Source organism: Lutra lutra, chromosome 7 (assembly GCF_902655055.1).
Source record: "Lutra lutra chromosome 7, mLutLut1.2, whole genome shotgun sequence".
NCBI lineage: Eukaryota > Metazoa > Chordata > Mammalia > Carnivora > Mustelidae > Lutra > Lutra lutra.
Window position 1 is genome coordinate 55006758 of NC_062284.1, and position 117195 is coordinate 55123952.

General features: G+C 39.6%; 1 protein-coding gene and 1 long non-coding RNA gene across 2 annotated transcripts; one reads left to right on the plus strand and one right to left on the minus strand.

Annotated features, from left to right (window-relative positions):
- Nucleotides 1–244: 244 nt before the first annotated feature.
- ZNF770 (zinc finger protein 770) lies at nt 245–9216 on the minus strand. The gene is given in 3 exon segments (XM_047738112.1): nt 245–2453; nt 2456–4456; nt 9121–9216. Coding segments are annotated over 2 exon segments (2070 nt in total). The 5' UTR covers nt 4404–4456; nt 9121–9216; the 3' UTR covers nt 245–2331.
- Nucleotides 9217–9309: 93 nt separating this feature from the next.
- Nucleotides 9310–69664, plus strand: LOC125105638 (uncharacterized). The gene is made up of 3 exons (XR_007128969.1): nt 9310–9486; nt 64713–64775; nt 69449–69664. It is a non-coding gene; the product is annotated as an uncharacterized LOC125105638 (long non-coding RNA).
- The last annotated feature ends 47531 nt before the right edge of the window (nt 69665–117195 follow it).

Consider the following 117195-nt stretch of genomic DNA (forward strand, 5'->3'; position numbering starts at 1 on the left):
TCTTTCAACACACACACATTTTGTCTTAAAATTGTTGGCCCTACTGCAGTACAAAACAAGAAACAATTTAATTCCACTAACTCAGCCAATGGAACTACTTCAGTAAGTAATCATGCTACAGCCTGGAATCACCCAAACAAAAAATTTTTAATAAATCTCTTTAAAGGTATTTATAAAGTTTATTTTTTCAGAAAACCAAAGTAATTGATTCAACAATACTAACAGTTCTAGCATGCAGCAAATCATCATTTAACATCTAATGTTTAATTTTTGTATCATGGAGGTATACAGTTTATTTTCATTCCTAAAAAGTTTCCACAAGAAGCTTGCAGTGATAAAGGTAAATAAGGATTGTTACAGGTACTTCAAATAGCACTACAGTACATCTTTGACAAAATTTTTTACAATATTCCAACTTTCAATATGAAATAGCTTAAAAAGTCATGGGCAAAAAAAAAAAGTATAGTAGTATCACTTAAACAAATAAAGTCTAATAATCATACAAGCACAACACTGTTAGGACTCTCCCTGTTTGATCTGGGAAATGGCTAAATGAGACATTTGCTTCAAATAAAATAAATAGCTTTGGAAAATCCCCCAATACATCATTTCAAACAAAAAATCCTTGAACCTACCTACATTCTTGGAAAATATGAACTAATTATTCCTTGTTTTTATGTAATAGTTATGTTCTTGAAAAGTTTTTTGTAAAGCAAATTCTGTAAACCATCATCTTGCTTGCATTGGAGGAACATATCTGGAGGAAACCTAAGAGAAATTCTTCTTTAAAACATGATTCTCCTGCATATTAATACACATTGGGCATTTTATCTGTACTGTTACATTTTCTCTCTGTATATTAAACCCAAGTTTCTCAAAATGCACTGGAAAAAGATACCAACCTCTTCCCCCTTCTTCCTATACAAAGACAATTCTTAGAGTATGACAAAGAGCTTACAATGCAAAGAATGTTTATTATCCATTCTCAACAGAGGGCTTGTCACTATATTTAAGTACACTAGGACAAACACCCACCTGTTCTTCTCTTCAAAGATAATGGTTACTTTATTATTAAGAAATGTCATTCTTAAAGATTTTATTAAAAAATGGCAAATACAAAGGACAATTTGTGATTATGTCTTTTATAGCTTAAGATTCAGTATTTCCCAATCATGACAGTGCTGTTTCGAAGAATGATACCCTCAATTCCATAAGCACTTTATTACTATTGGGCATAATTACCTTACTAATCAAAACAATTTGCTAAGGATCAAAATAACATTCTTTAGCATTAGCGTCTTGCGAGAAACAACAGAATTAATAACTAGAATTAGACCTAGTCATTGCCATTTGATCAAACTTAACAGATTTAGTTAAGTCACAGGACCACTGAAGTAAAACAGAAGTCTTGTGGAGATGCAGATCTATAGGTGAGTCTTAAGTCTATACAACTACTGTTGTCAATTATTTAGTAAATAGATGAATTTCATTTATTCCTCTGAAAAGATAATACTGCATACATATCCTCAAAAAGATTATGGCACTTGGAAAATATTCCTGATTAGTAAACATGATAAATGTATACAGGTGCATTCTAGTCTCTCTCCTACTTTCAGATCTTTTGGGAAAGACAACAAGCTGCGCAAAAGGCCAACTCCTAATCCCCTCTGGAAAAGGAGGTGAAGCTACCAGGGTCCTAAGAATAAATGGTTTGCAAAAGACCAATGAAAATAATGCCATGATTTTTTCATCCATCTTCACTTTTACTGCCTTCAGTTTTTAAACTTACAAGAAAAAATTTTGCAATGGAATTTGAGCCATAGGTGGACAAAATTATGCTTTCATATGAAACAAAGTAAGTAAAATGTAGTGGGGCTATTTGCTGCAGCCAAAACCCAACTTTTACCTCTGTCTTTTGAGTATATCTAAAAGGAGATGGCATACAGTAAGAAATAATTCCTTTAAAAAAAAGAAATAATTCCTTTAAAAATTATGAACTGAGTTATTGTACCGCATCATGGATTTACATTTTCAATACAAAGTATATATTAAAATAAATAAATGTCTTCTATATGGCATCAAACCATGCTCTTCCCCCTAAAAATTAATTTGGCTGTTCCTAAAACATTGTATTAATTTTCTATGTATCTTGGCTCTTACTTTCAGGATAAGCAACTGCCTATGACATCACTCAACCTAACGAAGCCCTCTTAATGAAAACACATTTTAAATGATATAGGCTTTAAGAATGAGATCACCAGAGAGACCACAAATGTGTTCCTGGTTCTGTCAGTTACATAACTGAATCTGAGAACTTTATCTTGTGGTTGGTCATTCCTTAAAGTGAGTAAGTTGATGTCTTTTCCAGTGAGGAGCCTGTCTGAATGTTTTGCCACAAACCGAGCATTCAAATGGCTTCTGCCCTGCATGAATCAGATAGTGTCTTTCCAGTTAGATGGAGATCTAAAACTTTTGGAACAAACGCTGCATTGGTAAAGAAGGCCATCATTCCTCTCTGCACGCCCTGAATAACTACAACAATGACCATGTTGGCTCTGCTCTGATTGCAGTAGTGCACTAGAGAGATAAGGCTGCCTGTTCCTATAGGGGGTACTAAGAATGAAATCCTCTGATTCAGCCTTAACTTTTATTTCTGATATCTGATCTGACTCCGAGACCTCGTATTTTTGGAAACCAAGAGTCTGACATTGTTGGGAAGCATTATAGTTAACATTATCGCCTGGATGAATGAGAAGTTGGTTCAAATTTTCAAATTCTTGGCAAAGAGATCTTCTATAAGGAATCTTATCAATATGAGTTAATTTGTGTCTTTTTAAGTGAGCTGACTGCCTAAAAGATTTCCCACAAACATTACAGCCAAAAGGTCTCTGTCCAGTATGAATTAAATAGTGTCTTTGTAGTTTGGATATAGAAGGAAACACTTTCTCACATTTGTCACAAGGACACATCTTATGTCCAGTATGGATGTTTTCACTTGGAACTGAAAAACCACACTGAAGCACTTCACAGTTATCAAAGAATTCCTCTCCTGATGGACCATAGATAGATACATCTTTATTATTCACGGAGTTATCTAACATGTTTTCTGTTGTAAAGATACCTTTCAAGTTTTTACCCATATTTTGGCTCTGAAAGTGCTTTTGCCAAGAAAATGGCAAAGTCAATGTTTTCTTCTTTTTATTGCCAACTGGCTTATATGTTCCATGTTTGCCAAGAGAACCCATAAATGTTTTCTGGGTTTGTTCAGGGCTCTGCTCACCAGAAATAAGATCATAATTTTTCAAGAAACTGTTTTTATATAGTTTTTTCTCAGATCGAAAATTATCTAATTTCTTACCCCCGGCACGTTTAAGTTTAGCCAAGATTTTTTTCACAATGGTTTTATAGTTGTAGTTTCTTTTGAGCCTGCTTGGAACTTTGCTACCTCTGGCAGGAAAACACTTATGTCCATTGAGAATCTGTTCGGATTCAAAACACTCTTCACACTCTGGACACTGAAAAGGGACAATGTAAATAGAGTGGACATCAAGCTGATTATTCTCCCCAGATTCACCTATATCACCATTTTCAAAACCATCCTGCTTTGCATTTAATTTATTAGGCAGGGGGCATGATTCTGGACTCTTTACCTTTAATGAAAGAGTCTGAAAAGTCTTATTCCTGGTATGGATTTGTTTATGCTTCATAAGTTTGCTCTGAATCTTAAATCCTTTTTGACAAAAACAACATTGAAAAGGTCTTTCTTCTGAATGTGTGAGTTGATGAATTTTTAAATGAGTTGACTGTCGGAAAGATTTACTGCACAAGACACACTTAAAAGGCCTCTGGCCAGTATGAATAAGTGCATGCCTATCAAGTTTTGACTGTGATGGAAACATCTTGCCACAGATTGTACACGCATGAATATTCTTTCTTTTCTTTGTAGGGCTGTATGTAGGATCAGACTTAGAGCATGGGTGTAATGCCCATCTTTCCTCTGTGGTAAAAGTATGATACATCCCATATACTGGCTTTTCTTGCTTGGCCTCCAACAGTCTTCTGACCTGTTTAACATCATTCTGGTACGTTTCATTGTGAAGTTGTTGGTGCTTCACAAATGTCTTCAGATTTTTAAAGTGGCGTTGACAAATGCTACATTTAAAAGGCAGATTATGAGTTAGTTGATGTCTCTCCAGATGAACCAGTTGCCTAAAGGTTTTATGACACACATCACATTCAAATGGCTTTTGACCAGTATGAATGAGATAATGCCTAGCTAATTTTGATGGTGTTTCAAAGTGCTTGAAGCAAATATTGCAAATATATGGCCTGTTTCTAGGTAGTTTGTTGGCTACTACACACTGTTGAATCTTTAGCATTTTTAAATTGTTTTCAGCCATCATATTCTTCAGTGATATACTCTGATGAACTCCATGTTCTTAAACTCCACAGACGTCTAAAAAATCAAAAATAAAAATGTATTAATTTAAAAATTATTTATTCATATAAAAAAATAATTTAAGTTGTCCTTTGGTTAAAGATATTAAGGGTACATGAGAACCTGGCCTTTTTCTATTTTTTTTGTTTTTTGTTTTTTAATCTTTAAATAGTCTACGTTTATTACAAATCCACAAATACCTTAAATATATTTTCTTCTGCAATAAAAATTAAAATAACCCCAAATTAAAAGTTTTTGAAGATGTTAATATTATGAATAAAATAGATTAACTTCCCCCCAATGTCCGGTAATAAACTGAACCCCGACTTACCTACCCCAACATAAAAATGACCTAAAGTGGATCAAACTGCATAACAAGTTCATATTAATGATTCTTCATATGCTCTTTTACTAAAGCAATCAAAGCAAAATGAATGTAAAAACTTGTTTTATACTTGAAGATTAAGGTAACCTCCAAGACATCACAACTTTTGAGATTTCAAATCCAGCGCTACAGTATGCGAAAATACTAGGGTCTCCTAAAAAAGGCAAACTTAGAAAATTCCACACATAAAATGGCCTGAATATCATTAATAATTACATTCTCCATAATCTTTTATCCAAAAACTTCGAAGCTATCTCTTTCAGTGTTTTGAACGAGCAATCAAAATAGTCCTGTTGTATTCAAGTTTTAAAACTAAATTTCTCCTTTCTTTAATATGGAAGCATAGACTGAATAGACAATAAGAGTTATTTAAAAAGTTAATAACCATTTTAGATGAATACTTTAGATTTATAAAACTAAATTCACACACAGAAATGATTTGTCTTGGGATGCCTGGGTGGCTCAGTTGGTTAAGCATCTGCCTTCAGGGGTGCCTGGGTGGCTCAGTGGGTTAAAGCCTCTGCCTTCGATTCAGGTCATGATCCCAGGGTCCTGGGATTGAGCCACGCATCGGGCTCTCTGCTCAGCAGGGAACCTGCTTCCCTTCTTCTCTCTGCCTGCCTCTCTGCCTACTTGTGATCTCTGTCTGTCAAATAAATAAATAAATAAATCTTTAAAAAAAATAAAAAATAAAATAAAAATAAGATTATTTGTGTTTAATTATAGCATACCATGGGTATGATCTGAGAGAATGTTTCAGTTACCAAGGTTGGATTACTTAGCCACATCATTAACAGTATTTACTTTTAATTACCTCTTTGGACCAACAAAGACAACATGGACAACTGGGAGAAAATGCCCCAGATAACTTGGGTTCTAGTCCTGATTTGTTACTGTATGATCTCAGTGGCAGAAAAAAGGAAATAAATTCATCACTAAAACAGGGAAAATGCCTCCTGGCTGCATGCCACATCAAGTTGTGAGAATCAATGGAAATAATCCATCTAAATGTGTTGGAAAACTATGAAGCGATATACAAAAGGGAGATATTACTTAGCTCAACACTAATCAAATTTTAAAACTTTATCCTTGTCTACATATTATGTATTTTTAGAGTTTCTAACTAAGAAATAAACATACTAAAAAAAAAAAGAAATAAACTATCTAAATTTATAGTTCTTTATATTTCTTCTTTGCATTTGTTGTGAAATTCCTAAAAGACAGGTACAGAGTCGATGAGGCAAATTGGCTACTTATATTCTTATCAATGGCTAAGTAACTGAAAGTTAAGTGTGGTTCACTTTTCAGACAATATAATAAAAGGATCATTTTGGTTTTGGAGTTAATATAAGGACAAATATGCTTTCGCTAATATAACTCTGTAGGACACATGCAAAAGACTACTAGGTATTTTCACAAAAACTGTATACCTTATCTTCTTTTATCAGAAAAACCAATCTTCTCATTCTTCTACTATTGCATTTACTTTAAATAAAGGAGTCAGAGATTTAAAAAAAAAAAGCTGCTCTACCTCTCTAATGTTGTATCTTCTAGTTGAAATCAGAAAGTTGTTAAATCTACCAGAAACGCTATCTACCAGAAACGCAGTTTTCTTTTGTCAGTTAACTTAGCAAACATCCAACATATATGCTATTTGCATATATGCGTACTGTTTTCTCCTAGAAGATACCCTAAACACAAAATCGCAAACATATCACTGTGGTTCTTTGCAACAATGTGAATTAGAAACAAAAACATTCCTTTATTGAACAAGTTTCTTCTACTAGGTGCTTTATTACAGTGTTTTTGTGTTTGAAAAACACAACTGCATGTTGCTACCATTAATGCACCGTGAAATCAATTCAGTGGGTCACGATCGGCAGTCTTGTTTAATAAAGAGTAGAAAATATCAGACTGCATAACATAAAGATGAATACTGTTTTGTGAAACTTCTGTTTAAAGAGGTAAGAATGTTGTGAAAGCTGCTCCTTGTACATCTCTTCACACAACCCTAGTCAGAGGAAACCACAACAAATCAGTCACTTTATTCAAAGTAACCAAGTAATCCATTAGGTAAGACTGGGGCCCACAGGATGAGGCAGGATTACTAAGGAAAGCAGCAGTATCTAATTTTTTTCACTTGGGCCATATAACCCTGAAATATTTACCAAAAAATGTAATTAGAGGCCAAATGGATATGCCATACAAGTCTATGCAAAAGAGAAGACTCTGACTGCAAGCCACTATATTAATTTACAAAATATACCATATAACCCAGACATCCATGTTAGCAACAATCAACTGTTGGTGCTATTCATATTCATTTTCACTACACTGGGTTAGAGAAAATACTGGTGAACCCTCTCTAAGTCCCTAAACATGCGAACGCACCAACAGTTACGAGAATTAAAGTTAAATTATGAATCCAATAAATTGCCAAGAACTTGGCAATTTAGTTCATTCCTGTCAAGCTATCAGGTGTCAGGTTGGTCAATTAGGACAAAGAGCCAAGATGAAAATAATAATCAAGCCTTTATTCACTTACTGCCACAGTGCAAGGATGAGGCAAAACAAGTACTGGTTCCCAGGGTCCATTAGACAGAACTACACTAGGTGAGGATCAGATGGATGCAGCAGACACCGCATCTCCCTGCAGAGGGGCCAGAACAAAAGGCTTCCGCCTCATTATGGGCCTGTGGGCCAGAGGAAGAGGAAGGAAGGGCTAAGAGTGGAAAAGTTAAAACAGAGCAAAGTACCTCAAGCAAGCCCCTCCCCCCAACCACCCAAGGGGTCTTGGCAGAGATGGAGGGGCCTGAGAAGCACCCTGCCAAGACCTTCTGAAAGCAGGTAACTGAGCCAACAACCCAAGCTAGTGTAAACACGGGGTGAGTCCTTGATTGCAACTCCCTCCAGAAAACGGCCATGCACTGGCCATGCACAAGTCTGGTGTGGAGAGGGCAGTTTCCCCCTAATAAGGCTGGCCAGCCAAAGACATGCAATTGTCTACCTTCAGGCCTGAAAGATCACACAAAGGATTTTGTCCAGGAGCCAATCTCCTCTATTCCTACCCTATAACTTTTTTTCTTCAATAGTTTCTATGGAATACGCTTGAAAGAAGTCCCAGACTAGAACCACACAACACAACCATCTCTGATTGTAACAGGAATTGACGACCTACAGTTCTGTGCCAAAGTGTCTATGGCTGATCGACTACCACTAACAGTTAAGACTGGATCCTATTGTCATTTGCCTTTATACCAGGTGGGAAAGCACTTTACTCTGCTTGAACCATTGGTGGCAACAAGTGATCTCAGATGCTATTTATAAGTGATAGCTCAGGGATGTCCAGTGCTCCAAGGGCAGGCCCATATGTACTTCTACAGGGTGCACATTAATTTGATAGAGCTGCCAATCCCACTTCAATTGATTCTCAGGCTCTCAATTGATTTTATTGTTGGTGGTGGTAATATTAAAACCAAACCAAACCAAACCAAAGCCAACTCCGTGTACTTCTTCCTATTAAACTGAAAACAAAAAATAAAACAGTAAATCTCAGTGGTTCAACCTGAAGATTATTCTGACAACTGCAAGACACGCTCTGTTGGAAGACTGTAAAAACCGATTTTTAAAAAATTTCAATGACGCCTCAAGGCTGAAAGCTTTTTGGTGTTTTTTGCTTGTTGTGTTTTCTTTTCTTTTTTAACTAACATAATAAAAGCACAGTGAGGACATCACAAAAGCCAATGAACAAGAGACGAAAGCCCTGAGAGAAACTTGGGCCACTTCCAGCTGGGGAATAATCTCTGGCGACATTTATCACAGCCTTTCCTTCTTGGTGGCTGCTTCTGCCCCACTTCCCCTGGCCCACGCTCTTAAACCCTCACCTCTCGTCCCAGACGGGCTGCAAAGGACAGAGAACCCTGAAGTCCGGCCGTCGCCCTAATCCCCCACAACCCATAAGCACCTAAGGAGTCGCGTCGAGCCCAGAGACTGCAAAATCCCACACCAGGAAAGGAAGGGCAAGCGTGTAAACGGCTTTGGCCGCAGTCAGAGGGAAATGCCTCATGCGACTCGACCACCAGCAGGGGAAATGCATCCTTTCTGCGCCTTCCTCTAAAGGATTGCGGCTCCCCAAGAGACGCAATCGGGAGGCGGGGGACTGGAAAAGGAATGGGAGCTGAGGTCGTGGCGTCCCCGCTATGGGTCCCCGGACACCTTGGAGGGATCGAGGCAGCGCCGACCCTTCCCGGGGATCGCTCCACCTCACACACGGACTCCTCTAGTCCTCCTCACGCACCTGGAGCTGGCACCGACCGGGCAGGCGCGCATCCCAGGGCCCAGACGCCGCGAAGGCAGCAGGCGCACGTCCGTAGGGCTGGCGCGGTGACGGGCTCAGCGCGCAGGCGCAGCGCTCCGGAGCGCCCAGGGACGCGGTCCGGCTGGAAACAGGCTCCCCCCACCCCAGGGCCGCAGTCGCTTAGGCGCGGTCTGAGAGTCGGGCGTGAAACGGGGTTCCAGAGGTTGATCCCCGCCCCTGCGGCCGCTAGCCCCGCGCTGCAGTTTCGATGGGAAGAGAATAGAGGCGTGAAGAAGGCGGGTTCTTCTGATTGGCGACAATTAGATGAGATGCATGCAAAGTGCTCAACATAGTGCCTAGAGCATAGTAAGCCCCCAAATAGCTTATCATTTACTACTCTTTTTATATTACATACAACTTTATGAAGGGGTGGGATCTCATTTTATTTTTTTATTTTATTTTATTTGACAGACAGAGATCACAAGTAGGCAGAGAGGCAGGCAGAGAGAGAGAGGAGGAAGCAGGCTCCCCGCGGAGCAGAGAGCCCGATGTGGGACTCGATCCCAGGACCCTGGGATCATGACCTGAGCCGAAAGCAGAGGCTTTAACCCACTGAGCCACCCAGGCGCCCCGGGATCTCATTTTAAAATGAGGAAAATGAGATCGAGGAGTTAAGAAACTTACTCAGTGTTACATGGCTGGTAGACGATGCAGATGGGATTCGAACACAGGTGTTTAGCCCAAACCTGCACTTTTAATTCACTACTTCTTCCCAAATTAATCTCAGTATTTGATGTGGACAAAATGAAGGGTTCAAAGTTGCAGTCCTTTTACAGACTTGGATGGCACATTATTAGGTATAGGATGTTTAGATATCTACCGAAGATTTTAAGTACCAAAGGCAGTGGGAAATTATTGCGAATTTTTGCAGGTTCTGATTTTAAGTGTCTCAGCTTGAGCGATGAGGACATGAGGACAGGAAACAAGCACATTTTCTTTCATCTGTAAGTAACTTTTTGCATTACTTGTTAAGGACCACTGACAACAAAAATTGTTATTTCTAATGTTGGTATACATTCCTCTATTTAAAAAGGAAAAAGTTGAGCCAGTGTAAAGTCAGTCTCTATTTCCCATATGGCAACATGAGGAAATGGCTAATAGGACATAAGCTTTGGCTTTTTATGTAGGAAGCTTGGAGGAGTCACATCTGAGGAAGGTTGAAGCCCTTACTTCCAAGGGAAGCAGAGACAGAGAAAGGAGGGGAAAATTTTTGGTGTCCTAAATGCTAACCTCAGGGTGGGGACGCTGTGTGTTCAGATAACCTTGGATACTTTGCTGCATTTTGCAGCTTCTTCTGGGAGCTCAGCTCAACCAAATCATGCAAATAATTGCTTCCATCATCAGCCACATAAATCGTCAGGAAAGATATGCAGACCATCAGAGAACATTACCTGAAGTTGGAACCAATGGAGGGTGCATTACTTGCAAAATAAGTAGGCCTTTGCACCAAGAGTCTGAATTTGGAGTGTGGAACACAGATGAGACATGGATAAGCTATTCTCCAAGGCCCATACCCCATTCACCCTAAATGTCATCTCAGGAGTTTTCTGGAGAAAAAAGGGAGAAATTACCATAAATAAGTCATCAGGAAGATTTCACTAAATAGGTGAGATTTGAGCGGGGACTTAGCAGTGGGTTCAATACGGATAAACAGAAAATGTGGGGGGCAGGCTAGAACATTGTAGGGAGAGATGGTAGTAGTTAAAGGAATGGTGTGGCATATGTTTATGATAAATCTTAACCTCTGCAACTTACTAGTGTGTGTCCTTAAAAGTTATTTAACCTTTCTGAATCTCAGTTTCTGCATCTTTAAAATGGGGATATAATTAATCATTCACTCAGACCTGTCAGGTACAAAATACAAAGAATTCACTTGTAAGTGAAATTCATATGAAGATGAAACGGTGAGGGCCCTAACTTCGCTGTAGTTTTCAACTCAGAACAACATTGCAAAGAAGTACAATATGGTAAGAGAAGATATGTACGGGACAGCAGTGGGGTGGAAAAATGTCTAAATCTGCTGGCGACTTCAGGTGGAGATTGTCTTTGAGCTGAGGCTTTCATTATCCATCGACCCATCCATCCGACCTACATGTATTTTAAGCCCTTGCTATGTGCCAAGTCTTGTTCTAAGTTACTGAAGATAGAGTAGTGAAGAAATTAAAAAGTTAACAATTCCTGTCCTTCATAGATTTTTTCATGTGTAGTTACTTTTTATATATTTATATGCCTACAGAGTATACAGACAATAACTAAATAAAGAAATATAGCACATCTAATATGTTAAGTATTGATGAGAACTGAAGGGAGAAATAATGGAGAAGGAGGCTATGGAGATTTGGGTGTGAAGGCTTGTTGGGATTTTCAACAGATGGCCAGGGCTGGCTTTATTGATTAGTCCCTATGATTTTTGTGTGGAGCCTGATAGAAATGAGAGAGCCAGTCCTACTTGTTTATACATCAGTGTTTAGAGCACCTACTGCTCACCAGGCAGTTTGCAAGAAGCGAGAAAAGCTTAATGCCTTGCAAGAGGTTTTCTTTTTTTCTTCTTATTTTAATCCTGTAGGCAATGGGGGATTATTGAAGAATTTTGATTACAGGTGTGGCACGCTTCCAACTGTTTCATAGAAAACTCACTCAGAAGTAAGATGGATGACAACACAGCGGCGGCAAAATTAGAATAGCCAAGTTGTCAGCGAGGGGCTTCCTACTCCTTGAATATCTGGTTAACTTGGATGAAAACCCAGTTCTGTGGCCTGTGACTGTCTTCATGATACCTGTTCTCACAGTTTGCTCCTAGTGTGTGTGTGTGTCCTCCTTGGTAGTTCTTAACCTTTAGAGCTATCTATCTCCTTATTAGCAACAACACGTTGAATGGAGAACTTAGCTTCCTTGTCAGTTTCTAGCAACTCAGCTAGTACCAAGTGCATCCAAGATGATTGCACTTGAAAGGAGTCCACACTTTTAGCATCTTTCATGTCTTTGGACTATTTTTAGGAAAGAAACTATGAAATTGAGTTTTAATGCTTGCTAAAGCTCTTCCTGCCCCCAAGTGATTGATCTAGCAGGGAGTTCACATCTCCAGGTTTCATCTCCCCTCTTATTTTCCTCTCACTTCTCCCCCATATCTTGGGGATCAATCAATAAAACCATCCCCTTGCCTTCTGCAGATAAGCCACCAAAACCAATATCCCTCAAATGTCAGTTTCTTTCCTTTTTTTTTTTTAAAGATTTTATTTATTTATTTGACAGAGATCACAAGTAGGCAGAGAGGCAGGCAGAGAGAGAGAGAGAGAGAGGGAAGCAGGCTCACTGCTGAGCAGAGAGCCCGATGTGGGGCTCGATCCCAGGACCCTGAGATCATGACCTAAGCCAAAGGCAGAGGCTCAACCCACTGAGCCACCCAGGTGCTCTCAAATGTCAGTTTCTACCCCCCAAGCTATTATCAAAGGGGTTTTCCAACAAAGACAGTATACTCCCTTTCTAAGAGGATTTTTGGTGAATAAAACTCCCTCTTTCCCGTCAGACATTTTCTCAAGAAAAATATTTGCAGACTCTTGTGTGTTTTAGTACAGGACTTCTGAGGGGGTGGCAGGGGCTGGAGGTAAGGGGTGGTGAGTTGGGATCAGAAGGTAAAACGTGGTACTGCTATATTTTACTTAAGGCATTTGGACCACATCCAACTTCCAGGCTAGTCCAGCCTCTTGAAGCATTGCTAGAAATTTTCTCTAAAGGATTGCTAATGCCTATAGGATTTCTGGGACTCGTTAGGCAGTAGCATCCTACTCTACCCAGTCCAATCCATCCTACCCTACCCAATTTGTGTTGGTTCAAATTCAAAAGCCCTGGAGTTCCATAGTTACCCTGAAAGCAGGTGGCATTCTCAACATAGGGCTTTGACCACATTTGTTCACACTTAGAGTTGGGGCTGACCTTTGGACCCACACTGATTACAGAAACCCCGCATACTACTTTAATACTGGGGCGTAGGCCAACCAAGGAGAGAGGGGAGAGCTATGGTATCTACCAAGCGTTTTTGTTTATGGGGTCAGGAGAGATTGACTCTGTGACCTCTCTCCTGTTTCTGGATCTTAGTTTCTTGCGTTCTTTTGATCCCTCCAAAAAATTACCTATCCTCACAAGAGCCAGAATAGATGGAAGCATTTTTTTTCTTATCCCCCAAACCCATGTAGTGCTATGGTATTAAAACTGTCTCTGGTAGCTGCTCGATGGTGGGGGCAAATGTGTGAGGTATTACTGATCTTTTGTTTAGGACCCGGCTTCCCAACTAGATAAAAACGCAATAGTCATGGTTTGTGTTTAGGCCTAGGGCTTTTTCCAGTGTGTTCTCTGACCCACAGTCAGTAACTCACTTACCCCATAGCCTGGCGGCTTTGGTAGTAGGGTGAACGACCTGTGTGAACTAACTCTCTGAACTTGGGTGGCTGAGTTCCGCACACTCCGCTCAGTTACACGAGTACCTTAACCTCTAACCCCAATACTCAGTCTTCTCTCTTTCTCCCTTTGAATAACTTCTTTAAAAGCAAGGAGTAGGAGGATAATCAAGATTTTCACAAGAGGTTCTGAGCTTCCCCCGTAATGTTTTGCTTTAAATTCCTCCTACAACAACTTAACCCCAACAAGCCTGATTTTTCCACACTACTTTCCAATGGCGACATGGTGATGCTTTATGGCAAAAGCCTCTTAAGTGTTGGGGCGCCTGCATGGCTCAGTGGGTTAAAGCCTCTGCCTTCGGCTCAGGTCATGATCCCAGGGTCCTAGGATCGAGCCCCGAGTCGGGCTCTCTGCTCAGCAGGGGGCCTGCTTCCTCCTCTTTCTCTGCCTGCCTCTCTGCCTACTTGTGATCTGTCTGTCAAATAAATAAATAAAATCTTTAAAAAAAAAAAAGCCTCTTAAGTGTTAGCACAAATGCAAAGGTCACTTCTTCCAGTTGTTATGCTGCCTAAATTCTGATTTATAAATCCAGACACTTACTACATTGCCAAGGCATGATTGCCATTAACAATGCCCTTGTTAAGCATTCAGCTACCCTAGGGATTCAGTGTACCCTAGGGATGCACTGGCAACTTTGCAATCACATCGATTCCTAAATCTGGATCCTGCAAACTTTTAATGAATCATTGCCTACATTCCAACTGTTATTCCTCTAATATTTCAGGGAATGTGAAAATCCTTTTTCTGCATTACTGAAAAATGTTCATTTTTTGTGGCATGTAGCATTCCCTAGGGGTCCTAACAGGGAGTCCCCAGTTCAGATCTTTGAGGGACCCTGACTCAGTAGAAGAAGCAATCATCAAAAGAATCTTTCATCAGTTCTGTAGAGTTGTAGGTTAAGGACTTCTTTTGTCTTGCTGCTTTTAATATCTTTTCTTTATCACTGTATTTTGCAAATTTAATTGCAATGTCTTGCCATTTTCCCTGTCTGTTGATTTTGATGGGAGTTCTCTGTGCCTCTTACATCTGGATATCTGTTTCCTTTCCCAGTTTAGAGAAGTTTTCAGCTATTATTTCTTCAAATAAATTTTCCGCCCCCTGTTTGCTCTCTTTTTCTTTTGGGACTCCTGTAATATGAACGTTACTGTGTTTGATGGAATCACTCAGTTCCCTAAGTCCATTCTCCCATTGCATAATTCTTTCTTTCTGTTGTTCAGCTTCATTATTTTCCATTATTTTGTCTTCTAGGTCACAAATTCATTCCTCCTGTTCTTCTAGCCTGCTGTTCATTGCATCAAGCCTGTTTCCAATCTCGTTTATTGCACTCTTCATCTCTGATTTTTTTTTTTAATTGTTTTATCTCTGTTGTAAGGGTCTGCCGCCTGATGGCTTCTATTCTTTTCTCAGGGTCAGTGAGTATCTTTATGATTGCTTTCTAATTTCTTCATCTTCTCAAGAACTTCAAAAAGAAATATTTTTGTCTCTATTTATGAATTAGGAAACATAAAGACCTAGAGTTTAGTTGACTTGTCAAAGTCATGCAGCTAGTGAGTACAAGAGTAGGTTTCTTTTTTTTTTTTTAAGATTTTATTTATTTATATATCAGAGAGAGAGAGAGAGAGATACCACAAGCAGGGGGAGCTGCAGGCAGAGGGAGAAGCAGGCTCCTCGATGAGCAAGGAACCCGATGCTGGACTCAATCCTAGGACCCTGGGATCATTACCTGAGCTGAAAGCAGATGCTTAACTGTATGAGCTACCCAGGTATCCCGAGTAGTTGGTTTCAAATACAGTTTTTTTTTAAAAGATTTTATTTATTTATTTGACAGAGAGAGATCACAAGTAGACAGAGAGGCAGGCAGAGAGAGAGAGGAGGAAGCAGGCTCCCTGCTGAGCAGAGAGCCCGATGTGGAACTCGATCCCAGGACCCTGAGATCATGACCTGAGCCGAAGGCAGCGGCTTAACCCACTGAGCCACCCAGGCGCCCTGTTTTTTTTTTTTTTTTTTAAAGATTTTATTTATTTACTTGACAGAGAGAGATCACAAGTAGACGGAGAGGCAGGCAGAGAGAGAGAGAGAGGGAAGCAGGCTTCCTGCTGAGCAGAGAGCCCGACGTGGGACTCGATCCCAGGACCCTGAGATCATGACCTGAGCCGAAGGCAGCGGCTTAACCCACTGAGCCCCCCAGGCGCCCTCAAATACAGTTTTATCTTGACTCCAAAACCTATATTCTTTCTACTGCACCATAATATAAAATATGTAGTACAATGCTTACAGCATGTTTGGTGCTCAATATATTGCACTTTTTGTTCTTATTTTTTTCACTCAGAGTCAAATGTTTTATATCTTAATATATTTATCTAAATATATTTCATATACAAATGTGTGATATGTATTTTGTACATTTTAAATATTTTTTATGGGGTGCCTGGGTGGCTCAGTTGTTAAGTGTCTGCCTTCAGCTCAGGTCATGATCCCAGGGTTCTGGGATCAAGCCCCACGTCGGGCTCCTTGCTCAGCAGGAAGCATGCTTCTCCCTCTCCCACTCCTCCTGCTTGTGTTCCCTCTCACACTATCTTTCCCTCTGTCAGATAGATTAATAAAATCTTAATAAATAAATAAATACATTTTGTATTTGAAATATGTGATATTTTATGTAAATGCTCATCATATATGATATGCATATTTTATATTTATACATTTGTTATATATGTATTATGTGTGAGTGTGTCCTTTCTTGCAGTTCTGCTTCTCTGATTGAACACCACTGAAGCAGGGGCAAAAGTGAAAGCTGGTACATTTGTTAAGAGGCCAACACCATTTAGTCCAGGACCAAAGATCCAAAATGTCATCATGGAGATGGAGACAGGTTTACCAATTTAAGAAATGTTTTGGAGGTCGTATTACGGTTCTCCAGAGAAACCAGTAGGATAGAGAGAGAGAGAAAGAAAAGTGATTTCTTATAAGAAATTGGCTCATGTAAGTATGGAGGCTGTGCAGTCCCAAGATTGGCGGTTGGCAAGCTCCAGACTCAGGGGGGATGGTGGAAGCTGGCAGTCTCGAGACCCAAGAATAGTTGAAGTTTCAGTTCGAGTTTAAGGGCAGTAAAAGATTTATGTCTAGGTAGAAGGTGGTCCCTCATATTTTTTGTTGTTTTTATTCTAGTCAGGCCCTCAACTTGTTGGATAAAGCCCACCCACATTAGAGAGAGCAATCTGCTTTACTCCATCTGCTGATACCTGTGTTAATCTCATCCAGAAACATTCTCAGAGACAAACCCAGAAAACTGCTTAACCAAATGTCTGTGCACTCTGTTGCCCAGTTGAGTTGATACATAAAAGTAACTTTCACATAGATATAAAGGAAAAACTCCGGTTTTTTCCCTTCCTATATAGAGAAAAACCCAGTTCTCCTCTACTTTGAGTTTCTTCCCTGTGAATTTCCTACTAACACAAACCACTTCTGACATTTCTGTCACCAGATATGTGGGGGGTTTTCTTCACAACAGCAAGCCAGCCTCTGATGTCCGCTGGGTGTCCTACCATTCAACTCAATTCTGACACTGTCTACCTTGAGGTAGCCTCAGATCTCATGGGTTAAGGGCTCACTCCCATAAGTCTGCCTCTCCCCGCTACTACTTCAGACCCCAGTTGCAAGCTTTGTATTGTCCATGGCTCTGACCCACTGGCTCTAGAGCAAAGGTTTCAATGACCCCTTCTACAAGCACAATTAATTTGCTAGAGGGACTCTCAGAACTCAGGGAAATGCTTACATACCTTTACTGGTTCATTCAGGGATATGATACATGAGACAGGGGTACAACCAGATGAAGAGATACCTAGAGCAAGGTCTGGGAGGTTCTGTCTCCATGGATCTGGAGTGCATCACTCTCTTGGTATAGATGTGTACACCCACTTGGAAGCTCTTTGAACCCCATACTTTTGGGATTTTATGGAGGTTTTATTATGTTGGCATGATTGATCAATCATTAATTCCATTTTCAGCCCTTGCCCCTCTCAAGTGAATGGGGTTGTGGCTAAAAATCCCAAGCTTCTAATCATGACTCCCTCTTTCCAGTGACCAGTCCTTATCCAGGAGCCATCCAGGAACCCACCCAAAATCACCTCATTAGAACAGAAGATGCTTGTACTGCTCTTATCACTTAGGAATTGATAGGGGTTTTAGGAGCTGTGTGCCAGGAACTGGGGACAGAGACCAATATATATTTTCTATTATTTCATGAGATATATATTGGATGCATGTCTGCCTTCATGTGCGCTTGTACCAGACCCCACACTTGGAAGGACTCCACAGTTGGTTTAATGCTCTGCTGTTGGAGTCTTAAAATTCTTGGTAATTTTTCAACAAGGGGCCCTGTGTGTTAATTTTTTATTGGGCTCCACATAATAAGTAGCAGGTCCTGATTAGATATGAGGAGTGAGAGGAAAAGAAGCTCAAGGATTACGCTTAGGTTGTTGGCATAAACAACTGCGTGGACAGTAGTGCACTTGGAGGTGGAATATGGGGGAGAAATTAAGAATTTTGATTGGAACGTGTTAACTCAGAGTTGCCTTTTAGACATTGTGTTAAGGTATTTGTTGCTTGCTTCCCCAACATTCATTTCCCTCTTCCTGGTGCCTGGCTAGACCCTGTTTCCCAGCTTTGTGGTTAGGGTTTGATTGGCTCTAGTTCTAGCCATCCACATGCTGTCCTGTCATTGCAGGTTCTGCCACATAACAAATAATCAACTAAGCCAAGCCACTAGTGCTCTTTGTAATTCAATTCAACTGGGGAAAAAAGGAGAAAGAGAAACTGTTTGAGAAGGAGAGGCAAAGATTGCAGAAATGGAGCCTAAAGTTGTTTTTTTTTTTAAAGATTTTGTTTATTTATTTGACAGAGAGAGAGATCACAAGTAGGCAGAGATAAAGGAGGAAGAAGGCTCCCTGCTGAGCAGAGAGCCCGATGCAGGGCTCAATCCCAGGGCCCCAAGATCATGACCTGAGCCTAACCCACTGAGCCACCCAGGCGCCCCCACCCCCCGCCTTTTTTATTAAATCCCAGCCATGGATATGTGTGGGAGAATCTGCTTATTTTCCTGGTATCCATCCTTGCCATCTTCCTATGTAAGAGATCTTCCACTGTTTAGCTGGGTACATGGTCTCCTGGTATAAAGACTATATTTCCCAACATTCCCTGGAGCTAAGTACAGGCATTTGATTATATTCTATTTAATGGGCTACAGGGGGACGTGGTGTGTGCAATTTGCTGGTCATAGCCTTAAAGAGAGGAGGCATGCCATTTCTCCTCCCTTCTACATTCAGTATTCTAGAATTTGAATGCATTGACAGGAACACCAGTAGTAAGCAACAGGCAAGAACCCTGGTCCTTTGACACCATGGAGCAATGCCAGTTTTAGACTGTCTACCTCTTAGCTTTTCTAAGAGGGCTAAATACTATCTTATTTAAGATAAGACTGTTATCCACCACTATTTTGGAGTTCTGTCACATGCAGTGTTAATCCTAAATGATACAATACTCATATAATTAACTCCTTTTCTTCTCATGGTACCTAAATAATTATCTGTTTGTTACAAATAAGATTCTAATAAGGACAGTTTTTTCTTACTCAGGCCATGTGAAATTTGGTCTACATACACACTAAAAACACCCCTACCCAACCCATATTTTGCTTTGCCTTTTAGGTCCTCAAAAGAAATATAGACACTTTACTAGAATCTGTATTATTAAAAGCACCACTACTTTCCCTAGGGATGCAACGATAGATCCACATTTTTCTGGCACCAGCTCACATTTCATAAACCCTTGTTTAAAATTAACCCAAACCATTAAACAACACAGAAAAAAATTCTTTTTAAATGACACTATAAAAACTGCCTTCTGAGAAACTGAAACAGGTGAGTTTACATGTAATCTCAGATAAGGCGATCAAATATCCAAAACTGGCTAAGACAGTCCCAACTCCCAGATTGCTGGCTGCTCTGGTTTCTGTCTCAGCACACGTTCTATGGTTCGGGCCAGATGACATCCAACTTTAGGACAGGAATTCCTGCCCCCCACTTGGGCGAACAAGTTGCTAAAAATGGGGAGAAACAACATGAAAGTGGAAAGGGCAAAAAAGGAACTAAACTCTGGTTGCAATTTTAGTTACATTTTGGTTCTTTGACAATGTTTGTAATCATTTGTCAACACATATTGTTTAGTTTGGGATCTTTCAAACTGTGATGGGGATGATCCGTTTCTAGGGTTCGATCAGTATTTTTACAAAGTGGTTTTGATTATAATAGGCAAGAAAATGCCAGTATGCATTTCACATACTAAAGATGGGTATTTTTCAAAAATTTCTATTTGTTTTTTTTTGTGAGTCTTTCGTGCAAGACGGTGATCAAAAGAAGTTTAAAACTCACTAAATTTTAGTCATTTAGGAATACACTCATCTGCTGTCTCTTGTATCATACAACAATGTTATGAAATTTTAAACCTTTCATTCAACAGGTATTTGACATATGTAACATTAACAGTACTTTTCCATTCATCGCTTCCCTGGATAGGGTTTTCCTTAAGCCCAATTCTCACACAAGTTTTCCAGGGCTGTCCAGGGACTTTGTAAGTGTCTAGGCCTGTGGGATGGGGGTTGTCTACAGGGGATTGGTCCGTGGACAGTTCAACTTTGAAGTTCACTGGACAGATGGTGTTTAAAGACTAAATTTAAGTTAGCTGTTGGGCAAGGAAAGAAGGCCATTCCAGCTAGGAGCAGTATGTATTAAACAGAAGAGAGAAGCAGTAGACCATACGGTTTCACAATATCGTAGATGTAATTCAGGATTCCAAAAAGTTCTGAAAGCTGAAAGCGTGAGGCAAGAAAACCAATTCCATCTGAACTCATTGGTGTGCTGCATTTATCACATGAGTTCACATTATTTCTATCATACTACACTGATATCCAGTCAGTCTAAAATATGGTTATGGTCCACATAATGTATATATGAGTTCTAAAGGAGTATATGATTATAAAAGATTGGCACATTAACTATTTACTTATCAGTTTTATAGAAGGTATTATTTTTCCTTTTTATGTTTTTTTTAAAGATTTTATTTATGTATTTGTGAGAGAGAATGAGAGAGAGAAGGGAGCATGAGTGGAGGAGGGTCAGAGGGAGAAGCAGACTCCCCTCTGAGCAGGAAGATCAACTTGCGGTTCCGTCCTGGGAGTCAGGGTCATGACCTGAGCCTAAGGCAGACCCTTAACTGACTGAGCCACCTGGTGCCCCTCCTCTTTAAGTTTTAATGAAAATAAAACTTCAGGGTGTCTGGGTGGCTCTTTCAATTAAGCGTCCAGCTCTTGATTTTGGTCGGGTCACAATGATGGGGTTGTGAGATAGAGCCCCACATTGGGTTCTACACTGAGTGTAGGGCCTGCTTGAGATTCTCTCTCTCTCTCCCTCTGCCCCTCCTCCCACTTGTGCTTTTACTTTCTCTCTCTCAAAAAAAAAAAAAAAAATATTGAAACCTCAAAATCCATAGCATTAGCAAAATAGAAATCTAATAAGGCCAGCACAGTAATGTATACATAATTATGGAAGAAGTAGTACATAAAGGGGTTATATGATGTATCTCAGGAATCAGTTTGTCAAATTTATACCCTGCACATTTATAATTGGTGATTTCTTAATCTTTCTCCAGTTGTTTAATGGTTTCCATATGCTTGCTTGTGCTTTAACTCATGTGCATTTGGTGAATCTTGCCTACCACAAGCAAGTGGAAGTCTATAAAGTAAAAAATTGTCTCTTTTACACCACCATCTTCCTCCCCGTTCAGCACATTGTCCAGAGGTAACCACTCTTAAGAGGTGTGTATCTATTCCTTCAGACTTTTTAAAATTTGTGTGTGAGTGTGCCTTATGTCATAGATATACAAAAACAAATGTTGGGTGATGGGCATTAAGGAGGGCACAGGATGCGATGAGTCCTGGGTGTGATATGCAACTGATAAATTATTGAACACTACATCCAAAATTAATGATGTACTATATGTTGGGTAATTGAATGTAAAGAAGAAAACCCTAAATGTTTCTTGTGTCATTCTCTCACAGAAGTGGCATAATGCTATGAAGGTGTTCTGCAGCTTGCCCACTTCACTTAGTATGTTCTATATATCTTTTCACGGAAATATGTATAGATCAACCTGATTCTTTTTAATGATTGCTTCATGTTCTATTGCATGGATGTCTTTAATTTACCCATTGTCCTACTGACAGTTAAATAGGGTTTTTCTATGTTTTTATGATGGCAACTATTCCTTCAGATTTATATCCTTGTACTACCTCTTAGTCATACTTAAAAGACCTCACTCTCTAAGGTCCTTAGCCAAAACGTATATTTTTTAGGAACTGGTACCTTCTTTTCTCTTAAACCAAAGAGAAGTCATTCATGTTAACCTAAATACAGCAACAAAAAGCATTTGTTGATTTTTTTATGAGAATTATAAAGGTAACTGAGAGGGCTCTGATGTGGTAGAAACCATTAATGTCTTGCTCTTGACTCCTTTAGCTCACCAGTCTCATCTTCTTAAGCAAGGTCATTCTGGAAGTTGCTCTTAAAATTCTTCTTTAGCATTCATGTTATCGAATCTTTCATTGTAGGAACATCTAAGAAGCACAGACCTGAGAAAGAATCTCCAGGTTAAAGAGGTGGAATTTGCTAGAATTTAAAAGCAGTGTTTCCACACTGGAGGTGACATACTAAAGGGCTCTGGCACAAGGCTGCTTTCCAATTCTTTCCCTCCACCTGTGCGTCAAATAGTGACCTACTCTGAGAGGAGGGGAGTGTGTTGGTTAGGAGCCTGGGCTCTGCAGTCAGACACCCCGGGTTCTGCCTCTTGTTAGCTCTGGGACTTGAACAAATGACTTGCCTCCTTGTGACTCAGTTTCTTCATCTATTAAAATGGGAACAGGGACAGGGATGGTGATGATGATATCGCCTACTCTATAGGATTGCTATGAAAAAAAAATCAAAGATTAGTATTTGTAAAGGATTTACAGGGGCTGGTACATAATAAACTCTATATAGGTGTTTGTTAAATAAGAATGGCACAGGGGTGCCTGGGTGGCTTAGCGGGTTAAGCCTCTGCCTTCGGCTCAGGTCATGATCTCTGGGTCCTGGGATTGAGCCCTGCATCGAGCCCCGCATCGAGCCCCACATTGAGCCCCACATTGGGCTCTCTGCTCCGCAGGGAGCCTGCTAACCCCCTCTCTCTACCTGCCTCTCTGTCTGCTTGTGATCTCTCTCTCTGTGTCAAATAAAGAAGATCTTTAAAAAAAAAAAAATAAGAATGGCACAATGGTATGGGCACTGTGGCTGTTTTTCTGAGTTTCCTGAAGAAGCAGCTGTTCATGAGACCTTCCCAAAGTTCAAATGCAGCTGAATTTGCCCAAAATGTGGTGTGAAAACTCTTCCTTTTCCTGTTTGTCAGTGGGTTCACTGTAGAGGTGTCTCTATTCAGTGCTCCCAGAAGTCCTATATATATGTCCAGTGGCCTGCTCTGGATGTCCAAGCTTCTAATGAGAAATAATACCTTATTTAGGTTAAATAGAAGATGGACTGATATCGAGTGTCTGCTTTCTAGATAGTTGTTAGCACATTCTTTGTGTTCAACAAAATATTCTCATAAGCAGAGGAGCTTTGCAAAAACACATCACGGAAGAAATTGAGTTAGAGTTCAGAAACATAAATACAATAAAAATTGTCTGGATTCATAGGAAATCTGTGACTTTCTGAATGCAAGAAAATGATATAAAATTCATTGACAATATATATTTATACCTCACATTTTCAAATTTTAATATTATAGCTATTAGAAATACATCCAATTTTTATTTATACAAGGGCTGATTAGCCAGATCTGGTATTTTACAAGTTTTTTGTTCCTGTTTCCTTCCCACCCTAAACCTGCAATTTTCTGCATTTTGATCAATTACAGAGCATGTGAAGTCAGGTGTATAATTGGTTTCTCGTAATATGGTTAGATTTCCAACACAGACCGTATAGCTCCTCACTTTCTCTTTAGCAAGAAATTATAGGACTAAAAGGCCTCCCCTTCTGAAGAGCCTCCACATTCTCTGGGGTAGTTTGTAGCTTTGGGTTGAACACTCCGACAGAGTAATTTCATATTGTTGTCTGCTGTAATATGACTTAGTTTCCCAACAAAGTTGAATGTCTTACTTCGTCATATTATCACTAACAGAATTTGGGGGCTTGACACCAGCTTTAAACCCCAGTTTCAGGATAGCATTATACTTGTAGGACTTTGGGTGGGATTTCTAATTCTGAAAGAGGGAGGGAAAATTTGCATGCTGTGGATAGCCGCTGAAGTACCTGTGGGGAGTTGGCATTCGAGCTTTTAGACTTTGATTAAAACACTTGGAAGGAAGCTGTAGCAGATACAGCTATAATCAACCTATAATTGGGTATTCTGTGTGTTTGGTTTTTTATACCTCACCTTGTACTGCAAAGTCAAGCAGTTATACGACTCCTCTTCCAGGACAGCATCAGGAAAAGATGGAGCTCTCATTTCTTTTCTTTCTCCTTGGCCTGCACAGGCCTGTGCTTAACTCTGTAATAATTTCTTTTCAAACTCTAGTTGCTCAGGCAACTACACTCTTTACTCTCTAGCTTGACCCCATTTCCTGATGAATGGGCTTTTCATTTTTTCACTAAGTCCTGAAGGCTTTCACATTCTGCAATTTTCTCTGCTAAATGGCTCTAGGCATAACTGCTTAGAAAATCATAGGCAATCATAAAACCTTAGATTTTTTAAGGAAATTTAGAGATCATTTCATCCAACCCCCTCATTTTACAGTTAAAGAAATCGAGGTCCCAAGAGGGTAAATAACTTGTTCAATGTCATCCAGCTAATTTGTAAACTGTTTAGAATTTTTCCGAAGCTAATTTTTTGAATTGGGTAAAACTACAACTAAAACCATTTTAAAGGGCACAAACTTTTCCATTTTGATCCTTTTGCTGTCACGTGAATATAATTTAAAGAACCAAATTTATGAAATCATGACTCCTAATCCTAAAAAAAAACACCATGATGTGAGAAATAGTTAAATGAGATTTGGAATTACCATGATTTTTAATAGAACATTTATCGTAACAATGGTCTCAGAGGTGGTGGTTAACTGAGGGTTGACTAGGTCCAAGAAGATTGCTTTGGTTTACCTAAGATTTTATTTTGGTGGAGGAGGGAGTTGAGGGGAAATGGAACAACACACGTAGAGAGAAGTGGGTGTTAGGTTAGGCTCAATAATCTATTGTCATTACTGTTAATAAATATCACAGTTTGTGTCTACAAGATCACAACTCGAGTTTGTAAGAAATTATAAGTTATCTTTGTGTCCAGAACTTGCATCTAGCTAGAGCCAAAGATGAAAAGTCTGGCTTCCCCATGCTCTTTCCATTGGCCATTCATTCCAGTTAGTGAGTTCTCCAATGTGGCCACAAATAACTCATAGAGTCTTTGAAGAGCCACTCTTCTTTGCTGCTGTATGCCACTCTGTGCAAAGCAGTTTATCTCACAAGCAGACCCATCCCTAACATTTGTGAGCCTGAGATGAATATGCAAATGGTTGTCTCCAACCTTCCCCCTATCTCAATGGGCCATATACCCTTCTGTCCATACTGACTTCAAAGAAACTTGTGTATAAGTGTGTAGACTTCACCCTACACTCTTAGTCTGCCCTTAAGAGAACAGAGAGGAGCGGAAGCTCAAGCAGTCACCTCAAGGAGGCTCAGGGCTTCATAAGCAGGGAATTCTAGGTTTCCTAGGTAAAGAGAGCTTGGTTTAGAAGGAGAGCAGGTTCCAGGAGGGCAAATCCTGACAGACCTGTCACCTTATGGGGAGGAGGAGGAAGAGGAAAAGGAGGGCCAGAATAGGACCTAAAGCATTAGACCCAGGAAAGAAGTCCCAGTTGATTGGATCAAGAGCAGTACTGCTGACAAGAAAACTCTGGTGTGGAACCCTCCTACAGGCATTGTCTCTTGTGTAGGACCTATACAGAAATGGAAGCAAAGGTGTTTGACAGCCAGAAAGAAGCATTTCAAACAAGTTATTTTTTAAACAGGGTAGTTTCGAGAGATGTTCTAAAAGAGCATCTGAAAGAAAAACACTATTCAAAGCTATGAGGTCAAACTGGAAGGAATCTTCAGGATCGGCTAATGAAGATGGAATAGAGACCACAGATACAAGTAACCTGCCCAACATCAGACTCAGCCATTCTGAGCAGTGATAGAGCTCAGCCGAACACTTGTAGGGTGGGCTTCCAGGTTCTCAGGACTGGGTTTTTTCCATGGCCTGGTGCAGAACTGCCTTGAAGTATGACTCTAAGCAGCATAAGAGAATAGACACAGGGTAGTTGTATCTTATACCGTAAGTATGTTTTTAATGATGTGACAGCAGAAGAGCAAATAACAGTGGTTTTTACAGAAAATCAGACACCAGTCAGACTTTGAGAGAGAGAGAAAGAAAGAGTGTAAGTGAGTGAACAAGGGAGCTGGGAAATCAGGTGAAGAAAGAGGGGAAGCACTATCATGTAGGGGTCGATGCTGAGCACCAGAGAAACTTTATCTCTTCTTATGAATCAAAAGAGAGTGATGTTATCACTATTAGGTGATTCATTTGGGGAAGCTGGTACAATGAGAAAAGGTAGAAACAAAGAACGGAGCTGTAGGGACTCTGAATTACCCCCTCACCCTATTCACCCCCACTTTGGGGCTATTTATAACTTGATTCATACCCTCCTAGCCTGTCAGCAATATTTATTTTTAAATATGAAGGCCAGGAAATAAAAATGTATTGAAGTGGCAAGTATGGTCTAAGCACTGATTAATAGTTTTAAAACAAATTAAAAGTTTGGTCTATGAAAAAGAGAATTAGGCTGGAGTACAGAATTTGAGTTCCAATCCTAGTCCTGCAACAAGCCATTTAACCTCTGTAGTGCTGTTTTCCCAAAGGTAAACTGAAAATAGCAAAGCTAGCTCTTACTATTTATGATGGCAAAAAATAGAGGGAGGAAGCCCAAGTGTCCAATAACAAGGAAATAGATTATGGAATATACTTATAAAGTATAATATTACCAACAGTAAAAATTATAGTTTTGAAAATTTTTAGCAATGTACTAAAAAGTTACAATATAAGGTTAAGGGAAAAAGCATGATTCAGAAACTATATATATCGAGTTATGCCAACTTCCTAAAATACATGATCATTACAAACTTGAGGGGGCACCTGGTTGGCTCAGTAGGTTAAGTACCTAACTCTTGATTTTGGCTCAGGTCATGATCTCAGGATTATGAGACTGAGCCCCACACTCAGCAGGAAGTCTGCTTGAGATTCTCTCCCTTTGCCCCTCCTCCTGCTCACTCTCTGGCTCTACTCTTTAAAAAAATAAAATATTTGGAACAAATACATCAACATGTTAATTTCATTATTTCTAGGCGATAGGGATGGTTTTAATTTTCTTCTTTATATAGTATTTTTACTACTTCCCAAATTGTGTCTAATGAACATACAGTATACTAATTTTTAGAGTTATTTTAATTCCAGTTAGTTAACACACTGTGTAATATTTTCAGGTGTACGATATAGTGATTCAACTCTTCCATGCATAACCCAGTACTCAGCGCGACCAGTGCCCTCCTTAATCCCCTTCACCTATTTCACCCATCTCCCCTCTCCTCTGGTGACCATCAGTTTGTTTTCTATAGTTAAGAGTCTGTTTCGGGGCGCCTGGGTGGCTCAGTGGGTTGGGCCGCTGCCTTCGGCTCAGGTCATGGTCTCAGGGTCCTGGGATCGAGTCCCGCGTCGGGCTCTCTGCTCGGCAGGGAGCCTGCTTCCCTCTCTCTCTCTCTCTGCCTGCCCCTCTGTCTACTTGTGATCTCTCTCTGTCAAATAAATAAATAAAATCTTTAAAAAAAAAAAAGAGTCTGTTTCTTGGTTTGCATAGTATATTAATTTTACCACCAGGAAAAGACATTTTTAAGAGAAGCAATGTACCCTAGCCTAATTCATAATGATGTTGTAAGGAAAATGGAAATAAAATAATAATTTAAAACTGAATCCTGACAAACATGTGCTAACCAAGCTAAGTATTTATGTTAGAGGAAAAAATTAGTGTATGTCTCCATGTGCAACTTTTTTCTTAATAATAAACAGATGGGGCTATCAATAATTAGAAGTTATTCCCAGGCATTAGAAGAGCACAGTGTATGTGCCATGACCACTTCAGAACTATTTGTGTGTGCTGACCCTGATGTCTAAGAAAAGGTCAAGTCGACCTGGGTAAGTATACAGCAACTTTATCCAGTCAGCAGGAGGGATGGCCAGCTTTTTGGGCAAGTCTTTGTGCCAGAGGTGGGGCCTTCAGGTAGGGGTGGGAAGTGTATAGACAGACTCCTTTTCTGTAGCTTCAATTTCAACTCCTCTGCTCAGTAGGCAGTGACCACTCTCTCTTGTCATTCCCCTCGAAAGTTCCCAGTAAGTTAGAGGAGCATTAAAATAGGTATTTGGGAAAGAAAAAGAGGTAGTGAGTAGGGCTGCAGATGGGGCTTGTAGCAGGATGAGTTTGGCATCCCGGTGAGTTAAGGTAGGATAATATAGGAACTAATTCCATTTATGGACTACTGTGACAAGTACTTGCCGGCCATGCTTTCATTGCATCCTCTAATAATATGAGGTAAGTCACTTTATTTCTTTCTCCTCCTCTTCCTCCCCTACCTCCTTCTCCTCTCCTGCCCTTCTAATTCTTTTTCTTTTTTTTTTTAAACCGGAGAAACTGAAGCTCAAAGAGGCAAAAATAAATAAATAAATAAACAAATAAATAAATAAATTCTTATCCCAGATCACACAGCTAATAAATGCTGGAGCCAGAGTTTGAATTTAGGTTTTACGATTTGTTTTATATCAGGTTCACTCAAGAAGAATGTTGAAAATACAAATTCCTAAATTCTATCCCTGGAAATTCCAATTTAGTAGGTTAGGAATGGGACCAAAGCACCTGTATTTTTTTTTTTAATAGATTTTATTTATTTATTTGTTAGAGAGAGGGAGGGTATGAGGAAGAGAACATAAGCAGGGGGAACTTCAGGCAGAAGGAGAAGCAGGCTCCCTGCTGAGCAGAGAGCCTGATGCAGGACTTGATCCCATGACCCTGAGATCATGACCTGAGCCGAAGGCAGATACTTAACTGACTGAGCCACCCAGGCACCCCAAAGCCTTGTTGATTTGCTGTTAGGACAAGGGCCTCTGCTTCATTCCCCAGTGCTGCTCCTAAGTCAGCAAGGAGGCAGGATGTGTTCTTGTGCACAGGCCTCAACACCCAGCCCTGTGACTGAGAGATGCCAGAGGAGCTACCTATGACGTCCAATTCTTTTTTTTTTTTAAGATTTTATTTATTTGACAGAGATCGCGAGTAGGCAGAGAGGCAGGCAGAGAGAGAAGGAGGAAGCAGGCTCCCCGCTGAGCAGAGAGCCGAACGCGGGACCCGATCCCAGGACCCTGAGATCATGACCTGAGCCGAAGGCAGAGGCTTTAACCCACTGAACCACCCAAGTGCCCCTATGACATCCAATTCTGCACAAAACTACCCACTCTTGGTCCTTGTCGATTCTTCATACTCATCTGTCTCTCTCACATGGTCAGAAAACTGGCCAGTTAAGAAGGGTGCTAAAGCAAAACATTTGAATGTACCAAGATAGTGGAAATTGTTTTTAGTAGAACTCTTCAGCAAGAACTGAACCGGGTTTATGGTTGAAAAGAAGCTTCTTGGGGTAGTGAATGGAAGAATGCATGAGCTCCCCCAGGAGTTTAGTTCAGTAACAAAGACCGTCATTAAACTGGTTCTAAGAAGGGCAGGTCCTGCTAGGTGCACATCTTTTATTAGGCTGAGACATTGCAGTTTTGGGGCCAAAGGGTGTCCCTGCTTAGGACCATAGAGGAGTAGCTGAGGGGACACCAGTGTCCCCCCTGCTAATTTTTTTCCCAGGCTAATCAACTTCTCTTCTAAGGAAATATTTAGCAAATATATTAAATATACTGACTTGAAAAGGCACAAATCATTGACCTGCCTCATGCATCCCCATGTTTTGGTTTGCCCTCCCTATGACAGCATGCCCATATCAGCTTTTCTCTCCTCCAAATCTTTGCATATCTAATCCCATGCTAGGGAAACTGTTCTGCTCTCTCTGACCCTCTTTCCCTTCACCTTTATTATTACTAGTCTCGCAGGTCTCAGCTTGAGCATTCCTTCCTTGGGAGGCTTCCCCAACATAGAGGTTAAAGACTTAATTATGATCTGACAACTCTGTGATAGCACTCATCACGTTTTATTGTTACCGCATACCCTATTGTCTATTTCCCCCTACACTGTGAGCTCAAGGAAGGCAGGGACCTTTTCTGTCTTGTCCCTCACGGTTTCCTCACAGTGAATCCAATGTTCGTCCAATCTGTATTGAGGACTGAATGAGCTGAGAATGTGAGACTGTGTGCAGAGTGAGCCCCTCACCTAGAAGGATCAAAGGCTGGGACTGGAACTGTGATCAGTTTGCAGGAAATCTGGTGAATAGAATCCCTAACTTTACCAGAGCTCAACTTTATCCAGATTATGACAAGAATCCCGAGATGAGAATCAGGAGCACAAGGTGTGTGACTTTTGACCGGTTGCTTAACATCTTTATCTGAGTAGCAGAGGGAAGTGTAGGAAAGTACTCTAAACACAACGTAAATATGAGTGCACAGTTCTAGAGACGTAGAAGAAATGGAGTCATCTCTAAAGGGCTGTGGTTGGGACTAAGAGGCCACATTCTGGTTCCTATTTTTCCCACCTCAAGCCATACGTCTGGTCAAGTCAGCACAGTCAGTACAGTGGAGCCCTCATCAACCCCCACTCACCACTGCCATTATCTGGTTGATTAATACCGCTTGTGTGTTATTGCAAGGGAAAGGGGAGGAGCAGAGAGAACAAAGTAGCTGCGCTTGCTGGTGTAAGAGTGTGGTGGATCTGTCAAAAACACTTTCCAGATTCCTCATTCTCTAGGGGATAATTTTTCTGCTGGTATTTTGAGATCTCAAAATTAAATACCTGTACCAGAACTGCCATCTCCAAGGTGACAGTGCTAGAAAACTCTCTTGGCTTCTTAACATGAGAGGCTTTAAATAATAGTTTCCTTAATGAAGCACCATATGGATAACATTTTAGGACAGGTAATCAAATGGTGGAAGAAAAAAAATTGACTAAAAAAACAAGTGTTTTTTTCACAATATATACATATACAAAGTCATCACATTGTACACCTTAAACTTACTCAAAGTTATATGTCAATTACACCTCAATAAAACTGGAAAAAAAGGAATTAGGAGTAGGGTTGATATAACAAATAAAAATATTTGGGACATACATTAAGAAATTATTTGTTATTTCTATCTGAAATCCAAATTTAACTTGGTGTTCTATATTTTACCAGGCAAATTTTATTGGAAAGCATCTCCTTTTCCCTTAGCCATTCTAATTATTCCATAGTGAAAAATAAAATGTTTTTATTTATTTATTCTTTAAAAAGATTTTATTTGTTTATTTTACAGAGAGAGAGAGAGAGAGCGCACAAATGGGGGAGCAGCAGAGAGAGAGGGAGAAGCAGGCTCCCCACTGAGCTGGGAGCTCGATGTGGGGCTCGATCCCAGGACCCTGAGATCATGGCTTGAGCTGAAGGCAGATACTTACCCAACTGAGCCACCCCAGCACCCCAATAAAATGTTTTTTAAAATATTCATTCTGTAGTATCATTGCTTATATGAGCTGAATGTTATCATTTAGTGTTTTAAAATTACATTTCACTTCAAAATAACCCTGAGGCACCTGAGTGGCTCAGTCAGTTAAGTGTTGGACCCTTGATTTTGGCTCAGGTCATGATCTCAGGGTGGAGCCATGCCCATTGTAGAGCCCAGCGTGGAGCTTGAACTCATGACCCTGAGCTCAAGATGCACGCTGAGATCAAGAGTTAGACATCTAACCAACTGAGCCACCCAGGCACTCCTATATTATTTTATTTTTTAATATTTATTATATTTTATATAATATATATATTATATTTTTATATTTATATTTATTATATTTTATTTAATTTCAAATGTATACAAAAGGAGGAGTATTTTTATGAACTTCCTGTATCATCAACCAGCTTCAACAGTTACTACCTCATGGCCAGCATTGTTTTATCTATAACTTTACCCATTCTGCCTCCCTCCCACCACTTCAGTTATTTTAGAACAAATCCCAGACTTCAAAACATTTCCATGATAATTACTTCAGTATATATCTGTAAAAAGAGAAAGATATTTTAAAAATATACCTATAAAAATAATCATACCTAAAACAATGTATTTTTTTAATATTACCAAATATGAAATTAGGCTTCAAATTTCTCTGATTGTTCCATAATTTTTCAATATGTGTGTATTTTTTTAAATCAGAGACCAGAAACCAAAGTCCTTTTCTTATAATTTATAGATAGGTTTTTCCCTATTTATTGAGGAAGCTTGGTTATCCACCTGAGTCTCTTACATTTCAGATTATGACCCTCTGTCTCTGTACTTCTTATAGTAAAAGGCGAAAGATTTATACGATTTGAAGAGAAACCAGAGCATTCTGTACTTCTTATAAACTGGTAGTTGGTTGTGGAGATGTGTTTGAATTCAGTTTAAATTTTTTTTTGACCCTCTGTCTCTGTACTTCTTATAAACTGGTAGTTGGTTGTGGAGATGTGGTTGAATTCAGATTAAATTTTTTTTTTTTTTTGGCAAATTTTTTTACCATTTACCTGGTAAATGGTGGTGTGTATTACAAGGTATATAATATCCAATTATCTCTCTTTTTGTGATATCAGAAACCACTGATGATCATTGCCCAGATCCATTATTTAACTAGAAATCAGCAAAATGGTGTTTGTTTGGCTACATCATTCTTTTTGTATGTATTATTGAGAAAACTTTCCCCCATCGATTATTTTGTCACCGAAAGGTATATTTTATAGGGGTAAGTATCATAGGTCAGTGCCCTGGGAAACAGACTTTGAGGTGGAGATTGATTGCCTATCAGAGGCTTACAAGGGAGAGTTCTGGGGACCAACACCTGTAAGAGAGCGATGGAGGCAGGGACTGGATGAGGGAGAGATTGAATGGTGAAGGAATTGCAAAGAAGGACTCAGCCCATTCCACAGGAAACTTTGAAGCTGGGAAAACTCTATGTAAGGAGGCTGTGCCTTTGTATTCCCATTCTACCTTTGCAATGACAAATCCTTGTTTGTGGGCTGCCTTGGGATTGAGAATGTTTTCTTGTGTAAGACAACAGCCTTTATTAAAAGGCAGTTCCTGGGGAAGGCTCAGCCGGGAACCTTTAGCCATAGAGGCTTCCGGCAGTTGGATGAACCTCTCAGTCTTGGAGCGGGGGATCAGAGCAGTGCACTGAAGTATTTGATACAAACAGGCACGTTAAATGCTTGATTCTTTCTCTGTATTTACCAGATTTAAGAATTATGAGCTGATTCCTTAACATCTTCCAAAGGTAACCAATGAGATTTTTTTTAAGTATCATAAACTCATGGATGTTACCATATTTGATGAGTTTGCAATCCTCAGCAGTAGTTATTTCTATTGATTTCTGTCTTTTGCCAAGAGAAACTTCCTCAAGTTGGCCTATGCACCTTTGACATGAACCCCTCCGCCCAGGAGTTTTTGATAGCTTCCTTACTTTCTTGATGACAGAATGTTCAGGCTCAAGTGTTACAGTTCCTATCCCGGACCTGTAAATTATCAGGGAGAAGTCGTATTTAGCAGCCACAACCAGTTTAGCAGTGGTGCTCCCTGCTCCTGGGTTGGCTGTTGCTTAGCCTTTACAGCAGAGAGAGCTAGGAAATACACAATTTCTTAAAAAGAGAAATGCATCCTCAACTCTTCACTGGTATTTCTAGCTTGAATTTAAGATTACTGGGGTTTACTAAACTTCTTTGATTTTTGTTGGTGTATCTTTTCTCCTCTGGAAATCCTGTGTTAGCTAGGAAGCAATGGGGAATTACTTGAATAAGATGGTGTTCTAACACCTAACAGCAGAAGGAAGGAAGGGAAAGGACAAAAGCAGGGAAGGAATGTGTTTCATTTTGCAGAACGAACGGTTTCAGCCAAGGAGATGCCAACTAGGTGTCTTGCCTGCTATCTCCTTACATGAGCCAGTTTGAGCCAGCTGGGAGCTGGGGACCTTCTCAGTGCCCCCCCCCCCCCCCCCCCGCCCCGAGTTGTCCTGAAATTACCTTTAGCTCTTTATAATACTAAGATCTCCTCCTACAGGCAGTTTTCTGCAGTTTTTTGAATATACAATGTATACATTACCATGCTGATTTGCTAGGCAGGCATAATTGAACCAAAGTGCCTAATGGGAGCCTCTTGCTCTGCACCCTTTCTGCTTTTTGAACGCTAGAGTGATCTCTTAAAAGTTTTGGTGTTTTCTTTTTGAACAAAACCAGACACCAGCTTCATATATTCTGCTTGCATAGAAGTGGAGAAAGAGGAAGAGAAATGCAACCTGCGCTATTGTTGCAAATAAAGTTTTAAAGTTAATGGCCTTGATTAGTGACTCAGTGCTTAACCTGGGTTCCCAGATCAGGCCTGCTTCAGGGTTCCTAGGGAAGGACTTTTCTTACCTTTTGATGATGTGGGCTGTAGGTTTCCCTATTCTTTTTTTCTATTAGTCTTTTTTTTTTTTTTAAGGTTATTTATTTATTTATTTATTTGACAGAGATCACAAGTAGGCAGGGAGGCAGGCAGAGAGAGATGGAGGGGAAGCAGGCTCCCTGCTGAGCTGAGAGCCCGATGTGGGACTTGATCCCAGGACTCTGAGATCATGACCTGAGCCGAAGGCAGTGGCTTAACCCACTGAGCCACCCACGTGCCCCTTTTCTATTAGTCTTTATCTTACTTTTAGTAGTTCTTGCAACTTTCTGGTCTGATACTGGCTCCTTTTCTTGTTTTTTAGCTAATGTATATTAATAAATATGAATTTTAATGACACTGGGAACTTGTAGTTAGATATGCCCCACAGTGTAAGGACCATTTTAGAAACTGTCCCTGCTGCCCTTCCCCCAGGGGATTTACTTGGAGACAAGTCCCGGAAACCAGCTTCAGGTAACAAAGCCCAGATACAAAGGTAGGTCAGGCCAGGTGGAGACATCTGATCAGTGGGGGGGATGCACGCTGTCTCCCTGGTTACTAAGGAGTATGGGCCCCGCCCTTTGGGCGCCAATCCTAATCAAGGTGTAATAGGCTGGTTCGAATGTCTACTAGGGTAAATTGTAACTCAATTGGTCACCTAGCATCATTGTGGAGTTTCCTGTGTGTGTTACAATCTCTTTGGCCACCTATTCGTGGCCAGGCCCAACCACATGGCCTTTGCCCTTAAAAGCTAGTCTGTGAAACAGAGAAGGGTCGCCCTCTCTTGCAAGAGGTGCGTCCCTGAACGTTAGGTTAGATTGTTGATGCTTGGTGCGAAATAAAGCTTTGCTTGACCTTCGCTTTGTATCAGTCTCGCTCCTTTAATCACGGACCCATTATGGGGGCATAACACACAGTATGTGCTCAATTTGCAATTTTGAAACTGATGAAGTTCTAGAACCTAGGTGAGGTTCGGTGGACTGAGGTCCGGAGCCGATGACCAAGAAAGAATTCTTGAGAGATCTTTGGTGCAAAATGGTGGTTTATTAAAGCACGGGGACAGGACCCATGGGCAGAAAGAGCTGCTGCCCCGGGTTGTCAGAGATTTTATACCTTCTGGTTGGGGGAAGGTGAGGGGAAGGGAGGTTTCAATGGAGCTTTCATATGCTAAAGAGGGCCTACAAGGTGCCAGGATACCCCAGGCCTTGTGGCTTGATCAATGTTGTCTTTTGGCAAGCCATTCACATTTCTGTTATCAAGCGTCTTTGTTAGTGAGATTTAGGTTCAGAAGAGATTTAACTATATTTGCATTTCCTTCTACCTCAGCTTCCTTCAGCTTTGTTTATGGTGGGGAGGGAGACATTAGGGCTTGAGGAACTGAGTTATTTGCCTCTGGAAATTGTGCTATTGATAAGGTAACTTCTTTGTTTGTAGATCTCTAGGACATTTGTAAAACCAAGGGAGACTCCTGTCTTGCAGGATGGTGATTTCTGCAAGTTAACTATTTGTTTATTGTTTATGGCAGTCAGGGGTGCCTGAGGAATGCTACACAAATTACCGAGGGGGAGTGAATGGAGAGGGGGGTGCAAGGTGCCAGCTTTTGCTTTGTCTTCAGCCAGCCTCCTGCTCCCTCATCAAAACCATCTTCTTAATATAACCAAAAATCAAAGTCTGGTTTCCCTTACATAATACATCAGGTTGTTTACAATTGTTTAGTGCCAGAATTCCTTAATTAAGAAATATTTGGGGACTCCTGGGTGGCTCAGTCGGTTAAGCATCTGCCTTCATCTCAGGTCATGATCCCAGAGTCCTGGGATCAAGTCCCACATCCAGCTCCTTGCGCAATGGGGAGCCTGCTTCTCTTTCTGCCTGCTGCTCTCCCTGCTTATGTGTTCTCTGACAAATAAATAAATAAAATCTTAAAAAAAAAAAAAGGGATAAGAAATATATGTAGAAACCTGACAGTTTGGGGCCCCTGGGCTGGCTCAGTTGGTGGAAAGTGCTACTCTTGACCTCAGGGTTATGAGTTTGAGCCCCATGTTGGGTGTAGAGATCACTTAAAAATAAAAAATAAAATAAAATCTAAAAAAAAAGAAAAGGAAATCTATTCGTTTTTTATGATATTCCATTCATGCATCTACTTGTATTTAATTCTGTATTTACTTAGGAACTAGAGTGTTTTGTAAACTGTGCTCTTAGGATATGCTGCCTGCCCTCTGGCTCAAGTTCTGGTTCTTGACGAGGTTGCTTATCTCACCATTGGAAGTAACAATAGAGAAGTGTCTGACCTCAGGGCCATTTTTCCCCCCCTTAATGCTTATTTGACTGAAGGGTATTTCGGAAGGTTGAAGAAGGCAAAGCTGGACTGCAAACTTCAAGTGATGATTCCTGCATTTTCAGAATCAGAGTGCATAAAATATTCTTAATTTAATCTCATATTAGAAGATGGTAACCTTATAGGATATAAGACAGTAATCCTTATGGGATAAGTGGGTGTCATTCAGATGAAGCCGTTGTACCGGTACTGGGAAATACAGGTCTGGGATGAAGGCGAGAATTCAAGGAAATGCTGCATGGGTCACAAGGCTGACCAGCTGTTTTCATTCTCTCCAATGATAGGACAAATGCACATATTTTTCAGCTGAAGCCAGAATACCTTGAAAAGAATTTCCTGGAAGAGTGAGGATCTAAATGTAGAAGATAGTTTAATAGCTTTCTCTAGAATTTGGGAAGGTGCGCATCTATACGGGCCATAGATTCTTATCTGGGGGATAGGTTCAATAGCTAATAGCTTTTCCAAGTACTTTCTAGCCTCCGGAGTTAGTAATTTAGTGTACTTAAGTAGGGATCTCCTTGACACTTTTGCATTGAATATCAGAATAAATAGGTAATAGCATATCTATATAACTTGCTAACATGTCATTTAGGCCGCTTGAGGGCTGTAGTAAATTGCTCTGCCACCTTTTTAAGTGAATATACAAATGCTAAGCATCAGTGATAAGATCATCCTGTGTTTTATTATTATTCCTCCCCTCTGGTGCTGAGAAATGAATTGCTTATGAGAGAGAAGGGAGGATTGGCTTAATAACTTGTAATCAGATATGCCACACAGCAAATGCGAACTTCCTTTTCCCCCTATTTTAGCCATCTTTTATCCCAAGAACAACTGAATCTCAAATATGGGAAAGGACAGTAGCAGTCCTTGAATGTAAAGGAATACATTGAGAATAAAATCGTAGAATAAACTTACGACTGTTGACTATCTTACCATTCTTTCTAAAGAGTTTCAAGGGACAACTAATGATGATATCAACACACATCTGACTGTTCTAAACACTTTACTACTAATAACTTATGCTTAAAACAACTCCATGAGGTAGACACTGGCATTATTTCCATTTTATGGATGAAGGAGCTGAAACACAGGGGTTAAGTGATTAGCTCACAGTCACACAGAGAGTACTAGATAGTATGCTAAACTGCCTCTAATGAAATACTGATTTCCTGACTGTATTTGGGTTTGTTCAGTATTATTTTCTAGGGAAGACTTAATCAGTTTTTGAGAAAACATGGCATTCAGTCCAATTTCAAATTAGGAAGAATCTTTGGCTCAATCCTTTAGTCTCTAAAAGTCCCTCAGAGCCTTTACTTGGATAATTAGTTGTGAACAATATCAATTATATCTAAGTGGACAAATTTAATTACTACAGAAGACCAATTGATTTTTTTAATTATCATTGATTGCTCAGTGGTTATCTCAGTGTAAAGATTGATACTTTCTGATTTTTTCATCTAATTGGTTTATTAAGTAGTCCAAAGGTTGACACTAAAGTAGGAGAGGTAGATTTTCCTCCTGCTCCCTTTTCATTTCCATGAAGGGTAAACATCACGGAAGCCCAAGACATTCAACAAAAACAGCAACAATAACAAAAACAGCAATTAATATTAAATTTCTTGTAGGTTTGGGGGATCTTCTCATTTTTTGTTTTAGTGGATTTATTGGAGGCAGGGATACCCTAGTTTTTGTAATGGTGAAGATAGAACTTGTCATGTTAGCTGGGGTACCACGATGCTGATATTTTTAATCCTTAAGTCAAATTCAGAGTGAAGCCAGTTAAGATCATAAGGATTATTGGAAATTGATGTGGACTTAGAAAGAAGAGAACTGGATTCTACACTTTAATCTATCCTTACCCCTCCTACCTCACCTTAGTAATACCTGGCTGTGTGATTTAACTTTCCTGTCTCAATTTTCTTATCTTTAAAATTAGGATAATCACATTTGTCTTCTTTATCATGCAAGCCAAGTCTGTGACAGTACATTAAAAATTATCAAATGTATGTTGGGGCACCTTGGTGGTTCAGTTGGTTGAGCTGACTCTTGGTTTTGGCTCAGGTCATGATCTCAGGGTCCTTGGATTGAGGCCCACAGCTGGCTCTATGCTCAGCAGGGAGTCTGCTTAATATTCTCTTTCCCTCTCCCTCTGCACCCCCCACTCTCTCTCTCCCAAATAAAGAAATAAATATTTTTTAAAATATCAAATATATGTAAATTTAAGGATCATTAATATTTAGAGATAATCATAATATTTGTATTGTTCTGCTATAGAAATATTGTCTGACACCAATTGTATCAGTTATCTATTGCTGCATAAGAAAAATTACCTCAAACCTATTGGCTTAAAACAACCATTTAATATTGCCATAAACCTACAGATCAGCTGTGTATTGTGCTGGCTTGTGCCAGGCTCAGCTCTTCTTGGGCTTGCTTATGCATCTGTGATAAGCTGGGGGATTAGGATGACTCCAGCGGGGATGCTATGGCTCTCTTTCACGTGATCTCTTATTCTTTAGTAGGCTAGCTCAGAACTGTTTTCAGGACAAAGGAACAGGAGCTAAAGAGCGAGTGAGAATGCATAATGCCTCTGAGGCCTCTGCTACATGGCACCCCATCATGTCAACCATTCTAGAGGCCAAAGCAAGTTGCAGGACAGTTCAGTTCAAGAGGTGGGACAAATAAATACCACATCATGATGGGAGGAGCTGTATAGATACGTTGTAAGAAGGGAGAAAATTGGAGCCATTTTTATGATTGCTTTATCATACTAATTGAGTCACTTATATTTAATTTCAACTCTTAATTATTTTTATTTATCTTATTAGGACAGCATTTTTTTTAACCTTTTAAATTTTCATGTCACCATATTACATATTTTTTATATAAACACATATATCCATATCCATGGCTTGTTGCCCGTAGATACATTTAACATAAGACATCTGAATATATTTGCGATTATTGTGACCAACAGGTAAGAACCTGGATAATTTATTAGATATATTCTCATTTATTAATCTTATTTGTCATGTTAGCATTTGCATAAGGAAATAAAACAAACAGAAGATCTGATTAAAATAATTGTTGTGATTCTGAAGCCCATAACGTTTTGCACTACTGACTTCTCTATTACACTGAAATGGTTAGTATGCTTCATTACTGGGCCTGCAAATCAATTAAATGAAGAAAGAATTGAGATAATATAAGTTGAGAATTCAGATCGCTAGCCCTGCTCTCAAGAAATTTCGTTTTGGCTTTGCTTCATTTTGTTTGAGCCAGAATGAGCCTGACTGGATGTTTACTTTGGTTACATTCCCTAAATATGTGTTTAACTCATGATTTCACTTGGATTTGGGCATTTGGTTTTAGGATGCCAAACATCTGGATGTTTTCCTCTCAGCAGTGCCAAATATGCATCTGTGGGGAGGAATGTTCTGACTTTGGCATTTAGTTGGCATCTTTATATATGCTTTCCAATTAGATGCACTATATCGCCAGAGCAACTCCAGAAGTTTGGGTCAAAAGGATGTATTTCTGATTAAGTTTAACTCCATAAACTGTAAATATAAGCTATCTGAATTACACATAGGCACTTGGCAATATCCTGTAGATTCTAACATTCTTTTTCTTAATGTTGGCATCATGTTCAGGAACATTTAAAATATATTTCCATAACATTTCCTAAATGACTGTATTGTAATTTAATGTTATATTTGGCAAACACAACCTAAAATACAGTAGCTAATAGCGTAAGTTCATTTTATTTGCATACCATTGTTAACCACTTTCATGTAGTACTTACCAAATGTGTCAGATTATTACGATCTATTTAATGACTTAATGGATTAGGTACATTGTTCTTAAATTCAATTATACCCTTTGCGCCTCTAGAATTAAGGTCATGTCAGCATTTCTATTATATAAGTGACTGGGTTTAGCAGTTTTTAACTGAGCTATAAAAATTGGCTTCCAAATCAAATCATAGTAATAAAGGTCACTGCCTGGGGGAATTTCCCCCCCAAACTTAGTATATATATAATTTTATGGTGCATCTCCTGCTTTCTAAAATGATCTTTTAGGAAAAATTCCATTATGGTCTCATGTGGCAGAAGGAAAAGTCCTTAATTTCCTGTTTGCTTTATAAGACTAGGGTTTTTTTCCTTGCTGAGTAACAATCATCTTAGACACTTTGGCTTTTAATATGCTCCCCACTACTTCTTGGTTGTATGACCTTGTCCTATCACTTAGCGACTTTGTGCCTCAATTTGCGTATCTGTAAAATCGATTACTGATGTTACCTACCTCATAGAGTTGTAATGAGAATTAAATGAGATAATATACACATGTGTTTAGGACAGTACATATTAATTGCTCAACAAGGGTTGGCTTTTATTACTATCAGATAGGAGATTTAATATGAGTTCATTCAGCATTAGAGAAACATCTGAAGAGAACAGGCCATTGGGTTGAGAGTTAACATTTAGTAAGAAGTCTGGAAGAGGCTATTGCTATCAGCTGATTATTACCCTGTTGTTCATAAAGTTGTTTTTTTTTTTTCTTTTAGATATGGGCGAGATCTCACTAAGGAATGAGTGAGATCTCCTTGGGGAAGAATGCAGGTGGGGAGGATGAGAGGAAACAGGACCGAGCTCTGAGGAAGAGATGAAGCTAGAAAGATCTATTGGGGCGGGGGAGAAAGTGAATAGGAAATAAAGGAGTATTAAGTACAATACTCTAGAGCATGTATTGTGGTTCTGAATCAAATGATTATCAAAATCAGTTAGAGGGCTTGTAAAACCCAGAAGTGCCTGGAGTTTCTCACTCAGCAGGTGTAGAGTAGTGCCTGGAAATTTGCATTTCTAACAAATTCCCAGGTGATGCTGCCCCTACTAGCTCGAGGACCACTCCTTGAGAACCACTGTCAGAGTGAATGCTTTACATATGCTTGGCTGTGAATAGGCATCAGAGAAGTGGAGCAAAGTAGGAATAAAAGAGGATTTCTAAAGCTTGAAGATGAAAATAAAAATAGCTATTTTCTATAATTCATCCCCAGATTGCTTAGGAAGAGAACAAGATTGTATTAGGTGGGTTATTGGCCCTGCTGTGTTAAAACATTGCTATACGTGTTGCTAATGAAATACTCTAGGGAATTCCCTGCAGGTGCATGTCAATTATGAGAAGGTAGACATATTTTCCTGAATACAGGAAAAAAATCCACTCCTTTACTGTCTTAAAAAATAATTCATTGATATTTTTGAATTTGCATTGACCAAGTGCTCAATTTATTCCTGAATAGCCTGCAGAGAAGTTCTCTTCTAAAAATGGGAGAGAAGCTGATGCATTGATGGAAATATCTGTTTTCCTCTGTCTGTATTCAGGGCAGAATCTCTGGTTTCTTAGTTGTCATGACCTCCTGTTTTGTCAGGGGACAAGTCACCGTGTGAGAAACCACACACAGAGGCATTAGCGTGGGGTGATTACACATGACTCTGTGCAGACACCTCAGTACCGATGTGCCATATGCAAAAGATTCCAAAAAATTAAATAAATCTCATGGGATTCAAAAGCCCTTGGGAAGAATCTAATTAATATTTTTTAGAAATTTTCATTTCAATATGTCATGTCTAAACACCAAAAATTATAATTCCCAATTCAATTAATTGACTAAATTTTCACCTCTATTAAAATTTTTTGGACTGTTCTATTTGATCTGATTCAGGATGAAGTTGTTTTTCTCTTTGACATAACACAGATGACATTCATACAATTACAATCTGTTGTTTTCACTCTGCCATTATACACACTGAATCCTAGAGCTGGAAAGTCCTGCGGAACTAATTCTCATGAGTGCATATTGAATGTTCAAACCACTCTGTGTAAATGAATTTCCTTTTCTTCAAAAGCCTCTGATAGGCAAAAGTCGAAATCAGGGAAAATGCTATTGTTGAGAGTGCTGGCCAGGCAGACACATCAAAGTCAAAGGAATCCACTGGTATAGAGGAGATCCAACATTAAATTCGAAAATATAAAGATTGTAGAGAATAACCATTCCCCATTTGTTTCAGATATGTAAAAATATCCATGCACAATTCAAGATAACCTGCACTATTTATTAACAAAGAATAAGCACAGTAGATACCTTTCAAGATGCTAGACAATAGACCATTTTTGCCCCGATTTATCATAAAAAAAAAAAAAAAGAAAGAAATTAGAGAGGCACCTGGGTGGCTCAGTGGGTTAAAGCCTCTGCCTTCGGCTCAGGTCATGATCCGGGGGTCCTGGGATCGAGCCCCGCATCGGGCTTTCTGCTCCATGGGGAGCCTGCTTCCTCCTCTCTCTCTGCCTGCCTCTCTGCCTACTTGTGATCTCTCTCTGTCAAACAAATAAATAAAATCTTTAAGAAAAAAAAAGAAATTAGAAATATATTATGTTTCTTTTCAAAATTCAATTAATGGTTAAAAAAGCATACACAGCATAAGTTAATCAGGAATCTCAAAGCTAGTATGATTTCTGAAAAAATGTGGCATACATCAGTTGACCAGAAACCATCAATATCAACCATACAATGGAGATTTACATTGTCCAATGATCCATATTATATCAATACCAGTTAGAAAGTAAGACAGGTGATGATGCAGTATCTTAGAAAATCATTATTACTGTTCTAGAAATTCTATTTATCCAAATTAACTGGAGTAGTGGCCACCATAAATATTAGGAAGCAATTTTTTTCTTAAAATTCTACTGTGAGTATAGTTCAACTGGAAAGGAAAATGCAGGGATGCCTGGTGGCTCAGTTGGTTAAGCGGCTGCCTTTGGCTCAGGTCATGATCCCAGGGTCCTGGGATTGAGTCCCACATCGGGCTCCTTGCTCGGCAGGGAGCCTGCTTCTCCCTCTGCCTCTGCCTGCCTCTCTGCCTGTGCTCGCTCACTCTCTCTCCCTCTGTCTCTGACAAATAAATAAATAAAATCTTAAAAAAAAAAAAAAAGGAAAATGCAGTGTTAAAATAGATTATGTACAGAGTAGAAAGTGTTTATATAATTGGTGGGCCCTGCAGCTGGGTATCCTGACACTACTAGTAGAGTGGTAAATTAGTCAAGGAGTTCATAGTTAAACTTAATGTTTATTGATGAACAATGAATTGTCATCAGTCGACTCAATGGCAGGTGTATCAGAAGATGATAGTTTGGTGAATTTAAAGAGAATACAGACTTTACAAAAGGATGATGAAATGGCTATGAAATCTAAAGATGTTTTTAATGTTATAGCCAGAGCTGATGAAATTGTGTGGCTTCATACTATTAATTGAAGAAAAATATCTAATCATAAAACAAGGGACAAAGTAATATAAACTTTCCCATCCTTTTCCTTATGAGAAACAGTTCATCCTTTTAGTCCCAGCTCAGATGATTCTTCTTTTTTGAAGCTTTCTCTTAGTCACAGGAGCAAAAATACTACTTCTGTGACCCCAGAGTATGTACATGTACTTCTAGTATTACACTTCTTCTATTTTGTTTAAATACATTTTGTCTTCTTAGTTTTTCTAGTTATTAATATAATGGGAGTTCCACAGGATCTTGTCTTATTTAGTTTTGCAGTACTGGGCACATAACAGGTGCATAATAATGTGTATTAAATGCATGTGGTTAGTCAATATATGAGAACAAGAAATGTTCATGGTGTCTATCGATACTTTAAAATTCCAAAGATAAGTAGGCTCACAGGCAAAACAAATTTCACAGATCAGATTTCTGTTTACCAAAAATACCTCCTTGTCAGATTAAATTATTCAGGGATCATCAAAGACAAAACTCTAAGTGATCTTGAAGAGTTGGAGAACTCATCTATCAAAATTCAAGATGATGATGAATAAAAGAGCCAATAACAACTTTTTAATCTTTGATCAGATCCCGCACCCAAAAATAGGCAAAGAAAACTTAGGGAACAAGGGAAAATCTGCATTAAAAAAATCTACATTTATGTTAATATTTAATTTGGAAATATGTAACTTTTCTCTTTGTATTTTAATAGGACAAGAGACACTGAAGAGAGACTACTGACTCTAAATTATTCTAAGTGGGCTCAGTTCTTCTCCCTGTGTCCTTACCTGATCCTTACACTGATCACTGGTCATGTCACATGTTTTCCCCTTGAGGATGAAAAATACGTTATGGAGGGCAAATTTCAAAAATACCTCGATATCTGAAAGTGCCAGAAACACAAAATAAGAATTCAAACATTGAGGGTATTATTTGTGAGTGATATTAGTACAATTACTGTTTTATTGAATTATTTATCTTAAGCATTACAAAAAGTTTTTCTAAGCTTAATCTTATAAGTGCTATTTAAATATTTGCCCTTTTCAGTTTATAGATGAAACATCTGACTTGTCAAATGAAAAGACTTGATGGTTTTGCCAGCACAATGGCCTTGCTGCCATCTTGGTGGCATATTTTACAGGAGAGAGGAGACAGGTTAGGCAAGGAGTTGGGGCCCTGGGATGATTTCTTACTTCTGGTATCGCCTTGGGCAGTTATTGGAACTTCATCTCAAAGTTCCATATACAAAATGATGATAATCAACTATTTTACAAGGCTCTCGTGTCAATGACATTATGTGTGCAGAAGCACTTGCAATATGGAGAACCTATCTCCTTGTTTCACATGTGCTCCTCTGCAACACAAGTAGTGGTGATCTTTTTTGTTTGCTTAGTCATTTTTCTCCCACTTTTTTTTGGTGATAAAATACAAATAATGTAAAATTTACTGTCTTAACCATTTTTAAGTGAAGTTCAATTATTAAGTACATTATTAGTACATTATTAGTACAATGTATTAAGTACATTGTGCAACCATCACCACCATCCATCACCAGAACTCTTTTATTTTGCAACATTGAAACTCTATACCCAGTTAAACAATACTCCCCATTCCTCACTTCCTACTTCCTTGTTTGTTTGAGGTTTAAAAGTCTAATGCTCCTCCCACCTAACACAGAATTCATTGTCAACCAAAATATAATGATAATCTCAATTTTAGCTATTACCTTCATTGTTTTGGTCTTGGTAAGATAGTCAGAAGTGGTGAAGAAATACTGTAATGTAGACTTTGAATAATAGGAGAAATTTACTACATGTAAAAAGTTTTAGTATTTTGCAAATTTCTGGGCATAATGACTCTTCCGGAAATGTATCCTAAGGAAAGAGCAGGGGAGGTATACAGAGTTATCTGATAATGGGTAAAAAAATGTAACTAGATCTTCTAAATTCTCATCAGTTGCAGATCAGTTTAAAAATCGATGGCATATACATACAAGGAATACCATATAACACCTAAATATCTCATTATCGAATAATGGTTAAAATACGGGGGTATGGTCATACTATAGCATAAAGTTAAAAAAATTTAGAAAACAGTATTATGACAGTACATCAATTACATATATATATGTATATATATAAAACATGTATGAAAGTCCTAGTAGGTATACAGAAAATGTTAGTAGTAATCTCTGGGTGACAGAATTATTAGTGATTTTAATTTCTTCTTTGCAACTTTTTATGTTTTGTAATGTTTTCAATGACTGTATATTACTTTTATAACCAGGAACAAAATGTAATTAAATAAAAACTCGGGCCTAGGCCACCTCTAAAGCAAACTTAGCAATGAACTCTGAAGTATTTCAGCTATGAACATTTTAAGTAATTGGAAATTGGGAGGACCATAAAAAGTGGTCACTGGGGGCTAGTATTTGAATGAAAAACCCAAAGAGCTTGTTTCGAATCATGTCGACTTTCACATTACTAATATAATTAAAGCAAGTAAATTAGTTGGGCAACATGCCACTCACCCTTCAGACACACGTCACAGCTGTCTGCATGTTCACTATCTTCACCTTGCTCAATTTTCACAGTTTTTAATATGAATATCAATTCCCTTTTTTCATAAACCTAACCTATAAATGCCACAGCCCCTCTGAGGGATTTCCCCAGGCTTCATTTTAGGCTCCACAAGAAAGGATGTAAAAGAGACCTTTCTTTTGTAAAGTGATTCTATAATTCTGTCCAATATCCATCATTTTCAAGGCCAAGTAATCATATTTAATAGATCCTAAATTACATTCTGTCAGGCAAGGATTCCCTTGATGATATTAACCAGAGCAGAGGACTGACAGGCAGGGGCCTGAAAGTAAGATATTGTTCTACAAAAGGCTTACCAGCTTTCCTTTGCAAGGCTTGACCTCACTAAGTTTGGGGTGGTGCAGGATCTGTGCCTTCACTGAAATCCTCAGTCTTCCCTGAGTTACCCACAAACCACTCCTGATTTCCTGTCTTAAAGTCCCTTTTAAAATTAAATTACGTGGCTCATTTTGACCCTTTCCTTTGAGGAAATTGCCATTGTGAATTTATTTCTACAATACTTCACCAGCAAGACAGCTAGATGTAAGTAAGTAGCGTGTACCTACTCTCTCTCCTTTTTATCTGCTTATAGGAAACCTGAAAGAGAAAGGCTGAGGGATGGGAGAAAGTTGGAGAGATGCCTTCATGCCTTGTGCTGTTTATTTATTTTTTTTTAAAGATTTTATTTATTTATTTGACAGAGATTACAAGTAGGCAGAGAGGCAGGCAGAGAGAGAGGAGGAAGCAGTCTCCCTGCTGAGCAGAGAGCTGGATGTGGGGCTAGTTCCCAGGACTCTGAGATCATGACCTGAGCCAAAGGCAGAGGCTTTAACCCACTGAGCCACCCAGACGCCCCACCTTGTGCTGTTTAAATGAATGTTATAAAGTATAAGGTTGGAGATCGTTTCTTGACATGAAAGATCATGATGTTGGAAAAGAGTTCAGGGACAGATTTTCTTTTGAAAAAGGAGGAAATCTTGGATCAAGCTTTCATCAGGCGGAGAGTCCTCAGCCCTTTTTTGAACATCTCTATTTTTATTTTGTGGGTTTTACATCTCAAAGGTTTTGAAGAATACGAAGGCAAAAAAAAGAGTAAGCATTTCCCCAAACTAAACAAAATTTAAGTTTTTAGAAAAGTTTGTTTATTTATAACCAAAATTTGCTTATTTGTAATCTGTACACCAAACATGGGGCTCAAACTCATGACCCTAAGATCAAGATTTGTATGCTCTACTGACTGAGCCAGCCAGGTGCCCCAGAAAATTTAAGTTTTTAATGCTTCAGTTATTAAAACAGTTCAAGTACAAATCTTCATTCAAAATACAGGTCTTGTTGTGTGCCTGAGCCCTAGGGGCTTTATAAACCTTAGCTCATTACATTTTACAAAGACTCTGTAACCTGCAGATGCATTTATTCCAGTTTTAGGGGTGATGCCTACAAGTCAGCCATTTCTAAAATCAGTGTAGACCACTCTTAATTTTTGATGCTCTGTTTTCCCACATAGAATTGCTTGTTCTTGTTCTGGAAAAAAATAATCCCAGCCCAGTTGCTCCATACTTCAAGATGTATGGATCTTGAAATTCTTGCCTAAAGAAAACTGTGGGAACAGAAAAGGGTAGAGTAGGAAGGAGAAATGGATGGTGGTTAGTGTTTAACATTTTCAATGATGAGCATAACTCAGTAGAAGGAAAGCAAAAATATTAAACCATTATCAAGGTATTTGTCCTACGATTTGGGGCAAAAATAATTTACAAAGTACCAGTTCTGCCTGGTTTCTGGTCAGTTTTCTCACTATTCTCCTTTTTTTTCTAAGTTCTCAGGTTTCTGTGTCTTTCCTTTGCTCGTCTTCACTAATTCTTTTATTTTTACTCACAGCACTCCCTTATTTCTATCTTACTTTACTATCACCCTTTTCCTTATTTTTAACCCCCTATGCCTAAAAAAGAGAAAAGACAAGACAAAATCAACCCGGCTTTTGTGGTCTCCTTCCAAAAAATGGAAGGAACTGACTGGTTTTGTGATCATTTCTTCCATCTTTTGTTATCATTAACTCCTCTTGCTACTGTCTTCTTCTTTACTTCCTCCTTTCCAATAAGCCACTTCCTTCTTTTTTTTTTTTTAAGATTTTATTTATTTATTTGACAGACAGATCACAAGTAGGCAGAGAGGCAGGCAGAGAGAAAGGAAGGGAAGCAGGCTCCCCGCTGAGCAGAGAGCCCGATGTGAGGCTCGATCCCAGGACCCTGGGATCATGACCCAAGCCGAAGGCAGCGGCTTTAACCCACTGAGCCACCCAGGCGCCCCAACTTCCTTCTTTTCAATAAATTACTATGGCTAAGATTTAAAGGCACTTTACCACATTCTGATACACCACAGCAGTTTAATTTTTATATCAGTCTAACCCAAATTAATTTCTCATTGACAGAGCTCAGCTGCTACCAACTTACCCACTGTGTTCAACAAATGGAAACTCTCAGTAAAACCTGTATTATCATTTATTTCCACTGTGGAAATATTAAACAAGCTGGAATGCAGTGATGTTTTTAGTTTTTTAAAATCACAACACAATTATTAAGATGATAAAAATCTCACAATTTTCCAGGGAATGAGGATGGATTTTAAAGGAAGTAATCATTTAGAATCTGACCATCAGTTCTCCAGTAGACTTTGGTCCGTGTCAATGCATCTTGCCTGGACATGTTAATATAGTCTCTACCTTCTTCTCAGTGCTCTTATTATTATTTTTTTTTTTTAAAGATTTTATTTATTTATTTGACAGAGAGAAATCACAAGTAAGCAGAGAGGCAGGCAGAGAGAGAGGAGGAAGCAGGCTCCCTGCTGAGCAGAAAGCCCGATGTGGGGCTCGAACCCAGGACCTGGGATCATGACCTGAGCCAAAGGCAGCGGCTTAACCCACTGAGCCACCCAGGCGCCCCATCAGTGCTCTTATTATTAAAAAGAACATAGTGATACACTTTTATCTTTTAATGGGGTTATTTTAATGGGTTTCTCTATTTTTAACTCCATTGAATAAACAATTACAGCTGTCTGTGTCACATTTTTATATCTTTCAGAGAACTTTCATAGCATTATCTATCTAATCCTCATTAAAACAACAAATACTTGCTGGGCACTGTGATAGGTATTGTGGTACAGATGAAAACTCCTTCTTTGATAGCCTAGGGGAGAGATTGTGGGAGAGATTATGTAACAATTCCAGACAGACTCATGATTATGGAATTTAATAATTGTATATATAAGATACTACAGAGACACTGGGTACCTAATTATTAATCATACTGTTCTCTGATAGCATTTGTCACATTGTGTTTTAACTTGATACATAGTATTTGTCAGTTTCTTCCACTAAATGTTGATAGAGAAGATGTCTTATGCACCTCTGCATTCCCATCATCAAACACAGGGCCTTGAGCATGATAACCAGTTACTCTTCAAGGAATGATGCATTAAATGGATGGATATATATATATATAAATAGATAGCTATATGGACATTCATTTTATATATTATAAATATATGTATAACTATATAGATACTATACATTGATTTATATGAGATATACAAACATATATGTATAAATTATTATATATCATGTATAAATTATTATATATAATATATATGTATAAATTATTATTATCGCATATAGTGCATACATATATAATATTATCATGTATTATGTATAATATCTATCTAACATATATATGTTTAAGAATTCTAGGAAAGAGGATCTTTTATGTAATATGGGAAAAGAATTGTAGGTTTTAAAAAAGGATTTCATTTAGTTTTTTGACAGAGAGAGACACAGTGAGAGAAGGAACACAAGCTGGGGGAGTAAGAGAGGGAGAAGCATGCTTCCTGCTGAGCAGAGAGCCCCATATGGGGCTCGAGCCCAGGATGCTGGGATCATGACCTGAGTTGAAGGCAGACACGTAATGACTGAGCCACCCAGGTGCCCCCAAGAGTTGTCTTTGAACCAAAAAAGGACTACTGTGTTAATATAAAGCCAATATATAATAGGTTCCTATGTTAGTTTTGAAATCCTGATGATGTAACTGTGATAGTCAAGGTCAGACTTCTAAGATCAAATTCCCAAATTTCCCTTTAGTTTAAGGACTAAGAGCTTTCAAACCTTTCTCTTACTCTTGCTTTCTTTCCAACATGACTAAAATTAGCTCATTTAGGAGTGTATATCACCTTCCATCTTTGATTAATAAATACTTCTGACTAATTATGTGCCACATTCTTGGGGGGAAAGGAAGAGCTATTTGAAATAGGAATTAAAGATGAGTTCAAAACCTTGCTTTCTTGTCCGTAAGTTGCACAGAAAATACCTGGTCAAGCTCTTGACAGGGATTCATTCCCTTCTTTTGCTCTTTGATATGTCATATTTGGAGAAATGTTGGGCTTTATGCAGTTTTACTTAAATGCTGAGAGGTGCCTGGGTGCCTCAGTTGGTTGAGTATCTGCCTTTGGATCAGTTCATGTCCCAAGATCATGATCCCAGAGTTGGGATCAAGCCCCACATCAGGCTCCCAGACTTCTCCTTCTCCTCTCTGCTTCTGCTCTCTGTTGCTATCTCTGTCTCTCTCTCAAATAAATAAATAAAATCTTTTTTTAAAAATGCCATAAGTAAGATGAGGATATTATTCCTTTTTGTGAAAATGCTGCCTAAAGAACTTTTTTGTTGTATGGCTTTTTATCTTGGTATGGTAGGAGAATACATTTCAACACTAACTTTATTTATGACACATCAATTTAGTTGTAACACTTGCTTTGTTTCTGTTCCTCTTATTCTGGCCCTTGGGCTCTTAACCTGCACTGATGGTCTTTTCTTATTCAGGAAGGGGGATTTAATGTGGGCCTTAATCATGGGTCATTGAGGAGCCCTATGCCATCTCTGAGTGGGTCTTCTTTGTTGGCTCTACTAGGATGAGTTTTAGTCAGTTTTCTCTTGTTTTCCAGGGACTGGTGCCTTATGGGAACATGACATCAGCTGCTGACCCTTTTTGTTGACCACATGCATACAATGATCCCACCAGTTGCTTCTAGTGAAGATCTCTACTTAACTGCCTGCTCTGGACCTGCCTGCCCTAGACACGTGCTCCCTAGGTCTTAGGAGTCCACTGAGTCTTCTTTGTCCTTTTCCCTTCAGGCTGATTTGTTATAGCCCCACTTCCTAGATTCACATCTCCTTTCACAAAACAATCATCTTCTGACCATGATGATCTCCTGTGTGGAGCTGCGACTCTCCCCAGACCCTGAACATTTCAATTTTTTCCAAATGGTTCCACCTTCTCAGTTTTTCTGGTTGCCCCACTCAGTTTTTGTTTAGGACAGTAACAGAAACTCAGATGCACTCCTCTGTTGGAAAAAGAGAGAGTTAACTAGCTTTTTAGGGTCACCAAAATGATGACTTATGCAAAAACCATTTAACTGTACTCTGATAAGCATGAAGAAAGCTCCTCTGGATCATTTCATCCAGAAATTATTAAGACCAGGAACTTAGGCCCGGGGACAAAAATCTCAGAAGGATTACTTGTAGCCCTTGTTTATTATCAAACTCTCCCTTCAATGTATGTATTCCTTGGCTGATAGATGAAAGTGGGAAAGAGAAGAAAGGTAGTCCTACCTTACTTCTGCATTGTTTCTCATTTGCTCGCCATTGGCCTTTGTACTTTGCTGCATTTCCCTATGTAGATCCTTGATATGCTGAAGGTATCAGTACAGCCCCAAACAAGACACAGAATGCTCACTTAATAGGGCCTTATTCAGGGTGTTTAAGGAAGAGGCTATCTGTAAGAGTGTAGACAGGTGTGAGGGAAACCAACAAATTCAGGGCTAGCAACAGTGGGAGTCTTCACCAGCCATTGGCTTAAAAGGATAGTGGGAAGAGCTACGAGAACCTTGAGAAGTATAGTGGGGGCTATGTCCTTTTCCAGAGAAGAGGGAGTTACTGCTAAGCCTTGATGCGCAAGGAAGGACCTCTGACCTCACTCTGCCTCCTTCTCCTCCCATCCTCATGTCTCCTGTTCTGTCACTTGCTGGTGCTTCCCATTAGCCAAACCCAACCAGAAGGCAGAGGGGTTGGGAGCTGAGATGACTCAAAGTGCAGTCAGCCTCTCTCGGGACAGATCTGGTTGGGGAGGTTGGAAAGAGCATCTGGAGGGCTGAGGCTGAAGAGATGTGGCACATCTAGTCATTGATCCTCAGCTGGGGTTGCCTCTTTACACAGTAACAGTGTTTTGATGTGGTGAGTGTGGTGAGTGGAACATGTTTTTAAAATCTCTTAGAAGCTTACATAGCCATGTTTTTCTACGAAAACTTTTTTTTTTTCCCCTAAGATCCAGTAATATGTAAGTAGCTTTCCTACAGCCTCAAGGTCTCTTTGGGTCTCTGGCTTGCAGGTTTGTCTCCTAGTCCTTTAGCCTCCAGCATCTTGAGCCTGTGGAATTTGTTCCCGTGGTAGCTTGCATTGATGACAAAACCGCAGTTTTCTTTGATGCCCCTTTTAGTTGTATTCCTTTCAGTAATGGATCACCCACAAGCCAGATTCCTCTCTTCTCTTTGTCTAGAGATTAACCTTCTCTTTGAGACATGTCTGCTAAGTATTGGAAGCCATATAGAGGGTTTTCTCCCTTTTCTCTCACTGTAACACACACACACACACACACACACACACGCAAGCGTACACGCACACCAACTTGTGGAGAATTTGAAAAGGCAGAGTCTTGATCTTCAGAGAGAGAAACAGATTCTCTAGAGGGGAACTGAGAGATTGAGGAGTTGGGTACGGGAGACCCACCTAGATATAGCCTCTTCTGAGCTGCCCCAGCTTTTGATTCAGCATTTTTTCTGAAGATGATTCCGTGAACTCATATACACCAGATCCAAAAGGGCCAGAGGAATGTGCTGTTGTGCTCCGGATATAGGCTCTGAAACAAATGCAAGGGTGGGAGCAATACTGGAAGTAAAGGATGTCACTATTATTTAGTGCATAAAGTTCCTTCTGTGAAAGGAATTCTGTGTCAGTGGGAGTGTTTAGACTTTTCTAAAGGAGAGGCTTGGAGATGGTGCCCTCTGTCTTCCACTGCGCCCCAGTCTCTTGCCACAGTTGGAAAGGAGCTATAGCAGAGCTGCTTGGCTCTCCTGTAGACATCTGCATCTGGGAGGGGCAAACTGAGCTGGGTGGGATCACCCCGTGCATGGGGGGACGCACCTACAAACCTCAGGAACAGGATGAAGGAGAAGATTAGCACTAATGTTGATGCCTCAGAGGGGCTCTGGTGAGAAATGCTTTGTAATCCACTCCAGTCCTGAGAGCTTGGAGAAGCTGTCTTCCCAGACTGAACAACAATGTAAGGCTCTCAAACCATGAAACCCCGGGTTCTATGGCATATGCTAAGCAGCATGTTTCCCATGGCTCTGGCGGCTAACGTTTTATGCTCTCTTGGTCTGTGGGGTTTGGTGTTCATTTCTCTTAGACTTAGGGTGACCAGCTCATCTGGGTTTGCATGAGACTTTCTCCGTTTTAGCACTGGAAGACTAGTGTTCCTGGAATCCCTTCATTGTTCACCTGAATTGGAATCTTGTGTCTGTGGGATGGTATGTGTGTGTGGGGGTCTGAACTGTGGGCATCACATACCTGAAAGTCAGGACCCACAGAGGTCAGATCTCCTCTAGGAGTGTGGCTGCAAAATCACATCCTTCTTCACCAGGTTCGCAGCGACTGTACACTGGATATACTTAGTCCTGTGCCACAGGGCAATTTGGGTGTTGCTGAGGTCCACGTGTAACAGTACATGTTAAAACTTTTTGGAGATTATAAAGCACTATTCAGACATAATTATTTTGGTCACATCATGATTTCCTCATTGATAATCCCTGACCCTGAGCACATGTGGATCTTCCAACTTTGGGAGAGAGGAGGTGCTAATAAATATTATTAATTTAGTATATTAAATAATAATTTAATACATTTATTAACAATTTAATATATTAAAAATAATCAATATTACATACCTCCTGTGCCCATTGAACATTGTGCTAAGTACTTTATATCATCATTGCTTTTAATCCTTCTAAAAATTCCATGAAATAGTTATTATTATTCTTCATTGCCCTTAAAGTTAATTTCCTTAATGCAAGAGTCTGTTCTCTTTTGGCGTAGACTCAGTGCTGATGAAAGCAGGTAAGCCTGCATACGTTACTTGGGCTGGCTCTCGGAGTTGGCCTGCTATTTTGCATCTGAACAGATATCCCCTGGGAAGAATTCTAGCTGGTCAACCCTTGGACTGGTGAAGTCCAATATGCCCCTGGTAGCCTTGCTCAGACCTTGATGTCTGCAGGTCTAATTTAGAGCCATCTTGAGCCATTTGGCCCAATCTAGCACCCCGAAAGGCCTAAGAGAATGGGTTTAACTCCACTGTGTTACGTACTTTGAGAGCTCATATATCTGTCCTTAGTAACTAAAAGAGTTTGCAGATAAAGTCAACAAAGTTGTTGTATAGACGTGATAAAAAATAATTTTCTGAAATACATTTATACACAACACATAAAATATACAATCTATCCTCTTACTATATTTCATTCAATTTTTATTTATTTATGATCAAGTTTAAAATTTTATCCAAGTATTCATTTTTACTTTCCGTTGGATTAAATGTATTTTTTAAAATGCAGGGCTGAAGTTCATTCTTACCAATTCAGCCTTTACCTGTTAGATTTATTAAAGTCCGTAGATTATCCATGATGTATTTGAGATAAGAATTAAATCATGATGTTAAACCAGTTTCCACCTATCAAGAGAGGTTGTTTTCTCAGGGCATTTGGATGCCACGTTCAAGGCACCAACTTGCTCATACAAGGAATCTGAAGGAAGATCTTTCACTTCATGACAGAAGCTAAGTTTGAATTATGTTATCCAAAGGAGAAATTTCTCTCCATTAGTCAAAGTGCCCAAAGCTTTCAAAGAAACCAATTTTCCATATACTTAAGGACTCTTGTGTTTGCATTTAATACCTTTTGATGAAAATTTCTTACCCACACAAAGTAGTAAAAAAAAAATTACAGTATTTCTTCCTAAATGTTGTTAAAACACCTTTTTAGACAAATGGATTATAAGTCTGGGCCAAAACTTTCTTTCGAGCTAGCCACAAGGGATGAAACCTTTAAGTGCACCGATTCAAGATTTTCTTTAGGGATTTTATAAGAAAAGTGAATGGTTAATCATTGTTAAACTGGATACAAGGAAAAATCATGTCTGGTTAAAGATTATTAGACTGGCCAGTCAGCTGGGTGGGTAACCCTGGCTTCCCAGAAGTCCTTCATCTTATTTAGGTCTATCAGAAAATTGCTCAAGCATTTTAACAGCAAAGCGAATCACATCCCAGAGGAGGTTGTGAATTATATCATGCAAAAAGTTCCGCCCTACACCAGGTTTGGGACAGTTTTTATTCTCAATATGAATATAACTCATGTGCTAAAACCTTATCATCAGTTTTTTGTTCTAAAGTAATGTTTTTTTCCTTAAAATTTGATTTCAGGGGGTAAGCCCTTTTGGAATAAACTATTTCTTTTTTTTTTTTTTTTAAAGATTTTATTTATTTATTTAACAGAGAGAGATCACAAGCAGGCAGAGAGAGAGGAGGAAGCAGGCTCCCTGCTGAGCAGAGAGCCGGATGCGGGGCTTGATCCCAGGACCCTGAGATCATGACCTGAGCCGAAGGCAGCGGCTTAACCCACTGAGCCACCCAGGCACCCCTGGAATAAACTATTTCTTACCTGAAAAGAGTGTTGTAAGCTTTGAAAAACATGAAAGTTTTTCATGCAACAAAATGCAACATTTTGAAGAAACAGTAAGATTTCATAATGGAAATAGCATTAATGTAAGCTACCAGTGTGATTTGAAAACAAGCCAGCAGTGTCTATATCTACCTACCAATTTATAAGAAGTACATGATAGACTATACCATGAAGGGGTGTTAATATCCATACAATGGGAAATTCTATAAGAGTCCAAATGTTTTCTTCAATAAGCACATTACCGGTAGTAGGGGGTGGGGTGGGAGGAAGAAAGGAATCTATAAAAAAAAATACTTAAAAGACTTACCAGCTATTACAACATGTAGAACTCATTTGCATCCTGATTCAAACACACTACAAAAGAAAATGATGACATTCATGAAGCAGTTGAAAATGTGAACTCTTACTAGAAAAGTAATGATAGTAAGAGATTATTGTTCATTTTCAAATTGCGACAATGGTAATGAATTGATAAAAAATCAACTTTATGGTTTAGAAATATACAGTGAAAAGTTTATAGATGAAAGGTATGCCTGGGATTTGCTTCAGGATAGTTCAAGAGGAAGAGAAGTGGGCGGGGGATGAACTATGGTCAGCCCGAGTTGGCAATTACCGAAGCGAGGTGGCAAGTACATAAAAGTTCATCACACTCTGCCTACTTTTTGCATATGTTAGTAACTTCTCCTTCTTCTTCCTTTGCACCCTCTTCTTCCACTTTCCCCTTTTCTTTTTCTTTTTTTTTTTCATGTTTCTCCCAAGAAAGAATTCTTTGGTTTGGCCTGCAGTAAGCTTAAAATAAAACTCCAACATATCTCATAATCAATTTGTCTGGGAACTTGCTTTCTTTAGTTTTTTCATCACATGAAAAAGAACTAAATTGTTCATTGGCACATAATAAAAATAGGAATTTTGGAGTTTCAAGTTCAGCTGCTCATGGTATGTAGTTGGAACCCTGGAAGGAGTGGGTGGAGGAAAAGAATATGGAGAGAGAGAAGCCCAACAGCAAGGCCAGACATGGGGACTCTGGAGGGACACGACTGGGGATAAATGCTTATGCCTAATATCCAACTTGATATTCTTTCCTGAGCTGTGTTATTACTACTGTTCTCCCCTATCCCAGCAAATGACAACCCCATCTTTCTACTGGCACAGAACAAAACCTTGTTTTTTTCTTGTTTTTTTTTTTTTTTTTTTTTTTTTTTTAATTTATTTGACAGACAGAGATCACAAGCAGGCAGAGAGGCAGGCAGAGAGAGAGGAGGAAGCAGGCTCCCTGCTGAGCAGAGAGCCCGATGCGGGGCTCGATCCCAGGACCCTGAGATCATGACCTGAGCCAAAGGCAGCGGCTTAACCCACTGAGCCACCCAGGCGCCCCTTTTTTCTTGTTTTTAATAGAGATTTTTTTTTCTTTTTTTTTTTTTTTAAGATTATTTATTTATTTATTTGACAGACAGAGATCACAAGTAGGCAGAGAGGCAGGCAGAGAGAGAGGAAGGGAAGCAGGCTCCCTGCTGAGCAGAGAGCCCGATGCGGGACTCGATCCCAGGACCCTGAGATCATGACCCGAGCCGAAGGCAGTGGCTTAACCCACTGAGCCACCCAGGCACCCAATAGAGATTTTATTTATGTATTTATTTGAAAGAGAGAGGGAGAGAGTGAGTGATGGAGGGAGAGGTTGAGGGAGAGGGAGAGAGAATCCCAAGCAGACTCCATGCTCAGCATACAGTACAACATGGGGTCAATCCCATGACCCTAAGACCATGACCTGAGCCAAAATCAGGAGTCAGACACCCAACCAACTGAGCCAGCCAGGTGCTCCAAAACTTTGGTTTTATCCTTGCTTCCTCTCATTCTTTTACGTCTACATTTGATTCATCTGCAAACCCTGTTGGCAGACCTTCAATATATGTCCATAACCTATGTATACTCCTTATTACCACACTGCTGGACAGTGGTCCCAGTCACCAGCTCTAACCTATGTAGTTGTAATAGCTTCCAAAGTCATCATCCAGCTTCTACCTTTACCTCTCTCAGTCTCCTCCCATCCCAGGAGCCAGACAGATAATCTTTCTAAAGCAAGTCAGGTTCTAGCACTCCTCTCATCCAAAGCCAGCAATAGCTTCCTAACTCACTCTGGGTAAAAGTCAACTGTCACACTGACCTACTGGCCTGCACAACCCACTTCCAACCCCTCTGATCACATTTTGGCACTTCCCTCATTTATTCCCATTGTCATCACATTGGCCTCAGCCTCTTCCTCCACCAGGGTCTGTGCATTTGCTGCTCCTTCTGCCTGGGACATCCTTCCCCCAGATACAAGCATGGCTCCTCCAGCACCTCCTCTACTCAATGCCAAGTCTCCTCACTGAAGCCTGCTTGGGTCATATATTTTAAAAATCAACTCTCCTCCTAGGACTCGGCTTCCCTTTTCTTGTCTTTATTTTTCTCTGAGCACTGACACTCTACGGGGTCTTACTTATTGTACCTATTGTCTGAGTGTTTCCCCTGGAAGATAGGCTCCACAGAGCAGAGATTTTTGTCTCCTTTACTTGCTGTTGAATCCCTGGAGTCCAAGCAGGGTGTAGTCTATAGTAGGTGCTCAGTAACTGTTTGTTAAATGAATGAATTCCCAAAACGAATCACATCTGGCATGTACAACCTTCTTGCATGAGTAGTGCTTTGGGGAGGGAGGCCAAGTGGCCGAGTGCAGAGGAGACAGGGCCGTGGTTTCGAATGCTGAGATACCAAGCTGGGAACACCAAGAGCTTACTGGGAACAGACATTTCACATGAGAGGGAACAATGGAACTTGAGGCCCTGGGAAGGACCTTTCTGAGCTTTCCCACAATAGCCTGAACTGTTTTATTTGGATATTTTAAATAGAGGCAGCCATAAAAATTTGGAAAGCCTTGGAAACATTTGGTTACTGTAATAAAATTTAAAGTTACATTTTGAAGAAAGAGACACTTTCTAATACTGGACGTTTATGTATCTGGTATTTTTGCATTTTGTTTAAATATTTGAAATTAGACATCTGGCACCTTAAACAGGACAATCAAAGACAATCAAAGCTTTCCATTGGAGACCTGCCAGGCACAAAACACAACCGCTAGCGCTGAAGCTGTGGGGGGCTCGGGGGGCAGGGAAGGAGAGGCACAGCTGGTGCCCTGGCCACTTCTTTGGGGCTCTGACAGTGGACAGGGTATACCAGAGCAGGACACAGGTGAGGAAAGTGGAGGAGGTTGTGGTTTGAGGCACAGCCTGCCCTAGAATCAGGCTCATTTTAGGTTGGCCCAGTTGGCCTGCAGTGACCACACTATCACAGGACTCATAGAAGGACATGGTTATTTTAATTGGCACTAAGACAAAGATAAAAATGTAAGTGGAAAAGAAGAGCCTCTCTAATACATAAGTAGAAACAGCACGTGCCCCTGCCCTTCCTCTAGCCCCTCGTTAATCTCTCATCCAGGCAAAATCTGGTGTCTCCCCGACCAGCCTCCTTTCAACCCATACATCACCATTCTCAAGGTTGTTCCTCACTCCCACATAGGGGGGCATGGAGGGAGGGCCTGAATTCAGTCGCTCAGCAGTTTCACCCAGATTCCATGATACCCTGAACATACCCAGTGGTGCTCGTGTATTCAGGAGGAACACTGATGATGCTAAGGCCTGGCTGGAAACTTGCCAGAGGGTTCAGTGAGATCCCTGGCATGTCTGTACAGAAGTCTGGGAGGCGGGATGGGCAGAGAAGAAAAATTGCCTTTTCGTTCAGGGCAGCACTGGTCTGGAGCCCAAATGAGATTTGTAGGAAGGGCTCCTCAGGATCTCTAGCAAGACTCTAGCAAGAGGGGAGATGAGGCTGCTCGGTAGCCCGGAGGCACCACTGGGCTTTAGCCAAGCTTGAAGAGAAGTCAGAGGACAAGCTGCAAGCAGCAGGAGCAGCAGACCTTAGTCAGGCAACAGCAACTGGGTGGGTACATGATAAGGTCCTGCAGACCACGGACCTTGGGGTTGTCATGCTTGAGACTCCTGACTCCATCTACCACGAGACTGCAAAGTTTTATGATAAAAACCCAGCCCCACGTATATTCATGTGTTCAGATGCCATCTGGAAGAGGAGCCAGGAAGGGGTTGGAAGACAGAGGAATCACCAAGTACCTTATCTGGAACGGTGGAACATCAAACAAAGGGACTCTAAATGGTTGTGTCAGGCCAAGGTTTAAACCAGTATGGCTTTTAGTTACTTTTCTCCTTGCTACTCAGCAGTTGAAAGTTGACAAAAGATGTTTGTCTAGTTGTCTAAAATTACCAATTTTGTTTTCACTTGTCTGATAAGAAGAGTGAGTAAATTACAACCTCATAATATGTACATGATTGTTGATAACCCTGTGTGTAGTTAGCTTTCTATATTCGAAAGCTTCTGGCTCTTTGGGGACAGTGAAAAGAGGGTAGGCTATAGCCCCACATAGATCTAGGTTTGAGCCTGGCCCTTGCATTCTGCTTCCTATCTCCAGGAGGTTAAGTGAGTTACTTAACACCTCTAAGTCATGGTTATCTGTAGAATGGATTTAATGCTGCAGACCAGAGTCTTGTTCTGGAATTCAATGGCATCTGAATGGAGAATTGCCAGTGCAGAGTTTGTCACGTGGTAAATGCTCAACAAATGTCGATTTTCTTTTCTTCCCGCACTGAATAATTTGCAATTGACAAACAAATGACAAATCGTTTCTTAGTGAATTTGCTCCAATAACTACCGATAAATTGACCCTAGTGTTTGATGGGATCATCCAAATTAAAATACTGACAACGTTAAGACATAGTTTTGGTGGGACGCCTGGGTGGCTCAGATGGTTGGACGACTGCTTCCGGCTCAGGTCATGATTCCGGAGTCCTGGGATCGAGTCCCGCATCGGGTTCCCAGCTCCATGGGGAGTCTGCTTCTCCCTCTGACCTTCTCCTCGCTCATGCTCTCTCTCACTGCCTCTCTCTCAAATAAGTAAATAAAAATAAAATCTTAAACAAACAAACAAACAAACAAAAACTTTTAAAAGACATAGTTTTGGTTTTAGAACAGTTCCAACTATGACCTGTAGATGTCTCTGTGAATCTTCCTCTATACCCAGTTATGACTAAAGGTACAGAAGACAGCTCAGCCATTTATGTTAATGATTATTCATAAAGCACAGGGGTTGGTGTGTGAGAAGGGAGAGCACTGGTCACTCTGTCTAGCCACTTAATTTCCTCTGTCTCCCACCACAGAGTGAAATGAGGCTTTCCTCAAATCCTATACAGTGGGAGTATAACTACAGAGCAAGGGACTCTGGGTGCAACGGCCAAGTTCTTGGGGTCCTTCTGATGATCACCCCCCTTCCCCACCACTTACCTCATCCAGGGAACTCAGGGCAAACAGCTGCTTACAGATATCATGTGGGGCATTTTCCCCAGGACGCTGATACTTTCCATGGGACATGATCTGATTTGCTTGTTGATTTAGGTAATACCGCCTGAATAAAGGAGGGCTTTGGCCATGTCTCCTGTTTGGGACAAAACGTTTAGATTTTATTTCAATAGACCCAAACAACTCAAAGCACAAGAGCTAACCATTAAAAGGGGAGGGGAAAAGGATTTAATAAATCATTTAAAAAATTTTTTTAATAAACCATTTTATTAAAATCATTTAATAAATCATTTGCACAACATTTATGTGTGTGTATATACACACACACACATAAATATAAATATATATTTTATATATATATATACATATATATATAATTTTATATATATATAATTTTTTAAAGTAAGCTCCACAACCAGTGTGGAGCCTAATGTGGGACTTAATCTAATGACCCTGAGATCAAGACCTGAGCTGAGATCAAGAGTCAGACACTTAACAGATTGAGTCACCCAGGTGGCTCTGCACAATATTTTTAAATGATATTTCTACTCCCTGCAAATAGGATTCCTTAGAACCCTATAAAATGGATATAAATACCTGTTCTGGATTGATGGTTCTGGCCTCTCCTAGACTATGTTTTATGTGGTATAAGAAGCTTCTGGTGACTGGGGCGCCTGGGTGGCTCAGTGGGTTAAGCCGCTGCCTTCGGCTCAGGTCATGATCCCAGGTCCTGGGTTCGAGCCCCACATCGGGCTTTCTGCTCAGCAGGGAGCCTGCTTCCTCCTCTCTCTCTGCCTGCCTCTCTGCTTACTTGTGATTTCTCTCTGTCAAATAAATAAATAAAATCTTAAAAAAAAAGAAGCTTCTGGTGACTAATGGAAATGGGGAAGTTGTGGATGAGTCAAGAGAGGAGAGGTTGACTCTCCCATCTGCTTTCTATTTCATTTTGAAAAAGATGAAATGAAGATTTGTTTTATTTTAGGATCTGGGCTCTGTGCTTTTTTTCCTGACAAATGATTGAGACAATTTGAGAAGAACCGAGTTTGGCATTTGACTTCCTGGATTTCCTCCATCTCTTTTCATCTTCTCTTTAGTCCCCTGGAGCTTAGGACTGTCTGGTCTTCTTGAGCAACCCTGGGGAGACTGTGAGCCAGGCTTCTGTCCTCATGAAGTCCTAGGCATCTGCTCTGTTCTGCCCTGCCCTTAGTCTATGCACGCAGTAGTGGCCATGGAGGAATTCATAGAGAAGGAGATTGACTGTGGTTCCATTTGTCCTCTATGGAAGATGGTCTCCTTCCCCTTGGAGACATGAATGGAAGCCATTAGTCCCAGGGGGTTTGTTGGGGCTAAGGTACCTGAAGTCAGTCAGTGCATGAGAGGGAAAGAGACATAATGCTTGAAAATGTAATGAAGTAATAGGATGTTAGATCAGGTTGGAATGCTGGAGCCGGCAGAACCTGGAATCAGTCACAACTGTGTGCAGACTTCTCTGGGGCTGGGTCTCGGTAGGTGTCCTGGTCCTGGTAACCGTGTGTTCTGGTCTGCTCTGGGTACTCCTGGGTTATGCCTGTCGCCCAGGGCAGTTATCCATAACTCCCCCTTCTACTCTCAAAACCGTTCTGATTTAGATGATCAATTGCATTTTCAGCCTGCCTGCTCACCTCCCGAGATAGCTCATCAGCATTCCACGAGGGTGCTGTGTTGTCAGTACATAAAACATAAACATAAAGTTTCTAAAGTATCAAGAAACTAGTCTAGAACAGGGCAAGGGTTTTCCTTGAGAGGTAGGTTTCCTAGTTCCTACTATGTGTTCAGTTTTAACCATATCTGAATTTCTTTTGATCCCTCTCTTTCTTTTTTCCTTTAGGCTAAAACGGGTAGTTTTTAAAATCAGTATTATACCGCAAATTTCTTTTTTATAATTATTTCTCTATTAATGGAGAGTCAGGATGTTTCCAGGCTATGTCCACTACAAACAACATATGTGCATATATTCTTCTGGTTTACTGTATTTACTTACTCATCTGTAAAAGAGATATTGTAGGGATTGGTGGGGGGATTAAATGAAATAATTTTTTTCTTTTTGAATTATTGTTTTTGTTTTCTTTTTTAAAAAAAATTAATTTAATTTTTTCATGTTCCAAGATTCATTGTTTATGCATCAACTCAGGCCTCCATGCAATACGTGCTCTCCTTAATACCCACCACCAGGCTCACCCATCCCCCCACCTCCCTCCCCTCGAAATGAGATAATTGTTATAAAAGCACTTAAAAATAGTACCTGGTACAGAGTAAATGTTTAATAAAATTGGCTGTCATTCTTATTTAAATATTGATTTCATAAATCATTTTTCCTTCTCTTAGAGAGGTTCATCCCTAGGCCTTCTGACTGGTGGAAATAGTGACACTATGTGCTTTCAAGGTCATAGGCGGGACCACGGGATGTCTACATAAAATGCCCTCTAAAGCTTCACTCAGAACCTAAATGAGGGTTCCCAGTGAGGCCCCCAAAGTTCATGTGGTCTACGCTCCCCCTCATTTCCCAATTTCAAAGTGGCTCTGATGATTTATTAATTTCAGCTGGGGCCAGAATACATTTGAATGTTGTCATTGAGATGTTAGACTTTTCTCTCATCTCTAAAGTATAAACTTCAAAACACCTACGGACGTGGGTAGGAGGGGCGGGAGGATGAGTGTGCTCCTTGCAAAGGCTACGGAGCAGAGTGAGACTGAAGGAGTGGGCCTGCCGCTCCTGTGACAGGTTTGTTTGGAGGGACTCCTGGAGAGACTGGGGTGGGAAGTGGCAGGGTAAAGAGGTGCCTCAACTTTTATGTTTGGAATATGTTTTTCAGATGTTCTTCCCAGTCAGCAGTTACCAGTGTGACAAAGGAACAGCTGTCTGACCTCAAAGAAAGGTGACCTCCTGTCCCCTGATACCTCTCTCTGCAGTCCAGGGCTTCTGAAAGGAGCCATCTCTGGATGAAAACTGACTTTTTCTGTGCTGCTTTTTTTTTTTTTTTTTAAACTTTGAACAGTGTAGCAGATTTTTTAAAAAGGAAGCTTTTGCTCCAAATGAACAAAGTTTCCCAGAAGAAAAAAAGATCTAAAAAGCTTCTCCGCCACCTGTCCTGGTAAGGCACAGAGAGGACATGACTTCACATGAGAAAGCTTATCAAATAAAAAGTGCTTGTCAGAATTTTCTCTCTAGTTTCCACCCTATAGAGCCCCATATGCTCTCTCCCCACTGACCAAAACAAAAAAGCAACAAGACAAACTAACGCAAAGCAGGGTGGATAGGACTGAGGGTTTATGGAGTCATTAAAAACTAAGGGAAGGTGGGGCACCTGGGTGGCTCAGTCAGTTAAGTATCTGCCTTTGGCTCAGGTCATGCATGATCCCAGGGTTCTGGGATCAAGTCCTGTATTGGGCTCTTTGTTCTTCAGGGAGCCTGCATCTCCCTCTGCTTGCTGCTCTCTCTCTCTCTCTCTCACTGACAAATGAATAAATTAAATCTTAAAAAGAAAAACAAAAAACACCTCAGGGAAGATACTGATTCTACCTAACAAAGAACCTAAGTATCACGGTCAAAGCCACACATCTAGAAGCGGTGGGAATATTTAAACAAAGAAGAACCAATGTATTTGTTGTGCAGTGAGGAGACCTATTTGCTCTGTCATTTGACCTGACAGACAGTTCTGAAAGTTTCTGAAAAGTGGGAGCGAGGGTTGGTGCCCCATCAAACCAGAGCCACAGGTCCCCTTACATCATGGTGTAGGAATCAGCAAAAGAATTAGCTCTGTTAGGCAGGGATGAAGGCCAGGCAGAGAGAAGGAGAGATCAGAGGCTGCTGGGGGACAGGCGTAGGAGCAGCATTTATAACAACAGTTGCATCAGTCCCCCTCCTACGCCCACTAATGAAAATTGCCAGCAGTTTTTTTAGAGCTCCCCATGTGATTGTGCTCTGCAAGAGTGGAGCTCCCTGAACTAGCTTTAGTAGGATTCTGTTCCTTGCCACCTTACAATCCCTTACTCTTCCTGGCCCCTTGTCCTTTCTACTATAGCTTACTGCTTTCCTAAGCATAGAAATATAGCAGGTAATCCAGGAGCAAGAAAACGAAGAAAAGGGGAATGCAAAGAAGGAATCTGGTATGATGGCTTCTCTCCTCCCAGACCAATTGAACTGACATTTTTTTGCTGATATTTTTGTTCAACACTATCAGAATTTGCTGAAGGAATGGTGATTATCTTCTCTTGGATATTTGTGAAGAGGCTGTATTGCCACCTGCGAGCAGGACTCTGTCTTTTTGGAACATTCTTCAGAAAATCTTGACTAATCCTTAATGCTCTAGAAATTTGAATTTGTCATTTTATTTTATTTTATTTTATTTTATTTTATTTTATTTTATTTTATTTCATACAGAGAGAGCATGAGTCAGAGGGGCAGGGAGGGAGGGAGGTGAAATCTCAAGCAGACTCCATGCTGAGTGTGGAGCCCAGCATGGGGCCCAATCTCAAGACCTTGAGATCACAACCTTAGCTGAAACCAAGAGTCAGACACTCAACTGACTGTGCCACTCTGGTGCCCCATGAATTTGTCTTTAAAAAAAATTTAGGGGTGCCTGGTGGCTCAGTCAGTTAAGTGGCTGCCTTTGGCTTGGGTCATGCATGATCCCAGGGTCCTGGGATCAAGCTCCACATCAGGTTCTCTGCTCAACAGAGAGTCTGCTTCTCCCTCTCCCTCTGCCTGCCGCTCTGCCTACTTGTGCTCTCTCTCTCTCTCTCTGTCAAAATAAATAAAATCTTTAAAAAATATTAAAAAAGAAGTGCAGCGAAGTATCAAGTCTGACCTTAAGGTTGGTGTAGAGGCATAAAGTGTGTGCTCATCATCTTGGTGACACTCAGGCAAAACATATTTAACGGCTTCAAAGAAGCAAAGAAGAGAAGGTTAGAAGGTCATAAGTGAGCAGAAGCTATTAGTGGTTTTGTTCCTTTTGTTGCTTCTATAAATAAAAAAACTCTTTTCAGGCAAAAAGCCTTCTTTTCTTAGTAGGATATAAGTACAGCAGCCACATTCCAAAAAAGTGTTCTAAAATAATAATAATACTAATGATAACGATAATAGTAGTAGTAGTAGTACTGGTAGTAGTAATAGTAGTAAACACAATGAAGCACAAACCATTAGAAAACCATCCTTATGCCACTGACCCATACTTTGCTTTGAATTGAACATTTTATGATTCAGGGGATGATTAGGTGGTTTGTAAATTCTCCAGATCTTTGTTGTGATGGGCTGTGGAACAGAAAGTGATCTATCCAAGTCAAGACCAGTACAGGTCTTACATGTGAATATGAAGGATCCTTTAGCTTTTAAAGATGAGAGGATGGGCATAGGAGAGTCTAGGTTCATTCTACCATCCATTGGGGATGGTAGCAAAATACTTGTTAGTAGAGGAAGTTGAAAAATTTGAATCTTCAAATATGAAGTGTGATTTCAATTTTTGGTGTTTTATCAGGTACCTGGTGAACATACTAATGAGGATAAGGGAATGTCACTCATTCAAAATATTATTCATAGGACCTTTGCTCTGTGCCAGGCACTATGCTCAGCACTGAAGATAAGGTAAGCCCTGCCTTCATGGTCTATTTTATTCTCCCCATGCTTCATTTTTTTTTTTTTTAAGATTTAATTCATTTATTTAAGAGAGAGAGTGAAAGAGAGCATGAGAGAGGAGAAGGTCAGCGGGAGAAGCAGACTCCCCATGGAGCTGGGAGCCTGATGTGGGACTCCATCCCAGGACTCCGGGATCATGACCTGAGCTGAAGGCAGTCGCCTAACCAGCTGAGCCACCTAGGCCCCCTCCATGCTTCATTCTTTAGGACAATGTTCAGCTGTATTTTTCAGAACAAGCCTTCTACACCTGAGGTTGTTTTATCACTTACATGGCTTGATACGGAGCTGCTAAGAGCTCTGAGGACACCCCACATATATCAACTTCACCAAGTATCCAAAGATATGCTGATGTTCCTGTTCAGAATATTGACTCTAAGGTTCATGATAGAATTTTCCATCTGGAAGAAAAGGTTAAGTCATAATTAGGTCTCTTCTGTTGTTAAAACAAACCAATATTAGTGTCAACATATAAGGTTATCAGTGTCCATGCTCATAGTGCTATAGAATATAAAATTTAAATTAGTCACATTACTTTTCTCACTCATGGCCTGTGAAATTTAAATGTAAATATCAAGTAAAAAAAAAATCCACAAAAAACAACCAACCAGATTCCTGTCACACTACAAGCTAAGAAATAGTAAGAAATCAAACCAAAGCATATCTGGAAAAATCAACCTGCTGGCTTTTAGAATCCACAACTAACACTGAGCCAAAGAAGCTAGTGTGATATTTCAGCATGCTATAAAGATCGTCACACTTAATATCTGGGAGGGGCGCATGGGTAGGGGTGGAAGGAGGAGGAGACAGAGTTTAGGGAGAATGGAGAACAGCAATTACAGTCCTTCATCAAGTCAGGGGAAACCAAGCAGAATCCAGAGCCACTTTTCCAACCTTAACCTATCAACTTAGAAGAGATTTGCCTTGCCAGTGTTTCAAGAACATTGCCTAAGATGGTGGCTTGTTTATTTATTTTTTAGATTTATGGATCAACTTTCCTCAGATGGACTCTCCGCTAAAATTTAAACATGGTTTAGATCTCTTCTTCCTGTCATCATCGCCTACCTTAAATGAGAGCCGCGTTGTCCTGCTGTGTGTTAACAATGGTGTTTGTAACCCCATTTTATACATACATTTATTGTTGCATATTAATTCATCTTTTTTTTTTCCTTGAGAGAAGAGATAGACAACAATTTTCAGGTGGACACGATGTGTTCTTTCTTATTCTGTATTGTGTTTTTCCATGTGTTCCCTGCTCAGCCTCTTGGGGGAGATTATTTTCCTTTCTCGTCACTGTGTTTCCTTCTCAGCCTTTTTGGCTGCTCATCTGGGCTGTTTTCCACCTTACAAATCTTTAAACAATTCACAAACTCGAACTTCTCTGGTCACAATTTTGAAATCACAAATTAAATGGTTTTGTCGGCTCAATAAACTTTATTCACTTAATAAAATATTAAAAAAAGGATTAACAGGCACCTGGAAGAGAGCTTTATATCTTGGGAAGAAAGGGTAGGCTTTTCCCAAAGATCTCATGGGATTAAGTGAAGAAAAGACACCACAGAACTGACGAAATTAGTTTCCTCCCATATCTCAAATATTAATAATAAGATGGTCAAAGCCATCCTCATGATTTGTATGTGTCTATGCATGTTTGTGGGTTCAGGGAGAGCCAGCGGTTCTGCTGTTTGGAAATAGCAGCCAGGAAGACTCTTCCTCTGTAGGAATGTCCCACTCCTCTTTACAGAAGGCCAACTTCTAGACTTTTAGACTTCTAGAATATTGGAGACTTCTGGACGTCTAGACTTCTGGAGTATTCTGTGGTTGGGTTACCCATCTATAAACTAAATAGAGTGTGCGCTCATGCTTGGGAGAGAATTGGTGACTACACTGCCTAATGCTTACTTTCATTTTCTTTACTAGATTTACATGAGATTCTGAGAGCAACGGGAAACTCCAGCAAGGGGCCACCTGCCTTGTGAAAATGTCTCTCCTGACGTCTCTTAGATGGGAAGCCTGGGCCATCCAGGCCTTCTGTGTCCCTCCTCATGGCAGGCACATTCAAGCTGAACCTGAAAGTGGGCAAAATCAGTAGAAGAACAGAGCTGACAGGAGCTGATTCCTCAATAAAAGGATTACTGAGTGAGATAAGTTTTGTCTTTACATCCCTAGCGCCTAGCATCGCGCCTGGCATGGAATAGATACTTAAGAACTCTTTGCTAAATGGTTGAATGAATCTGAATGACACTTTAAAGGGCACTGTCAATGAAGACAAGTTGGCTTGACTGCCTTGCTGCGCAAAGATGGCCTTTTGAGAGAATCCTAGGCCTCATTAATCTATCCAGTTAACAAATACTAGTGAGCACCTCCTATATGTCATTGAGCACTTTATTTGAAATAACCTGGTTCATTTAGGATCTCCACCCCTGCCCACCTGGGCCTAGAATGTAAGCTCCAGGACAGCAGTGATATTGCGGGTCCTGTCCACGGCTGCATCTTTCGCTCCTGAAAAGGTGCTTAGGGACAGAGAAGAGCCCTCAAAACATGGCAGAATTTTGTGCTCGCTGGTATTGCCTGACTTGCAAATGGCTGGGAATCATTCTACGTACTGAAACTGAGTGGTGGCTTGGGGAGGTGGCTTGGTGAGCTTGGCATCTTCCGTCACAGGCCAAGTCCTCGTCTGCTGATCAGCCTCCCTTCTGACCCAGCCCACATCCCGTGCCAACCCTGCAGCCTGCACCAGCTCCTCGGAGTAGAGCAGATATGCAAATTCCGGAGTTCTCCATATCTTCTCAAAGTTCAGTTTTTAAGATGGAGAGTCTAGCATTCCTCTGTTTTAGTCATTTCTGTTCTTATCGTATTTCATAAAAAAATCCATAAAATGCCGGAGTTCAAAGGTGCAACTTCCCTCTAGTAGAAAAATGCTTGACTAATGTCTTTGACAAAACCGTTTTCTCTGTGCCGCTGGGTTAGGATGGGTCTCATAAACCTCCCAGACTTCTGGCTAGAAAAGAATAACTTCTAGAGTGCAGCCTGCCTACAAGATTTCCCCAGGCCCCTGGAACGTCCTTTCTTTTATAGCTGCTTCCTGAGTCCCAGTTATGAACCTACTTTCCATGACAGAGGGGGAGAAGCTAAGAGGGAGAAAGATATTTGCATAGAATGCCATAGTTTACACAGCTATTCATATGTTATCTTGTTAAAATCTGTACCATTAAACTGTGAAATGTGTGTTATCTCAGTTTTAGAGATGAGGAAATAGAGGCTCACAGAGGTTTCACAATGCATAGACCATTATGTCAGAGGTTATTCCTACCCAGGTCTCTTAGATATGACCCTGCATGTCTTTCCACTCCTATGCTATGTCCTAAGTGAGTGTCCAGAGTTTCCTAGGTATTTTGTTTGTTTGTTTCCTGGTTACTCCCCTATGGATATTGTGGTTTCCCAAACTTGTTAAGCTGGTTCATATCTTTTGGCCTGTATGTAATGCCGTGCCTTCTGCCTACTGTTATGCCCGAGTTTTCATGTCCACCACCAAGGAGCCAACACCGATGAAATCACATGAGGGTTTATTTGACATGCTTAAGCTTGGGCCCAAGTATACCCGACACAGCGGAGTAGGGACTTGGACCCCGAACCAGATTATAGTTAGAGTTTTTAAAGGCAGAGTAGGGGTGGACTCATCAGTGGGTGAGGACAAAGGGGATTATGGATGATGTAAGTCTCTAAGGAATTTTGGAAGCAAGGTCTCCAGGACCTTGAGGGGCTAGCTATTGTTGGGAGAAAGGTTATTTATTACCAGTAGTAAAAATCTTCTCGTGAGACCCTTTAGATGTATATCAGTGGGCCATATGCTTGGGAATGATTCTCGACACTATCTTGGAGGTTTAGAGAAAAAGTTTCCTGAAGGAATTGTTAGAGTAGACTTACAGGATCCTGGTTGGACCTGTCGGGGTAGGGCATCAGTCAGGCTAGGATTGTCCTTAGCAAAACCTCAAGGTGAGGGCAGTTAAGTCCCAGAGGAGAGCCACTCTTTCTGTTTCAAGGGCTTGTAGGTAAGGAATTTTAATGATTTTCTTCTGCCTCTGTTTCCCACATCATTCCCCCCTGAACAATTTTGACCTTTAAATCTTTAAGGTTGTTGAGGGTGGAAGGTCTCATCTTCTGTAACTTCTTTCTGCTGAGTAGGGGCGTAGAGTTGTCCCTACCTGCTCGGGTCAACACTGGTCAGTTGGGGAATGTGTAGGGGAGTTATGAAAGACGGAGGTGGCTGAGTCCGGGGGAGACTGCTCAGGTATCTTCCCAAGTGGAAAGGATCATCTGTGGAAGTTATGAGAGCGGAGGAGTTGAGGTCAGGTGAGGAGACATGGGAGAAAATAGCAAAACATGATTAGTGTAACAAAAAGAAAATGAAGCTCAAATAAGTTTTTGGTATTTGACAAAAAACCCTTTTCCAGTCCAGGGGTTTAAATCAATCATTAAAGGAGAGAGGGACTGTTTAAAGTGCTAACCTGAGTAGGTCAGAACCCAAGAAATATTTTGTGATAATCTGGAACATCAAGATGGCTGCACTTATGTCAGGGCTAGACTCGAGGTGGGTACAGCCTTGTTTTTCTTGGCCTCCACACCTATAAGAACTTGTCCTCTTCTTTATTAATTTGTTTAGATAACTCCTATTTATCCCCCAAATCTAAGCTCAATACATGAGATCACAGGGCTAAGAGTCAGCCTCGGAATTGCACTGTCTGGGCATAAATTTGGGTGTTGCCATTTATTCTCTGGTAGACCCAGTGTGGTAGCTTAATCTCTCAGTCTTTAGTTTTCCCAACTGTATGATGGGGTGAATTTTATTTTATCTTACTTTACTTTTATTTATTTTAAAAGTATTTACTTTTACTTCATTTTATTTTCTTTTATTTTAGATTTTATGTATTTATTTGACAGAGAGAGAGCCTGAACATAAACAGTAGGGAGGGCAGAGGTAGAGGGAGTAGCAGACTCTCTGATGAGCAGGGAGCCCAATGTAGGGTTCAACTCCAGGACCCTGGGATCATGATCTGAGCTGAAGGCAGATGCTTAACCCACTGAGCCACCAGGTGCCCCTGATGGGGTGAATTTTAAAGCTTATCTTCAAAGGCTGGCAAATAAGGAATGTAAATTCCACATTGTGTAAAGGGTATTCAGTTTACTGCTGTTCCCGCCCAATGTAGAATCACATTACTGATGTCCCCCGCTTCTCTAAAATTACCTCTTGATCATTCTGGGGTTTCCAATAAATCACCCCTCCCAGGGTTGGGGGGGAGAAGGGAAGAGAAAAAAGAAGAGAATGGAGCAAAAAGAGAAAAACATCAGCTATGGAGAAGACCTTGCCAGTTGGAAAGAAAGAAGAAATATTAAAATAAATGTATCAGTGTAGTTCTGGGGAGGGTTGAGAAGAAGAGAGAAAGAGCTAAAGATGACCCTGCCTGTCCTGGCAGACAAGTCCTGGCTCAGGAGGATGTGCTCTGTGTCCAGGAACCAGCACAGGGCTCTGGAACCCACCTCATCAGCTCTGAGGGAGAAGGAAAATATGAGAAGAGTTGGAAGGAGGATATCGGGAATCATCTTTGTATAAATCCAAGTGGCAGTTGGGATGTATTTATGTTTTAAGGAATTACGTGGAGTTTTTTGGTGGGTGGGGGAAGGACAACTAGTTTTTTATACACTTTTTTACTTAGCAACAAGAGCCACAAAAGGCATGTGTTCAGCCAGGATGTCAGTTGCTCAGCTCATTAAAATATTAAGTGAAACACTGATGACAATTACACAGCACAAGCCTTTCTGTCTGCCAAAGTGAGCTTTTCAATGCATAACAAAGTAGGTCAAAAATTTGTTTTGTTATTTTATTGTTGCTTTTTATCTTAGACTTTTGATGGAATTTCCTTTTAGTAGGTAAAATGGTTGTCAGATTTGGTGGGGATAATTTGAGGACAGGGACACTTCAGCGACTTAGAAGTCTACTTCTGGATGACAAAGAAAGGCTTCCCAAACGTCTATCTGGGATATCATCCATTCATTCAACAGAGATTTTACTGGGCCTCTGTGCGCTAGGCCTCATGCTGTATGTATGTTGGAAATACAGTACTGGACAAGATAGATACCAACCCCACCGTCATAATGATACCCTTGTCTCCTACTCAAGTCTGTTTATCTGGGCAATACCTCATGTTGAGGAACTCTCTCTCAATCACATAAAATGTACACCTCTTAAGACTTCCTCTGCCAGGCTCTGCTATGAGAAATGAGTGCCGGTAGTCACTGAGGTGTTGATGGGAATATATAATTATATCTATAATAATATATAATAATACATATAAATAATATTTGTACCTGGAAGTAAAAGTCTACTGAAAATATGCAAAGCTTTATTGATTGATTTCTATGAGTGGGGCTTCAGGCATAATACACGCTTTCATTTATGTGGCACTCCCATGGACATACCCCTATTGTGATGGTTCTGATGTAGAGTTTACCTTTATTGAGTGCTTACTAAGTACCAAGAAGTGTGTTAAGCATTTTCAATGGACAAATTCATTTCATCTTTAAATTCCCTAAGTTGTGAAGAACTGCAGAGGATCTGAGATTTTGCTCTATGGGCAAGTTTCTGAGGGCTGGCAGAGGACACCAGCCTTCTGGGTCAGAGACAAAGGACTTTGTTACTCATGACTCAGCCTACAGCATGAACGTTGACCTATTTGTGTAGTTCTTATGGACCTGAAGTTCCATGGGGATGCTAGCATATGCAGTGGACTGTGTAGTAGGAGAGGAGCCCTAAGCTTAGTCAACCTAAATCTTTTATAATAGGCAGTAAGTATGCCTGCCCTTTGTTCTGAGGGAGACACTATTTCTGTGTTCCAAGGCTGCTTGCTCTACAAAATCCTCGAGAAGTTATCCTAGCACAATGGGCAGTCAGTGTCTTCTAAAGATGGGAGCAATATGGAGACTCATGGAGAACTATGCCCCCAACATACACGTGAATATCCTCAGATTATACTGACTAATCTGAGACATGAGGTGGTTAAGTGACTTGCCTAAGGTCACTAATTAGTCCACATGTGACTGGCATTTGAGCTAAGCAGTCTGATTCCAGAGCACATGCTCTGCCTCGGTAGTGTTTTAGTACATTGCCTGAAAGCCAAATCTGTGGGCGTGTTTAGGAGGTATGCGAGTAGACTCCAAGAGTGAAATTTATCTAGATGGCCCCCCTTACCTCTTTGTTAATTTTCATATTTTTAAACCATTATGTCACTGAACTGAATCTGATGCATACACAGATAAGAGTTTTGTGTCACAAAAAGGTTGACCACCTCTACTGCACAATTTTATATATGGTTATTTTTTACTTAATTATAGTTTTATGTCTCTCATTTCAAAACTTCCCTTAATTATTCAATCTGTACTTACAGAACTTTTGGGAAAACTAAACAGGGAATGCAAAAATGATACACTCATTTCCCTGAGAATAATGTTTAAAGTTATTATATACTTCTGTAATAAGTATATATATGAATAACATCAACTGAGAAGTGCTAATTTTGATAATTTTACTGGAAATACAATATAAGGCAGGTTAGGTATATATCTTCAGAATTTTACTTATTTACCTGTTAGTATGCTAAGCAGAGTTTCTAGAGACCATGTTAACCTCAACATATTCATGCAGCAAATCTACATAACAAACTCACTTGGTTGTCATACCAAGATACTTTATGTCTTACTTTCCCACTCCAAGTCTCCTAAGCCAAGTGGAGATGTTAGGAAAGATAGAATAAAAGCTGACAAAGAGCAGAGCTGAGATTTGCCACGAGTGAGATGTGCAAGCATAAGCCAGACTCCTCTAGCTTCAGTTTCCTAGTCCATTAAATGGGGGTGGGGTACCTGACATATGGTTCCCCCCCACCCCCCCACCGTCCAGGCACTAACCAGAATGTGATTCTGAGCTAGTAAACTCTATTGGTAAGCCAGTATCTAGGACTGAGTTATTCTTTTATTTATTTATTTATTTTTAGAGTTATTCTTTTATATTTTTGGTTAGGAACAAGGACTCTAGAGCCAGACAGATCTGGGTTTGAATCCTAGCTCTGCTGATTATATGACTTTGGGTAAATTGCTTAACCTCTTTGATTCTCTATAAATTAAGAATGATAATACTTTCCTTTCCATCAGTATTTCTACATAAAATCAAACAAAAACCTCCTCTGACTTTACATTTCTATTCTGTTCTCACCATGGGTCCTACTTTTCTTTCATAGTGAAGCTTCCTAAGAATTGTCTCACTGTTGTCTTTACTTTCCCATCTTCCCTTGACCTTACAACAGGGTGACTTCTATTCTTATGACTTCCATGGATATTGTTTTCACTAAGGTCACCAATGAATGCCTTCTGGCTAAAACCAAAGAACAGTGCCCCCGTTATCTCTCAGCAAATTCCAGCATCAACCACTCTCTCCTTCTAAAAACACTTTTCCTCTGGCTTCCAAAAATTTGCCTTCTACTTCCTTGTTGCTTCCTTCCCTGTTCCCTGTGGAGCCCTTCTTCTTCTGTTTGCCCTTCACATGTGTTGTCCCACAAGGTTTTCTTCTGGATCCTCTCTTTCTTTCACTACAAAATCTTTTGGATATCTTATGTATTTGCATATTTTCAAGTACCACCAACCACATATGCTGTCATCAGTATCCTGTATCTTAATCTTTAGACCATATTTTTTCTGAGATTCAAATCCACACACCCAACTGCATCCCAATTATTTCCACTTGCTTGTCTCACAAACATATCCCACAACATGTCCAAATAAAACTCATTATACTTCTGCCCCTATTAGTTCCCCTATTGGTGATGGAATCTCCATCTACTCTGTGGCTCAAGCCAGAAGCCTGGACATATTTTTCCTTTCCTTTACCCTCATCTCCCATATACAACCAACTACGTCTTGTTGATTCTACTTCTTGACTAGAATCTTCTATCCCTTAAATCCATCTCAATGGCCATTTGCTGAATTAGACCACCATCTGTTTCTCATCTCAGTTACTACAACATTTTCTTCGTCAATCTCATCGTCAACCTTGCTGGCATTCTTCAGCTGCAGCTGATCCGATCATGTTATTTTCCTGGTTATAATCTTTCAGTGGGTTTATTGTCCTCCAGCTGAAGTTCAGACTTCTTACAATTACTTACATGGTCCTTTGTGATGCAGACTGTGCCCACCTCTCCAGCCTCACCTTTCCCTCCTCTCCCTGCTGTGTCTCCCATACACCTGATGCTCCTTTGAAACACAGTTTTTTTCCAGTTCCTCAGATGAGCTGTACTTTTTCCCCCCTGAGGCCCATGGGTCCTTGTTATCCTCTTAACTGGAAAACTGCATTCCAAAGTAGTCACCTATCTCTCTCTCTCTCTATCTCCACCTCCAAAAAGTCTTCTGTGATCTATGAAGTTCCTGCTCAGTGTACTTCCCGGTGCTCCCCCTGTATTTGCTCTATCATCACATTTGCTACACTGTATTGTACCTGTCTGTTTATTTATCAATATCTCCAATGGCAATAAACTCCATGAAAGCAGGGGCCCCATTTGTTTCACAGGTATCTCCCATTCTTAGCAGAGCCTGGCACATGGTAAGATCATGATCCACAATGTTTACTGAATGAACAAATGGATAGAAATCACACATTAGCCTAACAAGTGCTTCTCTTTACCCAGAATTAATAGTAAAATATTAGAATATTTTTTAAAAGTATTGGAGTTGCCATAGGTATGATTTTCACTATTGGTTTCTGCCTAATTTTGGGAGCCCTGTAACTCCCCTTCGGGAACCCAATGGCTTTCATCATAAGAGAAGGGGAGGGAGGGAAGAAAGAATGGTGAGAGAGGTTCACTGGGCAGGACTCTGGGTCCCTAACTTCGCTTTAACAAAGCTGTTCAGGATTTTTGTTTTGTTTTGTTTTACACATTAGTGTGGAATATTATATTTTATATGGGGAGAAAAAGGGAAGGAAAAAAAAGAAAAAGGAGAAAAGCCCTGATGTAAGGAGACTATCAAAACATGTCTTACAGAGATGGTTCTACAGCTGTTGCTTTAAAAGACGTAGTGAGGAAAAAAAAAGATGTAATGAAGGCAGACATTGTGGTCACTACAGCACAGGATATGCTGGTATGACCAAGAAAGGGTATTGTCCTCTTAAAAATTCTCCTGGTACAATGAGGTTGTGTATCCATGAGTTTACTACTACCAACTGACATTTAATTATTGACAAGACTGAGAATTTTCGTTATCATTATGTTCTTTTCCATTTCTTTTCTCTGTGTTTCTATTGTTTTAGAAAACTGTACCTGCCTACAATAGGACTTTTTTGCTGAGTAGACAAGGAGAAACATAGATAATCAGACTTTTAAGAAATCATATTAAACCCAGCACTAGTAATTTGCAGTTCTAATCTGGAGTGTCTGCCGATGCAGGAGAAGGAATTGTGTGCCTTCCAGGTTTCCCTAGCGAAATTCTGCCTAAATCTCCACGTCCCACCTTCCCGACACTGGAGATGGCAAGATGTTAGACACAAATATTGCTATGGGGAGAGAAGTTTTAGGAGATAAATAGTCTCTATCATTCATTCAGAAATATTTATTCAGAGTCTGCTATGTGCCAAACATGTGCAACATTTTCTAGTGTGTGCAGATATATGAGCGGAAAAAACTAAGGTTCCTGCTGTTTTAAAGGCTATATTGTGATGGGGGAAAGAGAGACAGTAAATGAGGAAGCAAATACACATAATTTTAAAAAGCGATGAGCTGTATGGAGTCAGAAGACCGATTACGTGCCAGAAGACTGGCACTCTGGGGTGAGGCTGGGGGTGGGGGCGGGGGCGGGGGCGGCGAGGGTGTGGTGCGGCTGCTGTGGTCCAGCGGCTCCAGAGCTGAGCCAAGTGATGGGAAGGAACCAGCCATGTGAGGAAATAAGGACAGAGCCTTCCAGTGGAAAGGAGCAGTGAGAGCAAATGTCCACCACACGCTTCTCCCAGTGGTCCTCTAGTAGGCAGCCTCTGAGGTGTAAGACAGGTGCCAGGCTTTTTTCCAGGCCTCTTCAAGGGGTCGGGCCCAGCGGTTTGCTGGAAGGCCAACTGCAGGCATTATGTAGAAACATCATGGAAAAATGAGTGAAGGAAGGAAGAGGAGGAGTCACACACATTTTGGTAAAATGTCTGTCTTTTCACTTTCAGATCTAGAAGCAAAGTAATCTCAAAACTGCTGATGAAATCCCTAACAACAAAAGATGTCCCTAAACGCTGTATGGGAATTTAACTGGAGCCTGTGCTCATCTCACTTGGCCACGAGAGGGCAGCATTGCCTATCAAATGTATGAGAAGGCCGCGCTTCAGACTGCCGATTGGAGGGAGCACGACAGTCCCACAAGTACATCTCTTTTCCCATCTCGGTTTCCCGTGTCTTCCTGGACCTTCTCCGTAATCCACCCTTTAGCTCTCTGCCGTCCACCTATGCAACACCGTCACACTGTTCTGGCTAAACTTTATGTTTAGAGAACATAATCTTTTATGTGTCAGGAAAAGATAAAATCAGCACATTGAACATGGGCGGACCCTGGCCCTCCCCGTGGACTCCCACCCTGGGCAGCAAGGGGAGTCTCTGGGGCCTCTGAGGCAGTGGCTGGCTCATTCTACCCAACTCCGAAGGATCAGGCCCGTTGTTTTGGGGGGACAGGTTAACCTGTTTAGCCGAGGGAGTGAGGAGCTTTGTTTCTTCTGTGTGTTGTTAGATCAGCTGTCAGCTGGTGAGTTCGGTGGCAGCAGACCTGGCCTCCCTGGGCTCAGGGACCTTGCTCTCTCCTTTCTGAGCAGTCTTAGCTCTGGCCACCTGCGTGCAAGTGTCCTGTTCTACATTTAGCTTTATTTTAAAATCGGGGCCTTTTGTGAAATAGTATGCAAGAGAACCAGATCAACAAGAGAAGAAAGGGGAAGGAAAGGACAAAATTTTACTTGTAGCTACATAGGCAGAGGAAGCATGAGATTTTTACATACAATATAAGAATTATATGCAAATAGAGTGTGAGGATTTCCTTTATGGACTGTTTCCTTTCAAAGAAAGATTTGAGGCACACATCTCTATGAATGCAGAGTAATGTATTTGTTCAAGGTATATTTAGTGTTAGGAACCAGGGGTGTCTAGGTGAACAAGGCAGACATGGGTCATGCTTTTACACAGCTTCTATTGTAATTAAGTAAGGGTATGAATGAGATCAGAAATCATATAAGAATGTGTATGTGTTGGGAGGTACTTCAGAGCTGGAAGAATCGTAAAGATCATCATCTCTAATATACACCATTTTATGGATGAGGGAATCATGGTTCAGAAATATTGTGACTGTGGCACCTGTGTGGCTCAGTTGATTAAGTGTTTGCCTTCAGCTCAGGTTGTGACACTGTGGTCCTGGGATTGAGCCCCGATTTGGCTCCCTACTTCTCCTTTTCCCTCTACCTGCCACTCCCTCTGCTTGTGCATGCTCTTTCTGACAAATAAATAAATAAAATCTTAAAAAAAGGAGAAATATTCTGAGTGATTCAGAGATGGAACAATGAGTTCATTTGAGCACTAAATTTCCTCTGAGCAAATTGGACAACACTCTGGGTCACTTAACTTAGAGTGTTTGATAAAAGGAAAGAGAACTGTCTGGAAAGGGAAACTTCTTTGAGGGGCCTGGTAATTTACAGAGGAATGCTCCTATGTATTCTTATATCATGGACACAGAGGGACAATGAAGCATTCTTCAAATGACTATCGAAAAATCGTCAGACCTTCGTGAGATTGTGTCAGGTAATATTGTGTTGTATTTCAGTGAAGGGATTTCTGTGGGCATTAAGCGATTATATAGTCCAAGAATGTAACTTTCTTTTATCTAACTTGATATAATTTAATCTAACTTGACATAGGATAGAACCAAAAGAATCTGGAGAAGTGTTTGCCTGTTCTGAAGTTCAGCATTGAACAGCCACTCAAACTCTCCGATGAACCCACTCCCCTCACCAGGTTGCTTGATCCAGCCGGCACCCCCTGTTTTTTAATGGCATGTTTCTGGGCCCTAAATTATCTGTCTTGGTGCCTCAATATCCACTTGCTGCTTATGTAGACTTGACTTAAGAGAGAGAGATAGAAGGGAAAACTACTGGTAAGAGAAAGAAACTGGAAGGTTTGCATGTGTTGTCTGTCTTACTTTTCATTAGAGTGGAAACTCCTAAAGCTGGAATTGTGTCTTGGATTTTTGGTTCTGCTGGTAGCACACTGTGCTCAATAAAAATTAACCCATCAATCAACAGGACAGAAAATCCTATCCTGCCAGAAGCAATACCTCCTGTTTGCCCCCACAGAAAGCCAATTAGAGTGTTAGGATGTTGTAATGGATACAGAAACTAAGGAAAGTGGGGGAAAATGCCCCCAAACCTCAAATAAAAAATAAAACCAAATGGAAAAAAATGGATTACAGTAGAGCATTCAGGAAATCTACTACCCACTTCAGTTTCTCCCCTTGACAGTCTCTTTCCGTGTATCCTCAGTGTAATGGAAGCTTGACATGGTGGCATGTTGGAGGCACCATTTCCCTCCCGGGAGAGGCTGCTCAGGGCAGGTGCAGGAAGCACCATCCATCTTCCTAACAGCCCACCCCCAGGGCACTCACTGCATTTCCCACCTCCCCACACGGTGTCTTGCCATTTACCTGCCACCACCATCTCCATCCTGGCTCAGCCTAACTTATTTACAAAACAAAATAACAATTCATCTGGGAAGGGATTAATAGGAAGCTGGGCGGGAGGGTGGGGGGGGTGGGGGAGGGTGTTGACTTCAGAGAAGCAAGGGAAGGAAAGTGAGATAGGCAAACTGGGAATTCTTCCTGTCATCAACCCTCCTGAAAATTGATTAAAGCCATGAAGCCTTTCTTCAGAACACAAACATATGCATATGCACACACAATTTTGCATATAATTTCACGAATCTTCCTTACACATAAACATATCTTTTGTTTTAAAAACTTAAACTCTAGAAGCTATAAATTTCCAAATCTTATTAATAACCGTGAAATTCTGAAAACTCCTTAATCATGGCAATTTTTTTATATTAAAGGATTTTCTTTTTCTAATTGTTGTTTTGTATGTCTCAAATACATTCAGTTTTAGAAGCAATTCCTTGAGTGAAAAGAGTGATCAAAATGGACAATTACAAGGAAAAAAACACTTGTTTTTTCTCATGTGGCAAAGCACACCTTATTTGAGGTGGCTACATAATTCATTTACCTAAAAGCAACTTTATTTAGAAGAAAAAAGGCTTTATTTCATTAGTAAATTCTAAGGGGGGCTCAAATCACCTGATATTTGACTATTCAGTGCTCTTTTGGGAAACTAAGAACCACAAAAGAAAACAACATTTTCATCAGTCTATCAGGTTCATGCATTCTGTGTCGTAAATGGAGGGGGCATATTTTCAAGTCCAATTAAAGTCATGCTAAATAAAAATTGCACATCCTTCCACTGGCTTATCAGATGAACATGAGGCTCACTCTGATCTCTTCTGGAAGGCGGTCTAGGGCCCTTGGCTTATCCGCATTTTGAAACCACGCAGAGGAGAGTTCGTAGCTGAGGGAGGAACACTAAGGTGGGAGTGCCTGGACTGCCCGCAGCCAAAGACACGGGAGAAAGTCACTTCACCTGCCCTCTCAGCGAGTGGGGGAGCAAGGGGCAGAGGTAACAGCTGGCAAAGAGAAAATGTGGGAGGAAGTGAGGGGAAATCAATAACACAGACTGAAAAAATAATGTGCTCTTCACGCCATAAAGGAAAACCATGATGAAGGCCCAAGTTAACTCCCATAATGCTTTCAAGGATCAGAGAAATGACACTGTCAAAATACAACATTAGTTTTCTGAAACCTACAGGCTGAATTTTATTTATTTAAAGTTAACTCCCATTTTAATACAACAAAAAAAAAAGATAGCACATTCCACATCAAAGGGAGAAAAACTTTTCCTAATGTACCCATTTCTCTTCTGAAGTACACAAGCTGTCGCCATCTAATGCTTTGTGGTGTTTTCTCAACTGTGCTGGCTTTTCTTTGCATCAGGAAATGCAGTCAACAGACTCCAGCCAGGGGCTGCTGGTTCTCCCCGCCCCAAATGGCAACTGTTCGATTTTGCGTGTGTTTTTAAATGCATTGTTAGTTTTAACTAAAATGAATATATGCTGCCTGAATGATGTTTCGAAGCAGGAGAGAGAGAGCGAGAGAGAGAGAGAGAGAGAGAATGAGAATCAGACATAGATAAGTAATTTCCTTGGCTCGTTGTGTAAAAGTACTAACCGCAATCTGTCAAGAGGATTGGGCTGGGGTAGGTTTCGGGGGGATAACTCGGTTTTCTGCAGTGACATTTCATTTCCCTTGGAAGTTCAGGTGATGGTCGCTTGGGTCTTGTCAGATCTTGACCTGCTGGGGAGGATCGCACTGCCTACAAACTTTCTGGATATTGTTTCCATAGCTGTGAGAATAGACCAAAATTACTGTCCTCGATTGCTGGTCTTCTCACTGTTCGTTGGACATACTTTGCTTATTTCTGAGTCTGAGCATTAGCTAGTTTTCTGTGTGTACAGAAGTCAGTTTTAGTATGCTATAGTGGGTAAGACCATGAACTCAGCAATCTGACAGCCCCGGGTTCCAGTCCCTGACCTGATGTGTACCAGCCATGTGATAAATTCCTTTAAATCCCCATGCCTCAGTTTCTTTATCTGAAAATGGAGATAAGATTAGCTTCTTCACAGGATGTAGGACAAGTAAATAAGGAATATATGAACATTGTTTAGAATAATACCCAGTGAGTAAGTTTTTTAGTACTCATAGTAAGTTCTTTATCATAGAGTGTTTTAGTGCTGGTGATTCTTGTTATTTTTCTGGAAATAGCATTACAATTCTTCTCTCTGATGAACACCTCTTCCCTAATCTTGTTCTGATGTGGCTCAGATGGAGCTGACCCCGCCTGCTTTTGTTCCAAGGGTGGAGACATAATCTAGATCTGGCCTATCAGTTAATTCCATCCTCCTTGCTACAATGATTGAGTCAGGTCAGGGATGGGAAAGTGATATAAGTCAGTCCAATCAGAGTAAATCACAGGAGTTTGCTTAGAACTATAGAGGAAGGAAGTTGTCTTTTGTGTGGGGTGGTTGATGGGGTGAACTGTGAACCTAGCAGCTACCAGGTAGAGTCGGTTGTCTGAGACAAAAACAATTCAGGGGAAAGCAGAGCCAGGAGAGGGAGAGACACCAGTTCAGATGGTTGGACCCCATGACTCTAGCCATGTAGAAGCCCTAGGACCACTCCTGCATGAGTCTGTGCTCTGGGCTTCTGTTCTTGGGAATTGCAAGATCCATCGCTAACCAGGCTCCCACATGGCACCACCCATCTCCTCTACCTATTCAAATCAGATCTCTCCTTCAGGAAACAGTGCAAAGCCCACCTCTTTCTGGAAGTTATGCCTCTTCTTCTAAGTTGCCTCAGTCCTTACTATCTGTGCCATAGGTTTATTACTTACATTAGAAAGTTTACCTTTGCAAATGCATTTACTGCATCTCTCCAATTCTATGGATTGGTTCCATGTTCTACTCTTTGGTGATTTCCATAACCACTATCACATCTGGTTTTTTGCAGCAAGTTTACCAAATATATATTATTTGAATTCCTTTTATCTCCTTATACCCATCAGAAGTAGACTCTATGCCTCAGTACACATAGGAATGTATACATAGGAAAGCATGAAGTAAACTGCAGATGTGGTAGGGTTGTTCCATGTAGAAGATTTCAAGGGAGGTGTCCAGCCCTTTGTCCTGTGTGAAGAGCAACAGTGGAATATGAAATTGATTCTATGCTTCCCACCTGTCTGTAAGCTTCTTAGAGTAAGGACTGGCTCCATACTTCAAGCACTGTTCCCAGTACTTTACACAGTACCTGACATTTATTGTAGGTGCTCAATAAATATTTATTGAATGAATACTGCTTTGCAGTTACAGTGCAGGGGGCTCAGCTCAATCACCTAAACTTCAGGAACATGTAAAGGAAATGAAGTAAGAAAGGAATTGCTGATTCTATGAAGCCAACACCTTCCTCCCATTATTCTGAGCCCTTTCTACCAACACCTCATTTCTCCAAATCATAAGAATAAATAATGCCATTCCTTAGGTTGACAGATGAGGTGTAATGACAATAGCATGTTTGGAATTTCTGGGTCTGTGAGAAAACTGATATGAATTCCAGACCCAACAAGGAAAGTCTTTATACCATCATCAGAGGGAGGGAGTGGTGGGGTCTGAAAGCTGAGTCAGATTTAGAAAAAGGCACTGCATTGGAATGTTCAATCTACACACAAGGAATTCTGGGTTTGAATCAGTTTTCTTAAGTAATGTTAGGTAGCATTAGTTCTAGAGCTATAATTTATGCATTATAAATCGATGTAAATATAAACCACTTTTCCTTTAAATTAGTTCGTTCTCCCCACAGAAAGTATTAATACACTTGTCATCCCCTGTTCTAATGCAACATTTTTCATTCATTCATTCATTCATCATTAACCAGTCAAAATTATCATTCTAAAAATTGTTTTCATTATGTCTATACTCTGGTCAAAAATTTCACTTGCTCCCCTAGCATAAAATCCAACCTAAGCCAGATATCCAAGGCCTTCAATAATTTGACCCCAACCCATCTTTCCATGTGTGAACTTTCCCACTGCTCCCTCATCCAAACCTCTCTTGAATGTAGACCAATGTCTACTTAACTGTTGTCTCTCACTGGCTTCTCGCTTTTGGACTTCTGAATCTATCTCTTTGCCTATTCAAGCATGTGTTTTCTTTTAAGTGATATTCTTTGTATTCTTTAACTACTCCAACTGAAGATGAGCTTCCCTTCCTTAATTTCTAGAGCATTTTATGGTCTATATCACTTGTTCCTTTTATGATCTCAAATTATTATAATTTCTCATGAATGTGTCTCATGTTCTTTACTGTGAACTCCTTAAGGGCAGAGATCACATCTTGGACTTCTTTGCATTTTGTTTTATATACAAAATGGGTTATTTCAGTGATTAGTATGGTAATAACTTAGGTGATACACAGCTGGGGCTTTTCACTGTTCATACCTGGGGAGGTTTTGTCCTTTTTCAGTTAGTAATGCCAATTACCATAAAATTTTCAAATTAATAAATACTGCCCATGAATGAAATTCATTAGAATTTCTCCCCAACTTTTCTGTTTTTACAAAGATCTTAATCTACCATGAGTACTACAAAGCAATAAGAAAAACATCAAATATACACAAGAAAATTGAGAATGGGGGATGCATGAACTAATGAAAGACTACTGAAATTTGAAAAGATGCAATCTTTACTTCAAGAAGGGCAAATTACAATGAAATTTCCTCTGACTTTGTATAATGATTAAAATTTAAAATTGACAATGAATAGTGTGAACAAGGGTATGAGGAAATAGGAACATACATATACTCGGAAGTACAAATTTGGTATAAATTCTTTGAAGGGCCAGTTAGCCATATACATGAACATTTTAAATTTACCTAATCTTAGGTAAATCTTTCAGGAATTCTCCCTATAAGTATAAACAAATGCACAAACACATCTATGTGTTAAAAGATGTTCATTTCAGTATTATGTACAACAACAGTAGACCTCTTAATTCTATTCAACAGGTTTTAATTCCGAGTTAAGTACCAAGCTTTTGGTAGGGGGGGTTGGGACTTGAATCCAGGCAAGCCCACTCTATACTTATACACGGAAGGCTTTATTACTGACAACTGAACTTACTGAAAGCTACTCTTTTAGGAGCTCAAAATCTTCTGTAGACATTGTTCTGGTTTTTGGTCAGAAGTAAGAGTAATTAGGAATATGTGATAAGCACACTATAGTCATTAAACAAGTGAGCAAGAAAGACAAGACTAGAATTCTTATATTCTTGACTCTCAATCCATAAAGCATTGTGCCATTTCTCATCTCTGTTTTGAGTTGACCTACATTTATTAAACTTGGTGACAATGTCTGCAAAAAAAAAATGTTCTAATGAATCTTTCAGGGTGTCCTGATAGTTTCTCTGTTTTGGAGTATATCTGATGAATGATTTATGTGTTAGGTTTATTAAAAACACATCCATTACTTTGAGGCCTTGGGTAGATATTTAAAGAAAGAATATGGCATATTCAACGCAGCAGTTAAGATTACCCATAAATAGCTAACGGATGACCCCTCAGGGGTTGTCAGATCAAAAAGATGCTCTGGACTTGTGCCTGTGTGGCTCAGTGGGTTAAGCATCTGCTTTCAGTTCAGGTCATGATCTCTGTTAGGTCCTGGGATCAAGCCCCTCATCATGGCCTCTGCTCAGCGAGTCTGCTTCTCCCTCTTCCTCTGTGATCTCTCTCACTTTCACAGTCTCTCAATAAACAAATAAAATCTTAAAAAAAGGAAAAAAAGAAAGAAAGAAGAGAGAAAGAGAGAAAGAAAGGAAGAAGAAAGAAAGAAGGAGAAAGAAAGAGAGTGAGTGAGTGAGTGAGTGGACTTGGCCTCTCTAACTCAAGGTGCAGAAGCAGAACCACCACAGAAAATAGTCTTGCCTCCATTCCTTGTGGCTCAAAATTTCAAGTTTCTTTTGCAAAGACAGGCAACTGATTCTTCTGTTTGGTTTGACCTACCAAATTCCCATTGTATTTGGACAAAAATGCAGTTCTCAGACTAGGTGCAGACACAAATGTCAGTGTGCCCAATGAGCCTAGGAACAATGAATGATCAAAAATAAAAAGATCTTTCACCACCAACATTGGGTACATAGATAAACAATTCCTTTTAGGAAGTCAGCTGGAAAGGGCACTAGATGGGCTGAACATAAGGGTGCAATTCACTCTCCCTGTCTCTATTTTCTAATTAAATTTTAGAACATGGCAAAAATATTCTAGAGTTTGGAAGAGAAAAAAGTAAAAGGGTTGCAAGAGTGCAAGACTTCAAGATTCATCTCTGAAAGCTGGTTAATATATCAAACTGGATTAGTCTGCCAAAGAAATGAAAATATAAAAACATCATAAATTAGTCAGTTGTCCATGGCTGTAATCTGTTTGCCTGAAGCCAGATGTACTTATGATAGGAAAAACAGGTGGCTTGAAGATAGCTGGAAAATGTTAAGCACTTATATAAGATAACTGATTTTTTTTAAAAGTATCAAATGGGTTGGTATCTTATTAGGATATTCAGTTTAAAAGAAGTGGCTATGATTTAACTGGGACCAATGATAAGTTTTCTCATTTTAGGATTTCAGTGCTCATTTAAGGAACTATAATACCATGTAGTACAAATCCTTTATTAAATCAATGCATTCATTATCTGAAATAAAATTTTATTCAATCACTGTATTTTGATAGACTAGACTATTGCACTCAGGTAGAAGATAATGGATTGAAGAGAGTGTCCTTGAAGGAGAGGAGCTCTGACCTCCTTTCTTTACACATTCCCAGGAGACGGTCTGTTTCCGACACCATCAAGACTTCAGAAAGCTGCCAGGGACTGTGAGCCAGCCCTATGTGGTATAACAAATCAGTGCATGAACCAGCTAACCATGTAACTGGTGAGAGGAAAGAATGAAATCATTCCTGCTTAAAATCTCTCCATGTCATCTTTTAACCTATTTGGGGCGATTGGCTTAGCTGGCTTTATGGCAATTCAGCCATGTGTATGGTCAGGACTCACTAGAAGCCATCATCAAAGTTAGTAAATCTGTGTCTGCTCTCTACAAGCTCTACTCACTTAGCCTGATCTGTCCATCTGTCTCACTGCCCAACAGTTAGAGGAAGAGCAGGGAGAGCTCTTGAGGGAGATGGGAGAAAGGATGACACTGAGTAGGCAGATGTGCACACACACCACACAGATCCAGGAAAGAAAGTACTGAGGTATTTTCATAGCCTAATACACATAAGCGAGAGGAAAATCAAGGTTCATTTAAAAAATGCTCATTTTCCCATAACTGCTTACAACTTGATTTGTGTACTGTAAGAGTCTTCTAACACATCTTTGTGCTTTGGGTGCTGGAATAGTCATCACCATAGACTAATTCTGATACAAACACTACATCCTAAATTCTTCTGGCAAGAGGGCATTGTTGATGAAATCAAGGAAACAAAATAGTTTGTTTCTTAATCCACATATATTCTTAAATTAGTATAAAATTAGTCCACGTATATTCTTAAAAAGATTCTAGAAACAAAAATCAAATACATATTTGTGTATCCCAAGATAGAACCTTGTTAGTTAAATATTGATCACCTAATAAATAAAAGTTCTTAAATTTCAAATCTTAAATACATTCCCCTCCATACAGTGTCCCAGGTTTCTTGCAGTCATGATCTGGATACATATGTTGCCACAAAGATCTCTGGGGAATGATTTTTGGCAGCAGGTATGGGAAATTATAATGAAAAACACTCACTAGCACAAATTGTGTAAAAATTGGTTATGCTACTTTCTGAACATTTAATAGCTATTTGCATTTATTTACACACATAAGCCACATCACTATGTTGATATAAAATGTTTCTGTTAAAACCTTGAGGATGTGACAAGGAGAAGAGAGGAGAGAAAAAAGAACCAGTGACTTGGGCAGGGCAGAGTCAGCAACCTCTCACCCTCCCCCAAAACATTTCAAAAGCTATCTTTCTCATAGGTATGACTTCAAATTTTTCTACCTCGTAAAAGGAAAAGAGATAGTTCTTGACTGCAGAGGAATTATCTTATGACCATGTCTTGAACCTCTATTATTTCTTCAGTTTTCTTTTCCTCCTTCCCTCTGCTTTCTTTTTCTCTCTCCTTCCTTCCTTTCCTTCCTTCCTTCCCTCTTTCCTTCCTTCCTCTCTCTCTCTCTCTTTCTTTTTTTGAGAGCATGAGTGGGTAGAGAAACAAAGGGTGAGGGAGAGAGAGAATCTTAAGGAGACTCCATGCTCAGCACAGAGCCCAACGTGGGACTAAATCTCATCCCTGAGATCATGATCTGAACCCAAATCAAAAGTCAGGTGCTTAACCAATGGAGCGACCCATGACCCCTTATTTTTCCACTTCCCAAAACATGAGTGAAAAGAGGATGGGAATAGTGACTGCCCTTCTGAAGGAAGATAGGGAGGTCTGAGGTTGGCCCAGCTCCACATCGAGGTCATGGTCAATGTTGCATATGCCATGTCATCCTCCTGGAGCTCAAATGAAATGCTGAAATGCATTGGGTTGCATGTGACCACTTTTTCTGGGCATGGCATGAGAATGATTTATGAGGGAGGAGACAGAAATGGCTGAGATTCGCAAAACACATTGTCTTCTTACCTTTTAAGAATCCCCTGCTCACCCCTAATTAACACGGAAACAAGGGAAATTTGCAGGATTCTAAAGAAACTCTTAGTTAACAGACTGTAGAACACACAGAGTTCCCTACTTTGGCCTGAGATTAGGACTCTTTTGAAAAGAGCACTTTTCTTCACAAGAAAGGAACCATTCACGTGATGGCTGTTTCCCAGGTCCTGGGGTCAGAATGTAGGCTGATGTATTAGGTAGCAAGTACCTGACTTCCTTTTTATCTAGGCCAGCGTTTGTTCAGTTGAAATGGCTAATACATGCACCTTTATTTAAATCCCTTACTTAGTTTTTTACTAACTACAAAATATCTCCCCAAAGTATTACATTGTTTTCCTGTCTTCTCAGTGCTAGAAAAGAGGCAGCTTTTCTATTTTCTTCGTTAGGGCTTTGCTTTTGACAATTTACACTTTGTAAGAAATGCTAGAATTTTGAAGTATTGTTTTTATTCTCTCATTAAGGAACAAAGCCCCTTTCCAAAATAAATAGACTTGAGGTCTAGACGAGGGAAGCCTTGAAGGAGTAAGGCTAGGCATAGAAGAGCTGTCTTTCAAAGCTCACAAAATAGTGCAGAGGTACAGAGTGGCTTAGCTACTGCTTGAGGGGATAAATGAGATCATGGATATTGGCCTGCGCTGGATTGTGTCCCCAACTCCTGCCCCTTGCATATGTTGAAGTCTTAACCTTCAGTACCTTAGGATTCGCCTACATTTGGAGATAGGGTGTTTAAAGTGTTAATGTAGTAAAATGAAGTCATATGGGTAAGCCTTAATCCAATATGACTAGTGCATTTATAAAAAGAGATTAGGACACAGACAACACAGGCTGAGGGGCAATCATGTGAGGAGGTGAGAGGATGGCTGTCTACAAGCCGAGGAGAGAGGCCTCAGAAGAAACCAACCTGCTGACACCTTGATCTTGGATTCCTAGCCTTCGGAATGGTAAAAAAACAAATTTCCAATAAGGCACCCAGTCTAGGGTATTTTGTTATGGTAGCTCTAGAAAACTCATGCAGATTTGAAGGTGCTTGGCAATTTATGGAGTATTTTACAAATATTAGTTATCATCATTATTACTAGGTGGGGTATCAGGGTGGAGCCAGGGAGGGAAACCAGTCTGGTCATACGGAAGGAACACATGTCAATAAAAATATATTAAATGCTGACTATGCCTTTGGTATATGGAGATGAATGAGATAGGCTTTTTGACCTGTAGCAAATGTCAGCATGACACGGAAGATACTGAAGGAGCTCGAGAGGCTCAGGGAGAAGGCAGTTCCTTCTGCTTGATGGGGGTAGTGAGTGGAGGTCGGGGAGAGAAGTTTGCAAAGTTTTCATGAAAAGAGAGTGGGATTTAAAGACTCAAAACCTGAGTAAGACTTTTCCAGGCAGATGAGGTGGGGATAGAGGAGGAAGCACAATCAAGGGCACTCACCTGGGAAAGTGGGCCATGTCTCTAGGAAAAAGGCCATGGTGTGGTGGTGGGACAGAAAACACAGGGAGAGTGCTGGGAGATGAGGCTTACAGAGAGGGCTGGTGTCAACTTGTAGAGGATCTTGAGTGCTGTGTGAAAGGATTTGTGTGCTATCACGTAAGCCATAGGGAAGGCTAATGTGTTGTTTTTCTTACTCTCTCAACATTTCTTTACTTTCTGGCATTATCTGTTTTTCTTGCCTTCATTGCACAGCTTCACCCAGACTCCAAGTGTCTTCTCTCTCCTGGTCCACCAGGTTCCATCAGGTAAACTCCTTAAAAGCCGTCTTTTCTAGAGGCTTAAGCGGTTTTTCACTGATGCCCACCCTTGAAAGGTAAGAGGTAGCCTGGATGTCCTAGGTTCTGAGCAAGCTTTGCCAGCAATTTGATGGCTCTTTTAGGGCAAATCATTTTTGCAATTTTGTTAAGAACTGACAATAGTGATCGTTCACAGAGATCAGCCAAAGTGTTTTGGGGCTTCAAAAAATATTGATTGACTGGGTGAATAGAATGTGTCCAAAAGCTGGTGTATACCTTATCTCTGGCCTGACCATTCTCTCTTTCCCTTGGTCTTTTTGTTTTTTTTAATCTGAATTAAAATAACATCTATCAATTATGGAACATGGCCAAACAGTTGAAGACAAGTTATGAGATTAATTGGAAAGGCATGCCATTCCTTGGAGAAATTTCAAGAGGAATCTTTACTGACTCATGTTTATCTATCACAAGGAAAAATGAAAGTCACATTCACCCTTTATTCAAAATAGTCCTCATTATATATACTCAAATAGCTGTGCAGAATCTTTTGACTATGGTGGGAAAGTTGAAGGACATTGCAGAATATGTGTCTGAACAATTAGGTGGTGGAAGAATGGGCTAAATGTCTACAAAGGCAGGAAGAGTCTTTTATCACCACGTTTTCTGCTCCCGCACACCAACCTGTAAATCAGAAGTAAATGTACCTGCCTCTGATGTCTACCTCTATCTGCAGGACACTAATAAAAAGCTTCCATTTTAATCAAGTTAGTTTTTATGTTCTTAGAATTTACTGTGAATTCTAACAGATTTTTAAAAATTTATGATCTAATTTTAATTATGGAAAGACAATTCTTACTGAAGAGGTCTAAAGGAAGTGATTAAAAATAAGAGCTCTGCTGTCAGATGACCTTGGTTCAAGTTCTGGTTTTTTAGTTTTTAATGACCCTGTCCAAGTCATTTTAATCTCTTTACACTTTGGAGGATAGCAATGAGGATTAAATGAGATAATCTGGGTAAATTCGTGCTTAGCACAATAGTGGATGAATACAACAATCTGTGATATAGAAAAGAGCATTCTCTGCTAAATGATGGGACTTAAAAGTGAATTGATAAGGGAAGCCATATAGGATGCCAGATACAATTCTCATCCACACCTACAATTTCTCTGGTCAGTGGACAAGAAATGGTGGTGTTGACATAATTGGTAAACCACAACCATCAGTCCATTTACATTTCAAATGGCTCAGAAAAAGCTGACTTACAGAGCTGTTGCAGGGAGCTAACAGTTCAGGGAATTTGTGTTAATAGGAAATATTTTTGAACCCTTGAAGCAAAACATACGTTTATACTTGGGTAGAACAGTTGATTTGGGGTTTTACCTCTTAACTGTGAGCTTCAGTATTAAAATCCTTAGGTCAGCTTTGCACCGGTAAGACAAAGACATTTCAGAATGGTGTTGAGGACAGTGAGTGTAAAAGCTTACTCCTCAAGCAGAATGGTGGAATGTTTGTTTGGTGGTCTAGGTGCTAAGCCAGCCTGCCACATGGATAATTTCTCTTTGGGGTAAATGGGTCACGGATCCCAGAAATAGAGTGGGTAACATCTTGTCCATCTCTGCTTCCAGCAATGTCTGGAACTCTAAAATGCAAAAACAGAAAAATGATGAGTTTCACTGTTGACCTTGCACAGAGCAGTGCACAATCAATAGCTGTTGAACATATTTATTTATCTATCACTGCAAAGTCAATTTCTTTGGGGGTGGGATAGGGATAAAGATTCTTGTATCTTGTACTGACCTGACAGCCAGAGAGCATCCATTGTGTCTCGTTCTGTGGTATGTTTTGCCTGAGGAGTTCTCCATTATCACACCAAATGGAACTAATGTTAAAATATTAGGTCTCTAACTTTTCTGGTTTGTAATCTTAGCAGAAATTCTACTTGTAACATGATTGAAATGAAAATGCCTTTCCCTAGATCTGGAAGTGATGTTCAGGTTAAAGTTACTTAAAATAAAACACAGGAAAGCAACCCTAAAGGAACATTTAAGACAATCTAATGATGATAAAAATCAGCATTATCATTTGCTGTTATTTGGTAATGTTAATCATAGAAGTGAAGCACAAAACACTGTACATTATAATATGGGATTGAGAGAAATTGAGTATATGTTTTTATTAATAAATAATAAAAGCACAAGAGAAAAAATATTTTCAAATATCATCCAACTACTAAGTACAATAAAAATTTCTTATATGGGAGAATTTCCTCTCTAAAATGAGAAATCCTCCTGTAACTAAAACTGTCCCAAAGTTGCCACATTAGACTAATGACCTTTAGTTATAATTGGATAATTGTATTTTAAATTGTCAAGAAAATGGAACTGAAATTCATGAAACTTGCCAAGAGAATAACTCTCTGATACACATTTGACAATCTGAAAAATACCACAGCTTAAGAAAAATGAATCTGCTATTGCATTATCCAAGGGTAAAGCAAGCACTAGAATATTCCCCTCTGCCCCATGATCTCAGGACTAAAAAACAGCTCAGCCACTTTTGTTGAATTTGTGGTGCATTTGCTTTAAGTCTCATTTAGAGTAACATTTTATCGGTTAAGATTTTTACGTGAGTCCTGTACCTCCTGTGAGGATCATTTATAGCTAACTTCTTATTGTAATGACATTTCATGATATACTCAACAATGATGCCCAATCTCCAATCATTAATGAAGAGTACAGAGGAAATAAACAAATTGTTTAACTGTATAGAAACTGTAATGCATAAGAATTAAATATTTGGAATGTCTGTGGATTAAAAAGACTATCCATTCCTAAATTTATTCCACATTGGAAATTGTTGACACTAGAGGCAAGTATTGACAGAAGTAGGGCTGATCAATATTGAACCTTAAGGGTCAAAGGACTTCATGCTTAGTGTAATAAGCAACTTAGTTAAGGTATTACGGTGTTTTGGTATAGTAACAGTTATTAAGGGTCAGGCAAGGTTTCTTTGATAAACTCTAATTTGGGGAGGCTTGCATAGTTTCAGACTCTCCAAAGGCATGAGATGGTATGACTGAAGCAAGATGATGGCTTGGAAATAAATAAAGAGAAAGTGAGTCATTACACTCAAAGTTGAGGAATTAGATTATTTCTACTCTCCACATTCAAAACCCATCTTTTCTTACCTTCCCCACAGAACTTTTACGAAATCTCTAAACCTAGGTAGCTTTAGATGAGAGGTAAATCTCTTTTAAGTTTTTAAATAGCTTGAAATCTTTATTTTTGAAAATTATCTAGCACATTCAAGTAGGCTATAAATTATAAATACTACCAAAGGGAGCTCTGTATCTATTCAACCAGATACAGTTCATTGAAATTTCAGAAACACCCTCTACTCTTTCCAGTTGGTTGTGTGTAGAACATTAGTACCACATGGAACTCATTATTCTTCACTCAAACATACTTGATCATACTGGCCTACTGAATTGCTTACAGTTTGGTTTTCCAGCAAATATGACTTGTAATGTAACTAAGAAATAGTTTTTAATTGTTTACTTTAAGATTTGTGACACATTGTATGTGAACTTGGAAAAAAGTTAGCAATAACATAAATATATGCCCAATTTTTTCATAATAATAAAACCACGATGACATAAATAGACAATTACATAGAAGTGAGTACGTATTGTCTGGTCTGGCATTTAATGCCTAATTTATTTCCTCGTTGTTTTCTTTTTAATTTTTTTTTAAAGATTTTATTTATTTATTTGACAGACAGAGATCACAAGTAGGCAGAGAGGCAGGCAGAGAGAGAGGAAGAGAAGCAGGCCTCCTGCTGAGCAGAGAGCCCGATGCGGGGCTCGATCCCAGGACCCTGGGATCATGACCTGAGCCGAAAGCAGTGGCTTCAACCCTCTGAGCCACCCAGGCGCCCCTCCTTGTTGTTTTCTTAAATTAATGTGAAACTTGAAAATTAACATGGAAAAGTGTAAGATTATGGGTTTGAAAATAACGATGGCATATCTGAACATAGAAAAGGAGCAGACGAAGTGCTAACTCAAGTGCTTTCTACCTACTAAGCCCCATATAAACACAGTTCCAACTCCTCAGTCCTTCCTGGGAAGACACTAAGTGCTCTGCCCTCTGTGACCTTTCTTCTAGAATTCAGAATGTATAGATACATTCAAACAACAGAAGTGGGCATTGATCAGTGAAGGAAGAAGCCATGCACTTTCAGTTTCCATTACATTAAACAAAATACTCATTAGTGCTTGGCATTTTCCCAAGCAGACACAATCTAGGTGTCCACTGAGGCCTCATTGTGCAGTTAAGAAGTTTAAAAAGACCTTCTAGACATCAGCTAGGGACAATTAAGGGATGGGTAAAACTACTCCAGGGTAAGAAGGCTGAAATTACTGGAAACAAACACATATAGAATATCAACTGCAAACTAGACAAACTATCTTTAAGATCAGTTAGATATTCAAAGAGACAAAGACTAAAGACCCCTTTGCTTAATAATCATTATCCTCCTTAATGAAACCACAATATACTTACTATGGGAGTATTCAGTTATATTAAAACAAAAGCACGTCTAGATATGTGGTAGAAAAAATATAATCTGATGGAAAGCTGTCATCACAACATAATTATTCTTATCCCAACAAGGAAACTAAGCGCTACTATTATTAAGAGGTAGTAATAATGTAAGCTACCTCTGAAATCCATATCCATTAAAACTGTTGAAACACGTTTTATTGCTAAACGTCCACTCTGAGATCCAAAACACCTTCTAGAAAATGTTAAGAGAACAAATACTTTCATGCAAGTCAGACTGACAAACTGCTTTCCTTCCCTTCTGCCTTGCTCTCTTCCATCTGTCCATCTGTCTGTCTGTCCGTCCATCCACCCATCCATCCATCCTTCATCCAGCAAGCATTTATTAAATACAGTCTGTGTGCCAAGGACATAGGCCACAATAGTAAGCATGTCCAGCAAGGGTTTGGTATATATGAAGTTACAGGCTTGCACACAAAGCAAAAGATTTTATATGATTTTTGTTGCTGTTGGTGTTAAAACTACCATATTTGAGAAATCTTCATGCAAACCATTAACATAAGTTAAATTTCAAAAATCATTCACATTACCTATTTCTCACCCTCTGGGTAGGGGAATGGGAAGAAAAAGTTTTTGTAACACAATATCTCTTATTTTAAGGAGACATTTATTTTTCCACTTAGACTGATGCCATCTAATCTACCAGCAAGCTGTAGAAACAAATATCAAATATAACCACTTTCTCAAAGTGATGCCGTGCTATCTGTTCACAAGGAATGTACGAAAGAAGAAAAAACAAAGACCATAAGCTTAATATGAAGCATGAAAACCTCCTTGAGGGTGCTACGATATACTCCCCCTGCTTTTTAACTCAAAGACACCATTTTATCAGTACTTAACACAGATCTTTAAATCCCAGAGCTAATAATGCTTCCCAGCTACATACAACTGGATGCATCTGACAGGCAGCATCTAGTAGGAACCTCACAGGGGATAAGGTTCCTAACAGTCAACTAAGAGTTCAAATCCCAAAAGAGGTGCCCCTGGTGTGCAGAGCACTTAACCCTTCGACCAGTACCAACATGACTATTCACAAATTATTGATGTCCCTAAATCCCTGGCAGATTGCAGAGAGTTCTTATATCCATCGAAGCCCAGGCATATGGTCACTAATGGGATGGTTTAAAAAAACAACAACAACAACAACACATACACACATTCAGTCTTTGCTACACGAATATAAAGCCACTGAAATGCTAGAAGGTGATTGAACTGGACGGAACACTGTTAAATACATGCTTAGCCTCATGTTATGGATCATTTCCATTGACATCTATCTGCGTCCTTGGTACAGTTTAATTAAAGCTGTCTGGAACAAGTCTGCCTTCTAAATGATCGTCAGTGCAATGAAAAGGTGAAACACGAGGAGGCTTGAGGCCTTTTTTGTAAAGCATTCAAACAACTGTCTCTGTGGTTACAAACAGCAGGGGGAGAGAAATTCATTTTCAAAATTAGCCAGCTAAAAGACTTTTTTGCAAGAGGAAGTGGGGCTCCTTCTGATGGATGTCATCTTGGAGTACCAGAAGCTGAGTTATGTAATGCCAGATCTTAATAACTCAAACTGGGCCATGTTCTGGTCCAAAATAGCTACACTTTTTTGGGTCCTAAATCAGCAAATGCTATAGCAAGCTTCTGTGTTTGTAATTTGTTTGGCAAAAGAGAACCCCCAAATGAAACAATTTTGCCTAAAGCAGTCTCTTTTATAAGACAATTTTGCAACCAGAAGGCAGGAGCATCATTTATTTAATTTGTTTTTATAGTATATAGAATACTAGCACAGCCAGTAAATAGCTTCAAAGAATTAAGATATTTAATGAATACCTTTTATATTTCTGGTGCTGTTACAGAACCAGAGAAACAAAATAAACAAAATATTCAGGGTTTAAGGAACGTGGGACATAGTTTAGAGACTGAATCTTAACTAATTACACCTACTTCTTATGGCACTTTCTCCCTTTTAATATGATTTTATTTAAAGAGATGTAAATTAAATTATATTTGCTTGTTAATACCAAAATTAATTGTACTTTATGAAAGGGTTGAAAGGACTGTGCCATGTTTAAAATTTTCATTCATTGGCTTCTCCCCATGAATTCATCAGTCATGATATGGGTTTATCCTATTCACTTAATGTTTATTTGGTATCTACTTCATATAGGACATTGAGTTATATCTTGTGTCCTTCTCCCACCCCAAAATGCTTCTGTCTCTCTCTGTCCATTATAACATGTTCATCCAGAGTGGCAAAAGGTAACAGTAGCACTGAACAGAAGAGCATTCCTAAATTCAGTTAGGATGCTATTCAGGGTACAGATTGTCTTAGCCTTGATGTCTAACAGAAATTAGTCAGACCTAGAAGGTATTATAATCAACAAATCGGTTAAAAGATAAAGCCAGTGAATCAGGGCCATATGTATTGAGTGCTGACTATACACTGACATTTTGCTGGGAACTTTGGGCACCACGGAATAGCAGAAGCGTCCTCAACAAACTGAAAACTGGGAATATGTACACATTGGAAGTCACCAACTAACAGTGGATTTGGAGGGCCAAACCCTAGAGTGAGGTCAAAAGCCTCTCTGAGGAAGTAAGAGCTTGAGTTGTCTTTGGAGAATGAGGCCAGATGTCCAAGCCAAAAATATAGTGATAAGAACATGGCAGGTGGAAGACCAGCTAGGAAATTGCCTGGCTTTCAGTGGATGCTTTGTGTTGAGGACTGTATCTCTTGGGGTCTGATCAGGAGATTATAAACCACTTTAAGCATTTAGCACAGGAGAAATTTAATTCACGGAACTGATTTTCAGGTGATGACTTGAGATGACCACTAGGAGACAGTGTGGCAATTAAAGATAAGCAAGTTCTGGAAGCTGCTGGCAAAACTTGGGGTGGAAGGACAAGGGAGAAGATAGAGTTTCTGGAGCTCTGAGACCAGGGCCACCCAGGGGAGGACAGAACTAAAGAAGCCCTAACCAGTAGGTGCTGGAAGAATGGAGAAATACAAATGTAGTTGCTACTAGAGGTCTACATGAAGCAGAGAGAACAAGAGAAATATCTTGACTTCTTCCTGTCTGTCCCCCTGCTCCATCACCTGCCAATGTCTTCCATGGACCACATCCAGACAGAAGCTGACAAGGAGCCTATGGGAAAAAAATGTCTGCAGGGGTCAATATCCCTGTAATACAGAATGGAGTAAGTGAAAGTAAGGGATATTGATAAAAGCAAACAGGCTAATGATCAGTGAAGAGACTAATACAAAATGATGTAAAATTGTGATAGCAGATATAATAGGCTTTTAAAACTAGGGAGAGGAGTTTAACCAAATGGGCAAGAGAAAGCCATTTTAGGCTTTTGAGAAGGAAAGAGACATCATGAAATTGGTATTTAAGGAGTATCCGACCAGACTTTGGAAAAAGATTTGAGTCAAAGAGAGAAGTTAGGAGGTAGGAGATTAAAGATGGCCACCAACTCTTTGACCTTCTTCTCTCTGACAGGTGGGTGTTTCCTTTCCCCTTGAATCTGGGCTGGCCTGAAGAAGAAGGGATGCTGTGTCAGTTCTGGGACTATCCTTTAAGAAGACTGGAAGATGGATACCTCGGAATCCTGAATTGCTATGTAAGAAGTTCAACCAACCTATTGAAGTTGTCACTCGGATAGGCCCTGGCTCTCCTAAGTCCTCCAGACAAGCCAGCAGCCAGCTAAATTCCAATGAGTGACACTCATGAATGCCACATGGAGCAGAAAAATTGCTCAATTGAGAATTGTCCAAGTTTTTGATCCACAAAATCACGATATGAAACAACGGTTATTGTTTTATATCATTAAGTTTTGGGAGTATCCTGTTATGCAGTAATATGAAACTAGAATGGAGGATATGTGATAATGTGAACATACTATGATATGCCTCCAAATTGTAGGAACTGTGAGGAGATCACCATGTTTTGGTTAAAGATCCTAAGTTCTCTTTATGTTTATAATAAGTTGACAGGTTTTTTCTGTAAAGGGCCAGACAGTACATGTTTGCTTTGTGGGCAATATGGTCTCTGCTGCTGCTATTCAACTCTATAACTATAGGGTAAAGAAAGTCATAGACAACAGGTGTAGGTGAGTTTCAATCAAACTTTATTTACAAAAACAGGCAGCTGGTCCAGAGTTGGTTATAGATCATAGACTGCTTGTTCCTGGTTTATGAGGTTCAAGATATTAAGAAAATTTAACTGGAAATATGCTATACATAGATGACACAAAGGAATTGAGATGTAGTTTAAAAAATAGATAAATATTCTTGAAGGTGGCCTTGGATACTGCTATTGTTTTTTTATTTTAAGATTTTATTTATTTATTTGACAGGCAGAGATCACAAGTAGGCAGAGAGGCAGGCAGAGAGAGAAGAGGAAGCAGGTTCCCTGCGGAGTAGAGAGCCTGATGTGGGGCTCAATCCCAGGACCCTGGGATCATGACTTGAGCCAAAGGCAGAGGCTTTAACCCACTGAGCCACCCAGGCACCCCTGCCTCCTGGTATTGTATCTTAAAATCTACGTCTTCAGTTTTTTAATTAATTAATTTATTTTATTTTTTCAGTGTTCCAAGATACATTGTGCACCACACCCAGTGCTCCATGCAATATGTGCCCTCTGTAATACCCATTAATACTTGTTAGTTATTTTAAATGATACTAGGATAGTTGGTAAGTAAATATATTAGTGGGCTGAAGGATTATTTGAATTTATAAGGTGGGGCCCTTGAACCAGATGATTTATAATCTGGAGACACACAGGGGACAATATCAAATAGATTTTCCGATATATGAATAGTAGTCCTGGGTCCACTGTTAATGGTTTTTAAATTTATATAATTTCAACCCAATGTATTTTATGAGTAAACTGGACTATTCTAGAACCATTCTTTTAAGTGTGACTAACATCCTTCTAATTTTTAATTTGTATCATATTTATGACTTATTTGTGCAATTATGAGTTTGGCAATATTTCTTGCTTGCATTTGGAAAGCATTTATAACATTAATCTCAAAGTATTTATATCCCAAACTATTCTGAAAAGTCAATGGTAATTTTCCATGATTTATGATATATTGAAGGCATTTTATCATGCTATTTACCGTTATGTCATAGGAAAAAAGTGTGACCTTTGAAGAAATAAAACAAGCAGCTTTTTAGTTCTCCTGCATATCTGTTAAGTTTATGGATCTTTATTTTAGGCTTTATAAAAATTCTATCAGGCAGCTAAACAATTTAGAGTCACACAGCATGTAAATTCTATTAAACAAGGGCTCTTTACCCTTTCCCCTATTGCCCTACATGTGCTTGGGACAGTGGTACAACTCTTCAGAACAAACACTAATAGTCTGCTTAAAATCCTTAATATAACTGATGCAGGTATGCTAGAGGAAACTAGTGAATATTCAAAGGGTTTTTTTTTTATCCATTTAAGGCTGAGAATGGTTGATCAATTCTGTTTTTGGCCTGAAAAAGAGCAACCTGGTTAAGAGGTGAAGCCTTCTTGCAGTTCCTGCATTTGACAGAGTACTGACCCTGCAGCCTGCCCTCACAGATCCGTGACCTCAAGTCCTGGCCTTTGGACTTTTCTCCTTCTTGAGGGTAGAACGATTAGCAAATTCCTTCTATTAGATATGTTAGTAGTTTCTGCTAAGAAGAGGATTTTAATAACATTAAATTGCAAGGAATTATGAGGTAAGGCTTGCTCCTAGACCCCAAGACAAACCTTGTTTCAGCGGACCACACAGCTTCTATAAAGGGCCATCTGTTTAGCTCTAACAGCATTTTCTTTGTTTCACCTCTGTAGCTTGGTTTCAAACCCTGTCTGGGACACCTGCTTGATGTGAAATGAGATTGGCGGGTCTCAGTCCATTTGTGGCTGGCTGAAATTTCCCATCTTCCTTTCCAGAAAAATGGTCCATAAGGAAATTAAGTGCAAAGAGTTAGACGTCACACATGGATTCGCGTATAGGTGTGCTGCAGGCCTAGATAATCTTCCTGTGTGAAAAGTACAATATAAATTCAACACTGGTTCATTGGTTCATCTACTTTGCCTCTCAGCAGCTCTCTAACACCTGAGGTCTCCTATATCCTGAAGATGATGCAACTTTAGGGACATCTTTTTACTATTCTAAGCCACTGCATAATTTGAGCTGAGATTGTAACGTGGCTTGAAATTGGCTGTGATTTGCTGCTTCATTTAAACAGGGATGGTGTATGAAAGTAGCATAAGAGGTACATGTTCTGTGCTTTTCTACATTATGTAAATAGATCTGAAGTCTCCATAAATAACAATTAAAGAATATGCATAGGCTAAAAGTAAACAGATTAGATGCCTTCAGACCATCCATTACCCAAGAGAGAAAGTAGAACACTGTAATTTATTATAACCTAAGGCAATATTACCTTAAAATGGTATGAATTTTGATTTCAAAAGTCAATAAGGTCTTTTCCATATAAATGTAAAGCCACCAAAAATTGCACTGCACTTACTAAATACACAATTAGTTTCTTGTTACAGATAATTTCTATTGATCCAAATCTGGTTTGTCAGCATGGATTAATCAAAATCGTCCAGGATTGAGATCTGGATGGCCCAAGGGATCAGTTCCTGGGCTAGGAGCCTTTCACCCTCAGGTCACTGTTCCCAATTCTTATAGGAGTTTCAAGAGGCCTATTTGACAGCTGATGTGAAACAAACCAGTACTTTCAACTGAGTCCCCTGCATGAATTCATTGTCCCTTGTATTCAGAGACATTGTCCCATACCGGCTGAGGGTGTATGTAAGGTGAAAAGTTACTGCATTATCGGCAATCCTAGTTATTTTTCATAGATATGTCCATATGTATAATCTCCTATGGTAAGCAATCGTAATTGCTGATTGCAAGGCTTGCTGTATCCAGTGATAGAACATTTAACTCTGTGACATTTTCTGGTAAACCAGACTAGTTGATCTCTGATCGGTTGCCCCAAGCTGTTATATATTCTTTTCTTTGTATGATAAACTGTAGAAATGCTTCTTTTCTAGAGATCATAGATATGTCTATCTCTTTTCTTTGTTTGCCTTTCAGGTCTTTTCTAAAGTACAGGTTATAACATTCTTCTCTTTTATTCCATAAAAACTCCAAGTCCAGGTCCTTACCAGACAGAAGGCTTTCCTGTATACTGTTCTCTGCAGTTCTTGGGTGAGCTGATGATCCTTCACTTGCTCATAGTCTTTAGGAAGCTTTTAATCCCAACCTGGGCACCCGTAGTGATGTGGTGGGTAGTAGGGATGCCCTGATCTTTGGCTACCTGATCTCATCCCACTAGGTCCAAGAAACCCTCTATAGACCTTCTTCTCTTCAGCCTTCAGTCTGTCAGAAGCTCCTAACGGCTTTCTTTATTCAAGGTGAGTCAGGCCACCTGCTCTTAAGATTTTTCTAGTTGTAGTCCCATGGATTTTATTGCTAGGGACCAAATCCCCCTGTTTTTACCCTGTCTGGTTAGAAAAATTAACAGACTTTGATTACAAAGATACTAACTACTTTTAGGTAGAAGAGGAAGAAATTTGGTTACTTGGGATAAAGTAAAAGGGATTTTTAGCTATCCTAGATCATTTATAAAGTTTTTCCTTTTCTTTCCTAGGGCATTTTCATTTTCTGGCTTTTCTATAAAACTATACATCTAATGTGGTTCTTTGCTATTGAGCCATGCCCAAGCAGTGAAGCCAGCCCAAGTGGTGGAATGTCCTGATGATGAAAATCATCTGTTAGGGAGTGGCCCAGGAAACTGATAGCTTGTTTCTAGTTATCCATATATCTATGGCTCATATGACTTAATATCAAGTCTCATTGCTGTGAAGTTGGAAGTGGAGGTGTAGGAGGTTCTAATTAAACCAAGCAATGTACCTCCATGGATTCCAGATGTCAGGGAAGTAGCCCAAGAGAGTTACTGCCCAATTCTGGATTGCTGACACAAATTGCTCCAAATTGATCTGAGTGTTCCTGGCTTATAAAGCTGTAGGTGTGGAAGAAAAAAAGAAGAGCCTCTGATTCCAAGTAAATGAATGGAGATGACCTAGCTAAGTGTTTTCCTTCTTAGTCCAGGGAAGGGGAAGCAGACAGTCACTTCTACAAAACTTCTTAGTTGAGGATGAAGCTATTCTTAGAAGATCTACTAATCTCCCGGAGATAGGCGGTGACAAGTTAAGTAAGAGCATTGAATTCCTTGGTGAACTGCATTCCTCTACCTGGTTTTCCTTTCCAATGGATAATGGAAGTGGTAACCATATGCTATTCATCTTTGTGTCCTCAGACCACAGATAGACTCCGGCATATTACCTGCACACCACAAATGTATAACAAATGAGTGAAGAGTAGACATCAGAGAGGAAAACCCAGTCTTCCACACTTCTTTGTAATCCTACTCTTTCCTCTTGGGAGATGGTGACCTAGAAATGGAATCATTCCATGACTAGTAAAATATAGTATAGTTTGTAAGCACATCAATGTCATGTGCTTAAATTGAATCATGATTCTGATACTTTGTAGCTATGTGATTTTGCATAAGACTTAAATGCCTTCCTCTGTAGAATTAGGATAATACTTAGGTCATTTGGGATGTGAGGATTAAATAAATTAACCTGCAGTGCCTGGCACATGTAAGTTACATTATTTTTATTATTATCACTGCCATCGAAGTGAGAATATGGCCAGTTTGCTGCTGTTGAGTCTAGGCTAAAGGGAGAAAACATCTGTAACAGCAAGTAAGAGAGTCAGAATTGCTGTTATGAACAACACTCATGGATCAACTAAATCACAGTTACTGTACATCCTCTGTGTGATTTGATTTCCCGGGTGGACATATATGGCTTCCTTATTCTCATTTCCTTTGGAGAAATAAAATCTGAGTGATTTAGTGAAAGGGATCTCCCTTTGGCTTTCGGGTGGCCTGGAGGTGTGTGTGCATGACTGACCTGAGCTGTGTTTAAATATCCAGCAACTGTTCAGGTAGAGAGGGAATATAGGAGTGTGGAGGCATGAGATGCAAAAATTCTGACCAAGCCAGAGAATGCTCACTGATTCCTAGGTGGGGAATCCTAGGGGGGGCCTGGAAATGCAAGGGAAAGGAGGCAGTGGTGGACAGAAAGTTCTGGAAGCTTGGCATGGGAAGAGAAGACCTAGGAGACCTATAGAGGAATAGTGGAGAAAAGAAAATGCCCTAGCCTAGTACTTTTTGTATGCAGCCGCAGAATAGAGTGGTAGCTAGAAAGAGAGGTACCAAGTGCCCATAAAACCAATATCACATCAGAAAAACATTCTAGAAAGATGAGATGGAAAAACATTCTAGAAAGACGCTGCTGGCCTTCTACATGAGACAACATCCAGAGTCCATATTGCTCTGAAGGAAAGTAATCATTTCATATTTAGGTTTTTTTCAGTTAGCATCTTTTACTTACTCTTAAGTCTGTCTCTATTACCTTCTTTTCTGACTTTGTGTTCATAGCTCTGCTAAAATAAATTGGTGACTGGTAACTGCACAGACTCTCTTTTTTTCTTTCCATCGCCAGTTCTAAATAATCAACAAATAAAAGAACCCTCTGTACCCAAACCTTGATTTGAAGGAGATCTTGGAGATTTACAATATGCTAAACTAGGGGAAAACTTGTGAATAATCAGCACAATACATTTTGCTCTCCATTATAATCAGTTTTTCAGGCTCTGTGTCGATAAAACTTTTTCTCCTTTTTCACAATGGTTTACAACTTAAATAATTTAATACAACAGTTGTTATATTTTTATTGCAAGCTTATAAAACTGGAACCATAAGTCTTTTCTGTGCAATATATTACCAAAAAGTGACACTGGAGAAGGGGAGCTGATGATTACTGAAACTGTAATTCAATCTTCAAGTTCTGAAGATGTCATAAAAACGGCTTCTGCTTTACTTGCATATGGCAGATACCATCAGGATGCCTCAAATGAACTCTCTCTGGGTATTCAATCTCTCCCTCAGCATTATTTCATATACAATAAAAACAAAAATGGGACTCTGTGATGCAAATGCGACCCTGATTCAAGCCCAATAGTTCTTTTGTCAAATAGGATTTTCCTTTATGAAATTTCATTTTAGAATTAATTTTGATATCAATGCCTGTCAAGCGGTGGAAATTGAACAGAACCGAGTGAGTCTATTCCTATCCGAACTGACTTGTTGGAAATGGTAATTAAAAAAAAATGCAGAGAATTTGTACTGTGCTAAAGAAAATTAAACCGGTCGTGCTACATATTGTCAATCTGGTAGAAAGTTTAGGTGTGATAAACAGCAACATACCATAAAGGCTTTTTTTCCCCCATATATTTTAAACTGACCACTCTTCACCCTGTCATATGAGTTGTCAGAAAATTATTTCCTAATTCTGACTGATTGTTTCAGTGATCTTGAAAGGTGTGTGAATTAAATAACAGATTCTTAGGTGTTTATGATGAAAAGTGTCCCACATAACTTAGACATTAGCATGGAAGGAAATACGTTCCTTTTAGATAAAGAGGATGGTTAGTAGTTTGTATGTTCTTGCCAATGATTGTCATTCAGTGGACTTGTCTGGTCTATATTGACTTCAGCCCAAAACGAAGAAGCATTAAATTTCCCAAACCTCTTCTTAATATGTCCAACATGCACTTAATATACTGGAGATGTTGCAAACGAAATTTAAGAGCTGTTATGTTTCTATTAAAAACGTCAGTCTGCCTTTTGCATTAGTGCACTAGTGCGAGACTCTACGAAATCTTTTTGAGATCTGTCCAGGATGAGCATAAATTAGCTCCTCGAGGGAGGTGGAGGAACGGAGCTTCCGTAATATGGCTACTGCTGGATCAACACACCCAGCCGGAAAATGAAACTTTCCCTTTACTCCCCGAGCCTCAGAGAGCGCAGGCAGCGCCATGACAGTTTCTGCATTTTGTCTCTTGGCCAAGGTGACCCCTGCCCACCCGTGAGGGGTGAGAGGCCACAGACGGTCTGTGAGTGGTGTTTCATTCTCACCACAACGCAGGCTGCTGATCACGTAATTTCCAGGTGACTTATGGCGATTATAGCAGGCTCCAACACGGAGAGACCAAACTACAGAAACAGCCCAATCCTGGCTGTGATGGGTACGGTGAAAGGAGGTGCTCTCGCGCCCTGGGGTAAGGGGTTTGATTGGATTCTGGAAACCTTTGGTGAAAGACACCTTGCCCCTTCCAGGTTAGCTTTGTCTAAACCATCCCTGTAGTCAGTAGAGAGAGACAGAGAGCCCATTTAACAGCGTCCCGCAATGAAGGGGGTGCAAAACTTTCTCCTCCAGCATGCTGAGGTCCCACAAGTCTGCAGAGTAGAAACACATTCCAGGCTCCCTGCTTTCCAGCGGGCCTCCACCTGTGAGGGCTGCTGGCTTCTGCACCCTGTGTGAACTTTCCCTCTGTTTGGTCTCGTTTTGCTCTTCTACGTATGTAACCCCTGGAATGGATTTCATTTTACCTTAGGAATGTTTGAGGAATAATAAAGGGGAAGAGGCTATTCTTGGGTGTTTTTAAATTTAAGCAAAGTTGTTCGCATGTTTTAAAATCAGAAAAAATCAGGTACTGGCTATTGAGTGAGGTAAAGAATAGCTAACTTGTGTAATTAGTTTCTATTATTTGGATAGTTTGCTTTTTGCATTTCAGGGCAAAATAAAATAAAATAAAATAAAGCTTAATAGTGTGTTCATTGTCCCTAAGCTGAAATGCTCTGCAACATGAGTTGTCTTCCCGAACCAAGAAAGGCAAAGATATCTAGAAGCTGAGAGCTGCAAGGGGAAATTGAGCCATCAGCCCCCAGTTTAGCTTTAGAATACGGGTTTTTGAGAAGCGCTCTTTAACTGAACTTCTCAAATATACAAATGAAGATACAGTTTGTGCATATATATATAAATTTGTGTATATGTGTATGTATGGAGGGAAATAGGGAAGTTGGGAGGGTGGAAGAGAAGGAAAGAAGGAGAGGGAGGCCTCAGGCATATTTATAAACTAAAGGTAGCACACTGCATTTTATCAGGAAGTCAAAAAGTAGTCCTGGTTGACAAAACAAATGAAGTGATACATATATTCTGTGCAAATAATGCTATAAAGCAAATAGTCTCATATGTTCCTGCTAAGGCATCTGGATACTTTTTAAAGATTTTTTTCTTCTTAAAATATGATGCAATGATCCAAGGTGGAGGAAATGAAGGTGGTGGAAACCTATGACAAAATCTGAATTATGAAGAAAAAGTTCAAAACTCTTTGGTGCAGTTCAATATAAGGAAGCCCAAGTGCTTTTTAAAATACTATGTTGTCAAGTCCAGCTGCTATGAAGTTGGAATGATTCCAAACTCTCGGGCAGGTGATTTATCTCATGTCGTCATATCCCACCTATTCTGGCTGGCTGGATGTTGGCTTGGTGAGGTAGTTTGGGCTAAAAAGTGCTGGAGTGGTAAGGTGTTGTTAAACTTTCAGCTGATATAAAAATATCGATGTTGAAAAGTTGCATGACTACTGAGGCAAATGGCTAATTAAATGCATACATCTTATTTGAGTCCTGCACCACAAGAAGTAATGACCGTCATAGCCATAACAATAACTAAAACTAACATTATTTACTGGGGTCAGTCATTGCATTAGGTGCAACCCACACATGGTCTCATTCACTCCTCACAACATGTAGAGGCAGTCTTTGGCTCTTACCTCTGTCTTACAGATGAGAAAAATGGAGGCTCAGAGAAGTTAAATAACCAGGTTCTCTGAATTGGGTGAAAATTTGGGCTCTGCTGAGCTTCAGAAACATTCTGGGCTAACAAATTGAATCATCTTGCTCTTCTGTGATTATTGGCTCTTAACAGCACTGCAGCTTTAGGAATCAATATAGTGCACGAGTTCTATAAATGTGCCTCTTAATAAGTTAATAAAACAGAGATATTCTCATTGCCTCTCCATCAAAGTTTCAGGGAAAAAATGAGAATATTAAATGCAATAGGATAGGGAAGATCTGCTCCATTTGCTCTGCAATGATAATCTTTTACAAAAGAGGATTTTTATTATTAATTCTTTGCCTTCTGGGGATATTATAATTTTCTAGAATATAGAACTGCCTTAAGCACAGTAATTTGCTGAGCTAGACTGAATCTCAAAATGTTTCAAATGAGCTGATAAACAACTGCATAATTAGCCATTATTAGATCAAGTCTGTATGTTACTGATATCCAGATGAACAAACCAATGGATAGGCAAATTGTAGATATAGTTTTAAAAACTAAGAGCCTGTGTTATATTTTTGCATGCTTTGTAACTTGTCCTTTAAAGAATTAAAAACCACATTTCATTTGCCTTTAAAAAAAAAGACATTTAAATTATTCTATCAAATAAATCCTTAGAGACTTAATCATTAAACACATACTTCCATGTATGAATAATGAAGGATTTATGTGTTGAATGCAGCTCATGCTTTAAAAATGAATAGATGGTGGGATTTTTTTTTTTTTTTTCAATTAAAACTTGCCTCAAATCTATCGTTTGCATGGGTAATGCTCTTTCATCCCCTTTTTGAGTTCTGGTTCAAGTCCAGAGTGCAAAATACATTTGGCCCTGATTGTGAAAAGAAAAGATTTTGCATGCTCAAATCAGAAAAGGCAAATATAGTCAGCTTTTATGCTTAAACACACACACCTTATTCAACTGGTTAACATCCAGTCCAAAATGTATCCATATTATAGTTAAATCTCTCTTTCCTCTCATTTTTCATTTTTCAAGAACTTGACACTGGATCATAAAATGTTGCTCTGGGCTGGAATTCGTCATGCAGGTTTACAGCCTAGGAGTAAGTTTTTTTTTTTTTTTTTTAAATATTAAAATCAGCTCAGCAGTTTTGAGGATCAAATATAGAAAAGAGACATTTGCAGAAAGAAAAGAAAATTCTAAGCTGTCTTAATTTAAACAAAATTGTAGTTTATGCTCTGAACTCGGGGGCCACAAGACAAAACAGGCAAATGTGTTAAATCGTATTTGAACAGAAAGAACTGGAGCAGAAATTTTCCTGAGGATCTCTAAAATTAGAGAGGTGATATTTTGTCTTGAATGGTATACGCGTCTGTTTAGGGGGCAGACCAGATCATTTCTTGAGGTTCTTTGAAGATAAATGATTCTGTGGTTTATATCTATTGGTAGTTTGGATGCACTAATAGATTGTGAACTGCCAATTTGCAACAGTGCAATGGGCACAAGGCCTTATGTGAATGAGCCTCGTTGGAAAATAAATTTGTTGCTGGATTAAAACAAATATTTTGACCTTTGATGATTTTAACAGTTTCCAAAATTTTTATGCCCTTCTTATGTTTCCCATTATCACTGATCCCCCATTTGATGACAACTAATAGCCTTAGGTAAAATTTTATTGTCATTGGATTGAAGTTCTGCTTTTATTACAATGATTATATTTATCCACGGTCTGAGGTTTTTTTGTTTTTTTGGGGTGGGGAGGGTTGTGGTTTTTTGTGTTTTTTGTTGTTGTTGTTGTTGTTGTTGTTTTTTTAGTTTCAGCCTTTATTTATTATAGATCTTGGATCCCTGTTAAGGTTCTTACATTTACATTTCTTCAACTAGTCCTTTCGCTTGGTAAATTGGCATGCATTTTCTTTGCATATTTACATGGTTCCAGAAACAGACCATTTATATCCTCAAAGTTAAAGCCATAAGGCCATCTGGGCTACAAACGTAACAAGGAGTGCCAACTTTTCTTTCTATAGGTGTGTCTGCTGTACCCAAGTCACAAGGAGAAAATAAGACCTTTGATTCATAAGATATCAGCATGATTACTTAATGTTTTTCAAAGGCATTAGGAAAGTTTTCAACTTTTTTTAGAATGTTCTGATTTTGTTGGGAACATTTTGCCGTTGTGTATTTGATAAGAAATCTTATCTTTACATTTTACAACTTTCCATACTTAACTCATAAAAATGACATGAGTATTCTCCAAAGTCCAAGATGCCTCGTTAGGATTTTATTAATGAGCCTTTTAAAGATACTCTCTCCCGAAAAGGGAAATTATATTTGGTTCAGAATAAATGAAGCTACACACTTAAAGATCTGATTTGATTTAAGTTTCTGAAGCAAAGAAACTTCAGCAGATTTCAAATTTGGAGCAATATACTGTCATAGCCCCAGAATAAAAAGATTTTATCTAATTTGATTATACTATCACAACATGTAATGCTACACATATTTTAAGAGCTAAGTAAATATTTTTGCAGAAATCTGAGTCATTACTTGGCTCCAGTGTAATGCCTAAATAAAATAAGGTAGGGAGAACATTTCACTAAATTTTATTTCAATTCCTTGTTTTCCCTGTATATTTCATCACTGACATTATTGTATTGAAACAAACCCCAGTTTTGCTGTTGATGAGAGACACACAAAACAGCTTGTCTGGCATTTGATTCTTACACAGACTTTAAGGTCAAAAGTTATTTCTCACAAATGTATGACTTCAGTGGATATTGGATATTAGAACTAGGTTTTGATCTGAAACGGTTTTGAATAAGCCTTATGATGGGCAATATTTGTATTGTTACATTAAAACACTCAGGAAACCAACTGAAAATACGAATGATGTTGTTATAATCAAAGGAGGAAAGAAGATCCCCAGTCATTTTAAGTAAGTTATTTCCTTACAAATGGGAACAGAAACACACTGCAAAATAAACTACAGAATCAGAAGTTAACAGACCATGATTATAACAGTCATTTGTTTCTGACTTGTATGAAGAGTAACTAGAAACTACGTTGGGATAAAAGAAAACGTGAAGTTATATCCTTTATTTTAACTCTTCACTTTTTATTTATTCTCCAGTTTTATTGAGAAATCATGGACACACATGACTATATAAGTTTAAGTTATATAGCCATTGTGATTTACGTATGCTGTGAAATGATTAGCACCAGTTTGGGTAACATCTGTTGTCTCATATAGATACACTATAAAGAAAAGAAAGGAAGAAAAAAATGTTCTCCTTGTGAAGGAAAGTCTTAGGATTTACACTCTTAACAATTTCCTTGCATATCATACAACAGTGTCAACTATGTCATTGTGTTGTACATTACATCCCCAGGATGTCTTCATCTTATAACTGGAAGTTTGTTCCTTTTGACCATCTTTCTCCAATTCCTCCTCCTCCAATCCCCTGCCCCTGGTAACCACAAATCTGGTTTCTCTCGCCACGAGTTTGTGGTCCTTTAAGGTCCATCCATTTTGTCACAAATGGTAGATTTCCTCATCTTTATGGCTAAATAATATATATATATATATATATATATATATATATATATATATATGCGCCACAACTCCTTTAGCCACTCATCCATTGATGGTCACTTAGGTTGTTTCCATGTCTTGGCTATAATAAATAATGCTGCAATAAACATGGGGATGCATGTTTTTATTTGATCTAATGTTTTTGTTTCCTTCAGACATATTTCCAGAAGTAGGATTGCTGTATCATATGGTAGTTCTATTTTTAATTTTTTGAGGCACCCTCTTACTGTTTTTCCCTAGTGGCTACACCAATTTACATGCCCACTAGCAGTGCACAAGGTGAACCTAAATTCTGAGAACAAATTTCACAGTAGATAATTCTTCTGCTTTTGGGTTTCTGCCATCAAAACACAATTAATAATTAAGAATCAGAAGCCACAAATCACCAAGAAAAATCAATGGACAGCTTCCAGAGAAATAAAAGAGCACATATGGCTATAGACATCCTGGACTAGAAACGGTGGAATATGTGCAAGATGTTTGCACCAGCAAGTAAGAGCTGTTAAAGGGTGAGTGTGATTTTTGTTTTAATTATTTTACTGAAACCAGTAGTGAGGATAATTATTATTTGAAATTAAGCTTTGATACCATTATACAAATTAACTTAGTTCCATTAAAAATATTTGCGTGGCTGTTCTTCAAAATTTGTATGACATGTCCTCAAAAAATTAAACACATAAGTTTATACCACTAATCCAACAATTCCACTTCAGGGTATATACCCCAAATAATGGAATGCAGGAAAGCAGAGAGATCTTTGTAACCCATTTGTATAGCAGCTTTATTCACCACAGCCAAAAAGTGGAAACAGTTCAGATGTTTATCAACACATAACTGGATAAACAGAATATATATAAGAGTGATATATACATACAAAGAATATTTAGTCTTCAAAGGAGTGAAATTCTTACACATGGTACAATATGGGTAAACCTTGAGGATCTAATGCTAGGTGAAATGAGCCACGCACAAACCACAAATATTGTATGGTTTCACGTATATGCGGTACCTAGAACAGTTAAATTTATAGAGATGTAAAGTAGAATAGTGGTTACCGGGGGTTGGAGGGAGGAAAGAATGGGGAATTATTGTTTAATGGAATCAGAGAGTTTTTGTTTGGGATGATGAAAATGTTCTGGAGATGGAGTGGTGGTTGTTGCCCAACAAAGTGAATGCACTTAATGCCACTCAACTGTTCACTTAAACATGGTTAAAATGCTAAGTGTTGTATTTTTTTTAAAATTTTAAATGATTTTATTTATTTATTTGAGAGAGAGAGAGCGAGAGCATGAGAGGAGAGAGATCAGCGGGAGAAGCAGACTGAGCAGGGAGTCTGATGTGGGACTCGATCCCAGGACTCCAGGATCATGACCTGAGCCGAAGGCAGTCGCTTAACCAACTGAGCCACCCAGGCAACCCGCTAAGTGTTGTATTTTACCCAAATAAAAAATAATAAAAAAAATTCACATGGAGTAACAAAAATTATATTATATGTAAGCACCTTAAACAATGTGGTTGACCCCTGATACTTACAACAATAGATTTGGAGACTTTTGTGAATCCCTAATTTTATATGCATAGAAATGTTCGTTTTGACTTTATTTTGACTTCTGGCTTTCTCCCTAGTTCCTTTTCCACTGATAGTTTTTTCTGGTACATCTAACACCAGTACCAGTTGAATAAGTAAGCCTATGAAGGAAGAAAGTGCCAAGAAAGACAGTGCTCTTCTTCCTTCCCTTTACTCAACTCTAAGGAGTAGGAGCTGGCCTCTTTGTTCTTCGCAGAGCGGCACCAAGATGCCATATTGTTTTTTTCTCAGTTGTGTAACCAATTTCATAGAAAGAGGTTTGTACAACCAGTTAAGCCACAAAATATCAAGTGATTTAAACTGAAGATTTAGGAGAAGAGACTACCAAAAGTTGAAATGGTTAAAGAAAATAACTTTATCAGGAAAGGTATGTCTTATAGAAGGAAGGCTTCCATGGGAACAGAAAAGGAATACACTGTTTTGTCAGCTTTTTATGAATGGAAGGATAGATTTTAAAAAATATTATCCTTAGGAAAGTGAGTAAAACTGTAGAGATGAAAACATTGTATTTTGTCAATTTAATTTAAAAATGTTAGATGTTAAATGTTAAGAGAGTGAATTAAGGCATTATTTTCCCATTAACGAATGTTTCCATTTCAAGCTTGGGGAAATAGCCGGTTTGTCTTGCCACATGGTAAGTGATTCTTACAGTTATAGCCATTAGAAATTCCCCCATCATTTCTGAGTGGGTAATCATTACTTGAAATAGCTCCTTCAGAGTGATTATTATGAAATGTACCTATCTTCTGTTGATCTACTGCTTTATTTATCTCATGTTAAAAGATCTTTAGAAACCTTTCTATCATTAATGGGCAAATTCCATTTTACAGATACATCCATTAGTTGCCAAGAATAATTCTGATCTGATTAAAGGATAACCATTTAAAGACCACTAATTCACATATTAAATGCTTAGGGTTGTACGTTGTTAAAGACCTTACATCTCTAGACCCATTATCCTTTTTCTCTTGGTAGAAGACAATAAATGAGGGCCTCAAATATTGGATGGATCTTCTTTCATCCAGACTGGAGAAAAAGAGGGCTACAAAAATGAATGTTAGGTTTGAGGAGTCCTTCCAAAGGGGTGTTCAAGGATTGGTATAGATATTATGAAATAACAAAATATCACAAGTCTCACTTAGATGGAGGGAAGTTCATTAAAAAGGAAAGTACGTGACCAATTATGATCTCAAATGAACATTTAAGGAAACAAACATGACAAAATATTTCTAATATCTATGAAGTGCTTCTCAGAAGGATAAATGTTAATTTACTATTCTCATAATAGCTCTTTTTCATGTGATTAAGATCATAAATGGGATTTATCTGTTTTCATGTGTGGCAATAAATACCAGAGAGGCAATAAGAGAAATATGCCAACTTCTAGCAAAGTCTATGGGTAGATTGTAAACCTCTTGAAGGCAGGGCCCTAATTTATCTCACTCCTTCTCCTTAGAGCCTGACATTCTTCCTGACAAATGTTAATCAATAAATATTTGCTGAATAAATACCTCAAACAACTACATATCAGGTGTCCTAACCTCGGTAGAGAATCCACAACCCACAGAGGTGCTAAAATTCAAAAGAATTTTGAGGCAGATTGTTTGCAACTTAAAATACAACTCCCCGCAGAACAAGCTATCCTGTGTGGATGGTATGGGGGGGCGGTGACCACACCAGCTCGTGAAAATCACTTAATCTCCCACATAGCGGAAACATACATTTGAGATGAACAAGGAGAAGGAAAAAAAAATACTGCAGCAATAAAATCAAAGAGAGAAATAATAAAATTGCATAAAAACTTAAATTTTCTTGCCCCTCAGTGCTTGAAGAGAAGCAGATTTAAGTATGAGAAGATGAAGAGATGTATGGAGATTGTCATGGAGAGGCTTAGAAGCTCAGGAAATTTAGAAGCCGATGGCTTTTTAAAAATTACGCAGAATTCCCCTGCAAAACATAGTTCTACTTATCCGTGATAAAAGTCTTTCAGTAACATTATTTTAGCTCTTATCAGCCAAGATTAAGGTACTTTTTAAGATTCAAAAATGTAATGGTGAAAAGGGAAAAAGAGAGAAACAAATGGAAGAAAAATCAGGTAACCCGAACAACAAAAATGAAAATACTAGAATCCCTATCAATCTAGTCCTCCCTGTGCTCTGGGCTCTGAGCATACAGACATGGGTAAGACACAGACCCTGCCCTCAAGAAACTTCAAGCGTAGTAAGGGGAGTCAAACTCATTAGCAAGTAAGCACGGCCTTCCATTGTGATAAACACCATGACAAAGGTAACTGGGTACAGCGGGACCTGACAGAGAACGGTGGCCAGAGACCTCTGAGGGGCTCAGCGAAGGCTGGGGGTGAATCCCGAAGAAGGTAGCTGCAGAAAGAGAGAACGGTCCAGGCTCAGGGAACAGTGTGAGCCCACCAATGCGTGCAGAGTACAGAGGCTAAGCGGGAGAGAAGGCATGCCCTGGGAGATGGGAAGGGGATGCTGAGGCGGGCGGCTGGAGCGAGGAAGGGCTTTCGCGGTCCCCTTGTGAAGCGCGGCCTGACTCATCCTGCAGATGACTGGAAATGTGAGGGTTTTAAACAGGGAAATAGCATGATCAAACAGGCATTTTCGAAAGATCACTCTGGCAGCATGATGGAGGATGGATTAGAGGTGTGAAATACTGGTGGCAGAGAAACCTGTTAGAAAACCGCGAGAGCACGAAAGCGGGGAGTAAATAGCAGGCTAATTATAGAGGGAGCAGGGGAGCCGTTTGGTCTGCTCATCCTCATGGAGGGCCTCCGATTTAGACTCCTGATGTTGTCTCCTAATGAAGCTATCCACACTGTCCCCGAGATTCATTGTCAAGACTGAACTTTTAAAGCATGCCACAAATTTCGTAACCTCATTTTAACACATTTTAATTTTTAGTGTACCAGG